Raw genomic sequence first — 140,713 nt, forward strand, 5'->3', positions numbered from 1 at the left:
ATCTGTAAGAGTATAAGTAATCTCTGAACTGCTCTGGCTTGTAAACAAAAGTCTGAACACCCAAACCACTTCATTTATCCTGTGAAATGAAGGAATACGAGGGAATTGGGATTCAACATCATTGTTAAACACATGTTTTCCCTTGAGTCTATCCATTTTACTGTCTCCTTCCTGTTTTAAGGTGTTGCTGGAGCCTATTTCAGCTACTGAGGGATGAAGGCGGAACAACCACACACACTAACAATCACACTTAAGATACCATTTAGAATCACCAATGAACCTTTTCCTGCAGAGAAGAGACTCACACCAACAAGTCAGTGATCCGAAGGAGGCTCAGAATAAATAAAATAAATAAACAAGAAAACAGCAAAAAAACACAAATAGTAACAAAATTAACCGTAAAACACGCGACAGGCTGGCAACCTTGGCTTAGTCTACTCTGCCTTCGCCCCAACAGTTTCCAGGTTAGGCTCTAGCTCAGGGCTGCTCATTCCTGGTCCTCGAGCGCTACCACCCTGACTGTTTTCCAGATCTCCAAGTCCTGTTAGCTGCTGATGAGCTCAATCAGATGTCTCCACATTCTGATTGAATGAACACACCTGGTCCAGGTAATCAGCAGCAAGCAGTGCAGGGAGAGCTGGAAAACAGTCAGGGTGGTAGATCTCCAGGACCAGGAATGAGCAGCCCCGCTCTAGCTGGATAGCCCCTCCATGCTGCCCCGCACCTGTAGGTGAAAATCCTAAAATAAAAAATAAACTTAATAAAAGAAAATCGCTGCAAATTATTCGGCAAGACTTAAAGTGATTGACATTACAAATCACTAAATGAGGCTTTATAATGGATTCATAGAGACTGTCAGTGACAGGTCTTCTTTATACTCCTAATGATCTGAATTAAATTAGGTATAAACAGACAAACATGCTTTAAGCTTCTGTGGCTGAGAAGACTGTCATATAGGGCGATGAAGGTAAAAAGAATAGATCCACCTTGTATACTGTAAAGTTGTGGTTCAATCTCTAATAGCAGCCTTTCTCTACAGAGTGTCTCTGAAAGCAGACTGAAGGCTACTCGAGAGAATGAGAAGAATTAAAGAAGAAAACCAGAGGATCTGAAAAGACGTTTGACAACAAGCCACTGACCGGAGGAAGTCATGGCATCGTGGCTGAGCCGTTTGTCGATGGGCGACGCCTGGTACAACATGTACTCCCGCCTACTGCGGACTAAGCCAGTGGGCTCCATGGGTCAAGGCTCAGATGACATCACCGAGCTGGCAGAGGGGTCGGCTGTTGGACTGGCGAAGGTCCTCACCACTGTGGACCTGGTGTCACTTGGAGTGGGAAGCTGTGTTGGAACGGGGATGTACGTGGTTGCTGGACTTGTTGCCAAGGCAATGGCTGGACCGGGGGTCATCCTCTCCTTCATCATTGCAGCAGTGGCATCCATACTATCAGGTAGAAGGCTCAGGTGACCAGATGTGGAAGGGCTCTCAAAACTCCTGAGAGTGTCGTAGTTTGATGTGCATCTAAAGTTACAAGTCTGTTGAGCTTCACAGAAATGGGCTTGTTTTTGAAAACTCTTTGGGATTCCAAAGGGTGTTGACAACCTGGATAATAAGGCATCATGATGCTCTGCCCTGAAACCATGAAATCTGCATTCACTGGATGCTGTTTTTTTTTTAATGTACTGCCAAAATCCACCACCAAAAGAAGAAATGTCAAGAAATATTCTTAATAGATTTCTATTTAAGAAGATAGTGCTGATGGATGAGAAAAAACAATTGAACTCAAAGAAACTGTAAAGCTTAAGCTTCATAATTCTGGCTTGCATTATATGGTTGGATGGATGGATAGATTACTATCCAGGGGACAGCCTGCTTTGGCCCAGGGTAGGTTCCGGTGGCCCTGGTGCAGGACAGAGCGGGTAAAAAAAATGGACGGACTGACTTACCTTTTTTTGTCCACTAATTGGTTTGTCAGGAGTACCAATCCCAGGCTTGAAAATCACAGAGTTGTTGAGACATCTAACCACACTGGCCCCAAATGTAAAAGTAAAATGTTAATTCAGGAGAACAGCATTTGATAACTGCTCTTTTCTTCCCCAATCTTGGCTCAACAGCTGGAGACATCTTTTACCTGTCATCATAGTAACTGAATTCCTGTTTTTATCCAAAATGAGACAAAAAACTCAAAGAAAATTGAATTTCCTAAACTTTTATCTGCCTCTTCACAAAATATTCAGTTGTTAGTTAATATTTCTTTCTCTCTTGAAATGTGTCAATGAAACTGCACCTGTGACCTGTTTCATGGTTTTTCCCAAACACACAACAACACATTTCTCTGTCTGAATGTGTTCTCCGCTGAGGTGTGTGCTACGCTGAGTTTGGTGTCCGGGTCCCAAAAACAACAGGCTCGGCCTACACTTACAGCTACGTGACGGTCGGGGAGTTTGTGGCGTTCTTCATTGGCTGGAATTTGATCCTGGAATACCTGATTGGCACAGCTGCCGGAGCGTCAGCCCTCAGCAACATGTTTGACTCTCTAGCCAATCACAGCATCAGTAACTACATGATAACACACCTGGGCACGCTTCGAGGGCTTGGTGAGTTCAGAACAGTCAGATTGGAGCAAAATTTAAAAAGGGCAATTTCACCGTGGATGCACACTGACTCGCCCATGTTTGCCATTTCAACAGTTCATGGTCCTTATTTCTGTGTTTTATTTAAATCCCGCCTCTATGATTGTCCAGGTAAAGGTGAAGACACGTATCCTGACCTTCTTGCTCTCTTCATCGCCCTGCTGGTCACAGTGATCATCGCTCTGGGAGTCAAGAACTCTGTGGGCTTCAATAACATCTTGAATGTGGTAAACATGGTGGTTTGGGTTTTCATGATCATCGCTGGACTCTTCTTCATCACAGTCAGCAACTGGGAGGGTGGCAAGTTCCTGCCATATGGCTGGTCGGGGGTGAGATGCTGCAGCTCTGTTCAGTTTAGGTCTTGAAGTCACCTCCTCTTGGAGGATTTTGATCCTGTTAAACATAGTGATTTTTCCTTGTAAGCCAGTGCTTGTTTAAAATCTGTTTAGCTGAGGTGAAAACACTAAATCTTAGCGGAAACCATCACTTTCTTACTCTGCTAGTTGACCAAGCTAAGCTCACTCTTTACTTAGGCTCTGCTGTTGGTTTTATGCGTTTGCTTCTACTTTTTTCTTTTGCCACAAAGCCTAATTTTGTATCAGATCTTCTCATTTAAAGTTTTGATGTCAGTTTTTCTTTTTATAGCATTTTTGTGCACCCAAAGTCCTGAGATAAACCTTCAAAAATCAACGTTTCTTTTCATGCACTGTTGGATCTCCTGTGTTTTTTTTCTGCTCAGGTGATGCAAGGCGCAGCAACTTGTTTCTATGCTTTCATTGGTTTTGACATCATAGCGACGACAGGAGAGGAGGCAAAAGACCCCAACACTTCGATCCCTTATGCCATCACCGTCTCACTGGTCGCCTGCCTCACTGCCTATGTGTCGGTCAGTACAAAATCCTTTAAATGTTGAATGTCGAACCCATGCCAAACAGAGACCGACAAAACCTGCAATCATGTCTGAAAGCGTACCTTCACATAAGCTGAGGAAACTTATTAGCTGTATATTCCATATACCCTTTGTTGACAATGACAGCAATCAAATGTTTTCTGTAAGTCTTCTCAAGGTTTTCACAAACTGTTGCTGGTATTTTGGCCCATTCTTCATGCAGATCTCCTCTAGAGCAGTGATGTTTTAGGGCTGTCGCTGGGCAGCACGGACTTCAAACTCCCTCCGAAGATTGTTTTATGGGGTTGAGATCTGGAGACTGGCTAGGACACTCCAGGACGTTGAAATGCTTCTTACGAAGCCGATCCTTCGTTTACCGGACCGTGTGTTTGGGATCGTTGTCATAGTGAAAGACCCAGCCATTTCATCTTCAATGCTGATGGAAGACGGTTTTCTCTCAAAATCTGACCATACATGGCTCCATTCATTCTTTTCTTTACACCGAACAGTTGTCCTGGTCTCTTTGCTAAAAAATAGCCCCAAAGCATTATGTTTCCACCCCCATGCTTTCCATGGGTATGGTGTTCTTTGGATGCAACTCAGCATTCTTTCTCCTCCAAACATGAGGAGTAGAGTTCTTACCAAAAAGTTCTATTTTGGTTTAATCTGACCACATGTACTGGCCTTAGCAGGGGGACACGTCTGGCCTTGTAGGCTTTGAGTCCCTGGTGGCGTAGTGTGTTACTGATGGTAGCCTTTGTTGCTTTGGTCTCTGCTCTCTGCAGATCATTCACCCGTGTGGTTCTGGGATTTTTGGTCACCATTCTTGTAATAATTTTGACCCCACGGGGTGAGATCTTGCGGGGAGCCCCAGATGGATGGAGATTATCGGTGGTCTTGTATGTCTTCCATTTCCTAATAATTACTCCCACTTTTGATTTCTTCACACCAAGCTGTTTACCTTTCGCAGATATCTTCCCAGCCTGGTGCAGATCAACAGTTTGGTTTCTGGTGTCCTTAGACAGCTCTTTGGTCTTGGTCATGTTGGAGTTTGGAGTGTGACTGTTTGAGGTTGTGGACAGGTGTCTTTCCTATAGATAACGAGTTCAAACAGGTGCCATTGATACAAGTAACGAGTGGAGGACAAAGGATCCTCTTAAAGAAGAAGTTGCAGGTCTGTGAGAGCGAGAAATCTTGCTTGTTTGCAGATAACCAAATATTTATTTTTCACCATAATTTGTAAATAAATTCTTTAAAAATCAGAAAATGTGATTTTCTTTGGATTTTGTCTCTCATAGTTGAGGTACCTATTGTGAAATATGAGGCCTCTCTCATCTTTTTAAGTGGGAGAACTTGCACAATTGGTGGCGGACAAAATACTTTTTTGCCCCACTGTATATTTACCAGCACATACTGAAGTTCTCCATTGACGTCTTTGTAGGGGGGAGATGTGCAGTGAAGATCGAAGTGGAAGGCTCATATCGACCTGCTGAGATTAAAATTCATGGGGTCCTACTATGGTTGAAGAGATGACTCGTCTAACATAAGTGCCAATATCAACCCACCAGGGGTTCAGATGATTGTATAGGATGCATTCTCCACTGTACCAGAAATGTCAGCATGTCCCCACAAAAAGAGCTGACATATTGCTCAAACTAGCCACAGTCAGTGTGTCAACTCACCAGTTCTTAGGGACTTTTCTGATATATGTGGTTCTATTTTGAAGCAAACATGTGTAATCATCTTTGCTGGGTGAAAGTACTGCAGGGATAGAGAGTGAAGAAAGGCAGAGAGACACTGAAAATGGAGCAGTTCTTAGGGCAGAGTTTTATACAGATAACTATCAAATAATAGAAACCCTAAGAATCCATTTTTGATTGGAGCGGTTTAGTTATACCACTGGACATGGGTGGTGGTTCCCCTTTTCAAGAGGGGGGACTGGAGGGTGTGTTACAACTACAGAGAAATCACACTCCTCACATCCCTGTGAAAGTCTATGCTAGAGAGGGGAGTCCGTCCGATAGTCAAACCTCAGGTCGAACCTCAGATGCAGGAACAACAGTGAACAGGAACAACCAGCTTTACACCCTCTTTGGGGTGCTGCAGGGTTGTGGGAGATTGCTCATACAGTCCATGTATATTTTATGTGGATTTACAAATCGGCATTCGACCATATCCCCCGTAGTGTGCTGTTGAGGCTAATGGGAATATGGGCCCCAGGGAGTCTTATTAAAGGACTGTTTGGTCTCTGTATGACCACAGCAGGAGCTTGGTTCATATAGCTGGCAGTAAGTTGGACCTGTTCTCGGTGCATGTTGGACTCCAGCAGGGCTCCCCTTTATCACCGGTTCTATTCATAGTCTTTATGGACAGAATTTCTAGGTACTGCCATGGACCGGAGGGAGTCTGGTTTGGGGACCACAGGATTTCCTGTCTGCTCTTTGCAGAGGATGTTGTCCTGTTGGCTTCAGGACCTTCAGCATGCATTGGAGCGGTTTCCGACTGAGTGGGAAGCGACTGGGATAAGGGTCAGCACCGCTAAATCTGAGGCCATGGTTCTTGACCAAAGAAAGGTAGTTGGCCCTCTCTAGGTGGGTAGGGTACTCTTGTCCCTGGTTGAGAAGTTTGAAAATCTTGGGGTTTTGTTCACAGGTGAGGGAAGATCAGAGCATTGACAGTTTTTCTGAGCAGCGTCAATAGTTATGTGGTATCAGTCTGTTGTGGTGAATAGAGAGCTAAGCCAGAAAGCAAAGCTCTCAATTTACCGGTCGATCTTTGTTCCAGTACTCAGGAGCTCTGGGTCATGACCAAAAGAATGAGGTCCTGAAAACAAGTGGCTGAAATGGGCTTAGTCACGCTGAAGAGACTAAGCCCAAGAGGAGCTGGAGGACATGGCCGGGAAGAAGGAAATCTGGGCATCTTTGCCTTAAACTGCTGCCCCTGGGACCCAGTCCTGGATTAGCAGAAGAAGACAGATGGTTGGACAGTGCAGTGAGCATCCTGTGAAGGATGCAACACTATTCTGTTCTCATTCATCTTCTAATCCATTTGTTCTCTTTTGGGGTCATGGGGCTGCCAGAGCCTATCCCAGCAACTTGCAGGCAAAGGCAGGGGAGACCCTGGACAGGTCGCCAGTCTTTCGCTGGGCCATAATCACACACCCATGCACACACACAGGTCCCCCATTGATGTTGTGTTTCAGGTCCTCCAGCTGGGACTTGAACCAGAGGCCTTCTTGCTGTGAGGCAAGAGCGCTAACCACTGCTCCACCAATTGCAGCAGGTGTCACCTTCTCCTCTTAACCCTGCTGCATGTGGGGTCCTTTCCAGTGTCTGATGAGCCACTGTTGATCTGACCCCTTGCTCTTGATGACCTTCAGGAGGACCCAGGTGTCCTCAGCTTTTCTTTCCTGTTGTGTCTCGTCTGTTGCCTGTGCTGCTCTCTGTGAGGAAAAAGCTGAGACAAACCATCTCAGTTGATCAGAGTGCAGGTTAGAGGTTAGCCTAAATCTAAAGTCAAACCATTCCTTTTATATGTAAAGCAGCCTCCACCTATCTGAACTGAACTGTGCAGGAAGGCCTGATCTTTCTCTACCACTTGGGTCTGATAAAAAGTAAAACAACTTCAAACTAGTCCACTGCAATCTCCCCAAAGGAGTTCAAACATGTTTTTTGGACTTTAAAAGTTTTCGTTATTAGTTTTGTCTCGTGTCTTTTGGGAATGAGTGGCTGTGCCTCGACATGATTACCTGCATAAATAACAGTTTATTTTACTAACTAGTAGGAAAAACTGCATTTAAAATGAATAAAGAAAACTCATCTTTAAATGTTGAGCCAGTATTTATAGAGCTTAAATCCTCAAGAAAGAAAATCTAACTTTTTCAAAACCCCACTCAAGTTTTATTACGTCATGATGAAAAGTTAAGACGTGGCTGAGATGTTCTAAGAAACTAATTAATTTGAAAAGGGAAAACATTTTAGTCCCACAAATTATACTCAAGTAGCTGAATGCTTATGAACAAGAATAAGATCCCATCAGATTAATCACACAAACAATTCTCTGTGTTGACCCCTCAGGTCAGCATCATTCTGACTCTCATGGTTCCCTACAACCTGATTGATGGCTCCGCCCCCCTAATGGAGATGTTTGCCGTGCACGGCTTTATATGGGGGAAGTATGTGGTGGCTCTTGGCTCCATTGCCGGACTCACAGTGTCTCTTCTGGGCTCTTTGTTTCCGATGCCAAGAGTGATCTACGCCATGGCGAGGGATGGTCTCCTGTTCAGGTAAGACAGCATGAAGACATGAGCAGGCAGCCATGAGGACAGATCCAGCTAAGGTGTATGTTTCTTCTATAAAGGTTTCTATCACACGTGTGGGCACTCACACACACTCCTGTTGTTGCGTGTGTGGTATCTGGAACCTTGGCTGCCATCCTTGCCCTCCTGGTGAGCCTCAGGGACCTGATCGAAATGATGTCCATCGGCACTCTGTTGGCATACACTCTGGTGAGCGTATGTGTGCTGTTGCTGCGCTACCAGCCTGACGAGCAAACCGACACCCACCAGTTTAGGGTGGAAGAGGATGAAGGTCCAGTACCCACCAAAGATGATCTAATTGAAGGTTCTGATCATGATGAGACATCAACATATCATGCTGGTGGCACAGAAGGAGATGCAGACGACGCTGATTTCCACACTGGACGAGCTTCTCTCCTGAAAAGGCTTCTCGGGGGTCACTATTATACCATACGGGTCCGTTTGGGAATGCCTGATTCGTCAGCTCGACCCACCCCAGCCACTGGACGCATAGTGACCAGATGCACCCTCCTCTTCTTCATCACGTCTTTTTTTCTTTGGTCTACTGTCATCTATGGAGTTGAGCAGGGGTCAGGGGTGGGAGCTGTGTTTTCAGGTCTGATGGCCACCCTGATGGCAGCCTCCTTGGTGAAACTCATGGTTCTGATCTTACAGCAACCAGAAAGTACCAGAAGACTGCCGTACATGGCGCCATGTGTGCCATTTGTGCCTGGTGCTGCCATTTTGGTCAACAGCTACTTAATGCTGAAACTCTCTCCCCTTACCTGGGCCAGGTTCACCATCTGGTGCATCATAGGTGAGTTTATTCATATGCATTAATTATGTTTCTTCAATTTAAGGAACCAGAGGCTTCTAAAAGTTAACCTTGAGGTGCAGCTTTGATGATGTTTCATTTGTACCGCCCACCATAAAAGTAAGACCACCACAAATTTGACATGAGAAACTGTAGTCCAGAGTCTCAAAGTCTTGAACTTAAAAAAGCTCCACGTGTTGTCTAAAACTTCTAACATCTCTAGTCAATGTGGCCCGTGTTCAAATTTCCACCAGCCACTGTAAACCTCCCACTACTTAACCTTCAGAAACAAGAAGAAAAACAGATTAATATTTTATGTGATCAATACCACAGTGGATTCTATCAGCAAAAAATGTCGATCACAAGATGCGCCAAGCTCCAATCTGTGTGTTCATTTGTTGGACAGGACAAAAAAATACAGTGGTTTGTACTTTTTAATAACCCTTGTGCTATCTTAAACGACTCCACCCTTACATTGACGTGTTTTTCCTACCATGATAAAGGTGGATAACGGTGGAAAGATTTCATGTAATTCATGGACACCAGTGAAGATCACAAATCATTGAAGAAAAAAGGTTCAGAGCACTGTCTAGTGCAGGGGTCTCAAACTCGTGGCCCGCGGGCTATTTGCGGCCCCCAAGATGAAATTTTGCGGCCCCCGCCTTGATATGAAAGTTTATTGTTAATGCGGCCCGCCAGTCTGTATGAATGACACCTTTTCATTGTCGCGCGCGGAGATGACCAACCAATCACAGTGGGGTATATGACTCTTGGGGGCGTGACATTGACCGAGCTTGAAAGCAGGGGAACATTTAAGGCAGGAAATTTGACAGCCCCCCTCTCCGAACTACATTAAGGAGTTCCTTACTTTCCTTTTTAGAACGTATTTATTCGCTCGTAATTTTCTAAAATTAAAATTAAAAAGACTGAAGGAGAACAGGAAGTTGGAGTTGTCCTTAACATTCAATTTAGTTTTAATCTGCCTCTCCCCCTTAGTAATATCTGTGTTATCATATATTTTATATTTGTTTTAATGTTTAGTAATGTATGTAGCCTTTTTTTAATCAATATGTATTTTAAATTGATCACTCAACTACAAAAACCGTCAGGACACATTTCCAACAATGCATTGTTTTGTAGTCTATAGGCGGCTTGCAGTCAGCACAGTATTACATTTCCAGCTGCGTTCGCTCAGGTTGACGCCTTGCTGCTCCCGGCCCTTTCTGGTGATATTTTTGTGATGATTGACAGGTGATGTTGGAGCAAAAACATACGTCACACACCAGGTGATCAGCGCAGCGTTTTGTCCACCTGGGTGATCTCAAACACACTTATTGTGCATCTTGGCTGCACCTAGTTTTTGGTGTCGCCAAGATGAATTTCCATCCGTTTTTTATAAAAATATAGGAGTGGCTGACCGGCTGCTCTACAATAACTTGTGACCGGGGTTTGAATGTGCAAAAAGTCATAAGAAAGAAAATCCAAAAATGGTTTCTGAATTTTGTTTCTCCTTTACTGATTTGTGTTTTAAAAAGTAAACTTAAAAAAAACATTCAACACAGACTCAAAATTGGGAGCACATCCTCTCTGACATCTCCACCTTAAATGTCAATAAGTCCAAGTACAGTCCAGATTTACTGACAATCATCTTCAACCACACTGAGGGTCTCAGCTGATTGGGAGGAAGTGCTGCCAAGTGTCCATCAGTTAGAAGTAGATAAGAGAAGCCGTGTTCAGGAGAACCATTGATGGATTTACAGAACTGTAGAATTGGAGTCTTCTTTAGAGTTTAATAGTTATAATTCAACAGTTTAACTTAACTGTGTTAATAAGGATGTTTAAATAAGATAACAGTAGATGTAGAAGACTAAATAAACAGAAATGTATTAATGATTTATTTACTTATTGATTTTTTTATTTACGTATTTTATTTGAATGAGAGTTTTATAAGTACATTTTGTACAGAAAACAGTTAATAATAGAGTATAGTAATAGTATAGTATATGTTCCATACACATTTATTGGCTCTCAGACACTCACAAGTTGTGTATGTGTGTGTGTGTGCGTTGAAGTTGCGGCCCCACCTGAGCTAGACCCTGCCTTCAGTGGCCCCCAGGTAAATTGAGTTTGAGACCCCTGGTCTAGTGGGTCTAGATGACCCAACTCCCAATGGTAAAGTGGCTAGGATAGCACAAGGGTTACGATAAATATTTCCCCGTTTGCATGATCACATTTACAAGTTTACAGTGAACATTTCATTGTGAATAATACCAGTGTGCAACATTTCATATAAACCCAGATTTAAGATGTGTTCAGTGAACCAGAGTTCATCTTCCCCGATAATCAGAACAAATTTTCAGAATGCACCCAAGCGGACCCTGATCCAGGACCAGGAACCACTCCTGGACCCATCTTTCGTGGTGTTCTCGGGTTGGTTTCCAGTTGGACTGAGCTTTGGTTTTCTCTGAGATTCCTCAGTTTGAATAGGTGCCATGCTCGGGGCAGAACAACTGAACCACACGGCCACCATAGCCGGGCATTATGGGATGTAAACAGAGTAATGGAGCAACAAAGAGACACAGCAACTCATTGAAATAGGATCGGATGAATGCAGGCTCATTAAAACAACTTTTAACGTGATTCACATTGCTTCTCACTGTTTTTTCCACAATCCATATGTCAGGATCACTTAGCAGCGTACCTTCTGAGCCATCGTCTCTTCAGGAACCACCTTGCAGACAGCCTCCACGGTACACCAATAAGGAAAAACTTTTGAACGTGACATTGATGCAGACGTCCAAAATTGGACAGCGAAATATAAAGTTTGACTCAGTGACCCTCCTGACGAGGATTACAAAGCGTAGGACTTCCATGATTTTTGCCCTGTCATTGCTTTGCTCTGCCCTCGTAATTCCTGGCCAATGACTGAAGAGATCTTTAGTCACATGGTTTTGGTTAGAAGCTTTGTTTTGAATCAGAAATGTCTGGTAGATGGCAGTCTGAATACAGACCAAACACAAGGTTCAGGACTCAAATCAAGTAGACTCTGACCAGACCAATGAACTTTTCTAGTATGAATACACCTTTAATGTTGACGAAAAGGTTTTTTCAAGACAGATGGTTTCTTTATTTTAATTATGATCTTCAAATGAAATTCACAGTAATTAGGGTAAAAATGTGTTTAGATTTCAGTTTGATGCATGCATGCATATATGTATGCAAATGTATGCATGCACATGTATGCAAATATGGCTTTAAATTTACCATAAAGGTTTAAAGGATGCAGACTGAATGGATGGCCCTCATCAAATCTGGGCCTCTGCAGAAAGTTTGGACACCCCAGGGAGTCCCCAAAGCATTGGGCTCTTCATTTCTTGTTTTCTAGCTAAATCTGTCCCAGCTTATGCCTGAATAAGATGTGTTTAGCTATTCAGGTTCTGGCCTGAAGCCTCTGAAGGTCAAAGGTCAAGTCAATCTTTTTGTAGGTTTTGATTGTGTGTGATGAAAGCTGATTGTTAATCAGTGGTGAGTTTACCAGGTGTGTATCCAGAGCTGCTTGGCTTAAGTTTCCTTTCATGATGCATTCGCCCCTCTCAGTCAGAGCTTCGTCTCAGAGTCCTCATCTGTTCCCAGGTCTGTTGATCTATGGGTGTTATGGAGTGTGGCACAGCACTCTGGAGCTGAACGCCCGGGAGCAGCAGGCCCATGCCAGCTCCTACCAGCGCTACGATGACCACTTGGACGACACTTTCTCCCCCGATGACAGCTTTTGCCCCCAGGAGCAGGACGAGAAACCATACCAGGGCTGGTCTGCCCCAGAGGAAAGGGGACACCACTACCAGCAGCACAACAAGATGGAGGAAGAGGATGTAGATCCACAGCAGAGCCACTGGGAGGAAGATGATGAACGCCACGGGTACCAGTCTGGGGCAGGAGGCCCACATCCAAGCAACAGCAAGAGCTCCAAAGGACGCACCAATTTGGGGTTTGATGACGACGATGACTGAGCTTTTGTTCTTTTGGAAATATAAAAACAAGCTTTTATAAAGTTGTCTTAAACTTTAAGGACATTTCTGAATGATGGCTGGTGAATGCAAGCCTTAATCTCCTCTTTGTGAAAGCATCAGATAGACATAAGGAGGACGTGATGCTGACAGCAGCTGCAGAAACCTTCAGATCCTTTCTTGTCTTGGATAAACCTCTGTAAACTCCTCAAAAGTCCAGTTACAACCATTCTAACGCTTCTATTCCTACTTGTATTGAAGTGTCACTGTAAGCTACAGGCTAACCTTCCGGTTAACGTCATTGATCTGGCTTCATTTTCCTAAAAGGGATTTTTAACCAGGACTGCGCAGTGGTGGAGTGGTGAGCACTCCCACCTGGTCCTGGGTTCTTTCTGTGTGGAGTTTGTGTGTTCTCCTCGTGCATGTGTGGTTTTTCTCGGGGCACTCTGGCTTCCTCCCACAGTCCAAAAACCTTCTTCAGAGGTTGATTAGTGACTCTAGATTATCCATTAGGTCTGTGGGTGTGTGGCCCTGCAACAGACTGGCGACCTGTCCAGGGTAAACCCAACAGTAGCTGGGTTGGCTCCAGTGGCCCCTCGATCCTGAAAGGGATCCAGCGGGTTTGGTTGATGGATGGAGATGGATTTTCAACCATTAGAGGAGGACCAACCCCCATTCAGGCGCAGTTTCATTGCAGCTCCTCTGGAGGACAGTCAACAGGGACAAAAATCTTCTATTTGTGTTTAGACAGATGCACAAACATCACATCTCACAAATGTCAGACCATTTTAGGAGTGAGTCCCATCCTCAGATGTTCTTTTGGCCTTTAATATTTCCTCCAATCAGAACTTTCCTTTACTTCTTTGGGTTTATGGAAACAGGCCTAGTACTAATGAGTCCTCAGACATGACGACTCGTTGGTACTTTTGGTTAATCCAGTGCAGCTGCAGACTGCCCGGACTCCTGTTTTCATGGTGTTTGTGGATGGATGCGGTCAGTTGATTCTTTGTGTGAAAGGTGAGCTGAAACCGTTTCTGAGAAGGTAGAACATAACAGGCTGAACTTCACAGTTCCAACTGTTACCTCACATGTTCTGTTGTTTTCTAATGCTTTCTGTGCTGAATGTTGATCCAATAACACTGTTGTTTGAATTTAAGTTTGGTCCTTTTCATCTATCTGATACTGTCTTTTCTATACTCGAAGCACAGATCTCCAATTTATCAAAAATACATTCTAAAATTCAAATCTCCACGTTTGAAGCAGCTTTTTGCTCTAAAAAGAGAGGTTGTTAGCAATAAAAATAGACCTCTGATGATTTATTGAATAGACTCTAATGATTAAGGGTTGAAGTCTACCTCTGGCTGCATCTCTTTTTCACTGAATAAAGTGACTCAGATTTGGAACACCCCTCACTTTTGCACATTGCTGTCACTTTTCTCTGCTTTTTGGAACTGCTGTGACAATTGAATTTCCCCAATGTGGGATCAATAAAGAATATCTTATCTTATCTTAGTGGCTGTTTTGTGAATGTGTGTACATGAATGCATTGTGGTTCTTGGGTGTATTGTTAGTTTGAATTTCAAGTGAGAAATTCATCCTGGGACTCTTTTTGTGTAGAAAAAAGGTTTTATGAAAACATTTTGGCAATTGAAGAACAAAAAAGTGACACAATTTATACTGATATGAGTGCAAATATGAAAGTTAAAACATGTTAAGTTGGTTAAACATAAATCAACCCACAGTTTTATAACTGTAACAGCTTTACGACACAATGGAGTAGAAAAAAAAGAGTTAGAGGATTGAAGTATACTATAACGCTGATCTGGCTTAACCCTTGTGCTATCTTAGATGACCCCACCCTTACATTGACGTGTTCTCCCTACCATGACAAAGGTGGATAAAAGTGGAAAGATTTCATGTAATCCATGGACAACAGTGAAGATCACAAATCATTGAAGAAAAAAGGTTCAGAGCACTGTCTAGTGGGTCTAGATGACCCAACTCCCAATGTCAAAGTGCCTAGGATAGCACAAGGGTTACAGACCCACTCCAATGAATTTAAAAACAATTTTTTTGTGTGTTTTTAACATGTTCTTGTGTAATTTTTCTGATAATGAAGGACATATAAAAAAATTAAGCTTCAAGTTCCATTTCTGAGTATTTCTTTATTTAAATCATTGTGAACCAGAAGCAGATGAATAAATGCTGTTGGAGGTGTGATGAAGTTGCTACAGTGGATGGATCCCAGTCTCCCTGCTGCGCTCCTCTGATGCGTCCACTTGCAGACAAATAGATCCATGTGTGTCTTTGTTTTCTTCGTCTGAGCTGGAATCTAGATCTAAACTGTATGACTAGATAGATCTGATATTGCTCACTATTTTGGTTGCACCACTAATGTTAGGTTGGGGTTGTGAGGAGCTGTGAAGAAGTGGGAGAGAGTGTAAACAGATGGATGACGAGAAGTGGGCGGGGTTGGAATTGCTTAACTTCACTTCCTGTTGGAGGAAAAGCTGAAAAGCTTAAGTATTTTTATTAAAGAAATGATGGTGAAAACATTTTTGATCCAAGACAACATCCCCTGCCGATGCTCTTTCTTCTTTACACATTACATTAGTGGAGTTTGAACTGGTTGCAGTACGTACATCCTACAACGTTTTTTCTTGATTCTGAATTCTAAATGAGACATTTTAAAAATTGTTGTCCAAGTTGGAATGAGTGGGGTGTTTTTTTCACATTTAAAGAGCCATCTAGTGGTGAGACACCATATTAAAAAACTGAAGAAGCCTTCTTTACACACGCTCACTCCTGGCGTGGTTGGTGGGTTGGTCTAGAGGCACGGCTGTGCCGCCCTGTCTGGAGTAGTAGAAGCTGTTATCCCTGGTCATGGTGCCCACCACAGGGATCACGAAACACAGGATCACAATGCCAGCCAGAAGACAAAGGCCACATCCAGCCCAGCCGGTGTACAGAGAGAAGCCAAAGGACATGATGTTGTGCTCCTTGTGAGCGCCGATGGGGAACCAGATGGTGGATATGGTTCCAAACACAGCTGGGTTTGAACAGAGACGGACAATAACAGAGTTATTTCTTCATTTTAGACCACAGTCTGTGTTAGTTAGTGTGTCAGGTATGTTTTTATCTGCAGAGGATGTGGACAGGAAGTACCTCATCCATTGGTTAACACTCAGACAAACCTAGTCAGAAGGGAGCTGAACATTAATACCGTGACCTCCTTCTGTCTACTCAGTCAGAAACAGCAGAGACCAGTTCTTTCAAATCTAACTCTCCTGGCCTCCTCGATTCAGTTTTTCTTTTACTTAAAGAACTTGTCTGTGTCTGTGGATTTGTTGGTGTGTGTGTGTGTGTGCGCGCGCACATCTTACCCATGATGATGAAAAGGAAACCTCCCACTTGTGCGCGGCGCTTCTTGATGGTGGGGTTGTCGTTGGGCAGGCGCATGCAGTTCATGGACACGAGCACGAGCAGCATGGCAGGCAGCCCCAGCATGCATGCGCAGATCATGAGGGCGCGGCACGTCAGGATGTAAGCTGAGAGAGGAGAGACGTGTCATGAAGGCAGCTCACCTCTGCTGTCTGATGCTGCCTTCACTGGTAGGAATGTGTGCCCGTGCCAAAGACAAGAGCTCACTCAACAAGATGCTTCAGTGGTCAGAGTTGCTGACAGGTTTTAGAAGTTTTTCATTGGTTCAATTATGTGTTTTGACTTAAAAAGATGGAATAAAATGTTAACTGTTTTTTGATAGAAAAAGGAAATTACAGTTTAGGCAATTCAAAAAGATTTTAAACAAAGGGTTTTAGAACAGCATCAATTACATTTTCTCTAACGTTTCCATTTCTGTGCAAATTTCCATTTCACTTGACGAAAAATTACATAAAAACACGATGTCAAAAACAAAAAACACAGAAGTTACTAGGATTTGGAGATTTTAGATTCAGACTTTTTTCAAGGTGGAGCTGTACTATGTATAAATCACCACCATTTGTCACTAAAAATGATTTTTCAAAACAATTTGTGGCCTGGGGTTTTCTTTGAGATCTAGTCCACTTTTTACCTGTTTCATATAAGAAGTCAAAATGCCCAAATTGATCTTAACTAAACACATCTAATTTTCAGCAAACACTTGTTAACCTTTCCTTGGATTCTTCTATTGCAAAGAAAAAAAACCAAAATGTTACGGAACCATTTAAATGTGTTTTCTTTGGTCGTTTTTACTTTAGTCGAGTTCTGATTTATTTATTTGTTGTTGTTTTGGGTTTTTTTGGGGGGGGGGGGGTCATGATAAGACAATCCGTCTCACTCACCTGGCAGTGACAGCATCTGGCTCATAGCCATGCAGTGGTAAAGCGCCGGAGAGATGACGCACTCCGCCCACAGGCCCCGCGAGCCCATCTCGTCCATGCGCACGCACGTCGCCACCGTGTATTCGCAGGTCCTGACCCAGTCGTTTGTTGCCGTGGCGACAATGAGACCGACCCAGCCTGCGCAGCTCACGGTGCCACCAATAAACTGCCTGCAGATGTGCGCCATGATCAAACCTTTTGTGTTTTTACCCGCTCCAAAAAAAAAAAAAAAATCCAATCTGATTCTCTATCTGTGTCTTCAAAGCAGTCCAATTTCCCTTCAAAAATATCCAAAGCACAAAAGTTTAAATTAATTAAAAAAAAAATCTGATGACTGCTGAGGTCTGTGCTGTTGATGCACCTTCATCCAGGGAAAAATACCTAGAATCCCAGAGATGGTGGGGTGTGGTGAAACCCATAACTGTTGTTCTCAAGCCAATCAGAGCACATGTGAACTCCTGATATAAACCAGATACATTGAGCGCAAGGACAGCCCTAAAGAAGAAGCTGAATGTGCTGGAGGGGGAACGCTGATCCCACATTTGGATGTGCAAAACTGAGGCAGTCAGGAACTCTGAGACACGAACTCAAAGCAATTTTCCTTTAATAGAACACAAACTTTTCCAAGCTGTGGCTTTCTGCTGCTGCTCCCTATACATCCCTGTTTGATTCCAAAAGAAAACATATTCTTCTTTTGAGTAATTCTTCATTTATTAAATAATTTTAAGCAGGATACCATAAAAATGTGGCATTGAAGACACCAGTCCCTGGTAGTGACTGTTATTACCCACAGATATTTTGTCCTGAATATGTTGATATAAAACATTAAGCTTTCATTAATCACTTACAAAGTTTATGCTTTATTCTTTTTTTTCGTACACACACTGGTTATGTTAGCTACGGGATAGATTTGTCATTGACGTCACATTCTAAAAAAACTAAATAGACAAATTTCATATATTAAATGTTCAAAATCCTTCATGAAATAGCTTGAAATGTACACTCTCCAGTGGCATGTAAGATTTACACAAAGTTACAAAAATCCCCCCCCAGTCTCCTGCTACAGCCAAAAGGCCCCAAGCAGACGGTTTCTCTCCCATCTTCCGGCCTCTGCTCCTGTCCGCGGAGGCCACACCTCCATCTAAAGTCTCCCCAGTCATAAATGAAGGTGACCTTTCTGACTTTGTTCAGTTGTTTGTGTTGTCAGCTGTTGTTTTCCAAAACCCCACCAGATCTGGAATTGTTCATCTCTATTTTTCCACTTCATTATTGCCTTAATTCCTTAAAAACGTGTCTTTCCTGCTGCTGTTTCTCAGTTTTCTTTCACTGGTTCTTCAGCGCGTTGATGTGAGCGCAGATCTTGAGAGCTGGTCCTAGTTTGATGTTCATGCTGGACATCAGGTGGTCCTCAGTCAGAAGCAGCAGAGCCTGGCCGTCGATCTCCTGCAGCCGGAAAGCCTCGGCCACATCGCTGCAGCCTGACACACAAGGACATGCAGGCAGGCACAGTTAATCATGTGACGTCCCACAACACAACTCTGCAGAAGCAAAGCGTGTATGCGTGAATAGCAGCATGCAGTTGGTTAAAAGGGCCATCAACTTTAGGGTTTGCAAGTCATTTTTAAAAGCTGAGTGGGTTTTGTGTCATCATAGACCTTCATCTAAGAACAGCATATACAGAAAATGTATTTATTAAACTGAAGTGACTGAAAGGGAAAAAGTAAAAAATTAATAATCAGGGCTAGATCAGGCATAGAAAGACCTAAAGAGCTCAAAAGAAACCAGTTAATGTTAGGTCAAAAGGCTAAAAGATATATATAGAGAGAGATAAAAACTGCATCGACTGAAAACGAATGTGGTGCACACTCATTCAACAATTCTAAATAGTTTGCTAAAAAAAGTTGTAGAAAAAGAAAACTCAAGACCTTTTTAAGACCTACTCTGATGAAAAATGTGTTTTTGGTATTATAAACATGTCCTTGTAGCATTTTTCTCATGATGGATGTCATAGATAAAAATACATTCAGCTTCAAATTGCATTTCTAACTATTTCTTTATCCAAATTGTTGTGAATCAGGAGCAGATAAAAAAATTCAGTTTAAGAGAATACTTCGTGATGTCGAAAATTGGGTAGCCATTCGGTGGGCCACAGTCTTCCTGCTCCGCTCCATTCTGATGCATTCACTTGCAGACAAATGGATCCATGAACGTCTTTGTTTTCCTCGTCTGAGCTGGAATTTGGATCTAACCTGTACGGCTGGATAGCTCTGATATTGGTCACATTCTTATTGATGCACCGTTAATGTTAGGTTGGTGGTGTGAGGGGCTGTGGGCTAGTGGGAGAGTGTAAACAAAGGGATGGGAAGGGGGTGGGCTTACCCCTTGCTAACAGTCCCGCCCACAACCCAGAGGTGAATTTCTACTGACCTCCTGTCGCTCTGCAGAAACTATGTCCCAGAAAATGCAACAAGTTTTTATATTTGGGCTAAAACCAGCGTAATCATAATCAAAAGACCACTGGGAACACTTGGAACAAAGATGATCAGAGTGGGACTTTAAAAAGATGAAAGTTGCAGGAATACAGATTATATCTTTTAAAGGGCACAGAGATAAAGATGACGAATGGCTCTAAGTTGAACAAAGAAACAGACAAAACATAAGTTATAAAAGTAAATGGAAAGCAAGTCAAACAAGCTTCTTTAAAGCAACAACTTGTCTTCATTTTTAAATGTGAACCGTCAGTCTACCACACGTTTCACGCCAGTTTCAGGTGAGAACCTTCTGACTTTGAACTGAAGTTTGAACTAAATTGTGATGTTAGTTGTTCCCCATCCAAATACAGAAAACCAGGGAGGAGAGTCACTCTGGGACTGTGCTCTTATAATCAGAAAGTCAACCTTTTTAAGTTTGCCTCCTCTCTTGTCAGGCCTCCCTCCACACTAAGTTTTGATTTTTATCAAACCATCTCACTGAGAGCCTTTGGTGATCCACGAGTCTCGTTTTCTGGTTTGAATCTCATTCCTATTTCCCCCACCAGGCAAACTTCCCTCCTCTCCATCTTTGAGGGGTATCTTACTCTCTAGCTGCATCTCAACAACACAAATAACTATAGGAGAAACTTGAAAAACAGGTTTTATCAACACAAGTTAGAAATTCAGACTTGTTTCCTTAAGATAATGCAGCGATATTTTACAAGTGGCATGAATGCGCTATTGGGAGGGGCCACACATTTCTTTATGGAAGATAATCTGCGTTTCATCATGTCTTCTATCTGTTGCAGATGTTCCAGAGTGATCTCAGCGGGAACGACAGTTTGTGGTGAGAAGAATGCTCCTTACTTCATCACACATTTACATTTCAGCATTTTACAAAACATTTAATTAATGAGAGGAGCCACAGAGGCTGCAGAGAAACCGCTGTTAGAAGTGCCGCCAAAAATATACCATTGCAAAAAATTTTTATAAAAGTAAGCTCAAGAAATTCAAACTTTTTTACTTTTTTAAAGAGTAAATTAGGAAAAAAGTACAGATAGCCTAAATATTTAAAAAATAATAAAAAGTTTACATTTTTTTCAAAATTTATTTTCTTGTTCAAATCTTCTAAAGCCGCTGAATCCCTCTTGGAGTTGCTGGTGCTTATCCCTGCCACTGTTAGGAAAGCCCCAGACAGGTCGCCCCAGACAAGTCGCCCCAGTCAAGTCGCCCCAGACAGGTCGCCCCAGACAGGTCGCCCCAGACAAGTCGCCCCACACAGGTCGCCCCACACAGGTCGCCCCACACAGGTCGCCCCACACAGGTCGCCCCAGTCAAGTCGCCCCAGACAGGTCGCCCCTGACAGGTCGCCCCAGACAGGTCGCCCCAGACAGGTCGCCCCACACAAGTCGCCCCAGACAGGTCACCCCAGACAGGTCGCCCCACACAGGTCGCCCCACACAGGTCGCCCCACACAGGTCGCCCCACACAGGTCGCCCCAGACAGGTCGCCCCACACAGGTCACCCCACACAGGTCGCCCCACACAGGTCGCCCCAGACAAGTCGCCCCAGTCAAGTCGCCCCAGACAGGTCGCCCCAGACAGGTCGCCCCAGACAAGCCGCCCCAGACAGGTCGCCCCAGACAGGTCGCCCTAGACAAGTCGCCCCAGACAGGTCGCCCCAGACAGGTCGCCCCAGAGCGGTCGCCCCAGACAGGTCACCCCTGACAGGTCGCCCCAGACAGGTCGCCCCAGACAGATTGCCCCACACAAGTCGCCCCAGACAGGTCACCCCAGACAGGTCGCCCCACACAGGTCGCCCCACACAGGTCGCCCCACACAGGTCGCCCCACACAGGTCGCCAGCCCATCACAGTACTTTTCAATACCATTTTTAATACATAAAAAAGTATTTTTCTTTATCTTTGAACTTTTATTTTTTAAGTAAATATTTTTTCTTCTATGCCTTCTTCCTCCACCAAAGACAAGATCTCTAAGTCTGTGTGACTCCGTTTTTGGCATTTTCAACATTCTTATGCTATTATAACAGACTATTTTCATTCCTCTTTGTTGTTTTATGTAGAAACGGGACGTTTCTCCAGGAGGAGGGGGGGTCTTATAAACACTGTTATCCTTCCTCTTTGGTGTTCTGCACATGACAGGTTCATGACATGTGGTAACAAATGGACTTCTGGGTATGTGAATAAAAAGGGCTGAATAAAGTAGCGGTCCTCTACACCCAAACGTGTCTCTGAGTTCCTTGTTTTACATATAAAACTCTGCCTCACCGACACCGAACCCCGGAGAGGCGGCTATTCTGACAATAATCTGATTTTAAGTCACCAAAAGGTTTAGAATTACTGTCTTTTTTTAAACCTATCCAGAAATAAAGCTTCAGAAAGTTCTCCACATCTTTCATTTAAAGCACGGCTGTGATGAACAGACAACTTTGTCTCATTAATTTATTTCTATTTAATTTAACTTTAACTTTTTTTTGGTTAATTTATGACTTTTCTTCTTGTAACTTTACGTGTTTTCAAGTCGTAAAATTAACAACTTTGAGATATGGCTTTTAAATTCTAATTTTAAATTCATAAATATACGACTTTATTCTCGTAATTTAGGTTATGACTTTTTTCTCGTACATTTGGGACTTTAAAGTTGTAATTTAAAAAAAAAGGTTGCAAACTGGCCCTAAAACTCTATCATAGTAGGACAAGCAACAAAGGGCAAATAAAATTAGACAGTTTAAAGAAAGAAAAAATAGAAAAACAATAAAGTACATTCTTAATTTAGCTAAATAAATATTCATAATAAATACAGTTGTTAATTTTCACTTAAATAAGAAAGTAAAGTTCATTAGAACATTCATGTTGTGTTTTGGTGATCTGGTTCTATATATAGATTGGTTCACTGTCAAAACTATCACACATAGCGAGTACATAAGTATATTCTAGTAAAATTTGGGTATTTACCTTTGAAACTGAGCATTTTTTTAAACAAAGAGAGTGTTTTTTGTTCTTTTGGTACTTGCTTCACTCAAGGGAAAACAACATTTAAAATTAAAAAAACAGGGTATTTAGATAATTAGGCGAAGTACATAACCCTAGATCATTCCCTCTCCCCAATTTTATGATTTATATGTTGCTTCGGATGAATGTGTTTGCTAATCCGATGTACCGTAGCTGTGTGGCGCCCCGACTCCTCGCTCAAATCATCTGCAGATGCTTAAGTGACATGTTTTCAGATGTTTCCACAGTGATCTGGATAAACGTACCCGGCAGAGTGTGTATAAAGGCGGTCACTTCCTCTACGCTCCACTGGGAGGGGGCAGGCCTGAAGGTGGTTGTGGGAGTTGAGGTGGTTACAGCAGGGGCAGAGGCTCGTCTCGGCCTTCGAGCGGCTCGGTGGTCTATTCTGGCTGTCATGGCAACAGCAGGATCTTCTTCTGGTCCATCATCATCCTCGTCGCCCCTAAATCCTCCCAGGTCCTCCACCTCCTTGTCTGGCTGTTCTGCTGCTGCTCCTGACTTCTCCTTTCCCTCCTTCTCACGGCGGCCAGCGCTCCAGAGGTTGCGGGGCTGGTGGAGGTCACATGAAGGGAAACAGGTGAGTTTTCTAGACACAGTTTTCCACCAAAGGAGCCAAAGACTTAACAAGCGTTTCAAAATCAGGACTCACTAAGTTTCTAAGAATAAACCCAGTAACTTTTTTTCATCTGGACGTTTGTAGAAATCTGTAGTTTTGAGGGAAATATTTTACTTTTTTGGGCAAAGTCTCAGACTTTACTAAGTATTACTGAAAAACTACTTGTGAGCTTTAAAACCACATAAAGAATCCTTGAATTTGTAGTGGATCAGCTATTTTGTGCAGAGTTTGAAAATGCATAAGCTGCAGAACAATAGTGATACAGATTTTTCTGTGTCAAAATGAAATGCTTTAGTTAATCTTGTCATAAAAGTTGGTGCATTTGTAACTTTGGTTTTTGGATTTCTTGATACAAAATCTAAATAAGGGTTGAATGTAATAAGGAAGTGTGCATGGGGGGGGTGCCTTTAGCACTTTTTCTCTAAAACTGAGCTGAGATTGGATCAACTGTTTTCAAATGCTATCTAGGATCAAAAATAAGAGTCAGCTCCGATTGCTTCATCACAGTTAAATGTAAAGGGGCGGGGCCTAAAGGTTTCCTACCAGCCGGAGTAGCAGGGGTTTCCCAGGCACCGACTCGGCCCGGTTGAGGGCCGGACGCGCCCTCTCTGATCGGCTGCCTGCACTCAGAGCTCGCAGACGCTTCGTCAGCCGGACGTTGAACCTGAGAGAAGCAGACAGACAGAGGGCTTTCTTTCACACTTCCTGGTTCTGCACTTCACACCTGTGCACCTCTAAAAAATACACCACATCCTGCCGGCTGTATAGCTGCCGCTGCAGCCCCCCTCTCCCCTGACTGCAATCCCCCCAGCTGTCCTGAGCCCCCCCCCCTGTTTTGTTTACAGGCTGGGTCTCACCCGCGAGCACAGGAAGTGGAGCAGAAGCGCTTGGACCGCATGAAGTTGTGTGCGTGGCCCCTCTTCCCGCAGAACTGACAGTGCAGCACAGTCCGGTCTCTGTGGCCCGCCCCTGTAGGAGACACACCTGGTCAGTCTCACCTGAGAGCAGTGGTGCCTTACAGCTGAAGCATGTGCGCTAGCTTTAAAATACCTCCACTGGTTTTAATAAATTATTTAAATCAAACTTTGTTATTAAGCACAAAAAAACCTTCTTTGACTGACATGTTCTTATGTAAGGTTAAATAAAAGAAAATACTTTTATGCAAAAAGAAATTTGACATATTCTACATGCTTAAAGTTTATGTGGTTCCTTTTGAATCAACAATGAATGACCCTAATACGAAAACATTTTCAGCACATAAATACATTACTTAGAGTGGCTTTATCAGCATTAAGAAATTATAAATACCATATTTTGATTAAAAGTTTAGAAACACTTTAACAGAACATAGAACAAAGTGTCCAGTTATTCTAAAAATAGAATTATAAAAAAGTTTTTCTCCAGTTTTCGAGAAAATAATGATAATAATGAAGGATTGGGAATTTTACTGCCATGTTGTGAAAAAACAACATTATATATATATATATATGTATTTATATATATATATATATATATATATATATATATATATATATATATATATATATATATATATATATATATATATATAAATATATATATATAATCTTACATTTTCATTTTTTTCCATTAACTTGGATTCATAAGATTTTTGAATAAGTCGAGGAATTCCTTTCTTTGTTGGGATGCTCCCAAAAATGAAGATGCTGATTTTGCAAACTGGAATAGAAGTGCATTTCTGTGGCTCTCCGATGAAAAACATTGGAGTCTCACGTGTGCCCGCGTTGTCTGTATCTCCTCCTCCGTCTTCTTCTGAGTCTGTAGAGTTTTCACGTTGTTTGGTTGTGTCCGTCTCTGGCAGTGCTGCTCTCCCATTGGTCCCGTTCACTTCCTGCGGTTTGGTCACCTGTTCAGGAACCAGCAGGGATGAGCGGTTCACCTGCACAACAAAACCCTACTGGTCAATGTATTCATTCATTATCCTGTTTTTTTCAGCAGCTGAGCAAACCGATAAGAGCCTTTGTGATGCACAGATGTTAGTGTCATAGGGTACAATCAAGGAAAAAGAGGGTCAGGAAGTTGGACGGTGATTAAAGAAACACATAGGAGGGGCAGAGTTACACACAACAAGAGGTGTTTACCAAAAGGGTTGGGCCTGTCCATGGACACACTCATCCACACACTCATAGGTGTTGGCTCAGAAAACCGTTACACATGAATAATGACACATACTCAGTTCAGGTACACATCAGCTCACACACACACATTTATGTTTTCCCTGCCAGTGTTCACATTTTCTTTTCTTTTACTCCTTTCTACAGTAGTCTGAACTTTTCTTTCTTGAAATGTTTTACCATTCATCCAATTTAGTTTTCTGCACATTTATCGGATTTGTTTCATGATGAAGCTGCTCAACTTCAAAGCAAAGAAGAAAAACATACAAAAAAATGCATGCATAAGCCTCCACTGTTTCTAACAAACATGAAATATTTACAGGGAACGGTTGAAGTCCTTCCTGGATGACAAATCCTTCCACTAGGTGAGTCAGAACCTTCCGTCCTTCAGGCCATGGCCTTGGCTCCCAGGGGCTGCTCAGCGATTGGTCGAAACTCTCAGACTCGTGCTCTGATTGGTCGAGATGCTCCACCTCCGTTTCAGCTGCAAGCTGGGAATCAGGCGTTGCTTTACTGACTTTCTGCACCTTGGGCTGCGGCACCCTGAGGTCTGCCGGCTGATCGGACTGAGGCAGAAGAGTTGGTGTGGGGTTTTCTGCAGGAGGGGTGAGGAAGGGTGAGGATGGGGGAGACTGGGAGGACAGGCTGGACAGTGCTGGGGGGGGGACAAACCAAAAGCACGTTGGGTCATATTAATATGTTGTTAGTGTTGCTTTTACTTTTGTTTTGTGGAACCAAACAGAGAAAAATGCAGTTTAGGGTCCAAGATTGATTCTAAAGCGACGTTCACACCGGGACGCACGTTCAAAAATGTTCTTCAAGTGCTTTCTTGAACACGTGTTTAGCATGTGGCGTTTAAACTGGATAAGCAGGGAGGGGCTTCCTCTCTTTTCTTTTCTACTGTTTACTAGCACATGTACACCATCTACAGTTTGAGAAGGCTTGGTGCGAATTGTCAAAGCGGTGCGAATCACAGCCGATACATGAAAGGTTTAGTGTCATAGAATTCCAGCGGGCACAAACCTCAGTTAGACAAAACAAAAATGTAAAGGGAACACTTTTGTTTTTGCTCCCGTTTTCCAGGAGATGAACTAAAAGATCAGGAACGTTTTCTACAAGCACAAAATAACCAGTTCTCTGACATATTTTTCACCAATCTGTCTAAGTCTGTGACAGTGAGCACTTCTCCTGAGCAGAGGTCATCCATTCCACCTCACAGGTGTGCCATATCAAGATGCTGATTAGACAGCATGATTATTGCACAGGTGTGCCTTGGAATGGCCACAACAAAAGGTGCCTTTGAAACGGGCCGTTTTGTGTAATTTGGGGGGACCACCTCTTGCAGCGCAGCACCTCTCCTTCACGATAAATTTTCAAATGATTGGCACTTCCGTGTATTAAAAAGGACGCCACTACCAAATCCGAGTCCCTGATTGGTCAAAGTTCAACTGGTTCAACTTTCAATGCAATATGCAAAACCCGGGTTTTGTACGTAGAGCCCAAAACTGTATTAAAAATGCGTGTAGCTCCGCAGGAATAGGACTTCAGAAGCCCAAAACCCGCATTTACACGCGATTACATGGACCTTTCATTGGAAGTGGACTTGACCGTGCAGAATGTTTTTCTGCAAATCCATGGCTTTTTAATCATAAACACACACAGATGTGACAGGGAAAGCAGGAATGAGTCATTTTCATTTTTTTAAGATTTTAAAAAGATGATCTGAGGTGTAATAAGGCCAGACAAGACACTCTCAGACAAATAATTATCAGATGATCTCTGCTATGCCACCATTTCTAAACCTTTCATAAACTTCAACAGAAAAAGTTGTAACCTAGAACCACGGCACACATGAAAAAAACCATCCACATGAAAAAATATGTAAATTAGGTTTTATAATATTTGGATGCAAACTTTTTCCTGTTAAAACTGTCATTGTTCTTAATCTTTGTTTAATAACCTATAATGCGTTTGACAAAAACAAGTGGATAATAATCCTAAATATCCACATGATTCAACGACAGCAAACTGGTTTCACTTTGAAGCATCTGGGACAGACAGCTGTAGTATTTTGGGCCCAGTTTGCATCCAGATCTACTTCCCTTTAAGCTGAACTCTAAAGTCATGAGCCAAACACACCACAGAGGAGGCTTCTCTCCTGTCAGCAGGAGAAAGCGGAGGCGTAAGGGCTGTTGGGATTTGCATGAATAAATAAAGAGAGTGAGATTCTGGTTTCTGATGTTGAGGCTTGGATCTGGCTTCTGCAGGAATGTTTTTAGGCTGTTACCTGACTGATTGTCAGACTGAGTCGACATGTTCTCGCAGAAGTCCTCGTGGCTGACAGGCTGCAGGTCTCTGTGAGGTTCTGGCAGCCTCTGATTCTGGACTGAGACCTCTTGCTCTGGCTGGGCTTCTTGAATTGGATCTGGAGGTGGTTTTATTTCCTCCCTGGAGTCTTTCACAGACTCCAACGTTGGGACAGGTGTTGTGGTTTGGTGCTGTAGGAAAACCTGGGTGCTCAGGTTCTCAGACTGGTCCATGGGAGTCTCTTCCTCCTGCTCCCTCATCCTCCTCTCTGGGTCTTGTTTGCCGTCCTCTGTCACTTCCATCGGATCTTCAGCTTGGCTGACCTCAGCTTCCAGCTCCGGACTCAATTCCCTCACCACCTCCTCCTTCACTTTTTCTCTTTGGTCTCCTGTTCCCACTTGCATGTCTTTAGTCGTTTTCCCCTCATCCTTGACTTCTGTTTTCATCCTTTTGCTCTTCTCCTCCTGTTCATCACTTCCCTTTGACTCACCTCTCTGGGTCAGAGTTTGTGGGCCAGCTTGACTCAAGTGAGAAGCCAGGATCTGCAGAGCTGGAGGCGAGGTCTGCGGTGAGGTGGGTTTAGATGGCAAGGAGTTTAGAGGCAGAGGAATCCTGTCTTCTGCACTAACAGTCCTCTTAGATTGGCTGGAAAGATCAGGTGACTCTACAGCTGGAGGCGCGGGCGGTGGAACAGCGACCGGTTGACGGCCAGAGGAGAGGGCGATGATCTGAAGCTGCCTTGCTGCAGACGGCGAGCATTCAAAGTGGTTGTTAACAGATAACGGCCTGTGCTGGCTTTGGCCTGGACCCAGCATCGTCTGAGTTAACGGACAGCTCTTCAATGGACGGCTGATGGGCGGGGCCTGACTGGAGGGAGCCGCGGCGATTGGCTGGAGGGGGGCGGACTGTCGGGGTGACGTGACTCTGTGGCTGTTTGGAGAGTGAAGGCGGGGTTTGAGAGGGACGGCTCGAACCGGAGAGTAGAGAGCTGTGAAACAAAAACAAAAACAAATAAAATACAGTTTTATTGGTTTAATCATTGAAAAAATGTTCACTGTTCAAAAACTGTTGGCCCCTTTAAATATCTACAAAGACTTTCCTAAATTGCAGACATTAACTGCTGAAATTGCCATGGCAACCATATAATGAAAATGTGGCATCACTGTAAGCATGTAGTTTTACTGCCTCCATCAACAATTTGATTAACAAAATACTTGGTTATGGTATTTTAATCTTAATTTTCTTTATCTGAGACAGACCGGCGACCTGTCCAGGATGTCCACTGCCTTCGCCCAGAAGTGGCCGGGATAGGCTCCAGCAGCCTCGTGACCCCGAAAGGGACAAAACGGGTTTAGAAGATGAATGAATGAATTTTCTTTATACATGTTCTCCATCATCAGAAAAATGCTACAAAAAACGTGTTTAAAGACCCACTCTGATGAAAATGGTGTTCTTGGTGAATTAATGTGTTTTTGCTGATTTTTTCTCAAGCCTCCAAACATGGTTGTCTTAAAAGACACAACATCCAACTGATATGAAACAAAAATAAAGCAAATTCATAAAGCATTACACATCAGTGTAGCTAAAAAGTGAGTCGGACAGGTATGGACAAGCTTTGTTAAGGAAAATAAGAACATTTTCTTTAAGGTAAAGACTTGAAAATTGTAGAAGACATTTACTGGCCTCTGACATGAAAACAAGTCTTTGGTTGCCATGGACCCATCATCCTCAGAAAAGCTGCTAGATTATAATCATTATATGGATTCTCAGCTATTCTGTAGTCAACAGCAGCTTTGCTGTGGCTGCAGGAAATGGCTGAGGGTTTTGTCAGAGATGAGAAAACCCAAAACTGCCAGCAGTTGAATTTGTTTCAGTTCATTACACAAAAATGACCCACACATTCTAGTTTAACCCATTGTTGTAGTAAGACAACAAATTAAAGATAACATTAGTACTTGCAGGATTTGCTTCTGTTGGGAAATATTCTGCCCCTCATGAGTATTTCCTTTCTGGATTACATCTTCTAATAAATGTGTGAGGTTCTGAACAAGGCTTCTGCAATGAAGGATTACTGAAGCACTTTCTGCTTCTTTGGAGACTGCTCAGATTCTCCTGAGGCACCTGACGCTCCTCAGAGGAGCTCTGCAGGGCGGTGCCTCAAAGCATCTCTTGTTTCCTGCAACACTTGTGTGAGTCTCTCTCCTGTATGTGTTGCAAACCACAGAACCAGTAAAATAAGATTAAATGGTTAAACATGAATAGATCACTTAAGCTGTGATCTAAAGCTACGACTGCACTGCTTTGGATTTGTTTTGGTTCTAAAGTGTGAGGACAGGATCTGTAGAATCACTCAGTGACTAACAGAAGACAGGAAACACTCAGAGGGGTCTCAGTCTGAGACCGCTACCCTAAAGGGACCCACTTGGAGGAGGGACCGGCAGGTGTCGGTTGGGAGTGGTCGGGCTCTCCGTTGCCGTGGTGCTGGGCTGTGGTCGTGGCCGAAGCGGGGGGAAGAGTGGGGTGTTAGGGCGAGAAAGGGGCGGCGGGATTGAAGAGGGTGGCTTCAGTCGAAGGGTGGGTGGGATGGTGAGGGTCCCGGGGAGAGAAGGCCTCAAGGTGAGACTCTGGAGCTGCAGGAGAGATAAAGAAACACACGCAGGTGCACGTTTGCAAGTGTTAGGAACCCAGCAGCTGGAGCACAGAGAAAGAAAGCACATAAACAGTGCCAAACATTTCACTTCAACAATCAATCTTTACAGACTCGTTTAGCTGGGGATGGAATCGTGGCTCAAATTCATAAACTGAAAAAAACAAAAATTCCATAGTGTCATATCATTACTTCAACATTTTCTGTCACAAAAACTGTTTTTCTATCAAGGAGCAGAGATTTTGCAAGACCTTTTGAGGAAAAATGCTCCAACAGACTTTCTCATAAACACTTTAACACTTTTGTACATTGCATTGCATTTTTACACCATAAATTTGACGTTTTTTGCAGCACTGATAGTCTTTCTGTTTGCTTTTCCATTCCGCCCAAACCTCAGTCACCTGTTTAGCTGCTGGAAAAAAAGGCATACTGTGATAACTACCTTTTTTCCAATATGTTTGCCAAATTTCTAGTCTAATTAACTTACCACCCTTGATATCAGACATAATGACCCAAAAGAGATTGTTACACTGAGAAAAAAGACTTGTTTGTAATCCCTTTGTCTTGATTATCCCAAAAGTTCCCTGTGTAGAATAAGTTTGCAGGCATAAATATTTTAGAAGTGACATGCTGCATTATTTCAGGATCTTATCAGCCTGTGTGATGCTTCTCCAGTAGAATTAAACCAAACTCAGCTGTTGATGCATTATGAGAAAGGGAAGGTTTGTTTACAGCATTTGGATGAGCTTAACTCGTGCCGAAAGCCCGATCAGTAATTCATTTGACATAGAAGACGTTCATGAACTAACTGAAACTTTACTCTAAAAATTATGATCATCAAACTCAGTGTTTTGCTGTTTTTGTTCCTAAGTCCTTTTCATTCTAACAGTATTTGATACCGTTCCCATCTCAGCTTTTAGTCCTAATCCTAATTGTGTTTTTATGTGGCCAATTAATGCTGAGGAGAGTTTTTAAAGGCGTCTCCTTATCTCCTCTTCTTGCAAAGTTACCACCTAATTCTTGTTGGTGAAATCCCTGTTTCTGTTTACCGTCAGATGCATTTCTTCCTGTTTGCACGGAGTGCTGAATGACTTTGTGCCTTCATCCTTCTGTGAAAGGGGTTAACCTGAAGGTGGCAGCTGCTGTTGAGAAGCTTTCACTAAGCGTGATCATTTTTACCACAAATCCTTAAAAGCAAGTGCAGGATCCAAATGAGAAGCCAAGTAAAAACCCTGTTTCTCCTTGGCTCTCAGAACAAATAGGTGTGCGGGGGTGCTCACCTGAGCAGAGGCGGGGTTAGAGGAAGGGAGAGAGGAGGAAGAGGAGGACGGTGCAGGTCGCATAGCAGACGTAAGGATCAGCTGCACAGAAGTCAGGAGAAGCAGGAGAAAAGAGGACAAAAAAGCGAGGAAGGTGAGCGTGCATGAAAGTGCATGTTAGCGCGTTCTATCAACACCCGAATCTCCATTTATTTATTTTATTTCACCACTAAATAAAGAAGAAAATACATTTTTTACCAATGGTTTCAAACATTTAAGTAAAAACAAAATTTACCTTTGCTTTCTATTTAAGCTTTTTTGTTGTTTTTGTTGTTAATAAAAGCATTTTTTATAACAACATATCAATTATTTTTAACTCGTCCCTCTCTAATCTGGTGTGGAATTGATACATTTCTAAGTTTTACAGATTTTAAGATTTTCCTTATTACATACCGATATTTAAGTTCATTTCAACAGCAACTTCTATTACAAATTATTTGTTGTTGTTGTTTACATGTAATCCCTTACTGCACAGTATTACTCTTTAAATAGTAATGCCTTACATAAGTACTGTATTAAGTTACTTTCTTTATAAAACTTGCATGAGTAGAAACTAAGATCTGAAGGGATAAACTATGCCAACAACAAGCGTCTGACATTTAGATGAGGAAATGATATAATAAAGTCTATTAAGCACTGAAAGGACATTAGAGGAGCAACCTTCAGCTTTAGTCACTTTAGTCTATAAAAATAAAAATGTAGACTTTCTATTTTAAATAAAGGAAAGCAGAGAATCTGAGGCCTGTTTGCCCAGAAAAACCCAAACCAAAAGAAGAGCTGCTAGAAGAAAAGTGAATCTAGATAGGACAACGAGACAGATTGCTGTGAGGAAAAACAGGACTGAACCCACTTGCAAGGAGCACAAACAATCAATTCAAGTCTTTGGACGTATGAGAGTTAAAACAAGTGCACAGGAATTCAAAATGCTTACAATGACAGTCCACAAGCAGAAAAATTGATTTTGTTTGTGGTATTTTTCCATTCTTAAATACGTTGCTTTACCAGTTTGCCTGTTGGAAAACACAAGATACTAAATGTAATAAATAATTTAATACTCAAAATCAATCAGTAATGCCTTACGGTACTTTGTTAAAGCAAAAAGTAATTAGTTATGGTAATACATTAGTTTTATATTGGTTACTCTCATCATTGCATTAACTTACAGATTTGTCATTTACGGAGTTCCTTGAAGGCAGCATTACATTTGCTTCAACTGTTAATTCCAGTCAGTTCTGCAGCTGCACTGTGTGCCTCACATCTCTGTAAATGTGGGTTTGTGTTTACCATCTGAGCTCTTAGCAGCACCTGGTCCTGACCAGACCCTTTGAGACCTTTTCCCAAGAGCAAGGTCTGCTGGGATACCCTCTGCCTGACAGGGGTGCTCTGATTGGCTCGCACAGGGCCAGGTGTGCCCACAGGGTGAGCCTGAGATACCTGCAACAAAAGAAAGGATTTCCATACTGCAGTTAGACCCCAACAGTAAAAACTGTTTAGTGTTTTTGAAATTTGTTCTCAGTTTTTCATTTTTTGTGTTCTTGTTTGTTGTTAAACATTGAAAATTTTAAGATTAGTTATTTTATTTAAACATTTAAGGATTTGCAGTACAAAAGGTGAACATTTATGTTGTTAATATTCACCAAGAGTTGACTTTTTATCCTGATAGTAAGCTTAGAAACTGTATAAAATAACAACAATCTTTGAAAAAGTCAGTAAAAACAGAAAACAGTTTGTTTTTTTTGCTTTATTAAAAAAGTTAATCTTATAGGAGAATTACAAATTCAATAAATCAGAAAAAAATTATTCCTTTAAGGCAAAAAGCCCATTTCAGAATTTCAAAACAGTTTTAAATGTGTGGGGATACATTTAATGACACATGAACAAATACATTTCATCTCATTTTGAATTTTCGTTTTTTTAAAAGGCCGGTTTATCACTGGGTGTTTTCCAGAAAATAGTTAATAGATTTGCTTAAATCCTAACACCAGGGCAAACATCTACAGATATTTTGGAAACCCCTTAAAATGCAGGTTAAGTGGTCTTACTCTGTAAATCTAGTCTCATGCACTTCAACAAGTCAAACCTCCTCACAGCACTTATGTGAGCACAGAGCAACACTTCTATCCTCTTTTTATGACGTATTGGCACTTGAGTGAAGTGTTGGACCAAAGGCTCTGCACTGATGTCAAAGTAAATCTATTTAAACATCTGAAACATTTTCTGTTTCTTTTGGTTTCAGTCAGTTTTCTTCACAAACTAAGAGACGGCTGGGAAGTGACCCATTCACCCTCTCATTTCATCACAATTACCCTCATGTCAAAACTGAGTGGGTACATTTTAGAGACAGCTCAGGTTCCATCGCTCTGAATTTACATAAAAACCACCTCAATTTCAACCCCCTGCTCCAAATTACAGATAAAACACGTCTGTCCGTGCCTGAGAGCAGCTCAAAGTTCATCACAGAGTAAACAGTCAGGGGCTGAAGATGTGAAAGGCTCCCAGATGAAAGCAAGCACAGAGGAAACGGCAACCCCAAACAGACACTGACCCAGACAGACACAAAGTGCTGCCAGCTCCGCCTTCATCTTCAAGGACAACTGTTGGTTCCATCTCAGAGCTTCACAACCCCACCAAGAAATACCAATAAAAACATCTTTCCTGCTTCTGACTGAGAAACACACAACATCAGTGTTCAAATTTGCCATTAAGGGGTTAAATCTCTGTGTTTTTCAAAGCACCACAGTCATGCAGCACAGAGGTTTTCCTTTGCAGCTGCAGCAGACACTGAGTGGAGACAAAGATCGAGAGGCGAGCTAACCCTTCTCTGATCTGGGTCTGTGACATTACACAAACCAGAACATCTGAGAGGCTCGTCTAAGAGGATCCGAGACAAGATCATTGTTTGTACGATCCAGACACTTAAATAAATGTTTCACGAAGCGGAATTTTTTTTTCTTCATTTATGTTTTCCAGAGAAGAAATGAATCGCTGAGACTTTAGCCCAACACCTACAGTCCCAAACAGATTAATGTCAGAAAAGCTTTGTCCTGCAAAACTGTAAAAAATCACAAGTATAGTTGCTTAATTTCTTCTCAAATTAACTTTTCATACCTATTAAAGAATATCGTGATTTAACAACTAACATTCCGCTACACAGAATGAATCATTATAGAACAATTTTACCTCAAATCATTTGTTGTTCACCTTTTGGACATGTCAATCAGCAATCAGCTTTCACTGATTCACACAGGTGGTTTGGCAGAAATGCCCTTCATGACACACCCCTGTATTTTTTAAGGCACAGGGATACCATTTTTTAATTTGTATTTTTAAATTGTATTTTTACAGAAATTATTAAACTTTGTCCCTTTTCAGTTAAGGCTTGTTTCTTTTCTCTTTAGTTTTGTGAATGTTTTTAAATTCTACAAAGAAAGTTCTATGTCAGGACATGCAGGACATGAACTATGTCAAACTTTTCAGTTGTCCATAGATCACAAATATATGTTTGGAAAGTAAAATAAGACAAAACGTTTTTATGGTCAAATAGATGTTTTGAACATTCAGAAATCCCATATGCTTTAATAAATGTGCACGTAATTGGGAAAACAATAAAAATGTGTTCATATTTTGTAAAATGGTTGGATTTTCTTTTGTTTTTTTGCTGTAGCTGGAACTGAAGTAGCATGTGCAAAATGCATCTCTCCTCAGGATTTGAAAAAGCATTCATCACATACATACATGTACCAGATTTGTCATTTAAACTTATAGGTTGTACGTGAAAAATCCCTCTTTCTTAAAGATTGAATTAAATCCACTTTTTTTTTAATTTAAAAATCCAAAACCACCAAAAGGAACCATCCCAGTTGTTGAAGCAAGGTTCGAATTTAGAGTTGGCACAATGCAAATTTCAAGAACAAGTTTCTTCTGATAGAAGTCAATCTTCATGATCTTAAACCGGTCTGCGTTATTTGTTCTGGTGGTATCGAATGTCAAATTCTTTCCACAATTATTTTCTTAAAGTGTATGCCTGAAGATAAATAGTGTAAAGTTATGCTTTTGAAAATGGTTCTCAGGTATGAAGTTCTCATCTGTAGCTTTTGAGCAGAATCCAGGCAAACGCTGAGCCTCAGTTAGATACCACCAAGAAACAGCCTGAACTTTGGCGATCTTCTGCTCTTACCTGTCTGCCAGGTGGACTGGCTGGTGTGTGGAAGGGTGTGATGGGTGTGGACGTGGATCCAGGCCTGGAGTTGCCGTTGGTCATGCTGGTGGACGTCTTGGTTGAGGTGTTGCTAAGAGAAGATGAGGATGAGGAGAGCAGTGCCGAAGAAGTGGTTGGTGCAGCAGGAGAAGAGGAGGAGGATGGAGGGAGAAGAGGGGAGGTGCATGATTGAGTGGAAGGCGATGTTTTGGATGCACTTGTCGGAGAAGGGAGAATAGGGCGGGAGTATGTCCGCAGGGCAGGGGTTGTGGTGGAGGTGAGTTTAGGGGGAGCTGGGACGAGAACGTGAGGCGACAGAGCGCTGGCCGCCGTCTTTGGTCTGTGGGCTGCAGAGAGGGAGGGGGCAGGGGTGAGAGGGGGAGGAGGGGAGGAGGTGATGGGAGTCAGCATGGGTGCAGGGGAGTCCAGGAGCATGGGGTTGGGGGTGAGGCGAGGTGGGGTTGGCGTTGCAGGCGTGGAGGGGTCAGGCTTGGCCTGAGGGCTGGTTCCATTGGTGGCCTGCTCTGATTGGATCTGCAGCTCCTTGTCCATCATCAATGCTGGAGATGACTGAGACGGACAGACAGACAGGTCAATTAGTTACAGTATTTGGATTTGCAACATGTTTATTTAGGAAAATGCTGATTGCTCTAGTATGGTTTGCACCTAATTTCCTTTTTTCCAGCACAAAAAACTCATTTTATTTATTCAGATATTCATGAGGCACTGAATTCTTTTTTAAGTGTTACCACTAGGGGTGTAACGATTCATCGATGAATCAATTTCTATTCCTTGGATAGAACCAGATTGGTCTGTTTGAGGCTGAATCAAATCGACTAATACCGTTAAAAAATCATTTCAAAATGAGATAAATCAATAATCAAATCAAAATCGGAAAATCCCGTTTGGATTGTGATAGTAGGTTTATTTTACCATAAGGTAAAAACGACCAAGTGCATCAGCTGACAACGCACGTGATGTCATTAAAACATCCGTCCATCATTCCAGTCCAATGTGTGGACAGACTTTGACTAAAGTCATGTGACCATCCAGTGTCTAGAATGTTCCCTTTGGATTCTTTGGATGTGGAAAAACAACAGTGGTGAACTTTAGGAAACTAACATGTGAATGGATTTGACATCCATTCTAGTTTACTTGTTTGTTTGGACACAGATTTCATTCCCATTGATGATCTGGAAGAAATCCAAGAATCTGGAAAACGTCACTGTTCAGTAGCAGGAATTTCTGTCTGAGTCTCACTGCAGGAAGTTTGGATGAAGATGATCTGGATCCATTTAGGTCAGAGGTCCGGATCATTCAAAATGAACCAAAGTTGAACGTGAAACCTTGTTCAAATGAATCGTCACATTCTAGTCACCAGCTGAACTCTCAAAATCTCAAAACTCATTTTAATTTTTGATTCAAAAGAAATTATAAAGCAAAAAAAAAAAACTGTCCACGGAAAAGATCACAATATGACAATAAAATATTTTAAAAAACGGAAAACAAAAATAAAAGAATCAAATTCAATGATCATTTTAGAAACTATATTGTTCCTTGTTTGTTTTTGAGAGCCTGCCCTTCTTATGAAGATACATACCATAATAGAATGAGTTTAGTCATTGTCTCCTTTTTCCATGTATCATTCTACTTCAAATCTATTGTGTATTTGCTTTTTCATTTAACAAAAATATTAAACAAAGAAAATCAATAAAATTCACTTTAGAATGCAGAGGTGATGGGTCACTAATGAGTGTCACTCGCCCTTTTTCATTTTGATGTCCCTTAGTTTAAACCCATGCACGTTAAATAAATCAACAAAAATCACTTGCATTCATATTTAAGTAACTTCAGTCTGTTAAAGTTAAAAGCATAAAAAGCCTCAGTATGATACAAGTAACATGCATGTATGGTGATATGAACCAGCTTTAAGCTCCGTTACTGTACATGTATGTCTGTATGTATGTATGTATGAGCTTCACCAGCATGCTTTAGCCTGGAGCCACACTGGGCGGTTAGAACCTGAAGGGTGTGTCTCAGAGTCACTGCAGTCATCCACACTCTAAGTTTCCTTCCATTTTTCTTAACTCGCCGTATTGGTTGCTGGACCGGCCACTGTTGGGCAAAGGCGGGGCACACCGTGAACATGTCACCAGTTGGTTGCAGGGACACACAACCTGTAAATACTTTCACTCTGCCATTTCCCTTCAACAACATTTCAAACTAGTATTAATTGTTTTCCCCTCTCCTGTGGCGCAAAACTAGGAAATTTGGTTGAAATTATAATATTTTCCTCATCCTGTGGTACATGAAACTTTGTTTTCTGGTGATAGTAAACCACAGCAGATATTTCTTTTGGGTTTTACTTAAATCAAACATTGGATATGCTGTAAACTGTACACAATGGCCATTTCATTGCTCCCTGAGCAAATGTTTTGACTGGTTTTACAAGGAAGAACTAAAGGCTGAAGGAGGAGTCGGAGTCGTCTGAATAGTTTTTACAGAATCTAAGTTACATGCAAAGGTTTCAAGTCTAAATTGTCTCTTGGTGTGAGTGTCAGTGTATGTGATTGTGTCTGTGTGGCTCTGTGATGGACTGATGCACCATCCTGACCCAACCAAAGCTGGGATAGGCTCCAGCAATCCCATGACTGAGAGATTCAGCGGGTTCTGGAAATGGATGGATAAAGATCTTCAGGTCTTTACTCACTAAAAAAAACAGCCATGTTTGTAACTAACTCACCATAAAATAAACCTCTACTAAAAATAAACACTAAAAAACACAGTGAATTATAATAGCCTAAAGAGTTCCCCTTTTTGACTGGAGGGTCCAGCATTTAGTAAGCAGCGCCGATGATCACAACCAAACTGAAGCCTAAAATCAGGAGACTGAGATCAGCTCCTAGCAGTGGAGCCTCCACATGTTTAGGGGAGCCGGAAAGGTGCAATTAAATGTTCAGCATTGCACACTAAATAGTCTTTTTTGTGGTAATTGTATAGCCCAACAATGCATAAAATAACACTCTAAAAAGTCCCAGTATTTACTTAAAATATGACAAATACGATTATTTCAGAAAATATGTTTTAAATAATTTTGAGTCAACCTGATTTCTTGTAATTCAACATCTTAGCAAAAAAAAAAAACTATTGTGAAAAATGAGCATCAAATTAATAAAAATGATGCATATTATTTATCAAAAACAAAAGCGGAATCATTTGTAACTTTTGTCCAGATAAAATCTAACATGAAACGCCTATCTCCATGTTTAAGTTCTTGGCTGTTCAATATAAAACTCAAACCTGCAAACCGCTGATTCAAGAAAAGAAGAGGAAAGTGCAGCAGCTACAAATAAAGTTCATGACATAAAGAGTGTTTCCAATCTTAGAATCATGATGGATGATTTAACAGTCAGAAGCTCCTTTATGCAGAACTCCTATGACATTTCAGAAAAAAACTGTAGGCATTTTTGCAGCTACCGCCACCTATAGGTGGAGGTTGGAACTGAGGTTTCTGACGTGGGAAGCTGAGCTGTATTTAAGTAATTTAACTAAATGTCTGATTAAAGATTAAGATTTAACTTTAACATAGTTTGTCAAAGAGGTGAAACTTTCTTAAACAAAAAAGCACAGATAATATCTATGAAAATATCTGCTATAACCTGGCTCTTCTCTTACAGGTCCCTTCAAATGTTTGTTTTTAGAGTTTAAAGTGTTAAAGTGTGCACTGAACATGTTTTTCTGAATCCACCATCAGTGCTTTAACATCTTTAATAGAGAACATTGTTTTTATTCTTAAGAAGCAGCTATATTGTTGAAAAGCATGAAATTAGTCCAGATGCAGAAACATAACTAAAGATGTTGAAGTTTGAGCAGTAAAAGTTGTTTCTCATCTTTGTATTTATCTTTGATTTTATATGGACGAAAGGATTTCTTATTGATGTGGCTTTATGGCTTTGTCATTTTAGTTTGTTAAAAAAAAGTCAAATTGACTGCAGCAGTTTTAACCAATTTGTCAATTATTGCAAAGTGTCTGTGCTTTAATATTATGGCATCTCTCAGAACTGGAGTTGCATATTAAGATAACGCTATGAGAAGAACTTAATGTTATAAATGTCAGAAAGCTGCTGCTGATTTTAAAAATATGAACATAAATGTTAAAATTACCCCAACAAGATTTTTTTAACGTGAATCTCGAGGTTTGTCTAAACTTTCTGCTGCATTGTTGCCCCTGACAGAGGCAACATCAGAGGCTTTCCCTGCAGAGGGGGGTAAACGTCTAGGCCCAAAGGTGTCGTTATCTCTGGCTTTAACGCACGGAGAGCGTTCCCGCATCCTCCCCGCGCAGCAGGTGCCGCGAGCCAGATGCTGGAACAGCTGGCTCGCGGCCTGCCGCTCGTGCGTGTTGGGCAGATGCTCGCGAGCTTCACGCGCGGTTGACAGTTAGGCCAGAGATCACGCACGACAGAAAAGATGGAGACAGGCCTGTGCGCCGGAGAAGTTGCGCGGCGAAAACATTGGGGGAGCTGGAGTCCGCGCGCGCTGCGTAAAGCCTGTAGGACCCCTACCTGCTGAAAACGCGGTTGTTGGTGCTAATCCTGCTGGCGTCCATCCGCAGGCGAGCGCATGTTGGAGAGGTCTGCAGCGGTGTGTGATGCGCGCTCCGGCTGTCTGTGAGCAGGCTCAGATGGGCGTGTATAAAGCCTCACTTCCTCGTCTGAGAGCGCAGCGGCCGCCGCCTTCCTCACACAATGACTCCCGCCGCCTCACCTACGATCTTCCCCCTGAAACCCCCGGGAGAGCCATTACAGCCAAGTTGCGTCGCAGAGCAGGCCCGCTGGGGTTTGTGCGTGTCGCACTTTGTTGGGTTTGTCATCACAGCCCAGGCTTCCCCCCGCGGAGGGCTGCGTGAATAATCCGGGATCCTGCGCGGGAGGATCCAGTCGGCGGTACCGTTCACCTGCCGGGACTGCGGAGGGAATCGGTCCGGCGAGGGCCCACGGTGGAGCGGCTTGGAGGGGCCTGCTTGGTCCGCTGCTGGGAGGCGTTGAGGGCAGTTTAGGAAGCAGTGTGACAGAAGCGAGACAGCACCACTCAGAGCTCAGGAGGACCGCGCCGCCCGCCGCTGACTCACGCAACTCCGTCAGCTGTGAGGGGGGAGACCCCGCCGGCTGCTGCTGCAGTCAGCTTCACATCTCTGCGGGACCGAACTAACCCACACGACGGCATTAACACCCAGGTGACGTTTACCTGCAGTTCTGATTGGTCAGAGGTTCGACCGATCCAGGATTAAGATGACAGAACTGGAAGCACATCTGCACACAACTGGTTCCGATCCACAAACTGCTCTGCTTTACAGCAACGTAAAACCAGACGGACCAGTTCATCATCGTTTAAACAATTATCTTGATAGGTTATGAAATCATGAAAATCACATGAATTTCTATCGAATCTATTGGAATCATTCTTGGATCTAATTCTACTCTATTCGTGTAAAAGCTGGATTCAGTTCTAGGCTTACAGTCTTTCTGGAAAAACAAAAACTTTGATCTGACTCCACTTGGGGTGCCTGGAGAGGCGGGGGGGTGGGGGTGGACAAGATTTTAAAAAAAATCTGTGGGGTCTGAAAAAACAGGAATATGACGAAACTGTCCACGTGACTGAAGGAGCGTCTCGTGCAGCTCACTGCACCACTCATGTAGTTTTCAAGGGAAAATGCAAACCATCACACTTGAGTTGATTTGGGAAACTTCTCTCAGCAGCAAACGTGTTATTCACCTTTCTTTAGCTCCTCTTTTGACCATTGACATTTGGTTAAACGTTAAACAGAACCTGAATCATTTGAATTTCTGTTTGAAGTCATTCTCTTTTATTTAAATGCATTTTAACAAGTCAAAACCACTTCTGACTGGAGTTTGTCTGCGGTAATGGCGTTGTTGGATTCTGCAGTTTCATTGGGCTCAGAGTCATTTTAATGTGATTTCTGTTTTTGAACATTTACTAAATTACTGATGCGTTAGATTAGTCTTTTATGAAAGAACTAACTAGAAAACAGGGGGGAAAGCTTAAACTTGAAAAATAAAAACTTAAAAAAATATGAAATAATAGATTGAAATTAATAATCAATCAAACAATAAACACGTTTCTCTCTGAAGTCATGCATGATTATGCTCTTTTGTCAGGCGGAGTTTGGTCACGTGACCCTGACAGATTACCATGTCAGTAATCCGATGAGCCTCTGTGGTTGGACAGACAGGCGCACGGACCAACACTATGCTGCGTGGCGCCGCGTAATCTGCGGGAGGTCGCTCACGCAACATCAAGCAGGAAACACGAAACTGTTTTTTCAGAATAAAAGAATCGAGCTCAGAACATGGTGGTGTGGAGGCAACAGGCTCAGGGGCCTCAACAAGACAGGACCTGACATGCTTCATGTTTAGTTCTGGAATGGGATTTTTAATTTTACATTTATCAGGATAGTTTTTGGGGATTCTACTGGAATTACTATCCCATATCAGCAGTGGTATACCTGCAGATCTGGACAAATTTATGTTGAAAAGCAAGCGTGAGCAGTGTGAAATGAGGGCCACTGAGCACAAGTGCACAGCTCCTGCTTAATTGTTGTTTGCTGATACTTAAAAATAATACATGAACAAGGTAAGAATGGTGGGAACAAAACAAATCATCTTAAGCTCTTGGGAAAACGATCACATAGGCTGCACGGTATCAGTTATCACTCTCTAATTTTGATCCCAAACTGGGTCCTCTCTGTGTGGAGTGAGCATGCTCTCCTTGTAAATGCCTCGGGGTTCCTCCAGTCCAAAACATGCTTCATAGGTTAATTGGTGAATCTAAATTGTCCATTAGGTGCGGATTGTGTGGTTGTTTGTGGTGAACTGCACTCTGCTTTCACCCTTCAGATGGATAGGCTCCAGCAACCCATTGATCCCGAATGGAATAAAGCTAATAATTAAGTTTAAACATGGATGGAGGGAAAAACACATCACACAGTTGAGGACCGCAAGCAGAGACATGAAATGTATGGAGATGATGTTCTAAATGCTTTGCTCTGTGAATCTAAAATTCATCAAGTTATAAAAACAAAATCAAGACTTGCAGCAGTTTAACGAGTTTTTTATACACTTTTTTGACTTTTCACTATTTCACTGGTAATTTATTTGTTAATTGTGTAATTAAATAGACTAAAAGGAAAACCTTTCTATCAGTTTTCCTTCAAAATGTCTTCCTTTTTTGTTTGTTTTGGGATATTTTCAGATTTCAATTAATGAAATTCAAAGTTTTAAATGTGACTGCTGTCTAATGAATGGGGCCGTTTACTTTGAAAGTCCAAACCAGAAGCGCTGGGCTTTTATGGGTCAGACTTTTTTCAGGGGTTGCTAGGGTACAAACTCCCTAACAACCACATCCCTGCAGAGGAAAAGTTAAGGTTTTCCGTCTTAAACTATTGAACTGAGTTAATAGTTGGAGCAGATGACGAGGATGACGAGACTTTGCTGCAAATCTGAGCCCGAAGCTGCGCCTTAGGAGAAAATGCCATCTACCAAGGTTATCAAGGCGAAGCCAGTGGAGGCAACCAAGAAAAGCATTGACAAACACAAACCGGGAAGGGCGACAGAAGCCGGCGCCGCAGACAGTAAACCTAAAGCGGCCGCTGTGCGTAAAAACCGCGCGTCGAGCTGCCCGAGGAGCGCGCAGCAGCTGCCGCGCGGCAGGTGCGACAAGGCCGCCGACAGGAGGGAGGAGGTCAGGCCGAGCTGCGAAAGGAGAACTAGGTCCACTGCTCCCAAACCCACAGAGAATGGGTCCAGAACTAACCCGGACACGCGCAGGGCGACAAGCTCCGTGAGACAAGGCGCTGCCACGAGCGCGTGCCCACGTCAGAAGGAGCAGAAGGGGGTCAGAGAGGCAAAACTACTCATACAGAGGTGAGGCAGTGAAGATGGACCTGGGGAAAACAGTGTGACAGGGAAGCAGGGGTTCACAGCATTTACCTAAAGATGTGATTCTCTGCTGCCGGGAGTATGTCTGTGCAAAATAATGTAATTTCTCATGACTGAAACTACACAGGACTTTACATCCAGGTGAACTACCTCCGAGACTTTTCACAACACTTTTTTTACACTTTCAGTCTCATTTCTCCTAACAAACTGATGTGTTTATTTGTCTGTTGGACTAAATGTTAAATTGCTCCACAAAAACATAATTTAAACACCTCATAGCAGAAATGTCTGTAGTTTTTGTTCGGGGAAGCATCAGTAAAGCATCTAATTTAAACTCCATGTGGGTGTTATGATAAAAAAAAAAGGAATAAAAAAAAAGGACTTTATTAGGACAGCCAGCACAGAGTTCATTCTGACTGAGTGCACCCAGCACTGCAGAGCAGCGCCTTGTTGCAAATGCAGGGCCAGTCCTGCTGTGTGTGGCCATCTGCTGCAGCGGGTTAATCCCCACACGTTTTACCACCCGCTGACATGACTGACCTGCAGGCCAAAGCATGTATGTCACTCACTTTTTATTATCTTTACAAAATAGAGTTTTCAACCAGAGACAACATCTTTATAACTCCTCTGGTATGTCTGTGTCTAAGCTGTCTTTTTTAATTTTATAGACATTTAATCCTAACTAACTTCAACATGGTCTCTAATGAATTTAGTAAAAAGTGAGGTGTCTTCATGTCCAGAGAAAACGCTGAAACTTTTCATAGCTGAATTTTCATTTTGATCCAACATCTCTTTGATGTGGATATAAGGGGAAAATGCCCAAACCCTCCAAAAATAGTAAACCCATTTTTAATAGGAAAAGAAGCAGAAAAACTCAAGTTTTTAATAATTACAAACTCATCATCATCATCCTCATTGTTCAGAAACTGGTGTTTTTAGGTCTACACAGCCACAACATCTGCGGTGTAAATGTGACAGTGGAGCTAAAATCTAAAGTTAGACTGAATAGTTCCCTGGATAATCTTCACCCAACAACCTTTGTTCTGTTACACAACAAATTCATCTGATGTATTAGATGAAGAAGAGATTATTCTACAAATGCAGATGATTTTTATCAGTTGGTCACTCAAATCTACTTCATGATGTAAACTGCATTTGCATCACTCTGTTTATATCTAAACAACTAACAGATTTCATTTGTTTGTGTTCTTTAAAACACTTTGGAGTTCATACGATTCAAATGTAAAATGATGAGCAAGACCAAAAAAATGTTGTAAATACTCGATGTTTTCCATTTCAGTAACAAAGCCTTCACCGTCATTCCACCAAACCCAAAGAAGAGAAGGGAAATCCAGAAAAGTGAGTGTTCTTTGTGTTCATGTTTGCGTTGTTGTAACTCTCAGCTTGTCATTCAATTCTGAATGACTTTTGGCTGGGTAGAGGCGGAGGCAGAGCTTGCTGCTTTGGAGGAGCTTCGTCTCAGCAGAGCAATGACCTATGTGTCCATCGACCCCAGCAGTGTTGGTGAGAGCGCCGTGACCAACGCCACACGTTCATGGTGTCAACTGTTCTCTCTGACAGCACCCCTTCATACTGTCTTCACAGGTGGCTGCATGAGTCTGGAGGAAGTACGGCTGAAGCAGCAGCAGGAAATGATGCAAGCCAAGAGGAAACAGAAACAGGTCTGCTGGTTTGCACTCGGGCTTTTGATGTCTTAATCCCAGCAAACGCATGACAATGCAAATCCATGTGTAATGGCACCAACAACGGAGAGTTGCTGAGGAAAAACTCCTTAAAGTTCAGATGCTGCAGCTTCACTCTCCATCAGCTCCCTTTTTCTGAAGGTGTCTTCTCCTATCTTGACTCTTATTTCAGATGAAGAAGCAGGTGGTGGAGGAGGCAGCTGTCCTGACGAGCTGACCATTGCATCTTCTTTCTTCTCTGGATCCGCTCAACTTATCATTCAGATCAAACATTTGTAGGCAACTATACAGCTACTTATTGACAAAACATGTCCTTCTGCACAACTGTATGAGTCACACACATGTATTTTGTTTTGGACATGTTAATTAGCTTGCAGTGTTTTTGTATTTTATACACAGGTATCTATGTTCATTTGTATTGATGACATTCTGCAACATAAAACAATAAAATATGTTTTTGACACGGTGCTAAAGCTTTGTTTGGACACAGTTAGACACAGTTTTTCTTGTGTTTAGGTGCTCAGGAAGACATTATTAGATATATTCTATGTTTAGCTGTTGTTGTTGCATGTGATTTTTATTTTATTTCTAAAATACTGACTCGTTTCTAATTGTCAGAAAAATTGTGATATTTAGACATGCAGTGTCTTTTCAAAATCCTCTTCATTTGCAGCTGATTGACACTGTGCTTCTGCTGTTCTGCCGTCGGCCAGCAGAGGTCGCGCTCTGCGTGATGAGGGCACGTCAGTGGCAGGGCAGGACTTTACGTTCAGAGAACATTAAGTTCGCTGACGGAATATTTAACAGGAAGTTGACAGCAATCGTGTCAAAATCATTGAAGGATACAGATACAGTCAATATGGTGACACCCTAATGAACCAACAGCACGTATATCAACCGGAAACGGTTGGTTTCAGTGCGTCACATCTGTGTTAATGCGTTTAAGAAACAGATCGAACGCAAATAAAACTAAATGTCACAGGTGCCACTTTGCCATCGAAGTACATTTGAAAAGTACGTTATGGTACTAAAACAACAAACTACGCATGCGCCAAATGTCCAGAACATATGATTCGCCATATTTGTAGTTTTATACGTCACAAATGCTGCGTTCACTGAATCCCTGTAAATTATAGCGTTTTTGTTTCGCATAATAAATAAAAACAATAAAAACAACTGCACATAAGAGTCTTTATTTTGGTTAAATACTGTCAGATTTGGTGGATTTTCAAGTATACTGTTCACGTTCATATCCCTTTGGTCAATAAAGTTTTCTAGTATTAAATATTACAAAGCTGTTAAAGTGGTAAAGAAATGTGTTGTGATTAAACAACAGTGTAAAAGCTGTCTTTAACAATCATATCAACTACTTTTGATCAAGTATAACAGTATTATTATTGATGTACTCTGCTAATTTAGTTTAGTCCAAATTATATTATATGAAACGTAAAAACGTTAAATTTGACTTTTTTTAATGGGCAACTATTTTTCAAATTAACATGCATATTTTTATGATGTTTTTCACAAGAGCCGTCTATCTTCGAGTTTGAGAGACCTTTTCATCAGATCGTCCTTCTTTCGGAGCGCACCTGAAGGCGGCGTGATCTGGTGGCTGTTGAGATGATCTTTGTGTGAACGAAGCAGCACAACGAGCGCAGCTAGCAGCCCGCTCCAGGCAGACCCACTGACCAGAAAGACGCCGGGCCAGACGCGTTCCGTGGCCGAACATTACCGCTTTCTGCGATTATACAGCCACAGCGACAGTCTAAAAATGGTAAGAGGACGTTTTAGTTTTTGAGTTTTCACTGTTAGTGGTTTTTTTTTCCTAACGACAACCAGCTTAGCTTTGCGCTAGCTGCTAAAGCTAAGCGGTTAGCGAAGTGTTTTCCTGACTCATTATTGAAGAGCCCAAGAAGCTAGGCTGCCATTTTACACAAGGCACTTAGGACTCGATTGATGCCTTCTGGCACGACAGAGACGATTCTTATTAAATATAATAAAAGGAGCATATATATTTAAAGGAATGGCGGTATAAATCAAGTATCGTACGTAAATCTAAGGCTAGTTGTTCACACAGGGGCCAAACAGTGAGTCGGGCTAACAAGCTAATCCGAGACGGCTAATGAGTCTTAGCGGTGTTGCGTAGCAGTGTCAGACTCCGGTCGTAGCACACTGAACTATAATCACAACAGTGGTTGTCAACTTTAGTGTAAATTGTTAGATATCAGCGTATTTAGTTGGATTGTTTTCGCTCGCTGTCCGCCTCCCGTGTCGTGTTCGGACTCCAACCTGAAACACTCCAGCGCCGTTGAGCATTATTTCTCTGCCCAGGATGACGAGGTGTGGGTTGAATGCCAGACTGAATTTACAGCCCAGCCTTTGTGTCCAGCCACGTCAGTATTACGATCATTGTTAGGTGTTTTCCGTTTAAAACACCACTGGCTTGTCACCCCCTAATGAATGAACGCTTCATCACTTCCTGACAGGTTTTTATGACAGGTGAGAAAACTCGTTGGTAGTCTTCCATATGATGGGGTGTAGAAGTCCACCTCTTCATGTAAATGCAATTTTTCTTTTAAATACTTTGTTTAAAATATTGTTTCTTATTAAGACAAAGTTAGAAGTGGTTTTTGCTCTTGTAGTTGAGCTGAAGCCACATCTGTTTCATATGTTCTTGCTTATGAATAAATATTTGCTCTTTTCAGATACTTTGTTAAATTAAAAAATGGGATTGTTATAACTAGAGACCGAAATAATAGTTTAAATTCACATGAAAGAACTGTAAACATCTTAATTTGAAAGGCTTTCACACTCTTCCTTGCCCTGGATTATTTGATTAAGCATTATTAAAACAAATACCAAACGTTTTTACTTAAATGTAGGCCTTTTTCTAGAGACTGGCTTATATTTCCTTGATGTTATTGTTCTTTTGTATGGAAAAGACTTGGTGCTGTTTTGCAAAAACAAACTAGATTTTTTTCTTTTTTTAAGGTTTCAAACTTTTTCTGACTGGTCATATGGAAAAGTATATTTAGGGATGTTGTGTTCCCCATTTACATTTGATAGCTTGAACTTCCAGTGACAATAGATTACTTATTCAACGATAAACAAAAAAGATCATGGTATGTATGATATTGTATTCTGAAATTGCTTTTCCAAGCTTGATCAGGTTGGCATAAATTTTCTGTATTTCAAGGAGGTGGAGTTTTGATTATTTACTTTTAGTGAATCGTATGTAATGCGTGGATTAATTTACAGTTGAAACCAAAAATGTATATACACCACAATAAAACACATGCTTTTTTTCTCACCATCAGACATGACATTAAAGTACACTTTTCCTGTTTTAGGTAAATTATAATTAACAAAATTATTTCAATTTGCTAAATGTCAGAATAATGAGACTAGGTTTTGTTTTTTTAGACAAGTTTTTATTACTTTTATCAAGGTCAAAAGGTAACATACATTTCCTTAGTGTTTGGTACTATTGCCATTAAACTGCAGTACTTGGGTCAAACCTCTTGGATATCCTTTCACAAGCTTTGGTAGGAATTTTGTCCCGTTCCTCCTGACAGGACTGGTGTGAATGAGCCAAGTTTGTAGGTGGCCTTGTGTGTACACGCCTTTACAGCTTTGACCATACATTTTCAATAGGATTTAGGTCCAGGCTCCAAAACTTTATTGTCCCTAAGCCACTTTGTAACCAGTTTGGCAGTATGCTTCAGGTCATTGTCCTTTTGGGAGATCCATTTGTGCCCAAACTTTCTGGCTGACGTCTTCAGATGTTGCTTCAATATTTCCACTTACTGTTCTTTCCCTCATGATGCCATCTATTTTGTGAAGTGCACCAGTCCCTCCAGCAGCAAAACAAACCCACAAGATGATGCTACCACCCCCATGTTTTACAGTTGGGGTGGTGTTCCCAGGCTTATGTTTCCTCCAAACATAACGATGGTCATTGTGGCCAAACCGTTCTATTTTGGTCTCCAAAAATTAAAGTTTTTACCCTTGTGTGCTTTAGCAAACTTGAATCTGGCTTTTCTACGTTTCTTTTGGAGTAATGGCTTCTTCCTGGCAGAGTAGCCTTTCAGCCCATGTCTGTACAGCACTCGTTTCACTGTTGATAATGTCACATTCTTACCATCTTCAGCCAGCGTCTTTACAACATCTTTTGCCTTCGTCCTTGGGTTGTTCTGGACATATTGGACCAAAGTACGTTCATCTCTGGGACAAGGAACCCGTCTCCTTCCTGAGTGATATGATGGCTGGACGTTCCCATGATTCTATACTTGCGTACCGTTGTCTGAACAGATGAACGTGGCGCCTCCAGGCATCTGGAAATACATCCAGGAAAGAACCAGACTTGTGCAAATCCCCAATTGTCTTCCTAATATCTCAACTGATTGCTTTTAACTGTCCCATGATGTTTTACAAACAAGCAAGAGTGTTTTTAAATGTGCCCTAATACATATCCACAGGTGTGTTTCTAATAAACTCTAATGCTGTCAATAAACGTATCTGATGCTTCCACAGAGATGACATCATCATCTGGGGTTTCCCAAATTGTTTAAAGGCATTGTGATCTTTGCGTATGTGATCTTTTGACTTTGAATAAGTAATAAAAAAAATGTCTTAAACCCTAGTCTCATTATTCTGACATTTAGAAAATAGGAATAATTTTGTTAATGGTAATTGACCTAAAACAGGAAAAGTTTACTTTTATTTCATGTCTGACGGTGAGAAAAATGCATGTGTTTTTTTATGTGGTATATATAAACTTCTGGTTTCAACTGTAGATGGAACTGAATGTAGAACAAACCAACTTTATAATGTCTTTTTAAAACTTTTTATAGAGATAAAAAATGCCAAAGAAGTATCTGTTGTCCTTCTGAACATCTGCTTCTTCTTCTCCTGTGGAATGTGTCAGTTTGAGGAGACTCTCGTCAGCAGCATCAGCTTCCTTCATCTAAAACCAACACACACACTGCCTACACCGACTGCCAGCTGGCATTTTCTGCCTTTTTAGGTTTACTTACCTTTTTATGTGTGTCTTACAACAAATTGCTGTTTTTCTAAGGCTTTGAACTGTTTTTTGTATTTCATTTGTGAAAGAAAGTTGTAGCAAAGAGAGTTCTTGAGTGATGTTTACAAGCAGCATGTGTGCAGCACATGCTGAATGTTGTTGGCTGACTTGCTCTCCACGCATCACCTCTATAGTTTTTACTTGAGTGGCTCTGCATTTGTAAGTCAGTGTGATCAGCCGAGTACTTATTCATTTTCATGAGTCAGTTCTACAACTTTTCTGTGTCAGTCATAAAAACATCAAATTTAAGATGCGCAGCCAGAGTGGCAGCCATGAAAAGGCCATCCTGTCTGTTTACAGACATACTGCAGCTACACTGGCTGGGTCAATGGGCTGTTGTGAAGGGAAACACGAACTGCTCTGTGAAGTTTGTAGATATCCAGCCTCTTCTGAAGTTTCTGGTTGGGAGGAGACTGCTATTTCTTCTTATTTGCTGATCCTTTATTTGTGAAGTTGTTCCTTGCTTTTAAATTCTCTCTTTTCCAAACACCTTTATTCACCTTTTTTATTCAACCGTGTCTGCTGTAACCAATTTCTGTCGTTTCAATAGTCTTTACACAGCACGCATAAATGTAGGTTTAAATTGAAGGTAATGAAACACATAAAAGAAAAAGTCTTTTATTACCCAATAGAGACATAATCATCCATAATTTAGGTTACACGTTATTGTAAGGAACAAGAGTAATCTCTCAATGAAGCCTGAGATGTTTGCCTGTTGTGAGTCGGCACTGCCCTGGCTGGTTTCTGAGTCGTTTTTGGCTGTGGTTTACATGCATGCTCCAAATATAGGGTATTAGGTTGTTGAGTCTGGCCAGGACACACGGTGACGAGGGTAATCAGATTTACTGAGCTGAGTTTTTTTCCCCCCCACGAGCGCTGCTCTGCCTCTTCCTACCCTGGACTGGTTATTATACCACTCCCTGCATCCACCCTGTTCAGGAAAAGTCTCATCATCATGGTACAGGACCAAGAAACTGTGCTGGAAACTGAATGCAGGAGAGCTTTGGCTGTCTGTGTATCAATCACCATCTAGAATCATTAGGATTGGGTCTCATAGCCATTGTATTAAATGGATTCAATAGTGATTCACTAGTTCATAACATCATTTACAAATAGACACAATTTAATTCAATATTGGTGTATGTCTTTTAATTTTCATTCCAAAATTGACTGTTTGTAAAATCTTTTAACGTAGCAGGGGATTTAAAAAAACTAGTGTGAAACTATTTTTCATAAACTAATATTTTTTTCATCAGAAACAAACTTAAGAGCTGTTTTTGCATGAAAAAAAACATACAAAAATCAATATTAACCTAAATGATTATTAGATATGTGTAAATTGTCAGATTTACATTTGAAAATAAATAAACCCTTTGGAAACGTAATCTGTTGGACAAATGGCAGATTTTATTGAGTTTGCTGGTACTACTCAGTTCATCTGTCATCAAAAATTTACTGTGCACATCATTTATACTGGTTATTTACAGTTTTCCTTATGTAAACAAATATTTGTTCGTTTTTATGTCACTGAATCTCCATTTTAAATAGGAGATGAACAGAACTGATTTGATTTAAGCAGCAAATAAACAGAATACATTCTCGCAGATTTGGCTGGTAAAGGAGTGAAAGCTGTTTTTCAGAATCAAACTATTTTTGATGGAAATTTAAAAAATGACAAAAGATGTGTCATTAAAATTAATCTTGAACTTTAGAATCAAAATTGACTGAGGTCTCTCAGTCATCCAGGTCATGGTATCACAGGCTTCTGTTCTTGGATGCCACTTTAGTCTGGCACGGAACAGAAGAGGCATAGCATTAAGTCAGGACTCAGCAATCCAACTGAAAGACACAGAACTCTCCTTTGAAGACAACAACCGCATTTAGGACAGAGGACTGATGGTTTACATAGGAAGTTAGAAAGCATCTATGTTTAAATGGATAAATCTTCTCATAACAGATGTAGGAGTTTGAAACATTTCCTGTTTCCCATGTTCAGCCCTGTTTTGAAATTTTGGCCAACAGACTATGATTATATTCATCCACCACAGATAAACAATGGACCCACCAACAAGTGCCCTGATCAGCATTGAATCATTTGCATCTGTTCATGTGACGTCCAGTTGCTTTTAGCAACAACTCTGTAGCAGTCAGCACATAAATAACCTGAATTCTCCATCAGCTGCTGAAACTAAAGATACTTGGATGAGCAGCAAATTGTTTTCTAGATGAACCTTTAAAGTTCAGCTGCCCTGAAGAACGAAATCCTGCAGTGAAAATCCAATGAATGCATTATTTACGCAGCAATAGTTGTGTTACCTTTTTTATTATCTAAAAGATAATGTTTGACCTGTCTTTATTAGCTGGTTATAGACTTAAGAATATCTTATTCTTTCTTCTTAAAACCAAAAGTTTTTGCTGTCCCTTTAAAACGTTTTTTACTCAAGTGAAAAAGCTGTCAGGCTGCTTGTTTGCATGGAGGACTAGATTTGCTGTTTCGTGCTCGAATGAAGATAGACAAACTTTACCTTGTTTCCATAGCAGACTGCGGTTTTATTTACATGTTGGTGATGAATAGGAGCAAACGACAGCGCAATCAATTTATGACTTTTACGGATAATTTTTTACTTTTTTTTTTGTCTTCAGAGTAAAACCTACAAATAAAGTATTTAGTTAACTAAAGAAGTTAACTAGTTACAGAAAGTGCAATCATAGAAATAATTAAAATACATTGAACACATTTATCTACTGACAAAAAACTCCTAAAATAAATGACTAAAAAACTTAGATTTTCTTAAAGCTCTGCTTAGGGGTTTTGTGCCACTTTTTTCTACCAAATCTTCTTATTCTGGGTTTTCTCTATTTAAAAATAACATGTATTTTTATTGGAAGAAAACCCTTAGTATGACCTGAAAACATTCTAATGTACTAAATAATGTACTTAAATTTTTATTAAGGAAATGTCAATAACTGAGGATTGCTGCTTCAAATTTTAAAACAACTTTACCTTTTTCAGTTTTTTTTTCATCTATATATTTTAGTAGGATAAAATAAAAATGTGCAGTTATGCTGGAAGTGCTTCAAAATTAACTGTCTTTATGTGGTTTGTTTCTTTAGTCATAAAATGTCATTTCATTTTATTAGTTCCTTGAAAATGAAAATGTTTTACAGTGCCGTGATGAAGAAGTACAGTCCTGGACGTGGTGCTCATGATGATCAAGAGGAATGAGATTCTAGTTTCACAACATGACTCTGTTGGTCCTTATGACCGGGCTGTGTAACTGATTTCAGGTCAGATACTGGGGAGTACATGTGTGGTGTCTCTTGGTGTGGGAATCTGAAATCTGATCTGAGCGATCCGGTGAAGGACAGCATTCTTACAACCAGAGATTAGACTCATAAGAGACGAACTAAATCCTTCAGTGTTCAAGTTTGATGACTTTTTGGTGGGTAAAGTATCCTAAGTTGCGAGGACAACTGCAAAAACACCCTATGTAGACTTGACTTTGTGAGTACATTAGGGCTGTGTTGGATGGGCAGAGATGGAAGCAGGTCTGAAGTTGCATTGAAATTGTTCGGTTCCCCTGTAAATCAGACCGTCTGAGCTTTTTCAGTACAACAGCCTTCTGGGTACATCCGCTTTGATCAAGATAACGTATTATCCTAAAATCGTATATATATGTCAGTTAGGGGTGTAATGATTTATTGACTTAATTAATCAATTAAGATTCTAGATCCAACTGTCTGAGGCAAGTTGTTAATCAAATTGACCTATACCATTTATAAAAAAAAAGTCAAGATTCTGTCAATCTTGTAAAATACCAGTTGGGTTGAGACACGATAGGTTAATATTACTATAATGTAAAAACAACCAAGTGCATCACAGCGGACAACACACATGTGATGACAGCAAAAACGGATCAGTCAATCATTCCAGTCCAATGTGTGGAAACAACTTTTGAATTTAGCAAAGACGTGACAGTGCACTAAGAATGTTCCCTTTTTACACACTGGTTTAAATTTTGGCTAAAGTTGTACTAGATCCATTGTAGGTCAGTGAATCGGATCGTCCAAAATCAACTAATAAAACTATGAATCGTACCGTCAACCACAAACTAGCTAATTTAAATCAAATTGTTGTTCAAATTAATTGTTACACCTTTAATGTCAGTATAATAAATAATTCTCTAGAGTATTATAGAAATTTTAAAGTCAGCTTTAAAATGGCCAAGATGACTGGCTGTGGCTAGCTCTTTTAATGTTTTCTTCTTCTACTCCACATGGAGTTTAGAGATTCTCCATGTTGCAGATTATAAAACAATGTAGTTTTTTTCTGCAAATCATGGAATTAACTGCTTTTTATTGAATTTCCTCCTTGCAAACCTAATCTGCCATCACATACTGGATGATGTGAAATGTTTCTTGTGTATAAAATCATCTGTCTCGTTTCCATTTTTAGAATGCATCATTTAGCTTAACTTTAAATTTTAATTTGAAGAAAATAATTTTTTAAAAGCTGTTATTCCCAAAAATGTAAAGCGTATGATTCATAAACCAGATCACTCCTTTTTTTTTGGTCATTGTTTTTGTGGCAAAAACATACCGTATTTTCCGGACTATAAGTCGCACCGGAGTATAAGTCGCACCAGCCCAAAAATGCATTATAAAGTAGAAAAAAACACAGATAAGTCGCACTGGACTATAAGTCGCATTTTAACTTTCACAACCTTATATGACACAATCATAGCAGACTGTTTATCTAATAATTTCACAGTAATTTTTTTCAAACTTATTTATTTATTCCTTTCATGAAGCATCATTGGCCAACTAATACTCTGTTTTCATCCTGTATTTGTAGAAACAGTTGTCATTTTTATTGCATTTCTGAATCTATGAAATCATTGGAAAATAGAATATTATGTTGTTAGCCTTCAAGATCTTACTGTAAAAAAAGTTTGCTGTTTCTCTGAGTCACTTAACATACTCTTAACACTTAACATACCTCATACATCAAATTGACCCAGTAACATCATCTCTGTTCCTCACAAATGAACATAACAGGAGGGTTAACAATGTATTTATTTCAAATTATTTCTAATATAAGTCGCTGCGGAGTATAAGTCGCACCCCTTGCCAAACTATGAAAAAAGGGCGACTTATAGTCCGGAAAATACGGTATTTAGTTCCCTTGTGAATTAAACGATACCTTCTGAAGTTCCACTCTGATCATCTTTTGTATTATCGTACAAGTGTTCCCAGTGGTCTTTTCAGTATGATGATGCAGTTTTTAGCCAAAATCTAAAAACCTGTGGCGTTTTCTAGGACATAGTTTCTGTAGAGCGGTAGGAGTTCATGAGAAATTCACCTCTGGCCTGGAGCGGGACTGTTGGCAAAGATGGACGTGGAGACGTACATGGCAGCCATGTTGTAACAAACTGCCAGTGTGTGGGTGCATTTTTGTCCCCTGCAGAAGGCTGCATGGATGTGGGCAGGACATTAGTTATGTCAAGTTATGCATCTTAGGCTTGCATCTGTATTAAAAGGACACAAAGACCAGAATTTTGGCATCAACTAACTTGGTTTGAAAGTTCTATGTATATATGTGGTTATTGGGAGTTTGTGTTGGGGCAGAGCAGTGGATGCAGATGCCGTGCTTTGTGGGAGGATGGATGCTGGAGACAGAAGTTGGGTGTGGAGCGGACAGCTGATATTTCTGACTGAAGGCCTGATCCAAGCCTTGGTGTTCCTGAGGCTTCTCCTCTGCCTCACTGCCCACAGTGCCTCTCTATCATCTCTGCCAGGGTGTTGCTCAGAGAAGCACAAGTCGAAAATACTGCAGTGTCTGGGCTGAGCGATTGCAGTGCTGAGGATTATTCCTGCAGTGGGTACTCTTGCTTTACATTAAAAAAAGGGAAAAAAGCACATCCTTTTTGTTTCTGGGTTGTACGTTTTTAAACATAACACTTGTGTAGTTTTTCTCCTTAGTAGTGACTGCATACCCAAGTTTATTTTATAAGATGTGTTTGATAAATTAAGCTTGATTTATTATTTAATGTCTTCACTAAAATCAAGTTCTGTTCCAATCCATAGAAAAGTGGTAATTCTTAGGATAATTCTGTTTTTTTCTGACTTTAGTTGTTATTTACAATAAAGTTGCAGAATTATATAACAAAAGAATTATCAATCTCCTCAGAAGTGGCTACTGTATATAAGAAGGCTGCTTCTGGTAAGATTTGTCTCTGAACATGATTTATGAATGTCTAAAAATAGTTGATATCAGCTGCAGGAACATGGCCTGAGCAAAAACCTCTTCTTTAGCTTTTAAAAGAAAAAACAAATATCAGCAGTTGCCTTCCTCACATTCTTACAGTCACGACCTGATGAACAGCTGCCACATCACTGAAGTCACTCAAATGTCTTCATCGTCAGTCTTTCTAGGAACTGAAGGCAGCAGCTCCTGCAACCTCCCCCCTCCTCCATTTGTGTCACATGTCCCGAGTCTCCAGCCCTAATGGCTGGGAATGGCCAGAGACCGGCATTGCCTCCTGGTACTTCCAAATATAGCAACGCTGCCTACATGTACACAGCAGTTTTACTCATCCACCTGCCTTCTGCACACTGTTAGGCTGCTTTCACACAGCAACATTTCAAGGTTACTGAGTTTTCAGCACCAATAATTGTGAACGCAAACATCAACATAGTGAGGTTCAATGCTCTCATCCACACAGTTACATTTCACTGATGTTTTCTCATATTTTTGAAGCCTTGTCCTGTAAATATCTCCATTATAGTTCCTCATCTTCTTGACTGAACGTCTCATTGACCTGCTTTCATACAAACAAAATATACAGTGATCTCAACAGCATGAACGCTCTTATTTTCTTATATTTGATGTTTTTACTAAATATTAAGAGGCTTTCTGATCCATGCAGAAGGTCTCACCCTAATTAATAAATAACTGAACTTACATCTATGAATATGTTCACTTGTGGGTGAATAATACATTTCTCCTGATGCCACACATGCAGGTTATTAACGCCAATTATGATCAGCTGTAGTGAAGCAATAGCTTTGTCTTTTTATGTTTAAGGAAATGATGAGATTGGAGTGTTAACACGCATAGACATCCTCACTGCTGCTTTACAAACAGACATGTTGATGTTTTGATCTGGCATCATAGACAGATGCAAAGAAATGACTTCCTTCCTATGCAGTTGCTTATTTATATTGTGGGAATGTTAAGTGGCAATTGTTATGTTTTGAATGAAGGACAAAAAATCTGTTTCACAAAACTTTCAAAGTGTGGCTGCTGCAAGTTTTTTTCTTTAAATCATTGTCCAGCCATCCATCCTTTTCTGCTCATTCGGGACCGGGTCACAGGGGCAGCAGGCTAAGCAAAGATGCCCAGACTTTACTCCCTCAGGCCACTTTCCTCCTGATCCTCTCCGAGACGTTCTCAGGTCAGCTGAGAGATGACGTCTCTCCAGCGTGTCCCTGGTCTTCCCCATAGTCTCCCCCAGTGGGACATGCCCGGAACACCTCCCCAGGGAGGCACCCAGGAGGCATACGGACCAGATCCCCAAGCCACCTCAACTTGCTACTCTCGATCAATGAACCACTACCTTAGCGTGGTGATGGGCTTTGAGAGCTTGAGTGATCCCACGATCTAAGATGTCTGGGGCTTATACCCCTGGTGGGCAGACAGGCCAAGACAAAGAGCAATTCAGAACCTCCTTCATAAGTACTAAGCATCAAGAGAGGTTATGACGCCAGGATTGGGGTCACCAGGGCCTCACCCTGGGGCCAGGCCTAGAGTTGGGGCTTGCAGGCGTGCGCTTGGTGGCCGGGGCTCTTCCAACTGGTCGCAGTGGGGTTCATCCTGTAGAGACAAAGTGGCATCACTCCCGTGTGGGCCCACCACCTGCAGGATAGATTAAAGGGGAGCTGGTGTAATGTGGTTTGGGCGGGTACCTCAGCCCAAACCCCGATCATGGAACTTGGCTTTTAACTAATGTACCGGTAGTTTGTCACTTTTTTTGTTTGCGCTTTCCCAGTTTTTGCTCTTTTTTTTCCCCCTGTGAGACTGCTGTCCGTCTTCTAGGTGTTTTAGTCCCACCATCTCTGTGACAGATGCTGATGGCATTTATTCTGGACTCCCTATATCCTGTCAACACTAAATTAAAGCTTTAGGATATCATTAAATGTGGCTGTCATCAGTGCCACTGTGAACCACACCTTTCATGCTTTTGCAGTCATCATGTGCCCTGAGAACCACCCAAGTGTTTGGTGGCAGAAATGAAGGGTTTGGTCCGTTTGATTGGTCAGCCGCCCGTTATGGGTCACTTCTGGTTTTTCAGAATTAGTGCCCCCCCCCCCCTCCATGTTATAGATGGGGTTTGAACACATTTTCCTTGAGCTGGTACAGCTAACCTGCTGGTGTTACTGTGCTGTAACTACACTGGGATGTAAACAGTGGGTTATGCTGGTTAGTGTGGGCAATGGTTTTGAGGAAGTCGGGGAGACGCAGAAGTGGACTAATCTGTCTTTAACTGACTGACGTCAGGTCGCTGTTGGCCTGCAGGGCTCAGAGCCAGGTTTCGGCAGGTAAATACACATCAGCTGCTGCACTAATGACTTAAGTCAATACCGTAGAAGGAAATCTGAAACATCGTCGGTGCTTTTTGATTCTGTGATGTGAATTGGTTCTGAATAAAATCTGCTTTAAGTTGTGTGTCCAAAGTAATTCAAGCATTTCTTTCCTTCGTAGGTCATCTGGTGAAGTGTGCAAAGGGAGGAGGGCAGACAGCGCCACCTGGGCGTGCAGCAAGGGACTGCATCCCATCAGAGCACTGACAACCAGCTTCCTGAAGCTCTGCTGCTGCTGCCAGATGGACTGCAAACTCTGAGGATCCAAGGATTCAGGACTAAAACCGGCTGGGGGGGCATAACGCTCACTGGAGCAGGAAAAGGAGGGCATTGGTTGGGAAAGGAAAGGACAGGGGCTTTATGATGTCTACAAACAGGACCCAGAACCCACACGGACTGAAACAGATAGGCCTGGACCAGATATGGGACGACCTGCGTGCTGGCATCCAGAAGGTGTACACGCGGCAAAGCATGCCCAAGTCACGCTACATGGAACTCTACACGTATCCTGGGATTTAGTGGGGTCTGCATTTGGGTTTATTGGGGAAAGCTGGTGGTTTTCTTACCAGCTTCAACTCTAGAGATGTTAGTATCAGCAAGTTTCTATGAACACCAAAATCCAGGATCTGTTTTCATGCAGTAATCGTCACTTTTTCAAACCGTAATTTGCCTGTTTTAGTAGAAGAAAACTTAGTCAAGTTTTGCTTTAAAGTCCCACTCCAACTACATCTTAATCTGTTGCAAAAGTGTTCCTAGTGGTCTTTCAATTATGATTATGCCCTTTTTAGCCTACATCAAAAACCTGTGTCGTTTTAAGACATAGAGTCTGTAGAGCCGCAAGAGTTCATTATAAAAATCCCCTCTGAGTTGTGGGCGTGGCTGTTGGTGCAGAGAGACTCCACGCTGGTATCCCATCATTCCTTTATTTACACTTTCCCACTAGCTTACCGCCTCTTAAAACCCCGCTAGCATTAGCGTAGCAACAAAAATGGCTGCAATATTGAAGCTATCCAGCCGTACAGCTTAGATCTGGATTCCAGCTCAGATGAGAACAAAGACGTTCATGATAACATCTGTCTGCAAGTGAATGCTGCAGAATGGAGCAGAGCAGGGAGACTTTGGCTCGCCCATTTCAGTTGATATGTCACAACTCTAAGCTTTTTTAAAGCTTTTTTTATCTGCTCCTGATCATCACGATTTCAATAAAGAAATGGACAGAAACACAGTTTAATCTTAAACTCTTTAAATATGTCCTCCATCATGAGAAAAAACGCTACAAGAACATGTTAAGAACGCCAAAAACACAATTATTATTGGAGTGGGTCTTTAGAAGCTCCATTTTTCTCCATATTTGATGTGCAGAAAATAGATGATTGCGGGCGGGCGGCCATGGTGCAGCGGTAGACCATGATCGTAAGGTTGCAGGTTCGATTCCCACCTTGCCCATGAGTTGAAGTGTCTCTGGGCAAGACACTGAACCCCACCTTGCCTCTGGTGGTAGGCGGGCGCCTGTGTTTGGCAGCGGAGCGACCACCAGTGTGTGAATGGGTCTGTGACTGTAAAAGCGCTTTGTCCTTGTAGATAGAAAAGCGCTATACAAGTTTCAGCTTCATTCACAGCATGAATGTGTGCAGAAGTGGGATAGATTTTTTTCAGATGTTTTCATGCTTTCCTCCAGGTTTATTCCCTAACCCTTCTCTCAGACATGTATATAACTATTGTACCAGCGTCCACCAGACCGGCCAGGGCCCGGGCCGGGGATCTGGGCATCCAGCAAAGCCCTCCAAAAAGTCCACCACTCCAGGTGGGGCTCAGTTTGTGGGCCTGGAGCTCTACAAGCGGCTCAAGGAGTTCCTAAAGAACTATTTGACGAGTCTACTCAAGGTCAGTGCTCACCCATGTTGGGGCACGAGCGGGTTTGGATAAACGTCATGTCTGACGGGCTTGGGCTGTGTTTTTTTTCTTGCTTGTCTGCAGGATGGAGAGGATCTGATGGACGAGTGCGTGCTGAAGTTTTACACACAGCAGTGGGAGGACTATCGCTTCTCTAGTAAGGTCCTAAATGGGATCTGTGCCTACCTCAACCGCCACTGGGTCCGACGAGAGTGTGACGAGGGACGAAAAGGCATCTATGAGATCTACTCTGTGAGTGGGCAGACGCTGGTGAAGGTTGAAACGGGTCCCGCTTGGCTTCAGACTTTTTGTCTGTGAATCTGCAGCGTTGTAGCTTTCATTTGAACTTTTCAGTTGTTCTGCTGCAGATCGGTTGTTGACATTTGTCTTGTAGTTGTGCTCCATGAGCTAGTTTCTTTCAGCGTTTCTCCTTCAGAAGTCCATTCACTGTTTACCCAGTTGCAAATTATCAGCCCTCTACCCCCGTGCTTTACAGTTCATCCTAGCTCTTTTGGTCCCATCAAAATGTGTTTGCATCGTCTTTCCTGATTACCAATGAGGTCTGGTAGTTTTTAAAATGGTTTTAATCTCCTCCTACTGACTGACCAATTGTGAATTTCTCAGGCTGAACACTCAACCACTAGGCCACTGAACTGGAACTGTGTTTGAGAAAAGACCAAAGAAAGATTGCTGCTGTGACTAAATCTTAGTACTTGTTTAAGTAATCAGTCCTACAACAGACTGGTGACCTGTTCAAGGTGTACCCTGCCTTCACCCAACGGTAACTAGGATATGCTCCAGCCCCAAAAAGGATTCAACAAGTTCTGAAGATGGATTTGTGAATAATCATACTTATAAAAACTACACTTGAACTGGCTAAGCTTTAAACATGCTGTGTGCTTCAAACAGTGTTGGTAGTTCTTTTTCCCTTCATGTCATTTGAACACTGGTCAGGGTTTGGTTGTTGGTTCAGGTGAGGCGCTTGCTAGTTTGTGGTGCTGTGTGGTACATTTTTGTTAAAATCGGTGAAGAAAGTTGGAGAAAGTGCTCTGCAGCCTTAAATGTCATCATTAAAGACCTCATTTTTGCAATGCCAGAAAGTGACCTTCATAAAGAGCCAGCAGAAGCAGATGTGCACCATCAAATGCTGACCGTTTGCTTCTCGTTTCCTCCCCGCTCCTCTTCTACTCTGCCACCTCCTCCTCCCAGCTGGCCCTCGTAACCTGGAGGGAGTGTTTGTTCCGGCCCCTCAACAAGCAGGTGGGTTTGGGCTCTTTGTGGTCGTCCAGGTTCTGGTTTGCGTTGGAGCAGAGCTGATCCAAATGTCTTCCAGGTTACAAATGCGGTTCTGAAGCTGATAGAGAGGGAGAGGAACGGAGAGACCATCAACACCAGACTGATCAGTGGAGTTGTCCAGTCCTATGGTACGTCCCTGAGCACTAAGAAACCAGGAGAAATGAAACTCTTGAAGTTTTTGATCTAGAGCATCTGAATGAGGTCAATGACTCCTTTTCTGGAATGTAGGAAAGTTCTAACGAGTAGCTTCTCTTTTTTGTAGTTGAGCTGGGTCTGAATGAGGAAGACGCCTTCACCAAAGGCCCCACACTCTCTGTCTACAAGGAGTACTTTGAGTGCCAGTTCCTCACCGACACAGAACGGTTCTACACGCGTGAGAGCACAGAGTTCCTGCAGCAGAACCCGGTCACAGAGTACATGAAGAAGGTCGGGCTCCTAAGTCCAACCCTCCTGTTGTATTACAGGAGCTTTTGCTGATGTTGTGCGTTTACACAGGCGGAGGCGCGGCTGCTGGAAGAACAGCGGCGTGTGCAGGTTTACCTCCACGAGTCCTCTCAGGACGAGCTGGCCAGGAAGTGTGAGCAGGTCCTCATCGAGAAACACCTGGAGATCTTCCACACGGAGTTTCAGAACCTGCTGGATGCAGACAAGAACGAAGGTGAACCTGCAAAAGCCTCTGCTGTTTTCAGTTCTATGGCTGAGTTTAAGTGAACTCGAGCAACTCGGCCTGGATCTCCTTCACCCTGCGTGAATGCTGTGTTCTCAGATCTGGGTCGGATGTACAACCTGGTGTCACGGATCACAGACGGGCTTGGTGAACTCAAGAAGCTTTTGGAGACTCACATCCACAATCAAGGCCTGGCCGCCATCGAGAAGTGTGGAGAAGCTGCGCTAAATGTACACGCCCCTTTCTCAGTTCTGATTCTAGTCACTCACTACACTCACTGGCTACTTTATTAGGCACACCTATTCAGCTGCTCATTAACATACATTTCTAATCAGCCAATCACATGGCAGTAACTTAATGCATTTAGGCATATAGACATGTTTAAGACAATCTGCTGCAGTTCAAACTGAGCATCAGAATGAGGAAGAAAGCTGATTTTCAGTGACTTTGAACGTAGCACGGTTGTTGGTGCCAGACGGGCTGCTCTGAGGATTTCAGAAACCGATCTACTGGGATTTTCACCCACAACCATCTCTAGGGTTTACAGAGAATGGTCCAAAAAAGAGAAAATATCCAGTGAGCTGCAGATCTGTGGGTGGAAATGCTGTGTTGATACCAGAGGAGAATGGCCAGACTGGGTCCAGCTGATAGAAAGACAACAGGAACTCAAAGAACCACTGGTTCCAACCGAGAGAGCATCTCTAAACACACAACACGTCTAACCTGGAGGCAGATGGGCTACAGCAGCAGAAGACCACCAGGTGCAGCTCCTGTTAGCTAAAAGAACAAGAAACTGAGGCTAGAACGCACACAGACTCACCATAACTGGACCATAGAAGATGGAAAAACATTGTCTGGTCTGATGAGTCTCCATTTCTGCTGCCACATTTGAATGGTAGGGTCAGAATTTGGAGTCAACAACATGAAAACAAAGACCTGAACACTTTGAGACATGTCGGTATGGACCAAACTCTCTGAGGAATGTTTCTAGTACCTTGTTGAATCTATGCCACCAAGAATTAAGGAAGTTCTGGAGGTAAAAAGGAGTCCAACCCTGTTCTAGTAAGGTGGACCTAAGGAGGCCGGTGAGTGTAGTTCTAAAGAGCTAGCCTGAAGGTAGAGGAGGAAGCTACCTAAAGTCTTGATACAAACGGTATCTCTGGATCTGAGTCGTGTTCAGAGCCTTTAGAGCAAATGTGACCTAGAACGTTTAGCTCGTTCACACTGATGTTTCCTGCAGGACCCCAAAGTTTATGTCCAAACCACGCTGGACGTGCACAAGAAGTACAACGCCCTGGTCATGTCTGCATTCAACAACGACGCTGGCTTTGTGGCGGCTCTTGATAAGGTCAGTGACATCCTGAAGTGTTTGTGGAAGCCAGCTGCACAGATCTGAAGACTCGTGTTTCCATAGGCCTGTGGACGCTTCATCAACAACAACGCCGTCACCAGGATGGCTCAGTCATCCAGCAAGTCTCCAGAGCTGCTGGCCAGATACTGTGACTCTCTGCTGAAGAAGAGGTTTGTCTCAGAACGACATGGGCTGGAGACGGAAGCAGCTTCATTGAACAGTCTTTGTCTTTGATTCTCCCCTCAGCTCCAAAAACCCAGAGGAGGCGGAACTGGAGGACACGCTCAATCAAGTGGTGAGAGTCTTCAGTGGTGATGACTGTGTGTAAGAGCTTCAGAAGGCGCTCAGCTGTCTGCTCTTCCAGATGGTCGTGTTCAAGTACATTGAGGACAAAGACGTTTTCCAGAAGTTTTACGCCAAGATGCTAGCCAAGCGTTTGGTGCACCAGAACAGCGCCAGCGACGATGCCGAGGCCAGCATGATCTCCAAACTCAAGGTGAGCTCCACGGAACGCAGAGGAGGCCGGCACACCAACACATGCGCGCTGACAGCTCTGGCTTTGTTCTACTGCAGCAAGCATGCGGCTTTGAGTACACGTCCAAACTGCAGCGCATGTTCCAGGACATCGGAGTGAGCAAAGACCTGAACGAGCAGTTCAAGAAACACCTGACCAACTCGGAACCTCTGGACTGTGAGCACACAGACACACACACGCACACACACACACACACACACACACACACACACACATGCAGGCACACACCACACACACACACACACACATGCAGGCACACAAGTAAATGCAAACAAACATGCAGATGTCAGCACAGACACGCACGTGAAAGCAGACAAAAACATGCAGACACACATGCAGATATGTCAACACACACGTGCAGATACACTCATGCAGGCGCAGACTAAAAACATCAAACCTATCATTTTCATCAGGAAAAGGTTTAAACTGACAACCTATAAATATGTTGCTTTGAGTGGATCTGTAGTTCAATGCATTTCGTGTTAAAAAAGATTTTTCTTTTGGTTTTTATGTTAAAAAAAAAATATGAGAAAGTTCTGTGAAATCCCAGTTTCCTGAACTCTGTTTAATAAATCAGACTTGAATGGATTCAGTGATGTGTAGCTGTGTGTGGAGCTGCAGCCTGTCCAAGCTGACCCGCATTTCCTGCTTTCAGCAGCAGGGGGCGTCCTTCACCTGTAGGCAGGGATGGGAAATGGAGTATGGAGCACCAATGAAGCAGATTATGAGGACATTTCCTGTTAACTGTTGGTTGTCATTCTGCTACATGTGTGTCATGAGTGTCGGAGATCTCTCATCCACTCACCATGTTCTGTGGGTTTCAGTGGACTTCAGCATCCAGGTTCTAAGCTCTGGGTCTTGGCCGTTCCAGCAGTCCTGCACCTTTGCTCTACCCACAGAGGTAAAACTCCACCTTTCATGAAGCAGAGACCTTCTCACAGCTGACCATCTGGCTCCAGTCCAGTATCCGCTCTGTGCTCAGCCGTGCAAACCTTCAGGCTTGGAAGGTGCATTTCTGAGCACTCGCTCTCTCAAGGGGACTCTGTCGTAAACAGGACTGATGAACTCGGGGCGTCAAGGAGCTGCCCAGATTTTCTCACCCTCTACCACCTGATTCCCTGGATCAGGTGTATGCAGCCAATTAGAACATGCCAGAGCAGGAAATGTGGGGAACAGGCAGAAATAAGCGATTCCATGCCTGACGCAAAACAACATTAACCAAACGCTGTGGTCTAAAGACCTCAAAATCCCTCTGAGTCACCTTTGTCCGCCCTCAAAGGTGTAAAACGGCCTGCTGAGCAACGAATGAACATCGTTTTTCAAGGATGTCTTTTTGTCTCTGGAATCTGCACTCTAAGTGTGTGCGGTCTGTCTGGATGTTCTTGTTCTCTTGGTGCAGTTGGTGAGAAGTTACCAGCGCTTCACGTCGTTTTACGGCAGCAGACACAGCGGCAGGAAGCTGACCTGGCTCTATCACCTCTCCAAAGGAGAGCTGGTCACCAACTGCTTCAAGAACAGGTACGGCTGCTTTCGGCGTCACACCGGCACGCGTTCAGGGTCCGGTTCTCTTAAGAGACACTGCTGTTCACAGGTACACCCTGCAGGCCTCCACCTTCCAGATGGCCATCCTGCTGCAGTACAACACCGAGGACAGCTACACGGTGCAGCAGCTGACTGACAGCACACAGATCAAAACTGTGAGGGTCTTCCTGAAGACACGTCTCCACGCACACACCCACAGCGCTCAGCTTCAGCTTCAGCTTGTTCTTTCTGTTTTCAGGACATCCTGATTCAGGTTCTGCAGATCCTTTTAAAGTCCAAGCTGCTGGTGAGTGTCATGCGTTTAACCTCCAGAGTAGAACCACCATCCTAGATCTTTATTGATGGTTGAACCAGGAACAGCTCCACCAAAGAATCACTCTTTCTGACATTTCTCTTTAAAAACCTTGAGTTACATGATTATTTTTTACAATAGTGATAAAGTGAAAATGAAGAAAGTTTAGAAGATTCTAAAAACGATCTTCACGTTGCTTTTGTTCTACTAGCTGTAGCCACCAGAGGGCGACATTAAAAGAAATCAACAAAAGAGAATCTTTTTATCTATAGTAGAATATATTCAATTAGAATTGACGTGTACTTTCTGTCCCTTTGTACTATTTAAGTTTGTGGGCTCTGCTCCTTTAAGGCTGAGCTTGGACTTTTGTGTTTTTCAGGTTTTAGAAGATGAGAATGCCAACGTGGACGAGGTTGACTTCAAACCCGACACCGTCATCAAGCTTTTCCTGGGATACAAGAAGTGAGGAACAGATCTACTCCATGAAACTGAGATTTATGATCAGAGTTTGAAGGTTTTTTTCTTCTCCCTACCACAGTAAGAAGCTGAGGGTGAACATCAACGTTCCCATGAAGACTGAGCAGAAACAAGAGCAGGAGACGACCCACAAGAACATCGAGGAGGACAGGAAGCTCCTCATCCAGGTAAGGAGGATGAGGGGGAACCTTAGAGCTGCTGGAACAGTCTCAGCAGCATTGTGTGCTTGCAGGCTGCCATAGTGAGGATCATGAAGATGAGGAAGGTTCTGAAGCACCAGCAGCTCCTGGCTGAGGTCCTGAATCAGCTGTCGTCTCGGTTCAAACCCCGAGTTCCCGTCATCAAGGTGACAAACTCGAGCTTTGTTCTGTTGGTCGGGTGAGCAGCTCTGCAGTGTCATGTTGACTTTGTCTCCCTCTTGTGGACAGAAATGCATCGACATCCTGATAGAGAAGGAGTATCTGGAGCGAGTGGATGGAGAGAAGGACACATACAGCTACCTGGCCTAAATGCTGCTGCACCCCATCTGCTCTACTCACTTTTGTTTTTATTTGTAACTTTTTTTTCTTTTGAATTTTATTGTCTGAATAATAAAGTGTGGATTCCTGAGTCATGCGACCACACAGACCCACCAACCCGACGAAGAACTGCTCCCCCTGCAGTGATGGAGCTCCAACCTCCATCAGCGCGATCGCCTGTCCCGTTCCATCCGTACGACTCGCTCGCTTCATCCTTTTATTGTAAATAAAGACTCAAAGAGGAACAAACAAAACCTTCTCTGCATATAGTGCAAATGTATGAAGTAGTCTACAGCCAGTCAGGAGAGCCGCATCCAAAGGTTTCTGCATGCTACTGCCTACCCGCACCACAGTGACCGCCACAACGCAAGGATGACAGGAGTCACTCGGGATCCAGCCGCCGCGGCCACATCTCACATGGGTTCATGCAGGAGGCCAGATTCATCACTGAACGGTGGACATTTGTATAGTGTGGTTCATTTTCTAAATGTGTGATAAATAAAAACAGATTTCTCTAAACTGCGTTTCCTTCTCTGACGAGTTTCACATCAGGAGCATTTGACCTTGAAACAGCAAAAGCCAGAATCTCAACGTTTCACAATATTTTATTCTGCATCACTTTGAACAAACAAATCCCTGTAAACAGTAATCAGCACCTATGTGACCGGACAACCAATCTGAAGAACGATCACGGAGAACCAACCGGACAGGAAAAGGAGGAACACAGAAATCCTGCCGGTGAAGAAGCACCACGTGAAGCCCTGAAGTCTCCCACCACCGAGTCCATAAATTACAGGTGCAGAAGAAGAAAGACGTTTCTCAGCAGGAGAATGAAGCTGGTGCTGCTGAGAGGTCAGGGTTCAGAGGGTCTACAAGCACCAGAGAGCAGAGAAGAGGAATGCTCTGAAGCCCCCGGCTGACATCTTGAAGAGGCAGTGAGCTGGTCTAAGCACCGAGGGGGGGTGGAGTCCAGGTGACACGGTGATTGTTCATGAGACGAGGCACAGCAGACAGGGACATGCCGGCTTTTTCCCATCAAACCTTTCATCATCTGGAAGATGGAGAGAAACTGGATTGTCAATCAACAGACTCCTGATGTGAATCAGTTTAGGATTCCGATCTGTTACACTCCAGCAGGTTCTTTTCCCCTGCTGGATCTGGTTCCAGAGCGGAGAACCAGCACCAATAATCTGATTCCAACTGAACGCAGTGTCAGTACCAATGTGGGGACAGATGGACAATCAAAGCATCAGAGGAACATGACAGAACTGCTTCAGCTCCTGTTTGGTTTGAACGAGCAGCGGCGCTGGAGCGTGTGCTGGTTCTAGCACCTGAAGGAGGTCGGTCCGGATCTGAGAAGAAGAAAGAGGGCAAACGGTTCTGCTGGAGGACTTCGGTCCCTGAAGAGGAGTTTGTCTTTCCTGTGCCAATATTTGGGGGATGTTTACGCCGTGAGGCAAGGCCTCACAGGAGGGAACATTCACCAGTCCAGCAGTCCCAGAGGAGAGGGGTTTTAAGAGGAAAATGATGAAACACAGAGTCCAAATATTCCCAGTTTTCCTGAAGAGCGGAGTTTGGAGAAGCAGCCTGGTTTTCCTGAAGTTATTGTGTTGCTTTGTTGTTAAGGCCTTCTTTGTGTTGCAGAGCCACAGAGGTAGAGGTCGGGATCAGGCGATCTCCATCTCGCGCTCGATCCCCACGTACTTCAGGGCGTCCGCCTGGCTGTACCTGCACAGAAGACGTCCACAAACAGCATCAGTCTCCCAGCTTTACCTGACGGGAACTCGAGGACACATCTGGTTGATGTTTGGAAGACTAAGTTCTTCTGAAACTACGTCTCACCAAAACAGGAAACGCTGATCTGTTTGTGTCTAACGATTATAGTGGAGCTGCAGGTGAGAACTGGAGGTGTTGGACTGACCTGTAGTCAAAGAAGAGCTCCTCTCCGGTCTGGATGGCTCTCTTGGCAAAGATGCCGATTCGGTGATCCCCGTTCACCATCATCACTGCAGACAGCAGAAGAGGGCCTCACAAAAGAGCCTGAAGCCAGTGACGGTCGCTAACAGTCTCGCCCCCTTACCCTTTGCATAGCAGTTGGGGTTGACCGAGTGGTTGGCGAAGCGGATCTTGTTTCCTTTCCTTGTGGCATCAACCACGAAATCTGCAGAGAAAAAGGGTTTAAGGCTGGAGCCGCACTGGACCTTTGGCTGCTCTGGGACCCGTCTCACCGTTATTGAGGTTGAAGAGGAAGCTGCACATGTATTTGTCGTAGACCTTCCCTCTGCGGTCTGCCTCGTCCTGCGAGATGATCTGCAGACAGGGGTCAGAGGTCAGCCTGTGCTGCAGGTGATGATGGTTTTAAAACCTTGCTCCATTGGTTCATTGGTTCCTCTAAATTGCCCCTAAGGGTGCATGGGTGAGTGATCTGTGGCGACCTGTCCAGGATGTCCCCTGCCTTCGCCCGCGACCCCGAAAGGGACAAAACGGTTAAGAAGATGAATTTAGGATTTCCTATACACAAGGCTTTTTCCCTGTAATTTAATCTAGCACTGGATTTTCTGTCAAATAAAAAAATCCTCAGAAAAGACAGGGATGTCATGTTTCTCCTCCAAAAGCTTTTTCATTCACTTCACTACTAACATTGACTTTGCTTTCTTTATCTAAGATCAAAAAGACTTCTCAGTCTGAGCAGTTCTGTCAGCAGATGCTCAGCGACCAGACGTTTCTTCAGATGTTGGCATTTCTCCTAACAGTGAATGAAAGGCTCCGCCTCCTGACGTCCTCTCACCTCTCCACAGTACTCGGAGATGAACTCGTTCTTCTGCACCGGCTCTTTGATGAAGATGCCCCAGCCGGCCACGTCTGAGGGGGCGAGCAGCAGGTGCTGGAACAGAGGGAGCGTGAGCGGCTGCTTTGGGGCCACGGCTTTGACCCGTTTGGGGCAGAACTCACCTTCTTGGCTCCTCTCTGGATGGAGCAGTTCTTACAGGACACGTTCTTGCTGTCCCAGTGGTCCGCAGCGCCGCAGGTCAGACAGAGGTCCGGGTCGCACTCCCTCACTGCCAGGTAACACGGGCATTGCTTGGTATTGCACTGGGCTTTGCACCGACAACCTGGGAAACGGTTCTGGCCTGCAGACAGGATGAAGTATTGTTGTCAAACACGATGGAAAGCGGCGTAAAGAGGGAGGCGTTTGGGCCTTCTTACACTCAGAGCTGCACTGACAGAACTTCTCACAGAAGTTCTGGGCGGTGACGCAGGGACAGGAGGAGTCACAGGGCTGCCGAGGGTGGTCACATGGCTGGTAGTTGTACACGTGATTGGATGATCCATCTGTGGACGGACAGGCATCATCAGAACTAAAAGACCACTTTAAAGTAGATCAGAGGATGATGAGAATGGGACTTCGGTTCAAATACGACAGAGGAGGAGAAAAAGAGGACATTTTTGTAGGAAGATATTAACTATGAGGATCAAACGAGAACCCCCCCCCGCAGCAAATGTCCGTTCAGGGTCATCAGCAGGATCCTCTGGACCCCGTGTAGAAAAATTTCCCAGCAGAGGACGTGTTTAGAAATGTTCTGCGCACTTCTTCTTTAGTCAGTGTAAAAGGCCAACTTCTGTATTTACTGGGTTGTTAAATATTCCATCTACACAAAAAAATATATAAATATATTCCATCTACACGAGCACAAACAAGAGGTTAAAGGCCGCGCTTGAAATCTCAAATTTGTTTATTTGTCTACACATAATCTAGACATGACTTAATGCTGATGCTACATTTCTCTGATGCGACTCCTCGTTGGAGTGACCAAGAGCTTCTCCTCACTGTGACTGTGGGGGGGCGTGGCTGTACGGCTGATTGGGGTCGGGGACGTCCAGTTTCATGAAGTCAGACGTGATCAGAGATGTGGTTTGAGGCTCGGCTGCAGCGCATCAGTCTGGCAGCAGCGTGTTTTAGGTGTTCCAGAGTTCAAATATCTGAACTTTGGTGAAGAAGACGTGTCGCGTCGACCAGCGACTCAGCTTTGGCCCGTGGCGTGTTGATGACGTGATCAGTGGGTGGAGTCCAAAACCGACAAGCAGGAGAATCTGATCGTTCTTCCCCTGAACTTTATGGAGTTTTTCTTATTTGTATCAAGAATTTTGTTCTTGTTTTTACGTCTTCCCTCCTTGGACTAATGCGGGGGGGCAAATTGTCAAACCGGGTCACAGAGAGACAGACGTAGCGCCGACAGCGGCCGTCCTTCAGACGCAGCTCCTGCAGTAGATGCTGAAGCTGGCCATACTGGGACAGTCTCTGTACTGTGGTTACCCATGCTTCAGGAGCGATGAGGAGGTTTGGCAGTCGCGTATGACCTCTGACCTTTCTTCAGCTGGATCTTCCTGCAGTGGGTGGCCCACAGTCTGTGTTTCCTCTTCTTCTTCCTCGGGGGCGTGTCCTCGTCTTCTGCAGGCGCTCGAGCGATGATGGCCGACTCTTTGACCCTGAACTCATAAACCTGCATCATAAACGAAAAAGGAAACGTTGCGATAACATGTTACCAACAAAAAACAGGAGGATCTGTAGAGTGTGGAGACTGGATGTTGGCAAACGAATCAAATCTATTGAACGGCCCGTTAACACAAACGATGGGAATGGAGTCGCGGTCGACTGGAAGCCCTTCTTTTTTCCCTTCCTTTCACATAAATGCTCACAAAAACTCTTATTTTAGATGTACATTTTACGTGAGCTGATGAAACACGTGCAGGGGGGGGGGCTCAGTCGTCTTTCTGGATTTTTAGAGTTCTCCTGTTTCTGTTGGAGCTTCAAAGTTAGTTTGTTATTGTGTATCAATAATGGTTTTGTTCGTTACTTTTTGTAAATTAAGAGGCCTTGTGTGTTTTATCAACCCTCCACAATGCACACGCCAACGTCACATGATTCAGTTAAATGAAGAAAAAATCTATTGTCAGAAGTGTTTATTATTAGAATAAGCTTGAAAACAAACGTTCCTATCTTCTGCTACACAGCAGAACTTTTAGCTTCTGTTCAGAAGCAAAGAACTGCATTATAATGACGACTGCAACTCCATCTGCTGCATCAAGAGGAGTTCACTGACACAGTATTTTATTTTGAAAGGAACTGCTGTTGCATTTTTATAAATAGAGTAGTGAGATTTTGCAGCTCTAACTCAGTCTTGTCAGTAAGAAACTGGACCTGTTGCATGAATTCATGGTCCACTCTTTATACAAGGGGGAAATGGTGATCTCAGCATCAACTTACAGGGATATAGAAGTGGAATGTTTACATTGAATCCATATCAGACATCTTTTGCACACATGTCAAATGAAGCTATAATTGAGCTTTCAAAAATAATTTGAACTCAATTGTTGGTGAGAAATCTGTATTTGAATGATTCTGATCCAGATCTCAGCCCATCAACCCTCCCTGGGATTATTCCCAGGATGAAATGAATAAACTCCCGGCTGGCTTCTTCAAAAAGGAATACGGTACATTTAAAAAAGAGCCAAATGAGCCACTGTTTTGAACGGCTCTTTTAAATGAACTGATCCTAAAGATTTGGCTCCCTAAAAAGAGCCATAAATCCCATCTCATTTTTGGGTATAAAAACACACAAAAAGCCATAACGTAATCAGAAAGTGCATCTCTTTCTGACCCGTGTTCACTGTGCATCACAGCTCACCTGTCTGCAGGTCTTGGTGCCAATGAGGCGCGCGATGGCGCAGAAGTTATCGTAGTACGTCCCGATGAGAACCCTGAACAGAGACGCTTCAGCGCCGCTCCACTCCACCGCCTCTGCTTCACCCGTCAGCTTCATCTTCACCGGAGTCTGGCAGCGCGAGTTCCCCTCTGAACACATCCAAACAGCAATCCTTACAACCGTGTGACTGCACTGAAGAGGCATTCTGGGTAATCAATATTCCATTTTTGTGTTAAAGGCAGTTACAGCTCATATGAGATGAGAATATGTAAAGGGTGTTTCCTCTAAGGGAGCTGACAGTAGACGGCTATAGAGTGGAGTGCTGTCGTTTTTGTGTGAAGTCTGGTCTGACTTGGTTTTCAAAAGGCGTTTTCATGGCGACTGCTCTTCCCTCTACACCAGGAGGATGAAACCTTTCACACTAAAAGACCCATTTGGTCCAGTTTCTGACAGAGCAAAACCCAACGAAAGCTGCAAAGTCCACCTCACTGTTTAGAAAATACACTTAATTGATGTTTCTCTGTCCCTTCGGACATGCATTTACAAAAATGTAGCTTATAAATACTTACAATTATCCAATTAGAACAGTGTTATATTTCTGTTCCGTTAGTTTTGACAGGAGCACATACAAGTTCCTTTCAAAATAAAGCACATCCTGTGTCAAATAAGATCCTCCTGCTGCAGCAGATTAAGTTCCAATTTTACTTGAAGAACTTTGCCTCTGAACAGCAACTAGATATAAAATATGAGAATATGAGCTTTAATCTTATTCTAGTAATGACCCACTCTGACCATAGATCATCATTTTGCTCATGTCTGACACGTGTGCATTTTGGAGAAAAGGTCAAGCTCTCAATGCCTCTTGATGTTGATGTACTTAAAAAAAAGGATAGTTCAACCAATGTAAGTTCACCAGTTGAAAAATCTGAACATGAAGGACAAAGTTGACTAACAGACGTATTATTATTTATTCATGGAGCCACGCTGGAGGGATAAAGAGCTACATGTGACTCCACAGCCTCAGGTGGCAGACCCCTGCTCTACACTGCTGCTCTTTCTCACGTCACGACTGTCCGTTTTTGGTTTTCTTTCGGTTGTGGAAATGTTTTCCAAGTGCAGCAGAGACTCTGTCATTGAGGATGACTCTGGAGCTGACAGAGAAGCTGCGTTCAGTAATGAAGGTCAAACGTTCATCCAAACACAAAGGTTGAACAGTGTTGGAGTTCTTGAAAACATTCTCTGTAAGATTTCTCATCAGCTCACAAAGGGAACAGTGAAAGTATCAGGAAAGCCACAGCCTGTGGTGAAGTACCTGAGCTGCTGGTGGTCTCGTCCTTCTTGTCTTCATCGTCCTTATCGTTGTCTCGCTCGTCTTCCTTGCCGTCCTCGCGGTCGCTGTCGGCGTCTTTGGTTTCTGAGGAAATGGTGGGGGTGCTGGGTCGAGAGCTGCTGTTGCTGTTGGGCTGCCGTCCGCGGCGACGACCCACAGAGCGTTTGGACGGCGTCTTGGCCCGCTCTGCAACAACACCAGCAGGAAACTCCCGAAACATCCCGTCCTGGGGGACGCAGTTCAAAGTTTCAGCCCACTTGTTCCTCCTTTCAAAAAGTCAGACAGCAACATTGAAAACTCACCTGAACAAGATACATGTAGCAGTCGATGCCGCAGGGCTTACTCTCCACCAGGTTCTCCAGGTTCTTGCGCTTATATGTGTTTGGAGTTGCATGAAAAGCTGAAAGAGGGAAAGGCGTGGCTTAACCTTCAAACACCGAGTCATGCAGACGTTTGAGGCTGTGAGGCCTCCGTGAGCACTCACGGTGCAGGAAGCAGTCGTATTTGAAGCAGCGTCTGCAGAACAGTGTGTGGAAGGAGTGCAGGCTCTGTTCGCGCTGCACGGAGCGAGCGTTCGGCCCGTCGATGTTGGGCGTGCATTCGGGCGGCAGAGCGCCGGGCAGCTGCTGCTCTGTCAGCTCTTTGTACCTGAAACACAAACAGGCAGCCTGAGCCAAAGTCGCTCCACTGCTTCTGTCATCAACAGGAAATCCATGCATAAAACAGCAAATGCACCAGGACGTTCTCTGACTCCAACATCATATTTACATAAAATAATAAGGACCTGCCCACGGGACTGTAAAGGGACATTCTTCTACACCGAACCTTTAGCTCCAGTTTACATTCTTTCGACTACCATAACTGTTCAACCATTGACGCAATTAACGTGATTCCAGTAAAAAGCAGTAGTGAAGCGCTTACATAATCAACATACATCAGCTGATTCTGTTTTAGAGGACAGCTATAGCTGCTGTATCAGTGCAAACCAGAATGAAAAGTCGCTTTCTCAGCCAAACAGTCACGTTTTGTCAAAAAGCGCATTATTTAGGTGTTGCTGGTTAAAAGCCTCTGTCCTGCTGGCCTGAAGCTTCTCTGCATTGTTTGAGCTGAGAACAGATTATAAAGCTGTAAATGGATGGACATCAGTCTTTTTGGCCTAAACTTCAAATTTCCTTTTCCTAAAGTTTGTAGTCTTTACTAGTGATGCTGGCAAAATGCTCAGAACAGATTTTCTCAAATGTGTTGGTTTCTGTAACAGGACGTTTGTTTTTCATCGATGCAGTTAAAGCATTTGGATGTGGATTGGTGAAAACTGGACTGGCGGAATGAACCATTATTCTGTTTAAAATCTAAGGAATCATTTTTTAATTAACTGGAATCAAAAGCTGCAGATTGCTCCACATTTCTTCATGGGGGCTGTTTGGGCAATATACTGAAACATTTTCCAATATTGATATGAATCTAGCATTATTACCTAGAGGACGTCTGAAATGAACAAGGAGGTCTAAAAACCTGCAGAACGTTTGTCACTCAAGAATTTCTTCACATTTAATATGAAGCTCTCTGAAAATGTCAGAAATATTTGTAGATGTTAAATATTTGGCTTTGTGCTTTTCTATTGGCCTCGTAGAGCCTTGAAGATGTCTGTCATTGTTTTTGATGCAGAACTTTTGAAAGCTACAGTCGTGTATCAAAACAACATATAAACCTTCCGATTTTAGCTCTTAAATTCAGACATCTGCAGGAGGAAAGCTAGCGGCTCCTCTGACAGGTTGAAACATAAAGCTCTACATACTTCTCTTTGAGCTCCTCCAGGGAGCCTTTGTCAGGAAACATGGAGGAGATGGCTTCAAAAATCTTGTCTGAGGGAAACTTCTTGCTGCCGTCACTGTTGGCTCGGCCTGAAGATCACAAACACACACTTTAGTCCACAAAACAATAAACCCATGAAGGAGAACAGTTTGTATGGAGTGTTTATATTTACATGCTTCTCATCTCTAGCATGAGCACACAAAAGCAGGCGGGAGAAACTGACCGTTGAGTACAGACATCTCAGTGCAACAAACCGGAGTAAAACGTATTTACAACAGCTTTTTGAAACTCATCAGTGAAGCTTTTGTCTTCACTGCAGTGAGGAAAATGATCGGCATCCGCTCAAAGAGAGATTTCACTGCGTGAAACCAATTCCTCCTTTAACACCAGAGATGTCACCAGCGACACATAAATGACTCAGGCTCACCTGAATCTGATGCGGAGAAGAGCGCTTTTTCTTATCAAATTTGCACTATTATGCTACTAATGTAAAGTGTGGAATAACGGCGCAAAGCTGCCTTTCTCTGAGACACAACCAGCTGATTGACATTGATTGTGGAAGCATTTCCCTGCTGTGCAGTGCTGCATATTAGTCCCAGACTGCTTTTCTCCTCTTCAGAACCCACTGAAATTACATTAATTGTGTCAAAAGTTGAAGAGTTACGGTCAACACGGCAGCTAAAGCCTTTTTATGGCAAAAAAAATAAAAAGATGCATAAATATGTTACACTATATCTACAAATTAATTTTTTGGTTGATGAAAAAAATACCTGCATTTCAATAGTTTTGACTAACTCTGACCATGGTTTGATCTGTGGGTGTGCTGGATTTTTTAGCCTCTTTGGTTGGATGGCTGAGTGTTTCTACAGGTTAAAAACACCAGACGACCTTCATGTTCATTTTTACTCTACAGATTAACAATAAAAAAAGAATAATGTCCTCCTTTCTGAAAGTCCTTTTTCTGGATCTGGTATTTTCAAAGGCCAGCCTAACCTGCTGCTTTCTAACTGAAGGGTTATCAGGTCGTTTAGCGGCAAACAGATGGAAGTACTTGTTTCAAACAGTTTACACCAATCTGGAAAATCAATCTGCAAGATGAGAAACGTGACCAAGTGTTCTTCAAGACAAAAAGTGGAAAAAAAGGGAATGTTTTAAATCCCATTAAGGTCCTAATTTTCACCAAATTGATGCAGTGTGCATAGATGTGCTTTACCTCCCTGCAGAGAGTATTCTACATGTAAACTAAGCTGCATAGAAGCATCATTCTGCAGGGAAATGGAGTTGTAACCTGAAGACAGTCTGACTCACTCTCGTTACTATGTCCATCTTTGCAGGGATCCTCTGTGTGGTCTTTGCCGTCACACAAATCCATCTTGTCCACCTTGTAGTCCTGCTCCTCATCCTCTTCATCGTCCTCATTGTCGCTGTACTGCACCAGAGCGTTAACCAGCTCCACAAAGATCTCATCGTTGATGAAGCCACACTCTGTAAAGCATGGCGCCTTTTCTCAGCTTGGATCACAAAAACATTGTGAGGACATTTGAGCTGAAGGGACTGAAAGGCCGACTTCTGATGAGACCAGGACGTGTTTCAATCTGGTTTTTGTTTTTCCTATTGCAGGTTTGTTTGCCATGTAAGCGTATTACATTCTCGTCATGACGTCACCAGTCTGCTTTGTACTCCCTACTGTGAATCAATGTGAGTCAATCCTGACGACAACAACGGACACAAAGCAGTAAAGTCTGTGGATGACCTGCTGGACGCTCACATTGTGGGCGGGGTCAACTTTGTCAATGTCGCTATAATTTTTCCTGATTTTTTTTCCCCTTCTGTTTTCTATTTTTCCTGTTTTCCTCTATATTATTTTTTAGAATTAGCTCTAATTATTTTTAGGTTGTCGTCCTAAAGCGAGGAGATAAGGATGCGTCTAAAAGGTGCTGGTTACCTCTGAGACAAAGAGAAATGTTGTTAGCGATTTCTGTGGAGTTTGTTTTAACAATAATGAGTTTTAGGGATGTTTTTGAGATTATTATGGTGATTTACAGAGACACTGCTATTGTTTGTTGGAGAGGTTTTCTTGTACTTTATGGGTTCTGCTGCTTCACATTAAGACAAACTCTGGCTGTAACTGGTTTTCTGCATCACCGCAGACACAAATAAACAGTTCATCCTGGTCAATAGACACACATCCAACATTTTCTCTGTAATGTTTTTGTGGATAAAGTAGGAAGAACAGAACAGACTGGTGATATGGTGACGAGCACATAAACAAGACGGATACTATGACACTTTGTGGCTTTGGATGTTTCATTTGCAGGTCATGAGCAGATCAGGTCCGTCAGCCTGTAGTTATTTGCTTTAGCAGTTCTTAAACATATTAGAACAAAAATCACGGAAAAGTGATTGAAGTGAAACAAAGATCACCCGTTTTTTAAATGAAATATGCTTCTATAATTTGCTGCATAAGATATGAATATTTAAAAAAAGGTTTTCCGAAGTTGGCTCTAAAATTTCTGCGTAGCATCTTTGCCTCTTTTTTTTTTTTAAAACTACACTAAACTTGATCCGTCTAAAAAGAAACCATTTTGTGGCTAATAAAATGTTTTTGGGGCAAACCAAAATTTTGCACAGCAGAAAACAAAATTTTAACATTTCTAATATTTTCTCATTTCTGGTTTAAGTAGGAAAGACATCAGTGTTCTCTAGAAAACTCTTCGTGGATTTAAGGATTATAAGTAAGATCGTCTTTGCTCCATCCTCAAAAACCTGTTAAGGCTCTACAGATAACCATCATGGACCCACCTCTGTCACCATGGACTTTGCCATCGTAGTTTTTGATGAGCTCTTCAATGAAAGTCCCGTCCTGGTCCAGGATCTCATCCCCCATGTAAGGAATGTTATGCAGCACCGTCTCATCTTCCACCTGAAGCAGAGGAGCACCAAAGTTTAACTGTCCCAGTTTGTGTTTGGGTCAAAAAACAAAAACTCCTCATGAAGCCGCGGCGGACCATGAAGTTCTGCTGCAGCGGCGACCACGAGTACATGACAGGAACCGAAGCCACGGCGTTCAGGGTCTTCAGGGGGATGACTTGTCTGGAGAACTCTGGGAAACCGCTGTCCACTGTGCACTGGACACAGCAGAAAACATAGAGGTCGTTTGCCATCATCCCGGAGACTTTCCACGTTTTCCAAGGTTAGAGAACGTCTCCTCACCTCTCGAGTCCCTCGAGAGCTGACAGGAGTCATGATGTGAATGGGCTGGATCCGCCTGGTCTTCCACTCCTGGTTCAGAATATCCGTTCTCTCCATGATTTTTTGGCGGTTCGAGTTGAACATTCCCTGGAAAAATGTTCCAATTCAATTTTCAAAACACAGAAAGAGACTTGGCTGCACAAAGATGCTTCTTTCTGAAACAAAAACACGCAACATCATTCAATAAGACAGAATTGTTTGCCGTCTCTACTGAGGCGTCTGAAACTCATCTAGAAACGCACACAATGATTCAAAATATAAATAATTTAAATAAAACATTACAATTTTCCAGCTGCAGGTCAGATGCTGATCACCAACGCCCTCCATCTGGATAGTAATATTATTTTTAATTACTGTTCAACTCGAAAGTTTTATTGCAGGACTTTTGAATAACAGATTTTTTCAACAAAATGAAGAAAAATAATCAACGTGAAACAGTGTTAACATGAATATAAAGACCGCTTCAAAATGAAGAAGACCTTTGAGTACAAACCTTGACCTCGTCTGCCCGTCTAAAGCGTTTCATCTGCCGAAGCCTCATGTATTCAGACTTTACCCTCCTCTTCCAGCAGGCAGGACCCTTGTCTGAGCGTTTCCCCGTCCCCATGATCAGCCTGCAGCCACACACAGTCCTGCAACAGTACACACAAAATCTGTGTAGATTTAATCCCATCAGCTTTTCAGGCAGGAAGGGTCAAAGTCAAATAGCGAGGTGACGTTCGCTAAAATTCTTGCGAGTTTCAGCTTTGTCTGATTCTTTTCGTCCCAACTGTAATCCTGAGAATAAAAAATAAAACTAGTCTATTCCAGCTCATAGGATTTCACTCAAAGAAGATAAAAGGCTTATTTACAAGTTTTCTAAATGTTTATTCTCTGCTTACTGTTTCTTAATAAGGAAGATCTACAAGACAGAGGTGTAAATTAAATGTTTTTAACTCGTCAAAATAATGTTTATGGTGATTTTCATGGTTTTCTCTTTATCTTGTCTTAACATTTGCATAGAGATCAATCTGCCGCCCCTGCAGTTACTGCCAGATCGGTGAATCAGATTCAAACCTCACACTAGAGCTCGGATGTGTCAGACACCTGTCATCAAACAGCAGCGCCATGACACGTTGGCATAACTGAAATAAAAAGACTTGCACTTTCTGATCAAAAGGAAAAGGCGAAAACCTGGAAATAAAACAATAAACCTGGTATTCACCAACACTTTATCCAAACAAAAAGGCAGATTTTTAAGTCCCACTTTAAAAAAAAAGGCCTTTTATTGTTTTGATGGATTGTCAAAGCCTTTCCAGTGGTCTTTTAGTCATGAATATGATGGGTTATTTTCATTTTTTTTTGCCAAAATCAAAATGCCCGAGTCATTTTCTAGGACAGTTTCTGCAGAGCGGCAGTTTTTTTTTAGAAATTCAGCTCTTAAGTTGTGGCCGGGACTGTTGGTGTGGAATAAGCCTTCCCATCATCCATCTGTTTACTGTCGCCTGTTAGCTTACAGCCCCTCATAACCCCAAACTAACATTACCGGTGCAACAAAAATGGCAAGCAACATTGGAGCTATCCAGCTGTACAGCTTAGATCCAGATGTCAGCCCAGACGAGGAAAACAAAGACGTTCATGGATCTATCTATCTGACGGTGGATGCATCAGAATGGAGCGGAGCAGGAAGCCTTTGGCCTGCCTACTGTAGCACCTATGTCACACCTACAAGCTTTTTCCAATGACATTTCTCATCGGCACCTGATACACAACTATTTAAATGAAGAAACACTCAGAAGTGCAGTTTTATGGTTAATTGTGTTTAAATTATCCTCCTTCGTGAGGAAAATGCAACAAGAACATGTTCAAAGCACCAAAAACACCTTTTTCAATGGAGTGGGTGTTTCAAATGATCAAAGGTTTAATCAACAATTTCACAAAACTGAACTTTAAACTTGAAAGGTTGTGAGGTGTGTGTGGTCTGTGTTCTTTTTATTCATTGTCGGTGCACAGACTAGGTGATCACACAACATCCTCTACAGCTTTTCATGACTTCCTGAAGACAATCCTCATCTTCATAAAATGAGATGAGTATCGCCACCACCAGGAAGAATTACACAAACTGGTTGTCAAATTATAGAAATGTTCGTGCATCCTTTCGAGCAGGTGTTTGTCCACATTTTCATTGTGTCGCTGAAGTGTGTAACCCTGTCCTCTGTACAAAAGAAACTTGCTAAACGACTCAAGTGGTTCTTGAAACACATTTATCAGCCGGCTTTCGGTTTAGCTCCGTAAAACGTGCTTCTCTGCCCGCACAGCTCGGTAACTCAAGTTAAAAATAGACATGTTTCCCTACATTTGAACACTCATCAATTCAGAACACCGGGAGCAAATGTTTCAGCACTTTTCTTCATCAGAAATGACAAAACTGATGTAAGTGGAGCTGTCTATTCTTTGACAGCCATACAAAATGTGGCACGACAGCCTGGCGAGCTCAGCTAGCGAGTCGGGTGGTTAACAAAGAGACGGGGAGATCCACAAACCGAGAACAAACTCGGCCGATCTAGGGAAGGGCTGTATTTCGACACAGTGACAACCGCCCTCACCTGTACAGGAGGCTCAGTCCTCATTCAACGGAGAGATTCGGAATGGCAACGGTAGAGATACGCAAAGTCGTCCTTTGTGTTGGAGATTAGCCGCTCCGTGTCACTGCTAGCTGTAATGTTAGCTTGTAGGCTAACTAGCGGTTAGCTAGGCGGGACGGAGCGGTTTACTTAGCGCCAGAACCGGCTTCACGTCACCGAATTTGGTAAAAACAACGTTTACTTTACGTTTGAATCTAAATTAAATATTCCGTTTTTATATATTTTTTTTTTCATTTGAGTTTCCAGCAGTTACATTATCTGTCTCCTGACAACAACGATGTTATTTTTATATTTCCGCCTGCACTCAAACACGGTTCAAACTGCTCCCTGTCTGTCTCTCTTTCCGCCCGCTTTGCTTGCATCGATTCAAGAGGCGCCAACCCTTTGCACCAATCAAAGAAGTCTATCCTAGACGTTTCAGTGTCTCCTTTTACGATAGGTCAGCTGGCCCGACACTGATAACCAATAAGAATCAGAGAATCGCTGGGGCCCTGCGGTGGGGACATGTGCGCCGGTTTTCTTTGTTCTCCAAATTGTTGACGAAATAAAATATAAAACAACAGTTACATAAAGCACAAACGTTTAGCACAAACAGCACAACAGATTTATAATACAAGTTTTCAATAAAACATTTGTATAATAAATATTATTGATTAATCATTTAACATTTAAATTAATTTAGGAGCAATCCTAAAATAATATGAAATTGTTTATGCTGTTTTCATGTCCAAAAGTATGAAAAATATTTTTTTCAGTCATTTTCAATTTTTTTTCCTTCATGTCTTAATTGGTTAACTTCAGAATTCTCTTTGTGAGTTTGCAAAATTTGTAACAAAAAAGTTAAAAAACATTTGATAAATATTTTTTTTACATATTTAACAAAAAATATATTTTGTTACTTTTTGAGTGTGTGCGTGCGTGTGTCTGTATGTGTGTATGTCTCTACGACGGTGATTGGTTACCTGTCTTGTTGCGTCATCACTTCGGGTGATATCCATAAAATTGGGGAGGGGGGATTTTTAGAATTTTTGTTTGTTTGTTTATATAGAAAACTTAATGGTGACGATTTAATGGGCCTTATATAAAACACCACTTTCAATAAAAAATATACTACAGACTAATTTAGAAGGCAATTTGATGTTCATCCAGTCAGTTAAAAAAAGCTTTCCCGAACAACCTTTTTTGGACATGGTTCATTCCTTCTTCGTTCGAACCTGGAAGCGGGAGGACGTCGCTTTGCTTTAGTTGATATTAATGAATGGTAGAAAAGTGAAGTGGCTGAACAGCTATAAATGTGCTAAAATAAGTTAGCGGGATTTGTTTGTTTGTTTTTTTCAAATCACAGCAAGAAAATTGGTTGTCCCGCGACTAGTGTTTGCCGTTGAGCTAACTTGCTAGCGGGCGTTAGCACTTGTCATAACAGTCCCCCAAGATGGACACAACGACGTGTTTGAAGTCTCTGCTGCTGGCTATCCAGCAGTACAGAGACGGCAGGACGGCGCAGCAAGCAGCACAGCTTCAAAAACAGGTGGAGGTGAGCACCAGCGGTCAGACGTAGTCTTTGTCACTGCTCGTGTGAGACGTCATCTGTACTCTGTCACTGTGAGGAACAACAAACGCAGAACTCTGCAGCAAAACTCACCTTTATTTTGTCTTGGCACAAATGTTTGGTTCGTGTTTTTGTCAGAAACCCGCAGGCAGAGTTTGTGACCTGGAAACATGAATGTGATCAGGTTCTGATTTTGCTCCTGAACTCTTGGCCTTTCCCTGATATGCATCAACATAACAGAATTAAACAGATCATCTGGGTTGCTGACCAATCCAGAACCCTGCTGGCTGGCTGGCAAAGAAATAATCAGTCGAATTAGTATTCCATTCAGAAGTGCACGATTCAATCAAAGTTACGGTTTGACATAATTCAATTTAGTTTGCACCAGTTGTTGCACCTGCCCTCCTTTGCCCTCTTCGGAGTGAGCTGCTGGGGGGGTGGGGTGGATGCACTGACAGGAATAGGAAGAGGATCACCAAACTGGTGCGAGGATGTTACGGAAACTGGAATCCATCATGGACAATCCTCTTCACCTTCATCATCCTCAGCATGTGACCACTGAGCAGCTCCTTCAGTCAGAGACTAACAGATCACTGCAGGAAGAAACGCTTCTTCCTGTCAGCTCTTAGACTCTACAGCGCCTCATAGACGCTGAATCATAATTATTGTTGTCATTAATTCAAGTGTATTTGGAGTGTTGTTTATTATCTGCTGTTTTTAATAGAGCTACGCTCACAAGGAAATGTCCCCTTTTGTGGGATCCATTTTTTCAATTCTGTTTGTTGCGTGTTTGCAGGAAGTTTGGGGCTTGAAATGCGAGCAGCTGCTGACATCTGGCAGCGCTCTGACCAGCGAGTGTGTGAGCATGTTGGTGGAGCTGACTGCAAACCCGCACACTGAGCCCAGCCTGAAAAGCTCCATCATCTCTCTGTTGGCGCAGTTAGGTAGAGTTCAAAAGTTAAATCTTACCAAGCATGTTTGTACCATATTTAGCTAAAAGAACTTATTGCACTGGATACAATACATAATTACCCCCTGCTTTACTGAGTTAATTACCCATTTACAAAGAGCACAAGTGACATGCTACCTGTCAGGTCATTGCAGTTTATAACTCCACACCTCATACCTCCACTCTACTGGAAATGAAACACACACAGTGTACGTATGGCTTTGATGAATACAGCAGGAATTTCTGTCCAGGTTTCATTAGTTTGCTCCTCAAATATTTGATCATTTTTTAAAAATGAACCATAACCAGATCCAAAGAAACCACAGAAACGTGTTTGTGTTCATAAACCAGGAGAGGTTTGCAGCAAATGATTAGCATTAACACGTTTAAGTCAGATCAGTGAGACGCTCTTTGGATTTTTCATGAGTTTAGGAGGAGGAATTTCACAATCTAGATCTGATCTTTCGGACTCATCTGCTGCACGTTTTCCTCCACCCGCAGCCTCTGACAACTCCACCCGGGAGCTTCTTCACAGCAGCTACAACCTTACCAGCACCCTGGCTGCTGTCATCCACTGCTACAGCAGCACTCCAGGAGAGCCGCTGGTGCTGCAGGTGAGAGCAAACGGTAGTCATGGTGAGGGAGTGACCGATCTCAGAAGGAGCCCCCACTTTAGACAGAGCTTTCTGTCGGAACTGTGCTCTCCTGTTGTTTAGATGTTCCTGCTGATGCCTGATTAGGTCTCATCCGAAGCTGCTCCCACGTTAGCTGGCTGCTGAAACCCATTTCTCTCTAAAGAAAAAAAATATTGTGTTACAGTCAGGACCATAAATATTTGGACAGAGACACGTTCTGTCTAATTTAGTTTCTGTACATCACCACAGTGAATTTGAAATAAAACAACTCAGATGCCATTGAAGTGCAGACTTTTAGCTTTTATTTATGGGTTGAACAAAAGATTGCATAAAAATGTGAAAAAGTAAAGTGTTTTTTAAAACACAAGCCCTTCATTTTTTACCAGAACCATCAACCTGACTTTAAGCAATGACATAAAATTGTTTTCAATAACTTTAAATTATATATAAATTACATTTTCTATAGAGGCAGATATATATAGATATAGATATATAGATATAGATATAAATATATTTTTCTAATCAGTTTTTTTTAAATATTCTGATGTGGGTGCTTTTCCTGACCATTTTCTCTTATAATATTTTGCCAAAATTCTGATTTGGGTGATTATTATCTATGCTTCTGCTCCTGTTAACAGTGGATGTCACGTTGTGCTGGTGGTGTTTCAGTGTCTGCAGGTGCTGCAGAAACTGACCTACAACACTCGCGTCTTTCAGTCCAACAGCTGCATCCACCAGCTCCTGGAGTTCCTCATGACCAGCATGTAAGACCCACACATCTCTGATTACCAAACCTGGGTTGTGTCCCAGTTCCTTCATTCCTTTGCTAATTCCCTGGGCGGCCGTGGTGCAGTGGTAGGGCGACCTCTGATCACATGATTGCAGGTTCGATTCCCGCCTTGCTCGCCCATGTGCCGAAGTGTCCTTGTGCAAGACACTGTACCCCAGCTGGTGGAAGGTTGGCGCCAGTGTTGGGCAGCGGAGCCGCCACCAGTGTGTGAATGTGTGAATGGAACTGTGACTGTAAAGCACTTTGAGTTTTCTAAGAAGTTAGAAAAGCACTAAACAAGTAAACACCATTTAGCACTACATAGTGCACTGTGTCCTCCTGACATTTTTTATATGCACAAAAACTACAATTCCCAGAGCTACATTTCTCCACGTTTGGTATCATAGAAAAGCCCAAATGTCCTCTGCAGATACCAGAAGGAGTTAGATCAGTAGTATGCTGGGGTTGGGAGGTGTTCAGGTCCAGGAATATCCTCTGCAGAGGACAAATTTGCAATTCTGGTCGTCAGGAAAACACAGTGCGTTCACCATTTCGTAGTGCTGTCTAAATGTATTACTCTAAAATCCATTGCCCAAGAAATTTCCCAGATGTCTCTGCAAAAGAAACTGTATGCATTGAATCAATGTTCACTAAATTGGCAAATATAGACCACAATGCATTGTGTTGGAATGATTTTTCATGTGTAATTTATCTTCAATCATTTTTTTTATAAATTATTACATTTTTCATCTTCAGAGAACAGTAAATTCATAAATAGTCTTTGTAAAATATTCACAGTTATTAGGCGTTTACCTTGTGAAATTGTTGACGTCATATTTAGACTTTTAAAACAAAAAAGCAGTGAGCATGGGCTCTGAATTGCTGTTGCACTAGATAGTTCTGCACTAGGGCTGCACGATATGAGGAAAACTTGCGATATGCGATACTAGAGATTAATATTGCGATAACGATATAATTTGCGGTATATAAAAAAATAGAAAAATGCCAAAAACATCATTCCCATTCCATTGCAACAGTTTAAAATTATACTCCAAATGACCCTCATCGACATATGTGACAAACATCTAATATGATAGGCCTCCATCTGATTGGTAAACAATGGGAAAGCGTCCATCTGATTGGTCTAAGCATAAAGGGATTTCTTTGATTCGTTAAAAGCGTTAAGCTGCCATAAGATTGTTTTAACGCATTTTGGGTTTACGATTTATTGCGACATTCGCAGTCTTTTGCGATATGCCTATTGCAGAGCTGGATATTGCGATAACGATAAATTTGTTGTATATTGTGCAGGCCTATTCTGCACTGTATCGTTTTTTAGTAGTTAAGGAGGGAGTTCGGACATAGCCATGGAGGTCTGTCAGCCATTCTCGTTTGTCCACAGCCAGTCGCACAGTGATGACATCATCCTGCCGTGCCTTGGCCTCATGGCCAACCTTTGTCGGGACAACCCTTCGGTTCAGACTCACATCAAGTCTCTGGTGAGCTGCTGGATCACTTCTTGGCCAGAAATCACACAACACCGAAAGCCTTACTAGCAGCAGTGTTTGGGTTTTACCCTCTTATTTAATGCTTAAAATGTTGATGCAAAAAAGATGATAGAAACAACTATTTACTGTTGGAAAGCCCACTGAACCATGGATCATGAGTTTGACTGAACACTGATGTTCAGTCTGATGCTCTGTGTTTGTGACTCAACCTTTGTGCAGGATAACGTGAAGCCGTTCTACCGAACATTGATCAACTTCCTGGCTCACAACAGCCTGACGGTGGTGGTTTTCACGCTGTCCATTCTGGCCAGCCTCACTCTGAATGAGAAGGTGGGAGAGAAGGTAGGTCTGCGCTGACAAAGCATCTTCTCTCTGTTCTGCAGGCTTCATGAAGGACCTCTTTTATGGTTCTATTCAGCTCCTTCTTTGTTTTCAGAGAACAGACCCAACACTGACCTTTCATTTCTTGAGCAAAGAAGAAAATCCTAAAACCTTTTTTTAGGACCTTGGGAGGCTGATGCTTTGCATTACTTCAGGTTACTGGAATCTGACTCAGACTTTTGCTCATCTGATCATCCTTTAGCCGGTTCTTGTCTTTCAGTTGACTGATTATTTCAGTAAAGACCCTCCTATGAGTGTTTCCTCAGCAGACAGATGTTAACATCGTTTTTGTGCATCTAAAGTTTTATGATAAATGATGCTTTACCTTAGATGCACCTTCACCTTTTCCTTTTTTTTTCTTTGCATATTGACAATTGGAAAAATTGTTTGGGTTTGTTTTGTTACCAGCTTTTCGATGCCAAAAACATCCACCAGACATTCCAGCTCGTGTTCAACATAATCGTAAATGGCGACGGGACTTTAACCAGGAAGTACGCAGTTGACCTGTTGGTCGACCTGCTGAGGAACCCCAAAATAGCAGAGCATCTGACCAGGTACCTTCATGAACAACATGGTGTGTTGCCGTTTGCTCAGAGTTGTCTCACAAAGATGGTTTTACCTTCTTAGATATCAGCACTTCTCGGCGTGTGTGACTCAAGTTTTAGGCCTTCTGCATTCCAAAGATGCTGACTCTGCGACAAAGGTGAGATGATCATTTACTAAACACACAGTTGATGCTAGAGGTAACTAAGTCATGAGCAGATGAGACTGTGAAACCTGCCGCTGTAAAGCAGAAGAAAAAGCATTTTTATGTGAATTTAGTGTTCAGTATTTTACAAACACAAATAGTTTTTTATGTCACTGCTCGGCTGCTTTAGTTATTCCATCCATCCATCCATCCATCCATCCATCCAACCGTCTTTTTAACCCGCTGTATCCCTTTCGGGGTCAGGGGTCCTGCCAGAGCCTAACAGTCATACACACTCACAGTCACAGCCAGGGACACTGGAGAGTTATCAGTTAACCTCTGAAGCATGTGTTTGGACGGTGGGAGGAAGCCGGAGTGCCTGGAGAAAACCCACGCATACACGGAGTGACCATGCAAACTCCACGCAGAAGGGCCCCGGCTGGGATTTGAACCAAGGCCTTCTCACTGTCAACCCAGAGTGCTAACCACTACGTTATTTATGCATTATAAGTTAGGGTTAATGGCAGACGAAAGGCGCATTTTCAGAGATTAACGCACGCCATGGAAGCCTGAACCGTCCGACGCAAAGCGGAGTTAATGCTGATGATGCTCACTTCGAAGGCCATTATCCCACTTATACCATGGTCACTTACAAAAATAAATAAATATCCAACTCGTTTTCAGTACTTGATTCTTGTTATTTTTACAGTTTGGATCACTGTTTTCACAAAAAGTGGACTATTTGGTGGTGCGACACGTGACCGCTTTTTTTTTGTCCAGAGGATGGAGTTTGTTTTAAAGAAGCCAGCGCAGTGATATAGAACATTTAGGCGTGGTATATCACTGTGGTATATCACTTTTTAATCCACACCCAGCAGCCAATCAGAATCGAGAATTCACCCTGACCATGCTATAACTACTTATAACTAGAGCAGCTGCTGCACATCAGTCTGTGAAGGATTATGACAGCTTCAAAACTCATTTTCCTCATGTTACTGTTTGTATAAGTTCAGCCTAAAGGTCAAAGGAACTGTGAGGACTCAGAGCTGCTCACGCTACAGCAGACAGTTTGGATGGAAGCTTTTAAAGCAATGGAATCATTGGTTCCTGTAAACCAGCAATGTCCTTTCTTCCCAGAACAATGAAATGGAAAGCAAAGCTGGGTTCTGAAAGGTTCTCCAGGAAATCCTCTGAACTGTCTGTGTTGTGCAGGTGCTGGAGCTTGTCCTGGCCATGTGCTGCGTCTCCGGCCTGCGCTCGCAGCTGTGCGACGTGGTCTTCAGGCCGGCTGCACCCAAACTCAGAGCTGTGGGCCGAAAGCAGGGTGGGGGCCTGGAGTGTGGTCTGGCTTTGGTGCAGTGGCTGACCTCGCCTGTGGAGGGCGCCGAGTCCTGCTCACTGCAGGTCCTGAGCCTGCTGAACAAGCTACTGGAGGTAGGACATGAAGACAACCCATTAGAGTGGGTCAGTGCTTTAAAATGCAGCTTTAAAAGTCATTTTTCTGTAAAAGGTGCATTTTATCATCCTGCTGCGTCAATTCAATGCTGGTGGTGCTGCTGCATCCAAACGCCTTAAAACACGTAGAAAAAGAAGGTTTTGTGCGTTTCTAGGAGGAACATTGTTCAGCGGAAGGTTTGTTTTAAACCTTAGTTCTGCTGTATTTCAGACTCAGACTTTACATGAGCCCCGCCGTCTGGGGCTTTAGTGAGCTGATTTAAAGTCACTATGGAAACCAAAGAAACTAAAGCTTCAAAGGGGAAAGCCAGAGTTTTCTTGTTGGGTTTACAACCAGCACTTTTTGTTTCTGTACATTCACATGCACACATTTAATTTTTTCTTTGAATTTTCCCAGCCTCCTAAAGCCCAATTCTGTTGCAGTAAACATTAAAATGTTAACATCTGAAGAATAAAGTTGTTGTTTCACAAATACAGTTGGAGCCAGTTATCTGATCGCACTGTGTAACACATCCATGGCGAGTGACTCATGACCACTGTCTCGCTGCTTCAGTAAAACTCTGTCACAACGCCCTCATCTTCGTCAGACCTGCGTCATGAATGTTCTCCCCATTGCCCGTGTGGTGCAGGTTCTCGTCACGACTCTCTCTCCTCTCAGGAGTCGCTGGCAGCAGAGAGCGTGTCTGAATGTGCGCTGAGTTTTGTGGAAATGCTCCTTCCGGTCCTGCTGGGTCTCCTGAAGAGTTTGGATCCAGCACAAGGAGACGCGGTCCTCAGGAAGCATTGCCAGCGTGTCACACATGTCACCAACCTGCTGCTGAATATCCTCCACAAACATCTGATGGTCTCTGTAGAGCAGGAGTCTGCAACCTTAAACGCTAAAAGAGCCTTTTGGAACAGCTTCTTCCAGGTCAAAACCCAGTGAGAACCGCTGAGTCCCACTGCACCATTTAGAAAATACATTTGTTTATTATAAATACAGCTGTTTATTTATGAATGTAGCTTTTAATTATTTACAATGATTAAACTACAAAAGTGTTTTATTTTTCTAGGTGGAACAATTTGATCTCCAGAAATACATGCTCCTTTCAAAATAAAACACACCCTGTGTTATGTTTCTCCTGCTGCAGCAGATTTACCTGTTTTGAAAATGCAAGAACATTAAAATAAATAAATAAAATTAATTAATTAATTAATTAATTAATTAATTAATTGATTAATTAAAAAAATTAAATAAATAAATAAAAAAATCTGACAGCATTCGTGTAAAATCCAATTTTTGTTTTAAATGTATACATGTAAATCTTTTGATCTACTTTCCCAGTGATCTTTGAATTATGATTATAACGTTTTGAGCCAAGATCGAAAATCTGTGTCATTTTCTAGGACATAGTTTCTGCAGAGCGACATTAGTTAATCAGAAATTTGTATCTGAGTTGTGGGCGGAACCATTGGCGTGGAAAGCCTGCCCTAATTTCCCAACATCCTTTGTTTACACTCTCTCCCACTAGCTCACAGCCCCTCACACCCCACACCTAACATAACTGGTGTAGCAAAAGTGGCGATCAATATCGTAGCTCTCCAGCCGTCCAGTTTAGATCCAGACGTTCATGGATCTGTTTGTCTGACAGTGGATGATCAGAATGGAGCACAGCAGGAAGACTTTGACCCGCTCAGCGTATTTTCTACGTAAAAAGTAGACGACCTTTTTTAACGTTATTTATTTCTTCCTGATTCACAACAATTTGAATAATGAAATACAATTCTAGGATCAATTTTCTTTATACAAGATGTCCATCAAATACCACAAGATCATGTTAAAAGCGCCCTTTTAATTGGATTGCATCTTTAAAGAGCTTTGTGTCTGAACAGCAACCACTAACTATTCTGCAGCAGAAGATCAGAACAGGGCTTTAAGCATTTTCTAATAATAAACCAATTTGACAGTAGAATAAACCTTTTACTGCTCAGTGATCTGACTTAACAACCTAAAAAGAAATGATAAAACTTAACAAAATAATCCAAGCTGCAAATGAATTATTTGTTGTAATCATTTGCATTAAAGAGCCACCTTTGGCTGCGGGGGCGTCAGGTTGCAGACTCCTGGTGTGGTGTGGTGTGGTGTGTGCAGCTCTTCCCCTCTGAAGCCTTAACTCTGTCACCTCTGTGCTTGGAGGAGTCCAGCAGGTCTGTGGTATCAGCTCAGGTCAGTGCTCAGCTCTGCCTCACACAGGTAGAGACTCTCCTCTCCTGTTGTCATAGTAACGGCTCAGTCACCCTGCATCCCCCCCAGTGTGAGGATGACCTTAGGTGAGAGTGTCTGTCTGTTGTTGTATGATTTAAGCTGCAAACATTTCCAATATGCACGTCCGGTTAAAGGGCGGTGGTAATGCAGATGTCACTGGTGCGGTTTTCTTACAGTCAGGTCTGCGCAGAGGCTTTGCTGAAGACTTTAGAGTTAATGAGCAAACTGAGGCAGCAGGTGAAGGACATGGAGACCGGCTTCTACAGGATGTTACAGGTGCTCCTCATCATCATGCATCTTCATCTGCTGCTTTGAAGTTTGGCTCTAACTTGTTTCCCTTTGCAGGATCAGAGGATTGTGACTCCCCTCTCTCTGGCCCTGACGTCCCACCACAGAGAGCATGTGCAGACTGCTCTCGCTCTGCTGCTTGAAGCCACGCCCCTTCCAGACTTCCCCTCAATGATGTGAGTCATAGGCCAGAAAAAGTAAATATTGTTTTCTAATAATGCCTATAAACAATTTTTAATAATTTACCCCTTTTTTTGTTCTCCAGATTAGGAGAAAGCATTGCTGCCCACAATGCATATCGCCACAGGGAGGCTGAGCTGTCAATCAAGAGGCTTGCCGTGCAGGAAGTCCCGCCTCCCAGGGTGAACAGCAGCATGGACACTTCCAGCTCCTCCAAGACTATCAGCAGTCTGGCGGAGAAGATCCAGAGTGGGCTGGAGGTACAACCTGCGCCAGCGTCTTACTATGACAGTGAATGCATGGAAACACATGACTGCAACCCCCCCAGCATCCCACAGACCTGTGCCGCCAATCACTGACTTACCTTTCACTGGTTAGACTTGCTCCTTCAGTTTTGCGTGTTCACTGGGTTTTAATGAGCTTTCAAGTATCAGAGTGAAGCACAAATATCAGTGCAGTGCTGATCCTTTTGAAACAAAGAAGTCTGATTAGTAAGAAGTGAGGCTGCTAAGAAACACATTCAGCATTTCAGTTAGTTTACAAATGATCCATTTATTCTGTCTAAAAACAGCTTCTTTTGGTTTGAAGAAAGTTTTGATTTTAATGAACTGATGAGTCTTCTTTCTTCATATTAGTTAGCAGCTGTCCTCTGTTAGCAGTTGTTATTGTGCCGCTGCAGGCTCAGTGGGCCCTCTCTCCTGTTGTGCAGAGGTGGGCGACGAGCCAGGAGGTTTTTCTATTCTGTAGATGGTTTGACATTTTGAACCCTGTGCTGTTGGCCTCGTGTGGCCTGTCTGCGCTGCTGAACCCTCTGTGTTTCTGCCGGCAGCTGCAGGAGCAAATGAAGGACTCGCACGTGTCGGACATCATTGAGGTCTACGAGCAGAAGCTGGCTGCGTTTGCGGTGAGGTTTCCCGAGGCTTGTTTCCCGTTTGCTCGCCGTTTGAGCTCACTGTCTTATCTCAGAGCTGCACTTCAGCAGATGAAGCTTTTGTAGCAGATGTGTCTGTGTTTCCCGTCAGTCTAAGGAGGGCCGTCTGCAGGACTTGTTGGAGGCCAAAGCGTTGGCGCTCTCTCAGGCCGACCGTCTCATCGCTCAGTACCGCCTCCAGCGAGCTCAAGCAGAGGCAGAGGTACTGCAGACGACCTGTCAGAATTCAAACCTTTGTGAAAGATCCAAACTCTGAAAGCAACATGGTTGGACAGATTCCATGAAGATCTTAGTATTTATCAAACTGAATGAACACATAAAGATTTACAATCTTAAGGATTTGAAACTATTGATCAGTAGATCTTTCTACAAACCAAGGTATTAGGCCACAATGGAAGGCTACTTTTATAGAAGAAGAGCGTTTGTTCTAATGGTAAAAATTAGATTTTTATACAGCATCCTGGTGCTGTGGATTAGAGTCCCACATGGGTCAATGTAAGGACCGGAAGTATTCATCCTATATGTCAATGATATGATACCACATTTAAAATGTGGCATTTAGGCACATAACTGATCACTTAAAGAATATATAAATAGCTTTATTAGTAGCTCGCCTCGTGATAAGTCAATTGTTGTAAAAGCTAAACATGAATGTTTGATGTTGACCTTTCTGCATATCCTAGATTTTTACGCTGGATGCCCTTCCTGACATAACCCTGTATTTTATCTGGCCTGGGGACCGCTGTAGGTACTATAACCGTTCGGCCTGGAGCTTCCGTTCGGCGTCCTGGGGCTAATGCTGACGTCACATTATGTGATTGGCTGTACGTTGTTCCGATGACGTGTCAGATAGTGATTGGTCTGGACAAATACTACCATAGAGGAAAATGTTATAAAGTCTGTTGTAAACAAACGTGCCTTTATTATTGTTATAATTATTATAAAATTAATGTTCGCTTATAGTTTTTTTAAATTGTGCGTCCAGTGCTTCATTATTGGCAGAACGGACCCAAAAGCACAACATTTAGCCGTGCTAACAACATTTTCAGCCACGGCTGAACTTAAGCTGGAATAACAAGCGGATTGAGGCAAAATCTATTTATAAAAATTACAAAGAATATTGTCAGACGCAATTTATGAGGGAAAATAACTTTAGGTTACAAAAGGGAACGTGAAATGAAAATTTGCAGATGTCGATGCTACGTAGTTTGTCCAAGTGGGGTTACCGTAGTGTGACGTTACCTTCAGTCAAAAGGACCCCGAACGGAAGTTCCAGGCCGAACGGTTGTGGTACCTACACCGGCACAGGGGGACCCAGACTTGTGGCCCCTTGTGGCTACATAGTTGGCTACAGTGTTGAGGGTCTAAGGACCTGCACTGGATGAAGCTCATCATCCCCCCTGGGAAACTAACCCTGATTTTCTATGTGCCAATCTTCCAGCTGCCTTAAACCTAAACCGCAATACATAACCGTGTTAATTAATAAAAGGGATAACATTGAGCCAACTATTGACAAAATAAAAACTGATGCAGTGTTTTAAAATAATAGATCTTTGTGAAATCTTATTCAGACAAAAGACAGACTTTGCCGTCCAAGATGCTGTCGATTCAGAACAGTAATTAGAAAAAGGCTACAGATGTCAGAGCTCAATGCGGATGGTTGCTGAGGTTTTCCACCTGCAGGCTCGGAAGCTGGCGAGTCTGTTGAAGGACGCCGAGCGCCGGCGGGAGGATCTGCAGGGCAAGCTGAGCTGCCAGGCTCTGGAGGTGGAGCGATCCAAAGCCGACATGGGAGAGCTGCTGCAGCACAACAGCCGACTGCAGAGGGACTCTGAGGAACACCAGGCTCTGAAAGGAGCCTACAACTCCCTGCTCAACAGGTCAGAGGCAATTCTGAGGAGCATTTACATCAACCCTGCAGGCTTATTTCTGCTTATGAAATAGCTTTTGGTTGTGACTGTGTGGGACAGCTGGACCCCTTCTTTAAGTAGAAATTCTCAACTTTGTTTACCTTGATGCAGCTTTGCTAGTTTCTTTGGCCAGTTCCTTAATCCGGTGGCGTTTATGGCAGGTCTTGTGTTACTTCATGGCCTTTATATTCTCAGAACCAAGCATTAAATGGCTCATTGGTTAAAGGCTTTAGTAATAGTGTGTTGGAGTAAAGACCCCCTGGTTTTTATCTTTCTGGAACATTTCCTCTGCAGGTTTAATGAAACAGAGCAGCTGCTGAAGGAGCTGCAGACCGCTCACATTCTTCTCACCAAGCAGAGCGACTCTCTGAAGAAGACCCACGATGCTCTTCAGCTGCAGCACCACAGGTGATTGTGTCTGAGTCCTGCCCCCTCATCTCTAGATGAAGGTTTCTCCACCCAGTTTTTACACAAAACACGCAATCCATCTGTGAACAAAACTGCTGATTTATGCGACCAAATGCTAAATAACAGCATCAGCAAAAGGAGGTTAGGCACCAAAGTCCCAACGCTGAATCACTTACTGGAACAAAACACTTCCCACCAACAATGTTACCTCACATAATGGGGAGGAAAATGAATATAATGACAAATACTGGCCTGGATTACTAAAGCTTAGCAAAACAGATCCAACTACAAGGAGCTGCATTTCCAGAAGAAAATGCAGGCTTGAATGCTGAACTGCTGAATGAGAATGAAAGTTAGAGTTATAATTGGCAAAAGAATTTTAAATCAATAAATGATCAAAGTTGACCATAAATAAAGTGAAAACAGCACAACAACAAAAAAGGTATGTTTGTGAAAAATGCCAGAGCCGGGTATCGAACCAGCGAGCTTCAGCACCAAGGATTCCCCGTGGATTTCAATGTAAGCAGAAATCCTGGAATATCTTGAAAAGGTCAAGGATTTGAAGGTCCAAAAGTCACAGCTGGAAAAAGCTGGAAGAGCTGAACATTTGAATAGTTGAATAGATAAAATAGCTGAAAAATTGTAGAAGGAGTTAAGCGGCAAAAAATGGCAGAAGATACTATAATTAAGAAAGAAAAATAGGAAAACAATTGGTTGAATGCTTTATAGCATTGTCAGTTCATCAACCATGAGACACTAGCAAAGAGAGCTGGGCAGAGCAGACCATGATTCAGCAAACAACCCCGTGGTTCTGATCCTGTCGGGGGTGAAGACCACCAAGCTCTGAACCGCCACAGCTGAGCCCCCCTCAGAGAGGTGACACAAGACGGTGATTTTAGGGAAGACTCTTCACAAAGATCCACAAAGCGCAGTGAGGTCCCACTCTGCCACAAAGACAGTCCACAGCTGCAGGCCTTACAGCCTGACGTCTCTGCTGACGCTTCTGTTGCTTCTACAGGACGGCGTCTGCTCTTCAGGAGAGAGAGGAGGAGATCAAAGCACTCCATTTAGAGATCCAGAGGAAAAACAGCGACATTGCAGGTCAGTGTGGAAGCTCTAGATCACTCATGGCTGAATTTGAGAGCTTTAGAGGGTGTATTGGGAATGCGCTGTCTTTGCTTCTGTCCTCTGGCAGGTCTGCGTGTCAGCCTGCAGGCCGAGGAGGAGAAGGTTCAAGAAAAGGAGACAGAGAGGAGAAACCTGGAGGAGACTTTGGACATTTTGAGGAAAGAGCTGAACAAAACGGAACAGGCCAGGAAAGACGCCAGCATTAAGGTACGAGGCCATCTCATCACCCTTAGACATGTGCACTCTCTGTCCTTTCAATTTAACACAGGAAATGTTTAAGATTAATATTCTTTATTCAAATTATGTGATTGAACACTGTTAGCACAGAAAACAATGTTTTTGGTGTCTCAAAGCTTTCCGTGTGCTATTCTGTCTGAGAAACTTCACATGGAAGCAGCGGCCTGAACATGTTCTGCTTTGCAGGCTTCCTCTCTAGAGCTGCAGAAGAGTCAACTGGAGTCAAAACTGAAGCTCAGAGAAGAGGAACTGAACAAACACTCTGCCATGATCGCCATGATTCACAGCCTGAGCAGCGGCAAGATGAAGAGCGACGTTAACCTGTCACTCTGAGGGGCAGCAGATGATTGGCTGAGAAAATCCTAATTGAAACACCGTCTTCCATGAACTTCAGAGGCCTTTGAGAAGACTTTCACAACTGAGGAAGCTTTTTAGATTTAATAAAACGCTTAAAGAATTACTTTTACCCAAAATTGATATTTTATTGACATTTTAAAATCACTTTTTATTTGACAAATAAACAGTGGAAACGTCATTGTGGTCAAACTTCAGATCCAAGTGATTTGCTTTGGGTTGAGTTGATCTTTACAAGCTGGAGCCTCATGTTGTTCATATCTGACTGGAAAAGCATTTTCAGAACAGGGGGGCAGCTCCCTCTGCTGGTACAATGTTGTTGGTGCAATTTCTAAAGAAAACCCAGACTGACAACAGTTCAAGCTTAAACACAGGGGTGGAATCTTTAGCTTTTTAAAAAGCTGGGCTACTGGGCTGCATGCAGACGGCCCTAGGTTTTCTTCCGCAGTCCAAAAATGTGTTTCATAGCTTACATTAAAATGCTCCCTGGAGCTGACTCAGGTCTGGTTGTTTGTCTCTGTGTGGCCCTTGATGGACTGGTGCACTATTCAGGATTTACTGACAGGAGCTGGGTCAGATCCAGCTCACCCATGATCTCAAACAGAACTAAGCGGGTTTAGAAGGTAAAAGTCTTCACCACGGACATTTCTATTCTCTTCACAAAGTGCATCACCATCTGACGATCCTGAACTCCAAACTTCTCCATCACTTCATCTCTGTTCCCTTCACCCACATGTCTGTTAGAGTTTGATCCAATCGTCACTCTCTCCTCTGGAGAGCCTGGATCTCCTCATCCATCTCCCTCCAGAATTTCTCCTTCTCCTCTGCAGCTCCTATTCTACCTGGGGGTCATAACCCCTGACAACATTCAACATCACACCTTCATCTTCCAGCTTCAGACTCATCCTCCTATCTGACTCTCTCTTCACCTCCAGAACCTCCTGATCAAACTCCTCCTTCAGGATCTCCTCCTCTGCTCCTCTTTCCATCCACATCATGATAAAACAGCTTGGAGCTGCTTCCAATCTACCAGTCTGGATCTCTTTCCATCTGAAAACACAGCAGATCCATCTTTCTGCTTTCTAAAATGTTGACCAACTCTCTAGTTTTCCTGTCAAAGTTCCTACTTATCTCAGTTCTTCACTCCTGTCTTTCCTTTGTCTCTGTGGACAAACTCATCTTCCTTCTCTTCTTTCAACAACAGTCGTCCATCTTCCACCAGGACCATGTAGATCATCAGTACCAGTGTTTGTCATTGTTCATCTGGATGATGACCATTCTGGAAGGAAAGTTCTCTTCATAATTTTAGGATTGATTGAACTTTGTTTTTTTTTGTCAAATGTCTCTCCTGACAAAACTCTGCATTTATACGGACTTGGGACAGGCACGCAGTAGTGTTGGATTTTGCCCCCTTGAAGTTGAATTATTCAAACTACTGTCTGCAGCAGCCTTGGTTTCAGTTCAAAGACTTGAGCAAACCTGGTGATGTGGACAAATATCTCTAAGATTTACCTATAACTTCCAGATTCTGCATGCAGGAAGTGAATCCATTCTAACTCCAGTGGGGAGCTCTGTGTGATGCTCCTCACAATCGCTCTGTAATGGACAATTGGTTTCTTACGTCTCATTCCTTTTTCATAAATGGCCAATAGAATTGCTCTTTGCTGTTTCCCTAATGTTTCATTTTGCCCTGCTGGTGGGTTAGTATTGTGGGGATCTGCCCTCATGAGCTCTTTCTGTCTTTGAGTTTTCCTGTGCAACACACCAAAGTTTGCTCCATTGTTTAAAACTCTTTTCAAGTTTTTGTGTCAAGGCTCTGTGTTCTTCCTCTATGGGATTTCTCTGCTGCTCACTCACGATTGGTGGTCAATGACTGAAAAAAGCTCAGCGTGTTGCCAGTTTGAACATAGCACTGAAGGAGCTCATACACCATCCTGCTGGGATGGTGGTAGGATATCCCAGTGGAAACAACTGCTTATTTTTACAGTGAACGGTGAACACTTACTTACATTGGTGTCTGTATATAGGGCACCGTAAAAGGACATCATCATCCACATTTAGTTTATTTGGTTAAGACTCTAAGTCAAGGATGAAATTGACCGTTTGCCCTAACCCAGGAGTATTTTTGATGTCAAAACTACTCTGGCTTCATGAATTCTATAGTTTAGTTAGGTCTCACCATCCCAGACCCCTGCACCTTTGATGTGCAAGATGCGATGGAAACATCAGGAAGAAGGAACATGAGAAACTGGAGAAATACCAGGGACTCAGAGAAGAACTGGAGAAAGCCTGGAAAGTGAAGGTGACAGTGGTGCCTGTGGTAATTGGAGCACTCGGCGCAGTAACCCCCAAGCTGGAGGAGTGGCTACAACAGATCCCTGGAAAGACCTAAGACCTCTCAGTCCAGATAAACGCAGTGCTAGGAACAGCTAAGATACTGCAGGACCATCAAGCTCCCAGGCCTCTGGTAGAGGACCCGAGCTTGGAGGAGAAACCACCCGAGAAGGTTGGAAAGAGAATCCAGAAAAACATCTCTCTTTTCACCGTCACAGCAACACATTTGGCTGTAGAAAGGCCATCAACAGCTGGGAAGTCTTTCACACTTCTTGACCTACATGTCTTTTTCAGAGACATGATTCAAAGTGACTTTATACTGGGAGACTCTTTGGAAAGAAGTCTCTTGCTTCTGACAAATGGTGATGGTTGTCACTCTTTTAACTCAATATCATGTAACACCCAAAATATATGATTACGGTTAAGCAAAAAATTACTTTATTCTCCTAAACAGTTCACTCAGGAAACTTTTACTCTTCCAAGAGTGACCAGGCCTTTGTAGATGACCCAGTGGAGGTTAATCATTTTTTTCCTGAGTGATGTGACAGTCCAGCATCTCTACTTCTCTCTAAAGTCTGTCATGGAGCTACCCCTCCATCTCCAGATGGGGCCACAAGGTTTCTAAAGCCAACCCAGGGTGAAGGTGGAGTAAAGCAATCATGGTGATTTTTAAAAAGTGAAATTTAATGATGATGATAATAATAATAATAATAATAATAATAAATTCAACTTCTGAATGTGTGGTGACTGAGATTAGCTAAATGAGTTGCAGGAAAAGCAAAACAAATGTTTGGGAACTGCAATCTCTACTTTTCATAACAAAAAAAATATTTATACGTTTGTGCACATGAACAATCAAATAAATAAAATCTGATTATTACCGGTCCTTATGATCTGACTTGTTTTTTTTCACTTCATTTAAATTTTAATTCTTTTCCTGCTTTTATTTTGCTTGAAGTGGCCTATTTCCGGTTCCCGCTCCAACTGCGGCTAACTTGTTGGGTTTTAGTCTCGCGCGCAGAGTTAGCGGCTCAGCATCCAGCTCCCGTCTGCGCCTGTGACTCCACCGAACCTGCGTCTGCGCGCCGCCTGTCTGCTTTGACGGTGACAGCCTCGCGGGTTTCTGTCGTCGCGCGGGGTGTTTGTGTGAAGAACGTGAGGAGTTTAGCCGCCCGGAGCGCGGAGGTGGTTTGGAGGATGAACCCCCAGTGTGCCCGCTGTGGAAAGATCGTCTACCCGACGGAGAAAGTCAGCTGTCTGGATAAGGTGGGCGCGCTTCATGTGATGACAAAATGTGAACACGCAGCAAGAGACCTGCTGGAATAGGAATAATAATAATAATAATATGAATGATATGAATAATAATGGAATAAGTTAATCAAGTGTGAAAGTTTACAAGAAAGAGAAGTTTTATCGCAAATCTAATATTAAAATTAATAACTTCAAAGAAAAAGGGGATTGTAGTTCGATTTAAGGAAAAACTTTTTATTAGAAAATAAAAATATTCATCTATATATAAATGATTAGTAGTTATAAAATGTTGCCTTTAGTTATAGAGGGTGAACCATTCCATGCAAAATATGAAAAAACGTCATTTCTGGCTCCACAATTGAATGAACACCCAACTTTCAGTTGTTTCTGAACTCCTTCAACACCATCATTGGGTGTTCGTTTGTTTCTGCTCCATGCAAACATTTCTTGCATAACTGGAATGAATAATGAATTGATCTGTGGCAGTCTCCTGCATTCACTGTCTGTCCATGAAGGCATCAGATGACACACAGCAGCATGGATGGAGGTGCTGCTCACAACATGAGCTCATTTGTCTTTTTACTAAAAACAAACTGGAAGGGAAACAAACCATGTGGTCTTACTTTTGATGAAAATCAGAAAAAAAGTTTAATGTTGGAGTTGTGTTTCTAAATTTAAATGTGAATTTTGATACTTTTTAAATATATATATTGGTTAAAAAGATGGGGCTATTAATACATCAAAATACTGATTTAGAAAATCTAACACTGGCTGGGAATCCGATATAAAGCGGATGAGGACTGTGTTCATCGCTGTAACCTTAAAAAGCGTTTGAAAACAGACTTTTTTTGCATACAGATAAGCAGAAAAGCAAACGTTACATAAGCCTGGACAGAGCTGTGTGGTTGGAGAAAGTAGCCTTCAGAGAAGACCCACTCCAATGGAAATAATGTTTTTGGTGTTTTTAGCATGTTCTTGTGGCATTTTTCTGATGATGGAGGATATTTATAATGAACATTAATCTTTAGGTCACGTTTCTTTATTCAAATCACTGTGAATCAGGAACAGACGGAAACATGCAGTTGGAGCAAGCTTGTTACAGAAGTACCGGTACTTTTTTTCATTTCCTCGTCTGAGCTGGAATCTGGATCTAATCCTTATGGCGGGATAGCGGTAATGTTAGCTCGGGGTCGTAAAGGGGCTGTAAGCTAGTGGGAGGGAGTGTAGACAGATGAGCTTACTCCGCACCAGCGGTCCCGCCCAAAACTCAGAGGAGAATTTCTAATAAAATTCCTGCCGCTCTGCAGAAACTATGTCCTAGAAAACAAAAACGTTTTGATTTTGTCTAAAAATGGCAGAATCATAATTAAAAGGAGCTCTTAAAACATATCAAAAGATGATTGGGGTGGAACTTTGAATGCTCCACTTTCCTCTCAAAAATCTTTTTGTGTGCTGATGAAAGTGAAGCTGGACAATGAGCTGAAGCTCTGATGTTTTGAAGCTCTGACGTTTTGAAGCTCTGACGTTCGGAAGTGTTGAAGCTCTAAAGCTCTGACGTTCTGAAGCTCTGACGCGTTAAAGCTCTGGGACTCTGAAGCTCTAAAACCCCAGCGCTCTGAAGCTCTGAAGTTGTGAAACTCCAAAGCTCTGACGTGCTAAAGCTCTGAAGCCCTGGTGCTCTGATGTTCTGAAGCATTGAAGCTCTGACGCTCTGAAGCTCAGACGTTCTGAAGGTCTGATGTTCAGAAACTCAGAAGTTTTGAACTTCTGATGCTCTAAAGCTTTGAAGCTCTAAAGCTCTGAAGCTTTGATGTTCTGAAGCTCTAATGTTCTGAAGCTCTAACGTTCTGAAGCTCAGAATCTCTGACGTTCTAAAGCTCTAACGTTCTGAAGCTCAGAATCTCTGACGTTCTGAAGCTTTGACGTTCTAAAGCTCTGACGTTCTGAAGCTCTGACGTTCTAAAGCTCTGACGTTCTAAAGCTCTGACGTTCTGAAGCTCTGACGTTCGGAAGTGTTGAAGCTCTAAAGCTCTGACGTTCGGAAGCTCTGACGCGTTAAAGCTCTGGGACTCTGAAGCTCTAAAACCCCAGCGCTCTGAAGCCCTGAAGTTGTGAAACTCCAAAGCTCTTACGTGCTAAAGCTCTGAAGCCCTGGTGCTCTGATGTTCTGAAGCATTGAAGCTCTGACGCTCTGAAGCTCAGACGTTCTGAAGGTCTGATGTTCAGAAACTCAGAAGTTTTGAACTTCTGATGCTCTAAAGCTTTGAAGCTCTAAAGCTCTGAAGCTTTGATGTTCTGAAGCTCTAATGTTCTGAAGCTCTAACGTTCTGAAGCTCAGAATCTCTGACGTTCTAAAGCTCTAACGTTCTGAAGCTCAGAATCTCTGACGTTCTGAAGCTTTGACGTTCTAAAGCTCTGACGTTCTGAAGCTCTGACGTTCTAAAGCTCTGACGTTCTAAAGCTCTGACGTTCTGAAGCTCTGACGTTCGGAAACTCTGAAGTTTTGAAGCTCTGACGTTCGGAAGTGTTGAAGCTCTAAAGCTCTGACGTTCTGAAGCTCTGACGCGTTAAAGCTCTGGGACTCTGAAGCTCTAAAACCCCAGCGCTCTGTAGCTCTGAAGTTGTGAAACTCCAAAGCTCTGACGTGCTAAAGCTCTGAAGCCCTGGTGCTCTGATGTTCTGAAGCATTGAAGCTCTGACGCTCTGAAGCTCAGACGTTCTGAAGGTCTGATGTTCAGAAACTCAGAAGTTTTGAACTTCTGATGCTCTAAAGCTTTGAAGCTCTGAAGCTTTGAGGCTTTGATGTTCTGAAGCTCTAATGTTCTGAAGCTCAGAATCTCTGACGTTCTAAAGCTCTAACGTTCTGAAGCTCAGAATCTCTGACGTTCTGAAGCTTTGACGTTCTAAAGCTCTGACGTTCTGAAGCTCTGACGTTCTAAAGCTCTGACGTTCTAAAGCTCTAACGTTCTGAAGCTCAGAATCTCTGACGTTCTGAAGCTTTGACGTTCTAAAGCTCTGACGTTCTAAAGCTCTAACGTTCTGAAGCTTTGACGTTCTAAAGCTCTGACGTTCTGAAGCTCTGACGTTCTAAAGCTCTGACGTTCTGAATCTCTGACGTTCTAAAGCTCTGACGTTCTAAAGCTCTGACGTTCTGAATCTCTGACGTTCTAAAGCTCTGACGTTCTAAAGCTCTGACGTTCTGAAGCTCTGACGTTCTAAAGCTCTGACGTTCTGAAGCTTTGACGTTCTGAAACGCTGACCCTTTGAAGCTCTGATGTTCTGAAGCTCAGAAGCTTTGATGCTCTAAAACTCTGAAGCTCTGAAGCTTTGAAGCTCTGACGTTCTGAAGGTCTGATGTTCAGAAACTCAGAAGTTTTGAACTTCTGATGCTCTAAAGCTTTGAAGCTCTAAAGCTCTGAAGCTTTGATGTTCTGAAGCTCTAATGTTCTGAAGCTCTAACGTTCTGAAGCTCAGAATCTCTGACGTTCTAAAGCTCTAACGTTCTGAAGCTCAGAATCTCTGACGTTCTGAAGCTTTGACGTTCTAAAGCTCTGACGTTCTGAAGCTCTGACGTTCTAAAGCTCTGACGTTCTAAAGCTCTGACGTTCTGAAGCTCTGACGTTCGGAAGTGTTGAAGCTCTAAAGCTCTGACGTTCGGAAGCTCTGACGCGTTAAAGCTCTGGGACTCTGAAGCTCTAAAACCCCAGCGCTCTGAAGCCCTGAAGTTGTGAAACTCCAAAGCTCTTACGTGCTAAAGCTCTGAAGCCCTGGTGCTCTGATGTTCTGAAGCATTGAAGCTCTGACGCTCTGAAGCTCAGACGTTCTGAAGGTCTGATGTTCAGAAACTCAGAAGTTTTGAACTTCTGATGCTCTAAAGCTTTGAAGCTCTAAAGCTCTGAAGCTTTGATGTTCTGAAGCTCTAATGTTCTGAAGCTCTAACGTTCTGAAGCTCAGAATCTCTGACGTTCTAAAGCTCTAACGTTCTGAAGCTCAGAATCTCTGACGTTCTGAAGCTTTGACGTTCTAAAGCTCTGACGTTCTGAAGCTCTGACGTTCTAAAGCTCTGACGTTCTAAAGCTCTGACGTTCTGAAGCTCTGACGTTCGGAAACTCTGAAGTTTTGAAGCTCTGACGTTCGGAAGTGTTGAAGCTCTAAAGCTCTGACGTTCTGAAGCTCTGACGCGTTAAAGCTCTGGGACTCTGAAGCTCTAAAACCCCAGCACTCTGAAGCCCTGAAGTTGTGAAACTCCAAAGCTCTGACGTGCTAAAGCTCTGAAGCCCTGGTGCTCTGATGTTCTGAAGCATTGAAGCTCTGACGCTCTGAAGCTCAGACGTTCTGAAGGTCTGATGTTCAGAAACTCAGAAGTTTTGAACTTCTGATGCTCTAAAGCTTTGAAGCTCTAAAGCTCTGAAGCTTTGATGTTCTGAAGCTCTAATGTTCTGAAGCTCTAACGTTCTGAAGCTCAGAATCTCTGACGTTCTAAAGCTCTAACGTTCTGAAGCTCAGAATCTCTGACGTTCTGAAGCTTTGACGTTCTAAAGCTCTGACGTTCTGAAGCTCTGACGTTCTAAAGCTCTGACGTTCTAAAGCTCTGACGTTCTGAAGCTCTGACGTTCGGAAACTCTGAAGTTTTGAAGCTCTGACGTTCGGAAGTGTTGAAGCTCTAAAGCTCTGACGTTCTGAAGCTCTGACGCGTTAAAGCTCTGGGACTCTGAAGCTCTAAAACCCCAGCGCTCTGAAGCCCTGAAGTTGTGAAACTCCAAAGCTCTGACGTGCTAAAGCTCTGAAGCCCTGGTGCTCTGATGTTCTGAAGCATTGAAGCTCTGACGCTCTGAAGCTCAGACGTTCTGAAGGTCTGATGTTCAGAAACTCAGAAGTTTTGAACTTCTGATGCTCTAAAGCTTTGAAGCTCTGAAGCTCTGAAGCTTTGAGGCTTTGATGTTCTGAAGCTCTAATGTTCTGAAGCTCTAACGTTCTGAAGCTCATAATCTCTGACGTTCTAAAGCTCTAACGTTCTGAAGCTCAGAATCTCTGACGTTCTGAAGCTTTGACGTTCTAAAGCTCTGACGTTCTGAAGCTCTGACGTTCTAAAGCTCTGACGTTCTAAAGCTCTAACGTTCTGAAGCTCAGAATCTCTGACGTTCTGAAGCTTTGACGTTCTAAAGCTCTGACGTTCTAAAGCTCTAACGTTCTGAAGCTTTGACGTTCTAAAGCTCTGACGTTCTGAAGCTCTGACGTTCTAAAGCTCTGACGTTCTGAATCTCTGACGTTCTAAAGCTCTGACGTTCTAAAGCTCTGACGTTCTGAATCTCTGACGTTCTAAAGCTCTGACGTTCTAAAGCTCTGACGTTCTGAAGCTCTGACGTTCTAAAGCTCTGACGTTCTAAAGCTCTGACGTTCTGAAGCTCTGACGTTCTAAAGCTCTGACGTTCTAAAGCTCTGACGTTCTGAAGCTCTGACGTTCGGAAACTCTGAAGTTTTGAAGCTCTGACGTTCGGAAGTGTTGAAGCTCTAAAGCTCTGACGTTCTGAAGCTCTGACGCGTTAAAGCTCTGGGACTCTGAAGCTCTAAAACCCCAGCACTCTGAAGCCCTGAAGTTGTGAAACTCCAAAGCTCTGACGTGCTAAAGCTCTGAAGCCCTGGTGCTCTGATGTTCTGAAGCATTGAAGCTCTGACGCTCTGAAGCTCAGACGTTCTGAAGGTCTGATGTTCAGAAACTCAGAAGTTTTGAACTTCTGATGCTCTAAAGCTTTGAAGCTCTAAAGCTCTGAAGCTTTGATGTTCTGAAGCTCTAATGTTCTGAAGCTCTAACGTTCTGAAGCTCAGAATCTCTGACGTTCTAAAGCTCTAACGTTCTGAAGCTCAGAATCTCTGACGTTCTGAAGCTTTGACGTTCTAAAGCTCTGACGTTCTAAAGCTCTGACGTTCTAAAGCTCTGACGTTCTGAAGCTCTGACGTTCGGAAACTCTGAAGTTTTGAAGCTCTGACGTTCGGAAGTGTTGAAGCTCTAAAGCTCTGACGTTCTGAAGCTCTGACGCGTTAAAGCTCTGGGACTCTGAAGCTCTAAAACCCCAGCGCTCTGAAGCCCTGAAGTTGTGAAACTCCAAAGCTCTGACGTGCTAAAGCTCTGAAGCCCTGGTGCTCTGATGTTCTGAAGCATTGAAGCTCTGACGCTCTGAAGCTCAGACGTTCTGAAGGTCTGATGTTCAGAAACTCAGAAGTTTTGAACTTCTGATGCTCTAAAGCTTTGAAGCTCTGAAGCTCTGAAGCTTTGAGGCTTTGATGTTCTGAAGCTCTAATGTTCTGAAGCTCTAACGTTCTGAAGCTCAGAATCTCTGACGTTCTAAAGCTCTAACGTTCTGAAGCTCAGAATCTCTGACGTTCTGAAGCTTTGACGTTCTAAAGCTCTGACGTTCTGAAGCTCTGACGTTCTAAAGCTCTGACGTTCTAAAGCTCTAACGTTCTGAAGCTCAGAATCTCTGACGTTCTGAAGCTTTGACGTTCTAAAGCTCTGACGTTCTAAAGCTCTAATGTTCTGAAGCTTTGACGTTCTAAAGCTCTGACGTTCTGAAGCTCTGACGTTCTAAAGCTCTGACGTTCTGAATCTCTGACGTTCTAAAGCTCTGACGTTCTAAAGCTCTGACGTTCTGAATCTCTGACGTTCTAAAGCTCTGACGTTCTAAAGCTCTGACGTTCTGAAGCTCTGACGTTCTAAAGCTCTGACGTTCTGAAGCTTTGACGTTCTGAAACGCTGACCCTTTGAAGCTCTGATGTTCTGAAGCTCAGAAGCTTTGATGCTCTAAAACTCTGAAGCTCTGAAGCTTTGAAGCTCTGACGTTCTGAAGGTCTGATGTTCAGAAACTCAGAAGTTTTGAACTTCTGGTGCTCTAAAGCTTTGAAGCTCTAAAGCTCTGAAGCTTTGATGTTCTGAAGCTCTAATGTTCTGAAGCTCTAACGTTCTGAAGCTCAGAATCTCTGACGTTCTAAAGCTCTAACGTTCTGAAGCTCAGAATCTCTGACGTTCTGAAGCTTTGACGTTCTAAAGCTCTGACGTTCTGAAGCTCTGACGTTCTAAAGCTCTGACGTTCTAAAGCTCTGACGTTCTGAAGCTCTGACGTTCGGAAGTGTTGAAGCTCTAAAGCTCTGACGTTCGGAAGCTCTGACGCGTTAAAGCTCTGGGACTCTGAAGCTCTAAAACCCCAGCGCTCTGAAGCCCTGAAGTTGTGAAACTCCAAAGCTCTTACGTGCTAAAGCTCTGAAGCCCTGGTGCTCTGATGTTCTGAAGCATTGAAGCTCTGACGCTCTGAAGCTCAGACGTTCTGAAGGTCTGATGTTCAGAAACTCAGAAGTTTTGAACTTCTGATGCTCTAAAGCTTTGAAGCTCTAAAGCTCTGAAGCTTTGATGTTCTGAAGCTCTAATGTTCTGAAGCTCTAACGTTCTGAAGCTCAGAATCTCTGACGTTCTAAAGCTCTAACGTTCTGAAGCTCAGAATCTCTGACGTTCTGAAGCTTTGACGTTCTGAAGCTCTGACGTTCTAAAGCTCTGACGTTCTGAAGCTCAGAATCTCTGACGTTCTGAAGCTCTGACGTTCTAAAGCTCTGACGTTCTGAAGCTCTGACGTTCTAAAGCTCTGACGTTCTGAAGCTTTGACGTTCTGAAACGCTGACCCTTTGAAGCTCTGATGTTCTGAAGCTCAGAAGCTTTGATGCTCTAAAACTCTGAAGCTCTGAAGCTTTGAAGCTCTGACGTTCTGAAGGTCTGATGTTCAGAAACTCAGAAGTTTTGAACTTCTGATGCTCTAAAGCTTTGAAGCTCTAAAGCTCTGAAGCTTTGATGTTCTGAAGCTCTAATGTTCTGAAGCTCTAACGTTCTGAAGCTCAGAATCTCTGACGTTCTAAAGCTCTAACGTTCTGAAGCTCAGAATCTCTGACGTTCTGAAGCTTTGACGTTCTAAAGCTCTGACGTTCTGAAGCTCTGACGTTCTAAAGCTCTGACGTTCTAAAGCTCTGACGTTCTGAAGCTCTGACGTTCGGAAGTGTTGAAGCTCTAAAGCTCTGACGTTCGGAAGCTCTGACGCGTTAAAGCTCTGGGACTCTGAAGCTCTAAAACCCCAGCGCTCTGAAGCCCTTAAGTTGTGAAACTCCAAAGCTCTTACGTGCTAAAGCTCTGAAGCCCTGGTGCTCTGATGTTCTGAAGCATTGAAGCTCTGACGCTCTGAAGCTCAGACGTTCTGAAGGTCTGATGTTCAGAAACTCAGAAGTTTTGAACTTCTGATGCTCTAAAGCTTTGAAGCTCTAAAGCTCTGAAGCTTTGATGTTCTGAAGCTCTAATGTTCTGAAGCTCTAACGTTCTGAAGCTCAGAATCTCTGACGTTCTAAAGCTCTAACGTTCTGAAGCTCAGAATCTCTGACGTTCTGAAGCTTTGACGTTCTGAAGCTCTGACGTTCTAAAGCTCTGACGTTCTGAAGCTCAGAATCTCTGACGTTCTGAAGCTCTGATGTTCTGCAGCAGGCTCATTCTATTTCCTTGTCTACTATAAGTCAGACATTCAGTGATTAGATTCAGAGCAGCATCAATTTAAACCTAAGTGGGGGGGCTCCTGGAGCAGTTTACTCCACCCACCACATCAAGAATTAAAAAACAAGAAGGGGGTCGGAGACGGTGAAGAGGGTTTTTGAATCCACCCGCCTGCCAATCAAAGAAGAAACCTGGGTCTATTATTGCACATTCTTGAGGTCTAATGGACCCCCCCCCCCCCCCAAACACACATATGTCATAGATAGAAATGACTTTACAAATGTTTATTTTGGATTGAAATCAAAGTTTGCGTCCCTCTAAAACCTGCTTTTAGTGCTCTTTTGAGGAACTGCGACTTTTGATGTTTGGGTTTGAGTGTTTGTGTTTCTCTGTGTGTGTGTGTGTGTGTGTCATTTGGACTTACATGGTTGTGTTCTAACATGTTTTCCATAATCAGGCGTACAAACATCTCAAGCATGCTAGACACACTGCAGGATTGGGATTATCCTGATGTAAAACAGATGGGGGATAATCTGAGCTGGAGGTTGAAAGAGTAAACAGAGCTGACACCTTCCATCCCAGCAAGTGTCTGTGTGCCTGAACCTCTTTATGTATCGTAAAGCTTTCTTTTCTTATTCAAAATGTAATTTACTTTACTGATTCACAAAACTGTGTCCTTTGAATGTTACTGCAGTCATGTGACAGCACCAGTGCAGTAAATACAACAGTGGAGGACTGACAGCTCATAGTCATTGTTTTAGGACCCAAAAACTGACCGTCTGACCAGAGATCCTTTACTTTTGGAGGACCATCATCTCTGTTTTTTACAGCTGTTTGGTCTGAGAATTAGTCATGTTTTATTTAGGACTAAAATTATGAAGAATAACATTTAAGAAAAATGTCTGCTTCTTACTTTGAACTAAATTAGCAGATTTTGAAACAAAAAAGTGAACACAAATGGAGAAAAAAATGTCAACAGGGTTTATGAGACTTCACATCCACAGCACCTTCTGTGCTGGTTTACCATTTTAAGTCCGTTATTAATTTTGAATTTCATTGGAAGTTTCTGAAAATTGCCTCTTTGCTGTGAATGCTGACAGTTTGATAGACAGGCGCGTAGCTTTCCAGGGCTTTCTTTTGATCTGGATGGATGTAGATGAGCATTTCTGCAGACACGCCTCAACATTAAGGTTGTGTTTTGACCATATGCTATGGTGGCCCTGAAGTGCAAATCTTCAACATGTTTTTTGCATTTGGTGATTTCCACTTCAGGGTCGCCGTAGTTTAGTCATGATAACCACAGAGGGAGGATTATTGGGCCTATTTGTTAGGCTGACGTTTATCAGAATCAGCCTTTTTTTAATCCGACGGCCCGATACTGAACTGGTTATTTGGACTCTGGTAAAGCCAGGCCGCTCGGTCTCCAGCATTGTCCTGCACCATCTGAATAGTTATGCAAACCACACATTCAGGCCTCTGCATGTCACACTGCTAGGACCCATTCACTTATAACGCCTTAACGCAAATGTCTTAACACGGTTTATCGAGCATTAAAAAGTGGATGAATGTCCGCCCTGTATTGGGAAAAAACGGACATCGTAACACTTCAGCTGCTCTGTGATGTTCCCCTTTCAGCCTCTACCTTCAGGGGGGGCCACAGCGAATCAGCTTTCACTGATCCGCACAGGTGGTTTGGCAGAGATTTTTACTCTGGATGCCCTTCCTGACACAACCCTGTATCCATCTGGGCTGGGAACCGGCTCAGGGGAACCAGACCTGGCCCCCCCTTGTGGCTACACAGTTAGGTAGAAGTGCCAAGGGTCTTGCCCAAAGACCCACACTGGAGCCACACTGTTTTTCTTTTTTCCAGTGGTGTAGGGATCCATGGGAGCACACCTGGTTGCCGACAGTTAACTCCACGCATACACTCTTTACCTGCGATTATTTCCTGTTTTTTTATTGGCATCCCTACACGGAGGCTGGCCCACAGAAGATGACGGTGTCCCCAGCAGCCAATCTCAATGGGGTTTTGGTCACATGACCCACTTAATTATTGAAAATATTGTCTGTGTTGTTGTTTTTTCTGTTGGTTTTGTCTTAGTTGGGTAGTTGAAAGTTTTCAACTTCACATTTTTATTTACTCAATAAAATTTTTTATTTATTTATTTCTATACATACTTTTTGACCATATAAGACATGGTACAGTCCAAGGAACTTTTTCTTTTTGTTTTTACAAAAAGGGGGGGATTTAATTTATGTTAAAGTTTTACTCTTTTTACTATGAAAACTTTTAAGGAACTTTTTATTTAGCTTTAAAAAAAGCAAACAAATAAAGCTACTACTGAGCTTGTTACTTCCTGCACTAGCTATCTATTTACTTTTTTTGTTTACTTGTTGTTTCAATAAAATAAAGTTTATTGTTGGGGAATAAAGTTTTCTAAATTTGATGTTAATATTTTCACCTCTTACTGCAAATGATTATTGGCTCCAAATATGGGTTGTCCGCCTTCTTGACTACCAATAATCAGAATCGGTATCTGCCCTGAAAAGACAAACAAACAAAACCAAACAAAGAACATCAGCTGATCTCTAAGAGGGATCTCATAGAAGACTGGATAAATGAAATGATTAATTCAAATGATTTACAGATGCCTGTTTCTGGTCCGAGTGATGATGGGACTGTGTGTGTTTGTGTATCCCCAGAACTGGCACAAGGGATGCTTCCACTGCGAGGTGTGTAAGATGACTCTCAACATGAAGAACTACAAAGGTTACGACAAGAAACCTTACTGCAATGCGTGAGTTTTGATTCCACTTTTAATATCACACGTTTCTATGCAGAGATTCTGTCTTTGTTTATTCGTTCCTGACGTTTTCGTGTATGTGATCTTTGAGCACAAACCCAGCCTGCAGGCCGCTGCTGCTGTGTTATTATCCCATCCCGCCTGCAGGCTGCTCTTATCTGGGATCCTTTAGGGTGTTTTGGTGGTTTTTGGTGGTTTTTGCTGTGATCCAAGAACTGCTTCACTGGGGCAAAATGATTCTTGGTCTCTGCTGTCACATCTGTCCTGAGGGCGGAGTAACCAGGACCAGTCGGAGACGAGGAAGATGAAAAACCTTCGAGGCGATGTGTCTGTTGATGAATGAGGGAAACTGTGTTCTTACAGTGAAGGTCGTGGGTTTGACTCTTCACCATGTCGCTGTAAAGCTGTGATCCGAATGGTTCAAAGCATCTGCAGTGCTGTATTAACCAGATTAGTAACACATTAACTACTCGACCAAGGGATGTTTTCTGGCTGTTTTTATCCCTCATTTTCTTCTAGGCGACAGCTGCTGTTGCATAAATGTCTGTTGCCATCGGTAAACCTTTTTGGGACGCGTCTGTAAAGAAAGATTTTGTGGATCCCACGCAAACATGAGGAGAATCTCCTTTCCTTTCCTTTGTTGTCTCAGTGCAGCAGCACTCCCCGTGTTTGAGCGCAGTGGGGCCACCTTGACCTTTGACCTGTGCGGATAAAAAGGGTGTTTCCTGTCCGTGTGTCGAACACGGCGTCTTTGTTTCCTGTGGGACGTCTCCCGTTTTAAATAAACACCGAAGCCGAGCGCTGCAAAGCTTCTTCACCGACCCCAACAAAAGGAGACAATCTGTGCATTCTGTCCACTTATTCATCACTCTCGTATGATAACAAATTATGCTTTGTAGATTAAAAAATCAATTAAATATACATTAATCAGTTAAAGCTGACTGAAATCATACACTGATCCCTCGCTACATTACTGTTTATCTTTTGCAGTTTCACTGTTTAGCAGGTTTTTTTTTCTGTGTTCTGCGTCCTGATTGGCCGTTGACCATCGTCAACGTATGTTTGGTTTGCCAGATCTAGATAAATCTTTGATCACGATCAAATCTTTGCTTTCATTCTATGATCCTGGACTTTTTTCTATGAAGTTTTGAACTTTAAGAGTTTACAAAATGGGTAAAAGGTTCATGCCTGTCTAAAAATTAGTGTATAAAGTGTGTAGTGAGAAGTAAAAAATAAAGATGACTACTTTTTACCGGGTTTTACCTATAGCTAGTTAATTTTTAGAATGTAATTCCACAATAAGCAAGGGAACAGTGTAAATCTAAACTAAATTAACATCTTAAATACGTTCAAATTGATAAAAACACTTTATTTCACCTTTATAGCTGGTTTTGTACTTCTGTGTAATTAGATACAATAGTTCAAAGATAAACTTTGATACTCATTCCTGTGGATCTTAAATGTGAATCTTTATTTGATCCCATTTTTCGTTAAACGATTGTATTTTCTCCTGCTGTTTCTCGTATCTGCATACAAACTGGGCGTGTCGGGACTGTGACCTGTGCAGGAAAAGGCGTCTTTACTCAGCTTTGAGTTTGTTTTCGTACTGCGGTGCTACATGTAGCTCTCAGCGGACAAACCAGCAGCCTGTAATTAAAGAGTCTGTGTCAGGCTGCAGCTGCTTATGTTTTTACGGCTGTTTTTCTTGGCTGTTTGTTTGCTTCATCTCTGGAATAAGAACAATAACATGAACCGTCCGTCTTTCTACTGCTCCCCTGGTCCTCTTAAGATAGCTGCCTCACTGCAGCTTTAGGACTCTTTTATGTTCCCTTTTAGTGACAAAAACTGTAGAAACAGAGGTTTATTTGTAGGAAGATTCCAAGTTCAGTCATTCCCATCCTGTTTGTCCTCTTGTTTGTCCTCTTGTTGGCTAGTTTTGACTCCAAGTTCAATGCTCACTAAAAAAAATGGATTAAAAAAATCTCATTGATCGTCCTCAATTTTTCTCGACTCAAAAAACTGAAATGAATCAATCATACCAATAACTCAATTATCTAATAATGGATTTGCCAACTTTTCCCCCCACATCAACACCTTTTTAAACAAGTTATAATTCAGAATTCAGTGGCTGGTATCGTGGTAACCAACATGAAATAAGCTGAAACAGCACTAAAAAGCAGATAGAGATTCCCGATCCTGCTTCCTTTGCTCATATCACCCATTTCCGACCACACCCAGTTGTTGGTTCAAACCAGTCCATGAAGATGACTTATTTACTGAGAAGAATTCACCTACATTTTCTAAATCTGAAAACAGGATCTAAGCTTTTCATGTTCTCACCAGATTTTTTTTCAGAAGTTTAAAATGTTTTTAAAAAAAGGAAGCAGTGACTTGAAGCTGGAAAGCACTGCTTTTTTTGTATTTTTGGCTCACTGAGGTGCATCCATTTCTTGTTATTGATTGTGTGCATTTTTTAAAATAATGCCATTCTTTGTTGTGTAACTGCACTGACATCTGTTAGGTCTCATTTCATGCCTTCTTTTTGGGGGTGAGTTTGGAAATTCTTTTAAAGGAATTCTTGACAACATCTTTGCAAATTACAAACATTAAACCTACACACACTTTACTAACTTACTGAGGTTATTGGATTTTTTACAATGGAGTTTTAGGGACAGTTTACAAACATTTTTTGTTTTTTTGATTATGACATTTAAGTCGTAAATTTACGAGAGAAAGAATCTAGTAGATGTACGGCTAAAAATCGCGTAAATTTACGAGAAAGAAGTTACAGATTAGGGAGGAAAAAACACCAAAGTTGTATGTTTATCACAGCCTAGTGAAAATGAAAGATGTATAGCATTTTGTGAAGCTTTATTTCTGGATAGGTTTCAAAAACAAAGAAATTCTGAACCCCTTGGTGACTCAAAATCCAATTCTTGTTAGTGTAGCCGTCCTTCCGGGGTTTCGTATGTAAAATAAGGAGCCCAGAGACACGTTTGGGTGAAGAGGACCACTACTTTATTTTCCTTTTCATTCACATACTCAGAAATCCATTTGTTACCTTCCGTCATGAACCGGTCATGCGCACAACACCAATGTGTAAACAGTTACATACTCCCCCTCCTCCAGATAAAACGTCCCATTTCAACATAAAACAACAAAGATGAGTGAAAATAGTCTGTTATATTAGCATTAGAACTTTGAAAATGCTAAAAACGGAGTCTCTTCAGACGGAAGCATCACACAGACTTGGAGGAGATCTGGTCTTTGGAGGAAGAAAGCATAGAAGTGGACATCTGCAGGGACACCGATGTCCTCATCAACGGGATGCAGAGATCCTGCAAGCCACCCATCAATGAATAAAACATTCATAAATCATAAATCAAACAAATGAGCTTCTAAACATTTTTACATTATCAGTAAACATTCTGCTCACCTGTTTAACTAAGTTTAGTTGGTCTTCACTGCTGCTGCATGACGTTCACTTGCTCACTTCCACTTTAATATCGTAAATTTACACGTTTTTTTTTTTTTCCTTGGTGGCCCTTAAACTCCATTGTTTCAGTTAATCGTTAAATGTAAAATATAGTAAATGATGCTGAATACATCCTGGAAAGTATCGACTTTTCCGGCTAAAATCTACTCGTGTCAATTTGATATTTTATTCATCATTGGAAAACTGCTGTTGTCGGATATGGGATATGTGATTATCCTGTCTTTATGTCACTTGAATGAATTGAATTTCTTAAGAAGTCGGATGATGGTTGAATATTTTCTGCACGTGAACATGTTCACTGGTTTGAGGACCTCCTTTTGTGAAAGTTTAGGACATATAAGCAAAAAGGCCAAAAAATTAAGAATGAGAATTTAAGCATGAGTCTTATAGAAGACTGGATTATCTGTAATCCTCCAACATGTAATGGACTCTGATGATGTCTTTAAGGAGAAAAGTTGTTTCCTCTGTTAGCTCTGAAGGACTGGAACAGGCTGTAGGTAGGGGGGCAGTGGGTGGCAGGATTATGTGGGCACGTGAGAACCAACACTGCAACACACAAGGACTTTAGATCGATCATGCTTTAAAAGACAAAACCACCAGGAAAAGTGTTTGCTGATACTGGAGATAAGATGCAAAGCCTGTGGGGTCGCGTCTGTTCTGTGGTTCATGGTTGGACATATTCACTCACACACATCTTCATGTATGTGAATTCCTGTGGCAGGTCATGGGACATCTGTTAATCTGTGCTGTATGACTGCTCTCTGTGAAGCGGGGGGTCTGAGCTGTTCCTCAGAGAGAGCATGTTGCCTCAAAAGAAAGGAGATTTTTGAAGTGATGTAATTCTGTTTTAACCAGGTTTTCATTTAGGCAGAAAGAAAGTGCTGAAATTGGATTGATCCATGATAGTAGGGTTGTAACGATTCATTTTTATTACTATACCATTCTTATAATAATTTGCAGTTGCTGATACAATTCCTTGTCAACATTAGTTCATTTTGAACGATCCGATTCTCTGACCTCAAATGGATCCAGATCATCTTCATCCAAACTTCCACCAGTGAGACTCACAGAAATTCCTGCTACTGAACAGTGAAGTTTTCCAGATCCTTAGATTTCTTCCAGATCATCAAGTGGAAATGAAATATGTGTCCAGACAAACAAGTAAACTAGAAATAATGTCAAATCCATTCACATGTTCATTTCCCAGAGTTCAATCCCCCGAATACAAGCAGCCAAAATGAGCTTACTTCGTAGGGTGGCTGGGCGCTCCCTTAGAAGAGGGTGAGTAGCTAAGTCACCCTCAGAGAGCTTGGAGTAGTGCTCCTGCTCCTCCACATAGAGAATGTCGGTCATCTGGACCGGATGCCTCTAGACCAGGTGGTCCGGTCATGTCCCACTGGGCAGAGACCCTGGGGAAGACCCAGGACACGCTGGAGAGACTATGGCTACGTTCACACTGCAGGGCTTAATGCTCAATTCGGAAAAAATCCGAATTATTTGCTAGACCGTTCACATTTCCAAGTAAATCCGAACTTTTGTGATCTCCAGTGTGACCGTGACACGACCCAAACGAGACCCGCATGCGCAGAAGCCAGAAGAATACTCAACGGTGAACGACGTCACTTGTTGTTTGCGGAGCCAACGTTAACAATGGATGTCAACAACAGTGTTGTCAGAAGCGGAGCTCTTTTTGTAATATTAAATTTATTTTCACGAAGGAGCAGCACAATTACAATCTTCTCATTTCAAGAAGGCAATGGAGTCGGGATCGTCTGTACCCACTGTTGTGGAATGGAAATGTGTTTGTGTTGGAGCCGCGCGCCCGCGTGTGTGTGTGTGCAAGCGCGTGCCGCGATAGAGAATAGGGGGGGGGGGCAGTGTGTGCGCGCATTCATGTTGTGTGTTACGGAGGACGGTAATAAAAGAAGGTTTCCCCCAAAATAAATGCTATGGACTCTTTATTAACCCGTTCTGGAGAATCTAAGGATCAGAACAGGGAGGAGGAGGAGGATCGCCCGGGACCCCCGCGCTTGAGCACGGTCAAAGGGGAGAAAGAAAAAAAAGTTATCGCGGTAAAGGTTCAACACCACGCTCTGCCATTTATCTGGAAATTTTTTCAAAACCGCCCAGTTGCGATAAGAGCCCTGCAGTTTGGCCTGAAAAGAGCGATCAGCCCAAATATTAATCCAATCGGGGATCTCGCTTCCCTTCCACTGACTGGTCTCAGCAGCATCGTCCACCATGGTTGATGTTTACGTTCTCGTTCCTGCCTACTTTAACGCAAAATGATGACGTTTGTTGCGTGTCGATGACGTACAGTTCGGAATCAAGTCGCCTGGCCGGTCAGACGGCGGTCGCAATTGAAAAGAACGGCTACAATTCGGAATCAGGCCGGCAAACCCACGGGGCCTGGGTCGCAATTGAAAAGATCGGATCTGTGTCATTCAGACTGTCATGAAAAGATCGGAACTGGGCCGCTTAGGGGCAAAAAATTTGGAATTGGGTCGTTTCAGCCTGCAGTGTGAACGTAGCCATTGTCTCTCTGCTGGCTTGGGAACGCCTTGGCGCCCGCTGCTGTTTTTTCCACTTAGGAGTAATATAGAGAGAACATTATTAGAATATTCTACCACATTGTATGGTCACACACGGTTCCAGCTTCCACGGCGTGCCTTAATTTCTGATAATGCACACTTCATCTGCCATTTTCACTTACGTAACGTAAATACAACCACGTACCATCACAGTGGTTTTTTGTTAGTTTTCCTATGATAACAACATCTACTGCTAGAAGACAAAGTTTTCTCATGATAACACGGTGGTTAGAACATGTTATCATGAGAAAACAGGCCCAAAAATCAAGGCAGGCCTTTAACAGTTGATTAACCTGATTACTAATATTGTTGATTATTATTTAAAGAAAATATGGTTCCCACGTCTCATCTGTTCAGCTACTGTGTTACTGTCAGGTTCAATCCAGAACCAGAAATAATTTAAAAATAATGCAGTCCATTTAACACAACATGGAGCTTTCTGTGACTGATTACTGTATAGCAAATGATTGCTTCATTACAAATCAAGCTATTGTAAATGTTAAAGTTACTTTCACTTAGTGATGGTGGGACAGTTTCCAGCGACCCCAGTGACCTTCATTGGGACAGAGCAGGTAAATATCCTGGACAGAGGCAGGATTAGCTACAGAAAAAGACAATGCCACATTATTTTCAGTCGGAACCATTTGACATGTCAAATAAAGGACCTGCGGTCTGAAGTGTACAGCAGTAGTTACATGCATTTATGTCACTGCTGATCACACAGAAGAACCTGTCTGCTGACTGCAGTCTGCTTTAGTCAGGCATTTCTCTTTAATTAAGTTCTCTTTTATGCACATGAATACTAATCAAAGCGGGTTATGTAACGCTGCACAGCGGCTGCTCCACATGAAGACACACGGAAAGGATCTGATGAAGGACGTCTCACCTAATGCTACCACCGTGACCATGTGTTAGAGTTGACATGATTTGAAGTGTTTGTGCTCTTAATGAAAGTCTTTGAATGCAGCTTGTTGTGATGAAGACAGTGTGCTTACGTAACTGGACTGCCCACATAACCCAGATTCCTCCAGTCTCATTGTGCTCCTCAGCAGCAGAGACGGTTGAGTATTTCAGTAGCTTCTGAAGCTTAGCAGACTCAAAAGCTGTATGAAATATATTATTCATGTTAAGATATGTTGTGTTTTTGGATTCGTAGAACAATTTCAATGTGCATTAAAAAGCTCTGCTACTGACCTGGTAGATGTTTTCGTTGACTCACGGAGTTGAATTTGGAGATCTTGGTTTTTAAAGCATCCTTGAGAAGTTACAGGATATTTCACTATTTAGAAACATAATTTGTTTCACGAATCACTACAAACAGAGATGAACCACAGTGATTGTTACTCGGATGCAGCAAACATCAGTGTTAGATTCATAGATGCACGTTCTCAATAATCTCTGAAGAATCACAGATTCTAAATGGACTTAGTGGAAATTGCAGTGGGACTGACACATGACTGAAGTTTGGTCCATCCCCATCAACAATGACATGAAAATGGTCGATTGGGCAGAGCAAAGGAAAGCAAGTCTTATTGTGTTCACCCTTAGGTTCACTTACCTGTCAATCAAAAGACCTTATAAGACACACATTTGAGCAAAAAATGAACTAAAAAAATGCAAATTGACAAAATACAGCACAATGTGAGAACACTCTCGTTTGATCAGAAACGCCTGAATGGATCAAAATACCATTTTTGGGGGTCGTTTATAGTGAGGAATTAATAATAATAATAATGGATTAGATTTATCCGGTTTGCGCCTACCATCTGACCATCACTGGGTCATTCAAACACATTCACACACCACTGGAGCCACACTAGAGGCAGGTTTAAAGGGTTTATATCACGCAAAATCGACTTTTTTGAGCTTTTAAATGTGTTATAATGTTATGTCCTCTCTATTAACAATCCAAAATGGTATTTAGAACCATTCAGGTATTTCTGAGTATTCCTCTAAAAACCTGCTCTCTGAATCCCAACCCACGAAAACTAGCGGGTTTTCACATGGTGACGTCACAAAGTGAGGAACCGCCCCTTCCAGGAAGAGTCTGTGCCACCAGCTCCGCCCCCAGGCTAACACACGCACCCATTTCTCCATGGAGCTAGCAAAACACTTTTATTATCTATGCACGCTATGCACATCCATCTTTGCAAAAGCCGGATGTTCTTTGTTTTACTGGGCGAAAGGCATCATGAAATACGTGGCATCCACACGGTCAAAGTTCATTCAGTCATTCATCCTCTAATCCGTTTGTTCCCTTTCGAGGTCACGGGCTGCCAGAGCCCATCCCAGCCACTTTACGGTCATAGTTGGCATTGTTTATTATGAAAGGCTTAAGAAAAGCATGATTTAGACCCTTTAAAGTTTCTTTATTGTTTTTTTTCATCTTTACTTCTTGGTCTTTAGATTTCAGGCTGATCACAATTTCCTCACATTTGTTCAGATTGTGCCAGTATTATCTCAGTGTTTCTTGGTTGTAATGTATGTTTTTTCCTTTTAATATTGTCATTTTTGAGCGTTAAATGTAACATGTCAATTGAATGGTAAGAGGATCATCAGAGGAACAGCTCATGGCAGACGTTTTGGAGATAGATGCAGGGAGGCTGATTGAGATGGGCTGGACATGTTGAGAGGAGGACCAAAGGGCTTGGTGTCTTTCCAAAGGTTTTTCTGATACCGGTCTTCAGAGTTTGACACCAGGTCTTGGTCGATGCCTTTTTACACACAGATTTGAAAAATGATGTTTTAACCAGGCTAGATAACACACTCTTTTTTAAAACTTTGGTCTTATTTCTCTAAGTTAGAATTCTTTTCACAGACTTGTCTCATGAACTAGTTCAAATGAAGCCTTAGTCAAATGCACATCTATCTAAAACCTTCTTAACCCTTGTGCTATCCTAGGCACTTTAACATTGGGAGTTGGGTCATCTAGACCCACTAGACAGTGCTCTGAACCTTTTTTCTTCAATGATTTGTGATCTTCACTGGTGTCCATGGATTACATGAAATGTTTCCACCTTTATCCCCCTTTGTCGTGGTAGGGAGAACACGTCAATGTAACGGGGGGGGGGGGGGGGGGGTCATAGGATAGCACAAGGGTTAAAGCTGCTCCTCTGGCTGGTAACACATAACACATATCTGCTCAATTAAAACCCCCAAACTAGCCAAGTAAACACAAAAAAAAGTATTTGGGAAGATTCTTTATGCAGATTGAAAGAGTCAACGAAGAAACAGAAGAAAGGCCTTCAATAGACCAGGAGAAAACCAAAGAATGTGGATTTGTTTGCAGTTCTACGAGGACACTGCTAATAAAAATACTTTACTGCTGCTTTACTTCATGTTTATTATCATGTAAAGTTTTTAGGGTGGTCATTACATTTTGTTTTGTTTTCATCTGGCACACTTTAAAAGACTGATCTGTGAAAATATTGTCTGACATTAAATCGCTCTGTAGAAGAATGACAGCAAATGCCTCATTTTGATCGCAATGTGGTGTTTAACTGGAGCAGTACGATAAAGATGAAATACACAAGGTTAAAACCTTTGCTTTCCATGAAGATGCTTATCCTCATAGCCTCATCTTGTGTTTTTGCATTTTCTAAATGTCCTATTCATGCATTCACAGTTTATTAGAGAAACATATTTTTTTTACATGTCAGTCTTCCTTTTTTAAAAGTCAGATGAATCTGCCGTTAAGACGCAAAGACACTCAGACGTTCATCTGAGCGATGACACTGCTGAGAGCTGGAGCTACAGCAAACTTATGTAAGTCTCCATCTGATGGTTTGAATCAAAGGGAACTGAAGCGCGTGAAAACATGCAGACACTGGTCCAAGAAAGAGTTTTTAGAAATAAAAAAAATGAAGTGGGTCGCTCTCAAAAGCAGGGAGCAGCAGGAGGCTGAGCCAGAAAAGGAGGATGAAGACAGGATGGAGAGATGAGTATTGATGGAAGTTGGTAGCAAGTTCTGCATGAATGACTGAATAGAAAGAGGGAAGACTGAAGAGAGATCACTGTATGAACGAAAACTGTTATCCGATCCCTTTAAGATCCAACGAATCTTTTCAAGTCTTTTATTTTTTAATTTACAAACTTTTTTTTTTATCTCATCCTCCTCTTTTCTTTCATCTTCTCTACTTGCCTCCTGTGCAGTTCAATCGGTTTGATTCCCAGAGGGCCTTAGTTTTATTAGACTTACTCATTATATTTCTCATTTCCTTTTCTTTCCCTCCTCTAAGTAAAGCTGTCAGGACAGGTTCATCTACTTGACTGTCTAATCAAGACACTGGGCAGCAGTTTGCTGAGTGCGACTCTCCTCTTCAGTCCAGTCCACTCAGCAGCATCACCTGAGGGAGAGTGGTTGTTTTAGTCCCACAAGTGAGTCAAGCTTCAAGTGTGTCTTCCTCTCCTCCCCTGGTTAGTATAAACATCTGAGTGGATAATGTAGATTGCAATAGTTGTTAAAACCTTTTTGGAAGTTCTGCTGGGCTGCATGGTAGCGCTCTCACATCACAGTTAGAAGTCCCTGGTTCAAATCCCAGCTGGGTCCTTTCTGTGTGGAGTTTGCGTGTTCTCCTTGTGCATTTGTGAGTTTTCTCCAAGCACTCTGGCTTCCCCCCAAAGTTCAAAAACATGCATCATGATTTATTACATTGTCCCTAAGTGTGAGTGTGCTCTCGGTGAACCACGTCTTCACCCAACAGTAGCCAGATTAGGCTCTGGCAGCCCCATGACCCTGAAAGGGCAACAATGTCTTAAGAAAATGGATGGATGTCCCTCAGCATGAAATTTAAAGTTTTCTTTGCAGAAATTTCAAGTTTGCAAAAATAAAATAGCTACTGCAAAGCTCTGAGATGCTCCTATGGCTCATTTCCATGATGCTTAGTCAAGTTTAAGATTTAAAATACTTGGTACTGAAAGGTTGCAGGATAGTGTATAGGTTTGGAGATTTGAAGGCGGCTGTGTGGTCGGTCCTTGCTGCTTTAACACACATTCAAAAGCAACTGCTGGCCACTGCTGCTGAAGCTGTGAACCAGGCAACACTTTATCTCAACTTATTTGTTTCTGTGTCTTATCATATCTACGTAATGTGATTTAAGGCCCCTTGTCACTCTCTTCCTTTTTGCTATTCGATAATTCTCCTGCTTCCTTAAACAAATGCATTAAGCAAGCATGTCTCACAGGGTACGTTTGATTTGTTGTCCTGGGACTCTCAATTCATTCACATGTGGCAAATAAAATAAATAAATATTATAAACGCAGAGAAAATTGTTCACATGTTTAAGAGGAAAATTGCAAGTGAGGATGAAGATGTAAAGACTAAAATTAGTAGAGGGGAAGAAGAAAAAGAAGAAGGTGTGTGAGATATGAGGACAATGTCTGTAAGACAACAAGGCCATCTGGAGAAAGCACAAATGATGATGCTGGAGGTCCCGTTTACGCTGTAGGGGCAGCTGTGGTGCAGTGGTTGGGCGGTCGGAACCACTGCACTGTTCCTCATCTGTAAAGCACGTCTTAGGGCCTTCTAAGAAGGTAGAAAAGCGCTATATAAGTCTACACCATTTACCATGCCATATGGACAAAAGACCAATACGAACAGTTTATTCGTATTGCACATATAAATTGTCAATCGACAACTTTAGATTAGATTAGATAAGATTAGATAGACTTTGTTAATCCCACAATGGGGACATTCTTTTTGTCTTTTTGTCACAAACTTGTGTGCAATAACTGACTTTCATCTACCTCCACACAACATATTTATTATGCTGCATTTTTTGCTCTCCATTTTATTCTATTTTTCATACTTGTATTTTTATTGGTTTTTGTACATATTTTGATTAGATTTATAGTATTTACCACTCCAAGGCTGCTACAATTTTGTTGTATTTTTATGTACACTGACAATGAAGATTTCTGTTTCTGATTAAAGACAAAAAGAATAAACGGATGTTTGCTAAGAGTGGAATGCTTGGTTCACATCAGGCCATACTGCAAAAGATCTTGGCTTTGTTACATCCCAAGGAGTAAATATTTACAGCTATTAAAAAGATTTTTGTTGACATAAGTTGTTATAGGAACAAACATCAATAATTTCACCCCTGCTGAAAACCTACAGGAAATGACCTCTGTTGTTAACAACCAGAGTTACAGCACTTTTTATTGACTAAACACGTATTTTCTGCTCCATCAAACACAAATACTATTTAAAATTCATACAATGTGATTTCCTGAATACTATATATATATTTTTTTACATTTTGTCTCGCACAGTTGACGTGTTTCTATGATGAACATTACAGACCAAAGTCATCTTTTTAAGCGGGAAAAGCTGCAGAATCTGTGAATCTTTTTGTGCTACTTTATCTGATGCCGGTTCATCTTAATTTGACATTAAGCACATCTGCAAAGTCAGAACATCTGACTGTGTTTGAGGAAAACCCAACACAGTTTGGATAGTTCACAATTGGACACTGTCTAAAACAGAGCAGAAGGGATTTAAAGTGACGAGAGACAAGACAGTAGATCCAGACTAAAGATCAGGTAGATTTAAGAGCTGGTTAGATTTGATGCTTAACTTGAAATATCTCTCTTGTAAATCAGCACAGCCTGCAGTTCGTTTTTCATGGTGTTTTATCAGCAGCTGCCACCAAGAAAAGTACAGCTAGTTTGCATTGGAGGTGATGCACAGAAATGCAGGTCTGAGCAGGATGGATGGACTCCATGGTCATACTCACATTTATACAAGCTGCTGGAACAACCACAGATCCACATGAGGCCACTGAACAGCTCCGCGGGAGCAGCCAAATTCAAGGGCCTTGCTCAAGGGCATCACAGTGGGAAAGGAAAAATCAAACACTGCCAGGCATCTGTCCAACACAGGTTTAATCCTGCTGCTTCCAGGACCTTCTAGGATTTTTCCTAGAGTATTATGAAACTATTCCACAGAAAGGAATGCTTTCAGCTTTTGCAGTATATGTTGGTTTTAGAATGACAAAAAAAATGCTAAAAAGGAAAACATGGATCCAAGCATTGATAAAGATTCTCATTCATCCGGATGACGATGTCTTGAAGTTCAGTCGTAGCATCTGGACCTTTAGTCTTCTAGTCAAAGCAGAATGATGGCTTTTTGAACATGGAATAAGACCCTTTTAGGAAGGTTTTAATATTTCCTTTGAGCTATGCTGCAGCTTTTGCCTGCATGTAATTAATTGGACTGCAGTCAGTTTGTACAATGATAGCATTCCAGATGCGAGGAGTCATAAATAACACAGACTAGAGAATAAAGTTGAGATTACTGTCAATATAATTTGAGCAGAACAGATTATCTGATGTTTTCTCACAAAGTCTGCCTTTGCCAAACGCGTGTCTTGTTCCATGTTTTCATTTATACATTTAAAACGGTATTTAATTCATTTAGACCAGAGTTTCATCTGTTATTCTCAGTTTGGTTCCACTGAGATTTCTGAACTTTGGTACTAAAATGAATGTGTTTATTCTAAGACACCATGTTTGCTACTCCTTAGCCTTCTGATTCAAGTTAAAATCGTAAAAACTGTCGTTTAAATGTACAATAATTAACAGACCAATAAATGGGATTAATTTATGATTAACTGTGAGTTAACTATTGATTTTAAGTGATTAAGATCCCAATTAATCCATAGCTGTAGTTGGATGTATTTATCAGTGGGTACACCATGGTAATTTGTCAGTCATTGTCCTCTGTTTTTTTTAGTCAGAAGGAAAGGTATTTTTCCTTAATTGTTCTCATGTCTGAATCATTAATCACCTTCATGGACGAAAGGTTTTTGGTTGTGTTTTGACTTTCAAATGACCTTTGGTTGAAAAATAAAATTCTTGTCAATAATTTGGACCTGATGGTTCGCAGTGCAGCTCCTGACAGACGCTTTTCTGTTCCGCTGCAGGACAGCGAGGTTTTATGAGCCACCTCTGTCCTGCGCCCACGCTGACGCTTTCATCAGCACCTAAGCAGGAGGAGGGATAGTCTGCTGAGCAAACACGCTGACACACATTCAGCTGTCGTCCCCGCCCCCTCTTTTCCAGTGATTCACCAAAAGAGCATCCACGTTGCTTGATGTCATCCGTACCAAGGAAACCTCTTCATTTGTTCCCGCTATGGATGAGGTGTCTGAGTTCTTCACAGACACACACGGTTGTTCTGACAACACTCTACTCCTGCCCGCTTTTACCAAGATCCTTCAAGCTATAGATCAAACATCAGCCTGATGCCTGTCTCTTCCAATGCTTCAATTCTGTTTGAACCTTGATGAGTTGAGACAACTGTTATTGGGATTTGGGGCTTTACTAATAACATTGAATTGAGTTTTAGTGATTGAAAGTTTGGTTTTGCAAAGGTGAAGGTGGAGTCATTTCTGACTGAAAAGATCTACTATTAAGAGTCTAAAGTAAGTTTAAATTTAAAACTTTGTGTCATAATAGCGAGCAGCGGAAACAAACCCAGATGCTGGAACCCGGAAAGATCACGCAAGTCTTGTATTGGATTATAAAAGTATTATTGTCCAGGAATGTCGAAGGAACTTGGGTTACGACGGCTGAGACGAAGGAGATGGAATGAGTGGGTGAGTAGTTCCAGTATGGAGACGAGGCGTGGAGTTTTGGTGTGATACGAAGTTGTGGTGATGAGGCGCGGAGTCGTGGCTTGACTGGAGGGCAAGGGCTCAGGCGTAACCGGACAGGGAGTAGAAAGGTGGACCCAGGTTGGCACTAGTAGAGATAGATCCTGTAGACAAGGAGGCAGACATGAGTACATGAACAAGAGAGGATGTAGATTAAGATTCAGATCACGTGAGATCATGAGACAGAGTACTGCACCATAGAGGGCAACGAACAGGCGATGAATGCTGGGGAAGGTCCATCTTATGTGGAGCAGGGAGACTGATGAGGAGAGTGCCAGCAGCTGGGTCCAATCTGGGGAGGAAGAGCAAAGGGAGGGGGAAAAGAGAGGACTCCCGGAGGTACCATGAAACTTTGCTCCTTTTACCCAGCTTCTCTCTATCCCAGGATAACCTTACAGAAATGATAAAGTTGAAAAAATGAAATTAAGAAGTGATTGCTGCTTTTAGAGAAACATTGCTCTTCATAGATTCTGCAATAAATACATTATTCTGTTTAAAGAGAGTTCTCTATTTAAAAAAACAAATTATACTATTCATTAAAAACAAGGCTGAAACTGGCATGTAAACACTTTTGTATAAATAAAGCTCCATATTAGCTGGTTGTTGTGACGCAGAAAGGCCGTTCCTCCAAACCGCCTTTACGGAAGTCACTGTCTTCATCAGCACAGGCTGAGCTCAGAAAGGTGGTTAGGATTGGTGTCACACACTGTGTTACAGTAAGATAACCACTTTGTTATAAAGTTAAATCTGTTCAGAATAGCTCAAAACAAACTGCTTCTGTTCAAGATCTGGAACTGAAATAATTATCAGTAACTTCCTATAACGAAACATTCAAACGTCATCATACTTCTTAAAGTGTGCACAGTGCACCGTGACATAGATGGTGGCCCCACTCTCTGCATCATTATAACCAATGGTTTATTTAAAAATGTTTCCACAACACACCCACCATTCTGCATCTATCTGATACAAACACACACCCACAGCCACCAGCACAAACACACGCGCACACACACACACACACGCAGGGGTATTGTAAATCAGGGACTAACAGAAAGGCAGGATGTGTCTCAGGGAACTGTAGAAAGAAGTTTAAAAGGTTCTGTTTGTGTGGGTGTGTATATTTCTTTGAGGGCAGGGGTTATATTTGCCTCCTGTTGTTGATGAGAGAGGTGCAGCCTTTTGGTGTTCCTTAAGCAGTGTGTAATTAGAGTTTACATGTTTTTTGTGGCTTCCTGAAACAGTTCCTTTGTAATTATAGTCATTTTTAGATCTTAAAATCCCAAATCTGATCACTATCACATGCACCAACATGACAGATTGTACAGATTAGTTGAAAGTTTTGTTTGTGAATTCACCGCTTAATGTGCTTCACCCTGTTGGCGAAAATGTATAATTAAATAAATAAACGAAAAGAGTTTTTTTCATCATGTTGATCAAAACTGTCCAATGGAACCACGTTTGAAAGCCCTGGTTGTCCACAGGGCCTGACAAAGTCAGGGATTTCTCTGCTTTGTTTGTCATTTTGGTCCCCATTTGTCTGTCAGTGTCTTTTAGTTTTGCTCGGTGAAGGCATTCAGAGAATGAAGGGGACGGGCCTGTTTGTGTCCCGCTGGCCTGTGAAGGTCAGCAGGCTGGTAAAAAAGTCCACACAAACTCAGTTATTGTCCAGCCCTGCTCATGCAGCCAGAACAGACCTACCTTGGCCCGCTCTGAGTCCGTTTGAAAAGTATCCCACAGAGCAGCTCTTTGTCTGAGAGGATTGAGTTGCGCCAAATGAACAAAGCATTCATGGTTGTCAGTCGCAGCAGAAGCAGGTGAATTGAAACGGAAGAGCCAAAATGAGTTTATAACTTGTCATGCCCCTCCACTGTCATGCAGCCTTAACTCATCCTTTTTGTTCCTCCTGTTTCTCCATCTCCTCTTGTGTAATTAAGCTCAATCTCCTCACCTGTCTTCGCCAGTATTGTTGCCTTTGGTATCTCAACTAAAGTGCTAGTTATTGCAGTTTACCTGTTCATTCCAGCCTTATTTTATGTCTCAGTCAAAGCTACTATTGGCCACCAACTTCTATCTCTCACACACACTACATTGAAGCCAAAGGCAGCTTCTAACTGGCATTGCTTTTTAGTCATTGACTGTAGAAGACTACTGGACTGCATGTGGACCCTGCCTCTGGCTTGTCTCTCCAGCCGTCCCCCAACTCCATCTGGATAAGGCTCATCTGCTGGACTATTTAAACATGTAGTTATAGAGTTAGATAAGCGTATTCTTCTCCTTTTCTTTTCTGCTCTGGTACGTGGTCTGTCCGTCCTGGGGGAGGATCCCACCTTTAAGGTTTCTTCTTTTTTCCCGGAATCCGTTTTTTTTGGGAGTTTTTCCTTACGGAGAAGGAGGGTCTAAGGGCAGGGATGCCCAGTTTAGTTTATTCTGTTTAGTTTAGTTTAGCCAGTATCTATTGAATTCTTTGACTTAATGATCCTTATGATTTCATGTTTATTATATAATTACTGCTGTGAAGCCCATTAAGATGACTATTGTTGTAATATTGGGCTATATAAATAAAATTGAATTGAAATGTTTTACACAGTTTTTTAGGGTTTAGGGAATAGTAAGGGAATTTGGACATAGTCCTTGTCTCTGTCCTGCTTCCACATAAGCAATTCTTTGGTTACATTTTGTATTTTCTCTTTGAGGGATTCTTGCTAAGTTTTTCTCAAGAACTACAGCTTCCTCAAAGTCTCTCCAAAGGACTACAGGTTGTCCTTTCCTGGATTCTACCTCCCTCTTCCTCTGTTTCCATCTTCAGCAGGGATGTGGTGTAAACCACATATACTCACCCTCCGTATCTGATAGTGGGTTATTATCCCTCTTCAGTATTAACCAGCAACCCAATGTCCTGTGGACAGCCCAATGCCCTGTCAACAAGTCATACTCAGAGACCCAACGTTTATCCAGTTTTCTAAAATTTCAAGTAACTGCACTTACTCTGCTGTGATGTTTCTGGGTTGTTCATTTATCAGTTGTAATTTAATGCCACATAACTGTAGAAAACAATGACATGTAATCTTTCTATCACTCTGAATGGCATACATACATCTTTTTTCTTGCTTTAGCCAAATTCAGTCATATTTATTCTATTAGGGCCACTTTATCAATACTTTATTTTCATGATGGTCCTTGTTATTGACCTGTAGATTATTTTTGGTCCAGATAACATAACACTCTACAGCGCATACACAGGAAGCTGTGATTGTGGTTTTCTTGACTTCCAGTTTTGGTTTTGTGGCTTCTTCTCACTCCTGACTCTGTTTGGAGAACTTTATTGACTATAGAGACAAAGTGAAGATGGTAATAACTGTTTACAGTCCCTCACTGAGCACCAGCTACTTTCACAGACCACAACTGACTGCCTGTGATCTGTTATTATAATCAGTGCTGACTGTTCTGGTACTGGTAACCTCCAGCAACCAAGCAGTGATGCTGCTTTGCCACTTTAACATGTAAATTGAATTAAAAAAAGCAAATTTTAGGAAACAGGATGGATTTCCCCTTTTCTATATGAAGCTTGAGTTAAGTTTTATTCTTTGTCTGATAGGGCTTCAATGATTCCCTTTCTCCACTATTCAACTCAAAACCTCGATTTTTAGATCACAGCTCTGTTTTGGTTCAATATATGATTTGTGATACAAAAACTCAAAATTCAGTACATTCGTTTTTAAATGTGCTAATAAGCATTTAATAATGAAGAAAAACCTTTAAGCTAACTTAAACTAAGTCTGGTTTAATGTAAAAAAACAAAAAACGTTAAATTCTGCTTAAATTTAACACAATTGTTTAAAACTTAAGGCTGCATGGTGGCGCAGTGGTTAGCACTCTTGCCTCACAGCAAGAAGCCCCCAATTCAAGTCCTGGCTGGGGGATCTAAAACACCAACGGGGGTCCTTGCTGTGTGGAGTTTGCATGTTCTCCCAGTACATGCATGGGTTTTCTCCGAGGACTCCGCCATCCTCCCACCGTCCAAAAACAGGCCTAAACAGGACCAAAAACATTGGTTACTCTAAATTGTTCCTGTAGAATGTGAGAGTGCATGGGTGTGTGATTGTGGTCCTGTGACAGACTGGTGACCTGTCCAGGATGCCCCCTGTCTTTGCCAGCATGTGACCGGAATAGGCTCCAGCAGACCCAAGACCCCGAAAGGGACAAAACGGATTAGAAGATGAAAGATAAATGTTTGGCACTTTCAATGTAAACTACTATGCAATAGGGATGCAACTACCGTAAATTCCCCCATACGCTTTTCATTCTTAAAGGATGAACCATTTTATATACATATAAGCCGCACCTGTATATTAGCTGCATTTGTCCAATTATAAAAACATGTTGCAAACCACACGTTTCCAACAGTTTCAGAGAGGGGGAAGCAAATGTAGATTGCATAGTCTGGTTTTTGGCATAATGGTCTATTTATTTGGACACACCCACAAACAGCATGGAGGTCACTTCTGCTCACAGCCACCTCTGTCATGGTGAGGAACTTTACACCCACGATTCCCCATTTCCCATGAGTCTTAGGGGCTGAAGGCGGGGCTAACCTCCGGGTTGCCACACTGTGTTGTAGATTGAGGATGTGTATGTGCTTATACCGCACGTGTGTCTAAGAAATACGAGAAATACGAGAAAATAAAAAGGGTGGAGGCGTTTCTGCACTGTTTAGAGATAATATTGCAACCCGCAGACTATCATTTGGTGTGTTTTCATCATTTGAGTATGTGTCCTTTAAGATTGAGTTAAAACAAACTCCTCCCTTACTCTGCATAGTTATGTACAAACCTCCTCAGCACAGCCAAAGTTTTATTGATGATTTCACTGAAATGCTCTCAGTTGTGTGCACAGACTTTGATGGTCTAGTCATTACAGGTGATTTTAATGTTCATGTTGATAATGTCAATGACAGAAATGCAAAAGAGCTCAATGCTGTCCTTGAAACCTTTAGTCTAATTCAGCATGTGAGTTGCCCCACCCACAGCAGAGGGCACACTCTGGACCTGCTCATCACAAGGGGGGTTACTATTTACAATGTCAGTGTGGTTGATGTCGCCCTCTCTGATCATTTCTGTGTATTCTTTGACCTGTCTGTTGCTCCCAAACCACCGCCTGGCCCTGCAGTTGTCCAAAGGAGACAAATAAATCAGAGCACTAGGGCACAGTTTGTAGAAATGATAGACCTTGAAAACGCCTCTGGTGCCAATGTTGATGAAATGCTGAATTCTGTTACTTCTAGCATCTTGAATGTTCTGGATGCCATTGCCCCTATGAAAGTTCAATTGAGAAAACATAGACAGAAAGCTCCCTGGAGGAATGATGATCTAGTCAGGGCACAGAAACAACAGTGCCGCAGAGCCGAGCGAAAGTGGCGCAAGTCAAAACTCCAGGTTCATTATGGAATATATAAGGCGGAGTTGTACGCTTATAACCAGATCTTATGCAGAACAAGGGAAAGGTACTTCTCTGAAATAATTGGAAGTTGCAGCAGCAACTCTCGTATCCTGTTCACAACAGTTAACAGATTAACTAACCCTCCAACCCAGCTACCAATAGAATTGGTTTGTACACCTAAATGTAATGAGTTTGCTGTATTTTTCAATGACAAGGTTCAGGGCATTAAAAAAGCCATCAACTCCACAACACATATAACTATCCAACGGCCACCTACTCACTCTAAGCTGACTCACTTTATACCTGTCACTGACCAAACTGTCCAAGAGACCATCACCCGTCTGAGCTCGTCTACATGCTGCCTTGATGTGTTACCCACTAGATTTCTAAAGTCTGTCTTGAACAGTGTGTTGCCATCAATTACTCAAATAGTTAACATGTCTCTTCAATCTGGAATATTTCCAGAGGCCTTAAAAACTGCAGTCATTAAACCCCTCCTGAAAAAGAGCGGTCTTGATCCCACTGTACTGAATAATTACAGACCTATCTCTAATCTGCCATTTTTAGAAAAAGTCCTTGAAAAAGTTGTCTACCAACAGCTCACTGACTTTCTCTTATTAAACAATTCGTTTGATGTTTTCCAGTCAGGTTTTAGACCCCATCATAGCACAGAAACTGCTCTTATCAAGGTAACCAATGACATCCGCCTGAACACTGATGATGGAAAAGTCTCTGTCTTAATCCTGCTAGACCTGAGCGCTGCCTTTGATACTGTTGATCATGGGATCCTTTTGCACAGACTCCAAGACTGGGTTGGCATCTCTGGATCTGCCCTAAGTTGGCTCAAGTCTTATCTAGAAGACAGGAAATATTTTGTTGAAATTGGGAGTTGTGTCTCAGACTACATGGGCTTGAATTGTGGTGTGCCCCAGGGATCGATCCTGGGACCCCTTCTGTTCAACCTCTACATGCTGCCACTAGGGCAGTTAATACGCAGTAATAACATATCTTATCACAACTATGCAGATGATACTCAGATCTCTGTGTCACTGACAACAGGTGAATATGGGCCGGTGGATTCTCTCAACCACTGCCTCCAACAGATCAGCGCGTGGATGCAGAACAACTTTCTCCAGCTAAACTCAGAAAAGACCGAAGTTATTGTTTTTGGCCCACAGAAACAAAGAGAAATTGTCAGCAGCTACCTTCATTCTCTGTCTCTTAAACCCTCAAATCAAGTCAGAAATCTAGGGGTAATCATGGACTCTGACCTGAACTTTAACAGCCATATCAAGTCAGTAACATCAGCGGCATTTTACCACCTGAAAAACATTGCCAAAATCAAAAACATAATCTCAAAGCGAGACCTGGAGATACTTATCCATGCATTTGTCTCCAGTAGGTTAGACAACTGTAACGGCCTGCTCACCGGCCTGTCCAAACGAGCTGTAAAACAGCTTCAGTACATCCAGAATGCTGCTGCTCGAGTCCTGACCAAAACCAGGAAGTATGATCACATTAGTCCTGTGCTCAGGTCTTTGCACTGGCTCCCTGTACCTCAAAGAATAGACTTCAAAGCAGCTCTGCTTGTGTACAAGTTTCTCCATGGCCACGCACCAAAGTACATCTCTGACATGTTAGTGCCATATGAACCATCTCGTACTCTGAGGACCTCAGGGGCCGGCCTCCTGTTGATTCCCAGAGTCAGAACTAAACAAGGGGAATCAGCGTTTCAATATTCTGCAGCTAAAATCTGGAACAGCCTCCCTGAAGGCGTAAGACAGGCCTCTTCTGTGTTCATGTTCAAATCTAGACTTAAAACATTTCTGTTTAGCCGTGTATATGACTGAAAGGTCCTATCTGCACCTTTCTTTCCTTCCTTTCTTTTTAAATCTTTTTTTTTTTTCCTTTTCTTTTAAAGTAAATTTTATGTTGATTATTTCTATGATGTATTGTGATTTTAATGCATTTTTCTGTTTTGTGAAGCACCTTGAATTACTTTGTGTACGAATTGTGCTATACAAATAAACTTGCCTTGCCTTGCCTTGCCTAAGAAGGAGGAGGGAGCTGCAACGGAAGGAGGGAGTGACAGCAAGAGCAGCGAAAGTGTGTATGGGGTGTGTGTTTATGTTTTTTATACAGAGTGAAAGAGAACTGTAAGATAGAAGACGAATGATTCTTTATTAACCCACTCTGGAGGCTCTGAGGGTCCGAACGGGGAAGGGAACAACCGAAAGAAGATCCGAGAGGAAAGAAAGAAAAAAAGTCATTGCAGGAAAGGTTCAACACATGATATTTACAAAGAAAGAGTTTTCAAAGTTTTAATAATGCACCTGAGCGTTTCTTTCCAAACAGTGCCTGTGACACAGCAGTAACACGGCAGCAATATGGTAGTAACAGGGCTGGTTTAAAAAAAAAACATACCGGTAAAAGTCACTGAGAGCTTTCTTCATCTTCCTCCTGTGCACTGAAACCATGGAAGTCTTTCTCCTCAGTGTGGGATTGGAATGGCGTCAGATAGTCTTCGCCACACACTCTCAGTGTCTCCTTCGTTGTAGTTGTCAATGTCACTGAGGTAAATTCTCTGCTGAGCTTGCTCTGTCTTCTCCGTCACGCAGCAGACCGGCTTTTCCAAACCCGTTGGTGATGGTGGATTTTTTCACACTGCTTTGAACGATTGTTTGGAGTCAAGAGGTGTATGGATCACAGAGAGTTTTCCATTGCAGTTAGTTGTTTGATTGACAGCTCAGATGACTGACCACTAGAGCCATCTACTTTTTCCTTTTCACATTTTCCATAAGTGTCTGATCATAAAGTAGGAATTTACTGTAAACTTGCATTCCCCCATCTCACAGAAGCCGCATGGTTGAAAGCGTGTGACAAAAGTAGCGGCTTATAATCCAGAAATTACGGTATTCACTTTCCCCACAATTTGGTTAACTGGTGTAACATACGGTTCAGTTTTCAACCGAGAATTGTGGCGTCCCTATCGTCTGTAGCATCTATAATTTTACCTAGAAAGCAATAAAGCTGGAGAAGATTCCCAAGCTCTTAGGAGACTGCACAGCAGCTACTGTCTTAAATATTTAAAGACACACTTCGATTATCTTTTGATCTATTGTCAAAGCCTTCCCAGCGGTCTTTCATTTATCATTGTTGTTTTTAGCCAAAATAGAAAAACCTGTGCCTTTTTCTAGGACGTAAATTCTGCAGAGCGGCAGGAGTTCATTTGAAACTCACCTCTGAGTTGTGGGCAGGACCATAAGCAACCGCTCATTTCCCATGACCCCTTTGTTTACACTCTCTCCTGTTACTTTACAGCCCCTCACAACCCCAAGCTAAGAGCGGTGCAACAAAAATGGGGAGAAATATCAGAGCTATCCAGCTGTACAGTTTTAAAACAGGTTTTATATGTCCTCCATCAAGAGAAAACTCCAAACCACAATTTCCATTGGAGTGAGTCTTTAAGAAACTTTATCAAGTGTCTTCACCATGAAAGAATGGTCATGTGTCAGATCAAGATGTTGCAGTTATTTCATTAGTCAGTTTAGACTTTATTACAAATTCCATCTAGGAATAACTCGGTCGTATTTAGCCAGGTTTTATAAAAATGTGTGGGCGGGGGTGAAAGATTTTGATGCAGATGAACATGGTTTGGTGAAGGAGATGTTTTTGCATCAGGCCAAGTAGGGTGTGTGTGTGTGTGTGGACATTTTCCCTGTGTGTGTAACACGGAGATGGGTGTGTGTGTCTCACACATGCGGGTGTGCATGAGTGTGTCCTTGTGGGAGAGGAAAATAGTGGGAAGCTGAGATGTGGGAGGAAGGGAGGACTTCAGTGGAGTGGTCTAACTGTGCATCTGAATATGCTGCTGGCATAGATGATTCACACAGTCGCGCACGGGCACGCGTGCACACATGCATGGAAGTGTGAAGCCGCCTGCTCAGATGGTCAGGATGCAGCTTCTCCCTTGGTTCTTCTTCCTCCAGCTTTTCCAATTTTCTCTCAAGTTATTGCAGTAAAACTATGTTTAAGATGGAACCACTTGTGTTTTCTTTCTCAAATTTGGTGTTTGAAATGTCAATATAGTGCGCTGTGCAGCATTGTTATTTGCAATTTTTGTTCACTTTTTACCTTTTGGTCAAAGTAATGTTACATAACTATATTGTGTTAAGCAATTTAACTCTTTTCCTTTTTATTAGTTTGCCTGTATAAATGGATTTACTTTGAATGCAACAATCAGTGATTCTCAGCGTTTCTTTCATGGTTGAAAAGTTCTCATCAACCGTCGGCTTTTGTTTGTGCTTCAACACAAAAGCCTTACGAGGAGAACAAAACAGTTTAAGTCCGCTTTCATGAAGTATATTTGCAAACCGTTGTAACAAACGGTTGCATGTTTGCTTCTGTTGTGTTCCAAATTTTAGTAGTACTATAACTAAAGAACGCGCTAAATGTGCAATCGTTAGCCCATGGTGTTCACACTGAACAAGCATGGGGGGGCTTCTTCTTCTTTTTCAGGTTCTACACTTTACAAACACATGTCCTCCACTATGGTGTTTCATGGCTGCCATTGCTTGAACGAGCGCAAAGATAAATTGAGCAAGTGTATATTTAGGAACTGAGTGAGCGAACCTTACATTAGCAAGTGCAATGCTAACCGAGCGACCCCGCATTTTACAACTGCACGGCTACAATCCTAACTGAGTGACTGTATTCAGGAACTGAATGAATGTAAAGCTCTGACTGCGCGCTCGCTGGGCTTGCGAGTAGTGTTCAGGGGGGGGTTTGTTCACTTGGGGGCGGTAACCTTTCTGGTTGATCTGATTGGCCGAAATTTGCATGTCAAATCCAGCGAGGCAGCGGGACGGGACTTTAATGTTTTTATAAGCTTTAATAGAAAAAAAATTGCGAATGTAACATGGATTAAAAGGTTTTTTTATTGTTCTTGCGCAATTGTAAGGTTCACTCACTCAGTTCCTGAATAGACTCGCTCAGTTTATCTTTGCTCTCCTTCAATAAAATGGCAGCCATGAAACGCCATACTCCACCTACAGTTGGAATTGGTTAGGTATGAAATGTCAAAGCTAGCTCCAGGCTTTTTCTTTCCCAGCTCCATTCCGAGACATGAAAAACTTGGTGTTACGAAGTCCAGCTGGGACCAAAACACCACAATTCTCTATGATCCATTTTCCAACTGTTGGTACTTCCGTGAATAAAAAGAGATGCCATCCACACATCACTACAAAATTCAAGTCCCTGACTGGTCAAAGTTCAACCTGGTTTAATTTCAAAGCTTGTTCAGTCACTGTGCGTTTTGTATGTAGAAAATGGTTGTAAAAACGTACGTAGCAGAGGATGAACTTAAGTTAAGGCTGATTTATGCGTGTTTACGTAGACTTTTCATTGAAAGGTATTTACACGAAGGCTTAACAAAGCAGCTGCATAGAAGATGTAACCAAATCTCATGTTAGGTTCCACAAATCATTTACTAGTGTTTTTTTTTCATCTAGAATGCTTATCCTTATTATTTGGTAAATCTCTGATTAAAATATCACTCTCATTTACATTCAGATACTCACAATGATACACTTGTCTGCTTGTGTTTATGTATTTATCAGGATGGACCTTTTAAGCCTGAATGATCTGTGTTACAACAAAGTTCCTTTACTTTTTATTCAGAAAAAAAGTACAGTGGCTGCTTTTATTAGTGTCCAGTGGGCCCATTGTTTTTGTTTTATTTTAAAGCAGATGTACTGTAAAGTGTGATTACAAGCAGAGTGCCTCTTCTTACCTCAGTGTCCTCTGAATGGACCATTGTTTCAGCTGACGCCGTCATCCGGTTGGCTCATTAACTCTTTGAGGTCTGCAAATAGAAACCACTCTGACATTTTCCTTCTTTTCCCTTTATTGTTAGCACCGACTCTGCATTTGTTTGGGACTGGAAAACACCATGCCGTGTTGAGTCGATGAATGTTTCTAAAGGGCTATGACTCATTTTAGGGTACAGTCATGAACATGTTTGTGACTGCCAGGCTAACAAAAACATTTTTTTGTGGCTCTTTTGTTTATTAAAGTTTTGAAAGAGATGAGCAAAAGCATGTAAATGATCTCAAGTTTGGTTGGAGTTATACATTTTTGAAATAAAAAGCTGGTGGTAAATCTTTTGTGTAGTCACACAAACAGATTGGATATCTAAAATGTTCCCGCTCCATTTATTTCCCTGTCTTTTACCATCCTTTAGGCCAGTGCTTCTCAATTATTTTTTGCAAGGCCCCCTAGGAAAAAGAAAAATGTTTCGTCCCCCCCCCCACACACACACACTCGCGCGGTGACAATATATAGGTTAGTATCTATAAAAATTGTATATTTTAACATTTACAAAACAAAAAACAATATAAATCCACTTTCAACAAATATTAACTTTATTTAGCCACAGAATCCCTGTTATAGTCTGAAACAGAAATGAAGCTTAAAGTGCCTGAAATAAAAAAATCTGTCATTCCTTATTTAAAATAGAAACATTTTGACCAACTGAACCATTTGATGCTGAGATAAATAATTCAATCAATAAATAATATTAAATGTAAATTGATCTGAAACATTAACACAGCAGCACCAACATATTTAACGTTTTTAGTCTGAAGAAATAGGTTTCTAAATGACGGATTGTTTATTTATGATCTCATAAAGTGCAGCTGTTTTCCTGCATTACCTGCTGTCTTCATGTCAAATACTGACACCAACTAAACCACAGGCAGACAAAGAAAACATTGATGGAAAATAAAGACACGTCATCAAAATGTCTAAATAGTTCATAAAGAATGACATTATTAGCATGAGATGAGGAATCTAAAGCCACGCCATGATCCTGGTGTTGCGCAATCCAAGCAGCGCTCCGCGTGCGCGTTTCACCTCGCAGCCTGAGCCAACTACCCCTCCCCTCTCCTTATCACACACGCGTGTGACAGGAGACAGGAGCAGCTGCATTGACGGCAGTTCACAGTTTCAGGCTCTTACAAACTCTGTCATATAACAGATAATAGGAAACCAACAGTGGCGCACATTTTTTCCAAGCACTGTCACCACAGCCCCCCGTTAAATTTGCGCATTGAGCAGTTGCCCGTATTACCTGTGCCTAAAACCGCTACTACTGATCGCCCCCCCCTGGCATCGCACTGCTTTAAGCACAGGGGATAGAAAACAAAAGCAGCTGTAAAGTGTCTTCACTGAAGCCATTCTGTAAAATATTTGGTTCTTTTCTAGTTACGTTAACTTCGCCTCTGAATTAATGTATGGCAAAAAAAGAAGCAAAAAAAAGGAAAATGTCTACCTTACTGTCTAAAGTTGTAAGTTTTCCAATTATATTTTATATGTAGAATATACCAACCTTCATAGCAAAAAAACAAAAAAATCTGAATAAGTAGCGTTTGGCTGGAGACTTGAATCCTGTCTGCAATGACTGCAGATCTTTTATGAATTTAGTACTATGGTGATATTGAGCTTTTTGCTTCATCTTCAATATCTATGATATTCTGGTGAGTAGAAGTATCAGCCTCGTTTCAGACAAGCCTTTTCAGAAATGAAGTA

At 42.4% G+C, this 140,713-nt stretch overlaps 7 protein-coding genes, 1 long non-coding RNA gene and 1 pseudogene across 18 annotated transcripts; 6 read left to right on the forward strand and 3 right to left on the reverse strand.

The window, feature by feature from the left end:
- Positions 1-1,047: 1,047 nt before the first annotated feature.
- Positions 1,048-2,440, forward strand: LOC111946679 (annotated as a pseudogene).
- Positions 1,843-14,046, forward strand: LOC101166506 (probable cationic amino acid transporter). Its single transcript, XM_023950423.1, has 7 exons — positions 1,843-1,885; positions 2,362-2,598; positions 2,746-2,963; positions 3,374-3,520; positions 7,600-7,808; positions 7,883-8,637; positions 12,268-14,046. The coding sequence occupies exons 1-7, from the start codon at positions 1,843-1,845 to the stop codon at positions 12,639-12,641; spliced, it is 1,983 nt and encodes a 660-aa protein (XP_023806191.1). The 3' UTR covers positions 12,642-14,046.
- A 737-nt stretch (positions 14,047-14,783) lies between these two features.
- On the reverse strand, positions 14,784-17,464 carry cldn11 (claudin 11). The gene is made up of 3 exons (XM_020712528.2): positions 16,961-17,464; positions 16,022-16,186; positions 14,784-15,687 (listed from the first exon to the last, which is right to left on the reverse strand). The coding sequence occupies exons 1-3, from the start codon at positions 17,184-17,186 to the stop codon at positions 15,428-15,430; spliced, it is 651 nt and encodes a 216-aa protein (XP_020568187.2). The 5' UTR covers positions 17,187-17,464; the 3' UTR covers positions 14,784-15,427.
- A 227-nt stretch (positions 17,465-17,691) lies between these two features.
- Positions 17,692-40,811, reverse strand: LOC101166753 (polyhomeotic-like protein 3). Of its 4 annotated transcripts, none has more exons than XM_011488626.3 (12): positions 40,306-40,811; positions 35,720-36,310; positions 32,827-32,976; positions 31,504-31,584; positions 29,999-30,206; positions 27,557-28,564; positions 25,590-25,864; positions 24,869-25,034; positions 23,974-24,085; positions 23,660-23,780; positions 22,746-23,049; positions 17,692-18,477 (listed from the first exon to the last, which is right to left on the reverse strand). In XM_011488626.3, exons 2-12 carry the CDS (start codon positions 36,293-36,295, stop codon positions 18,323-18,325), a joined length of 3,156 nt encoding a protein of 1,051 aa, XP_011486928.1. In that variant the 5' UTR covers positions 36,296-36,310; positions 40,306-40,811; the 3' UTR covers positions 17,692-18,322. The 4 variants fall into 4 exon arrangements, with proteins under 4 accessions (XP_011486928.1, XP_020568186.1, XP_011486927.1 ...); XM_020712527.2 differs by having other exon boundaries at positions 24,869-25,001; positions 25,590-25,924; positions 40,306-40,810; XM_011488625.3 differs by having other exon boundaries at positions 25,590-25,924; positions 40,306-40,804.
- LOC105356634 lies at positions 22,965-35,174 on the forward strand. 7 transcript variants are annotated; one of them, XR_002292603.1, is made up of 5 exons: positions 22,965-23,077; positions 23,962-24,103; positions 25,592-25,634; positions 33,779-33,865; positions 33,955-35,174. It is a non-coding gene; the product is annotated as an uncharacterized LOC105356634 (long non-coding RNA). The 7 variants fall into 7 exon arrangements; XR_002292605.1 differs by lacking the exon at positions 25,592-25,634 and adding an exon at positions 31,477-31,636; XR_910738.2 differs by having other exon boundaries at positions 33,779-35,174.
- A 166-nt stretch (positions 40,812-40,977) lies between the features above and the next one.
- On the forward strand, positions 40,978-46,577 carry LOC111946577. The gene is made up of 5 exons (XM_023949918.1): positions 40,978-43,683; positions 44,999-45,057; positions 45,139-45,222; positions 45,304-45,380; positions 45,574-46,577. Exons 1-5 carry the CDS (start codon positions 43,289-43,291, stop codon positions 45,616-45,618), a joined length of 660 nt encoding a protein of 219 aa, XP_023805686.1. The 5' UTR covers positions 40,978-43,288; the 3' UTR covers positions 45,619-46,577.
- A 441-nt stretch (positions 46,578-47,018) lies between these two features.
- cul1 (cullin 1) lies at positions 47,019-68,217 on the forward strand. The gene is made up of 22 exons (XM_023949917.1): positions 47,019-47,175; positions 59,249-59,630; positions 60,831-61,011; positions 61,105-61,272; positions 62,230-62,280; positions 62,354-62,444; positions 62,579-62,742; positions 62,812-62,974; positions 63,083-63,213; positions 64,224-64,331; positions 64,398-64,504; positions 64,581-64,629; positions 64,699-64,830; positions 64,908-65,025; positions 65,694-65,770; positions 66,269-66,387; positions 66,461-66,566; positions 66,650-66,697; positions 67,083-67,165; positions 67,242-67,347; positions 67,413-67,526; positions 67,609-68,217. Exons 2-22 carry the CDS (start codon positions 59,488-59,490, stop codon positions 67,687-67,689), a joined length of 2,340 nt encoding a protein of 779 aa, XP_023805685.1. The 5' UTR covers positions 47,019-47,175; positions 59,249-59,487; the 3' UTR covers positions 67,690-68,217.
- Positions 68,218-68,285: 68 nt separating this feature from the next.
- Positions 68,286-82,781, reverse strand: ezh2 (enhancer of zeste 2 polycomb repressive complex 2 subunit). Of its 2 annotated transcripts, XM_020712373.2 has the most exons (20): positions 82,383-82,781; positions 80,291-80,429; positions 80,080-80,124; positions 79,759-79,884; positions 79,554-79,673; positions 79,348-79,468; positions 77,854-78,030; positions 76,529-76,634; positions 75,218-75,381; positions 75,036-75,133; positions 74,716-74,959; positions 73,386-73,552; positions 72,065-72,200; positions 70,906-71,031; positions 70,651-70,829; positions 70,487-70,582; positions 69,927-70,008; positions 69,779-69,859; positions 69,620-69,704; positions 68,286-69,426 (listed from the first exon to the last, which is right to left on the reverse strand). In XM_020712373.2, the coding sequence occupies exons 2-20, from the start codon at positions 80,402-80,404 to the stop codon at positions 69,366-69,368; spliced, it is 2,328 nt and encodes a 775-aa protein (XP_020568032.2). In that variant the 5' UTR covers positions 80,405-80,429; positions 82,383-82,781; the 3' UTR covers positions 68,286-69,365.
- Positions 82,782-83,490: 709 nt separating this feature from the next.
- cip2a (cell proliferation regulating inhibitor of protein phosphatase 2A) lies at positions 83,491-98,537 on the forward strand. The gene is made up of 21 exons (XM_011488622.3): positions 83,491-83,955; positions 84,767-84,914; positions 85,421-85,533; positions 86,224-86,318; positions 87,726-87,822; positions 88,051-88,173; positions 88,621-88,766; positions 88,840-88,915; positions 90,113-90,334; positions 91,014-91,176; positions 92,518-92,665; positions 92,777-92,876; positions 92,946-93,064; positions 93,154-93,328; positions 93,898-93,972; positions 94,091-94,201; positions 95,683-95,879; positions 96,204-96,317; positions 97,336-97,418; positions 97,513-97,652; positions 97,869-98,537. The coding sequence occupies exons 1-21, from the start codon at positions 83,854-83,856 to the stop codon at positions 98,013-98,015; spliced, it is 2,694 nt and encodes an 897-aa protein (XP_011486924.1). The 5' UTR covers positions 83,491-83,853; the 3' UTR covers positions 98,016-98,537.
- The last annotated feature ends 42,176 nt before the right edge of the window (positions 98,538-140,713 follow it).

This window comes from Oryzias latipes, chromosome 20, assembly GCF_002234675.1.
Source record: "Oryzias latipes chromosome 20, ASM223467v1".
In the NCBI taxonomy this organism is placed as follows: domain Eukaryota; kingdom Metazoa; phylum Chordata; class Actinopteri; order Beloniformes; family Adrianichthyidae; genus Oryzias; species Oryzias latipes.

What these genes read in the sequence shown, in the direction of transcription:
- LOC101166506 (XM_023950423.1), top strand. Translation starts at nt 1,843, where the DNA reads ATGGATAGATTACTATCCAGGGGACAGCCTGCTTTGGCCCAGG. An exon ending in GGGCACGCTTCGAGGGCTTG is followed by an intron (nt 2,599 to 2,745) that starts GTGAGTTCAGAA and finishes ATGATTGTCCAG; the next exon opens with GTAAAGGTGAAGACACGTAT. An exon ending in TGCCATATGGCTGGTCGGGG is followed by an intron (nt 2,964 to 3,373) that starts GTGAGATGCTGC and finishes TTTTCTGCTCAG; the next exon opens with GTGATGCAAGGCGCAGCAAC.
- cldn11 (XM_020712528.2), bottom strand. Translation starts at nt 17,186, where the DNA reads ATGGCGCACATCTGCAGGCAGTTTATTGGTGGCACCGTGAGCTGCGCA. An exon ending in CCAGATGCTGTCACTGCCAG is followed by an intron (nt 16,187 to 16,960) that starts GTGAGTGAGACG and finishes CTCCTCTCTCAG; the next exon opens with CTTACATCCTGACGTGCCGC. An exon ending in TTTCCTTTTCATCATCATGG is followed by an intron (nt 15,688 to 16,021) that starts GTAAGATGTGCG and finishes GTTCAAACCCAG; the next exon opens with CTGTGTTTGGAACCATATCC.
- LOC101166753 (XM_011488625.3), bottom strand. Translation starts at nt 36,295, where the DNA reads ATGATGGACAAGGAGCTGCAGATCCAATCAGAGCAGGCCACCAATGGA. An exon ending in AAGGACTTCAACCGTTCCCT is followed by an intron (nt 25,035 to 25,589) that starts GTAAATATTTCA and finishes TTTGTTGTGCAG; the next exon opens with GTGAACCGCTCATCCCTGCT. An exon ending in CTTTATACACACTCTGCCGG is followed by an intron (nt 18,478 to 22,745) that starts GTACGTTTATCC and finishes CTTGTGTGTCAG; the next exon opens with GCTGCAGCGATGTGGCCGAG.
- LOC111946577 (XM_023949918.1), top strand. Translation starts at nt 43,289, where the DNA reads ATGCCATCTACCAAGGTTATCAAGGCGAAGCCAGTGGAGGCAACCAAG. An exon ending in CATCGACCCCAGCAGTGTTG is followed by an intron (nt 45,223 to 45,303) that starts GTGAGAGCGCCG and finishes CTGTCTTCACAG; the next exon opens with GTGGCTGCATGAGTCTGGAG. An exon ending in CCAAGAGGAAACAGAAACAG is followed by an intron (nt 45,381 to 45,573) that starts GTCTGCTGGTTT and finishes CTCTTATTTCAG; the next exon opens with ATGAAGAAGCAGGTGGTGGA.
- cul1 (XM_023949917.1), top strand. Translation starts at nt 59,488, where the DNA reads ATGATGTCTACAAACAGGACCCAGAACCCACACGGACTGAAACAGATA. An exon ending in GTGGAGAAGCTGCGCTAAAT is followed by an intron (nt 63,214 to 64,223) that starts GTACACGCCCCT and finishes TGTTTCCTGCAG; the next exon opens with GACCCCAAAGTTTATGTCCA. An exon ending in ACAGGAAGCTCCTCATCCAG is followed by an intron (nt 67,348 to 67,412) that starts GTAAGGAGGATG and finishes GTGTGCTTGCAG; the next exon opens with GCTGCCATAGTGAGGATCAT.
- ezh2 (XM_020712373.2), bottom strand. Translation starts at nt 80,404, where the DNA reads ATGGGGACGGGGAAACGCTCAGACAAGGGTCCTGCCTGCTGGAAGAGG. An exon ending in CAAAGTCCATGGTGACAGAG is followed by an intron (nt 78,031 to 79,347) that starts GTGGGTCCATGA and finishes CATGCTTTACAG; the next exon opens with AGTGTGGCTTCATCAACGAT. An exon ending in GAGCTCTTCTTTGACTACAG is followed by an intron (nt 69,427 to 69,619) that starts GTCAGTCCAACA and finishes TCTTCTGTGCAG; the next exon opens with GTACAGCCAGGCGGACGCCC.
- cip2a (XM_011488622.3), top strand. Translation starts at nt 83,854, where the DNA reads ATGGACACAACGACGTGTTTGAAGTCTCTGCTGCTGGCTATCCAGCAG. An exon ending in ATAGCAGAGCATCTGACCAG is followed by an intron (nt 88,767 to 88,839) that starts GTACCTTCATGA and finishes TTACCTTCTTAG; the next exon opens with ATATCAGCACTTCTCGGCGT. An exon ending in CAGTGTGAGGATGACCTTAG is followed by an intron (nt 92,666 to 92,776) that starts GTGAGAGTGTCT and finishes GTTTTCTTACAG; the next exon opens with TCAGGTCTGCGCAGAGGCTT.